The 144,179-nt window shown below is 42.7% G+C and overlaps 1 protein-coding gene across 2 annotated transcripts; it reads right to left on the bottom strand.

Moving 5' to 3' along the window:
• Positions 1 to 82,205: 82,205 nt before the first annotated feature.
• kcnv1 (potassium voltage-gated channel modifier subfamily V member 1) lies at positions 82,206 to 143,278 on the bottom strand. 2 transcript variants are annotated; one of them, XM_080194866.1, is made up of 4 exons: positions 143,062 to 143,278; positions 140,009 to 140,027; positions 96,478 to 97,446; positions 82,206 to 83,483 (listed from the first exon to the last, which is right to left on the bottom strand). In XM_080194866.1, the coding sequence occupies exons 3-4, from the start codon at positions 97,421 to 97,423 to the stop codon at positions 82,975 to 82,977; spliced, it is 1,455 nt and encodes a 484-aa protein (XP_080050992.1). In that variant the 5' UTR covers positions 97,424 to 97,446; positions 140,009 to 140,027; positions 143,062 to 143,278; the 3' UTR covers positions 82,206 to 82,974. The 2 variants fall into 2 exon arrangements, with proteins under 2 accessions (XP_080050992.1, XP_080050993.1); XM_080194867.1 differs by lacking the exon at positions 140,009 to 140,027.
• Between the last annotated feature and the right edge of the window lie 901 nt (positions 143,279 to 144,179).

The following is a 144,179-nucleotide window of genomic DNA, read 5'->3' as shown; positions in this document are numbered from 1 at the left end:
GGAAAGAAATCAGATTCTAGGGAAGTGGGAGGATTAGAGCTGAGAATATTATTGGGGCTTTTAGGAGTTTTATGTCAGCTTATATGAATCAGATCAAGCTGATGCTGCTCTGGCACTTATAAAGCGTTTTGTTTCTTCCCTGAGCTCCCTCTGTCTCGGAGGACCTGAGAGCAGCCTTGAACACTTCTATCTCCCTGGAGGAGGTAGCTCCTGCCCTAAAGGAGCTTCAGACTGGCAAGGTGCCCAGGCCTGATGGTTTTGGGTATGAATTCTACAAAGAACTTAGGGACTTGTTAATAGATCCACTAATTGCCAATCATTCATTTGAAACAAATCTGTGATCACGGTCACGTCGTTAAGCGATTATTTCCTTAAACCTAAAAGCGGGCAAGACTCCTGAGCAGCGTATTTCTCATAGACCTATTTCTTTGTTAAATGCTGATCTGAAGTTGATGCCTAAGGTTCTGGCAATGCTTCTGGAGAAAATCCTTCCCATAATTATCCAGGGTAATCAGACTGGGTTTATTAAGGGCTGATACGCATGTAATAATGTTAGGAAGATTTACTAAATATCATTCCAGCCTTTTGAAAACATTCTATAGATGGAATCTCTTTGGATTCTGCAAAGTCTTTTGATAGGATGGAAAGGAATTACCTATTCTATACATTGCACAAGTTTGGACTGTGAAGTAGCTACATGCACCCTACAGGGGGCCACTGACAATGAACCTTGCAAATGGTTATGGATCTGATAACTTTGGCCTTCAGAGAGGGATTAGACAGGGGTGCCCCTTATCTCCTTCGTTGTTTGCATTAGTGATTGAATCTCTGACAGAGGCCATCAGAAGTGACTTCCAGCTTTGTGGGTTATCCAGTGGAAGTAAGCAGCGTAAAATTTTGCTGTATGCAGATGATGTGGTGTTATTTGTTTCCAGGCTGTGTGTCTCTATTCCTGCTATTATTGATGTAGTAGCTAGATTTAGTATTTTCTCAGGCTAGAAGATCAACTTCACAAAATCAGAAGTATTGTAATGCCAAGTAACATGTCAAGGAAGCCTTGAATTACAATGGTGATTTACTGAAGGAAAGTTAAAACTTTATACAAAGAAACTCAGTACAGATACAGGTCTATTACCACTAACTCCCACGAGCTCACACTGAAGATTCCCTCTTACCAAGATCCACATCCTAACTCCCGATTAGATGATGGTTCGGGTGCTTTCTCCTTATGGGTTCCAGGAGGGTGATGTGACTTACGAACATCTGCCCATTAAAGGAGCCATGCTACTACATTCCTCTCTTACAATTATATAAACATACACCCAGATGAAATAACATTTTCAAAGAGGTTCATTTTGATAAAGTTCACAAAGTCAGTCATTCTGGAGTCTTCCAGACTCACTCTGCACCCAAATTCTCCAAGCTGGGAGTATCAGATCTACAATTGTGGTAGTTGGGTCAAGAGATTCTAATGTTGAACTAGAACCTATACCCTCTTCCTCTGCTTCCACTGACTGTCGAGAGTCTTCCTGGGGAACATTAGGTTTTGCACTGACTGACTCTGTTACCAAATCCTGATCACTGGCAGTAGGGTCTGCAGCTTCCTGCCTTCTGCTGTGAGCAATGTACTTCCGCACTTTGAGGCTCTGCTGATCGATAATGCAAGATACTGGGCCGGTCCTTTTTTAATTATCTCCCCCGGTACCCAAGTTGGCTATACTGCCTCCAATTCCAGACAAAATCCACATTGTTCAGGTTGGATTACCTATTTTCCCCTTACTGAATCATGATACTCTTTCTGTGAGACTTGCTAAGCCTCCACTCTCACTGTTAAATTTGGGAAAATGATTTTAAGGCTGGTCCTCGGGCATCGAACCATAAAACCGTAAGAAATAGGAACAGGAGTCGTCTCTCAAGCCTACTCTGCCATTCAACAGGATCATGGTTGACCCAATATTCCTCATGTCTGCTTTCCTGTCCTTTCCCCATAAGCCTTGATTGCCTTACTGGTCAAGAATCTATTTATCTCAGCCTTAACTATACACAAGGACTCTGCCTCCACTGCTCTCTGTGGCATGACTTTCAAAGACTTAACCTTCTGAGAGAAGAAATTCCTCCTAATCTCACTCTTTAATTGTTGCCCCTTTATTCTGAGACTTTGCCCTCTGGTCCTGAATTCTCCCATGAGAGGAAACAGTCTCTCAGCATTTATCTTGTCAAGCTCCTTAAGAATCTGATAAGTTTTAATGGGATCAGCTCTCATTCTTCTAAATTCCAACGAGTAGATTCCAAACCTGATTAATTTTTGTTCGGGGGGAATCCCTCCATAGCAGGGATCATAAGAACAAGGAGCAGGAGTAAGCCTTTTGGCCCCTTAAACCTGCTCCGCCATTCAATGAGAATATTGGCTGATCTTTTCGTGGACTCAGCTCCATTTACCAGCCCACTCACCATAACCCTTAATTCCTCTTCTGTTCAAAAATTTATCTATCCTTGCCTTTATAAACATTCAATGAGATAGCCTCAACTGCTTCACTGGGCAGGGAATTCCACAGATTCACAACCCTTTATGTGAAGAAGTTCCTCCTCAACTCAGTTCTAAATCTGCTCCCTATTATTTTGTGGCCATGCCCCTAGTTTTAGTTTCACCTGCCAGAGGAAACAACTTCCCTGCTTCTATCTTATCTATTCCCTCCATAATCTTGTATGTTTCTATAAGATCTCCCCTCATTCTTCTGAATTCCAGTGAATATAGCCCCACTTTACTCAGTCTCTCCTCACAAGCCAACCCTCTCAACTCCGGAATCAACCTAGTGAATCTCCTCTGCACCCCCTCCAGTGCCAGTATATCCTTTCTCAAGTAAGGGAACCAAAATTGTACACAGTACTCCAGGTGTGGCTTCACTAACACCTTATACAGCTGCAACATAATCTCGCTGTTTTTAAACTCCATCATTTTAGCAATGAAGGACAGAATTCCATTTGCCTTCTTTATTACCTGCTGCACCTGCAAACCAACACCTTGTGATTTTTGCACAAGAATACTCATGTCCCTTTGCACAGCAGCACGCTGCAATTTTGTACCATTTAAATAATATCCATTTTGCTGTTATTCCTACCAAAATGGATGACCTCACATTTACCAATACTGTACTCCATCTGCCAGATCCTTGCCCACTCACTTAGACTATCTCTATCCCTTTGCAGACTTTCAGTGTCCACTGCACACTTTACTCAGCCACTCATCTTAGTGTCATCTGTGAATTTTGACACACTACACTTGGTCCCCAACTCTAAATCATCTGGGTAAATTGTAAACAATTGTGGTCCCAACACTGATTCCTGAGGCACAGCACTAGTCACTGATCGCCAAGCAGAAAAACACCCATTTACCCCCACTCTTTGCTTTCTGTTAGTTAATCATCGTAGTGAACCTTCTCTAACTGTCTCTAATGATTTACCTTAAAGGGGATCAAAATTGCTCACAGTGCTCTAGATGTGGTCTCACTAGTACCTTGCATACTTACAGCAAGACTTCCCTTCTCTTATGCTCCAACCACCTTGAAATAAGGGCCAACACTCCATTGGCCTTCTTGATTACCTGTTACACCCATGTGTTAGTTTTCTATGTTTCATGCACAAGTCCCTTTGTGGCCGCTTTCTGCATTTTTTTTTCCTCTTTGAAAACACTTATATCCCTCTCGCAACCTGTCTTTCCACCTATTTTTGTGTTGTCAGCAATATTCAATTCCTTCCTCAGTCATTATTATATATTGTAAACAGCTGTGGTCCCAGCACTGATCACTGTGGAGCCCCACTGGTTACAGGTCGCTAACTTGAAAAGTAATCCTTAATCCCCACTTGTTGTTTCCTACCCATTATCCAATTCTCTATCCATGCCAATTTATTGCCTCCATCACCCTGCTCTTATCTAATGACTTAACCTTTTGTGAGGTAACTTGTTGAATGCCTTTGAAGTCCAAATGCAACATTGTTGCAACTACTGGTTCCCTCCTAACCACTCTGGTTGAGATTCCCATCAACAATTTGGCTGGTGAGGTACCATGGGGGGATGGTGTTCTATGAGAATAGAAAATTGGCAAATCGGAGTGGCGGTGGTCTGTTGGATTGTTTCCTCATCGATGCCTTGAAAGTTTACACTATCCTTTCTGCTAAACTACTAGAAGCAGTGGGTATGGGGCTGTGCATGTGTGTTGGATGTTGTTCATTCTGATGAAGCACTGAAAATTTTTGGCTGTCAAAGCAGTGTAATTGTCAGAAACAATTACCTCTGGTATGCTATGAATTGTGAAAAGTTGTCACAGCTTGTCTATAGTGGTTGTCGAAGTTGTGGAATGCACAATTTGCACATCAAGCCACTTTGAGTTGATATCCAGCAGGATCATCCTCCCCATGAATGGGTCAGTGAGCTCAATGTGGAGCCTCATCCAAGGGTAGCCAGGCCACTCTGAGGGTATATATTTGCAGCTGGCGGAAGGGTTTGCTGCAATTGATGATGCGGACAAGAATTGATCACACCCTTTATGTCCTTGTCAGTTCTTGGCCACCCAGTGTAGATCCCGATCAACATCTCCACCTTGGAATGCCCAGTATGTGTACTTTGCAACTCCTGGAGTGTGGTTGTCAGCCCAGGAGTGGTACCATCATTCATTCCCCTTAAAAATCCCAATCTGCACGGCTGATTTCACCCCTATGCTGCAAATAGGATTGGAATTTCTTGGATTTATCAAAATGCCAGCCAGTCAAAGTCAGTCTCTTCACTTTCAAAAGGACTGGGTCCCTCTCAATCCATGTCTTGATATAGGCCGACAAAATGGGTAGAAAGTCAAAATCAAAGCAAACGCCATCTCAAGTGGAATGGAAAGTGAAAATACTATCTTTGGAAGGGGAGCTGATTTAGAGCAATGGCATTAGAGATTTGTGCTCCTGGTTTGTACTGAAATATGTAGCTGTATGCAGCTAACTATCAGGCCCATCTTTGTACCCAGGCTGATGCGATTGGTGGGTTTAGATTATCTTCATGGAACAGCCCCAACAATGGCTCATGGTCCAAGATGATGTTGAAATGGTAGCTGAACACATGCTGGTCAAACTTCCTAACAACAAATATAATTGCAGGAATTTATTTATCATCTTCAAATACTTCCTTTTATCATCAGACAAGATCCTGGAAACAAATGACATGCCGCTCCATGCCATCTTCCATTTTATGGGAAAGTATGGCCCTATGCCATAAGGTGGTGCATCACCCATCACTATATGATCTGGGTCAAAATGGACAAGTAAGGTAGATGATTGTAGGACTTGTTTTACTTGATCAAAGACTTTCCTCTGAGAATCTTCCCATTGCCAACATTAATGATTTTTTTGAAAGACAGTGTAGGGGTGCCAAAATGTTAGACAAGTTGGGTAAAAACGGCCATAATAGTTAACTGTCCCGAGGAAGGACCTCAATCTGTTATGTTCTTCAATGCAGGGACCTCTTTTATTGCCTTTACTTTTTTCCTCAACTGGAAGCGATCCTTTTGCATCGACTTGGAAACCTAAATATGTAATTTCATATCCTGAAAAGTAATTTTTCTCTTTTCAGGTGGATACCAAGGCCAGGATTCTCTCTATAAAATCCCCAGCTTGCAGGAAAATGGGGAATAAATCCTGCCAGTTTTTTTAATGTGATTTCCAGAATGAACCTCTGATACTCTCCATCACGGAGTACCCTAGTGTGGGGCCTAGTATCTCCCTAGAGGCCAGCTGCACAGCATTGAGTGGGACACTGCGCATGCGCTGATCTGTCAGCGCAGAAATCTGTGCATGTACAATGACCCCACATTGCCAGCCTCCAGATTGCTGGCCAGCCTAATCGCTGACAGCCCCGCAATCCCCCTATCACTGGCCTTCGGACCTCACTGGACCAGCTCTATGACACCCTCCATCCCCTAACCAGCCCTGATCTCTCTGACACCCCCCCCCCCCCCCCCCCAACCCAGCCAGCCTCAGTCTCCTGATTTCCCCCCCCACCCCTGACAGTCCCAACCCGCCTTGGCAGCCCTAACCTCTCCCCCAACTCAATGGCCAGCCCTGATCATCTCCTCCCTTCCTCTGCCAGTGATACTAATACAGAGTGGTAATGGGGGGCCCCCCCTTTCCTACTGATTGCTCACCCAATAGGCTCTGCACCCCCCCCTCGGCACTGCCCAATGGGCACTATCATGGTGCCTCTTGGGCAGTGTTGGGGGCCAGGCTGGCATTGCCAGGGTGATGCTGCCCAGGGCACAACCCCCCCCCCCCCACTCCCAGGGGGTCCTCAATGGCCTCTGTTCCCTCCAGCACGGTCAGGCAATCTATTCCCTGTTAGTGGGGAGCAGGAGTAAACCCCAGTGGAGTGAACCATTCCCGGCGGGGATGGAGACACTAGTGGGCTCCAAGACTTCAGTCTCAGACATGCGACTGAAATGGAAATCACAATTTCCATATTGTAATCAGCTCCACATTGATTTCTGGAAATCTTAGTGTGGGAGACTCGCAGAAGCCATGACATCCAGCGGGGAGCTCGCAAAAAAGCCTTCTCCCAACAGGGAGAATCACCCTCCAACTTCTTTGAATTTTTTTTAAGGACTTCCTCCAAATTTCCCCTTTACTCCTCGGGTGATGGCCTTGTTATTAAGACAGCGTCCAGATACATGATCGTTCTAGGGATCCCTTGTAGAATGTTTTCCATGGTGCGCTAACAGCGCATGCAGATGAACTGTCGAAGGGTAACCTGATATATATGAATAAGCCCCTGTGCGCATTAATGGTAACAAATTTCCTTGACCAATCTTCCAGCTAAAATTGTTTGCTGTCGATGGTCAAATATCCTGGAACTCCCATCCTTACAGCACTGAGTGTACCTACACCATGTGGACAGTGGTGGCACAGTGGTTCGCACTGCTGCCTCACAGTGCCAGGGACCTAGGTTTGATTCCTAGCTTGGGTCCTGTCTGTGTGGAATCTGCACATTCTCCCCGTGTCTGCATGACTTTCCTTCGGGTGTTCCGGTTTCCTCCCACAGTCCAAAAATGCATGGGTTAGGTGGATTGACCACGCTAAATTGCCCCTTAGAGTCAAGGGGACTAACTAGAGTAAATGCATGGGGTTATGCGGATAGGGCCTGGGTGGGATTGTGGTCCACCCTCGATGGACTGAATGGCCGTTTTTTTGCACTGTAGGATTCTACTAGACAGCAGCGGTTTGAGAATTCAGCTCACCACCAGCCTTTCAAGAGCAATTAGGCATGAGCAATAAATCCTGGCTGAGCCAGTGACACCCTCATCTTGTGAAGGAATGAAAAAAACAAATGATTCACCAGCATATTACACTATCCAATTAACTCAGCATAGTTTTCACACTGCAGACAGATCCAGGCATGTCAATCACACTGGTACCAAGGTGGAATGCAGAGAGTCAATTCTCTAATCAGTTCTTAAAAGCAGGAAGGGTGTTTTTGGCTTTAAAGGTGGTCTTAAAGAGTGAATTTTTCTGGAGAAAGTTTTATTGGGTAAAAAGGGACTTCATTAACAACTAATTACAAATAAACTAGCAGAAACTCTTCACTGATATAATAAACATCAAACTGTAATTTTTTAAAATTTCTCAGGGATGGTGATGGCATGGTGGTATTGTCACTAGAATTGTAATCTAGAGGCCCAGGGCAATGCTCTGGGGACCTGGATTCAAATCCCACTGTGACAGATGGTGAAATTTGAATTCAGTAAATACCTGGAATAAATGGAGCCACGGTCACAATCAAACATTGTCTGACCTACGCATGAGTCCAGACCCACAGCAATGTGGTTGACTCTTAACTTCATTTTGAAATGTCCCAGCAAACCGGGCAATTAGGATATGGACAATAAATGCTGACCTAGCCAGTGACATCCACATCCCATAAATTAATTTTAAAACTTATTCTTGCACATGATGCTGGTTTTGACATCTGACATCTGAATTCATTTTAATCCATTTAGTTAATTTAAGTGCTGGTGATTCTGGTTGGAGTGGTCTTGTGGTGCAATAGATATTGTTCCTGTCTCTGATTCAGCAGTTCTGGGTTCAAGTCTCACTCAAGGACCTGGTGGCCATGGGAGGTGTGTTCACAATGTAGCCAAACAGTTGTAAATCTTTCAAATATGCCTATGGGGAGTTGACGGTTTGGGGGGAGGGAGGATGTGGCGTGTGTGTGCATGTCAGTAAGAGTGGGACAGTCTTCTGGTCAGCCATGCTGGATGCAGAATGTTGATCCTATGGTGACAGCTAGCAAATTGTTTCAGGAGAAACTAGCTATGGAAACAGATGTAGTCTGCTTTGTCTGCCTCGAGGCTTGGGAAGAGACGAGAAGACGTTTTCGTCTTCTATTTTGCTTACTCAGATGTAATATGCAAGAATTCCAATGAGCTATTTTTAATATTGCATACTAGATACATTATTGCTCAATATAATCATTTTGAATCTCCACCTTAACAATTCTATTAACTTCAGAATCCTACTGATGCTTCACTTTTATTAGTTTTCAGAGCCTAAAGCAGCTGCTGAACGCCAAACAAATATCGATATACTTTCAATCACTACGCACACCTGAGTTTTCATTATAATTGAAAAGATTTGCTAAACTTCCCGATTTCCTGGTTATTGTAGCTTTAAAAATCATTAAATGTACAATGTCAAGAACACAAATTGACACATCTCCCTGAGGTACAGTATTGATATTGTGGGATGTGCAGTCACACCTCTAATTATAAGTTGTTGTTCTTCATGTTGTTAGCAACTGCTGGCACTGCATTGTACCATTCAAGTTTGACAAGTCCATTCTGTGATGGCACACTATCATATGACTTCAAGGATAAACCGCTATAATTAAGGATGCTATTTGTGCTTCTCATCCGTTAACTGATGCTGATGTTGCCAAATATTTTCTCCTTCTTGGCGTTTCTGCCAGTGTTACATTCAATTTTTTGATTTACAATGACATCTTGAATTGTATTGATCATTACATCATATTGAGGACATATTCTGTTTGCATAAGAGTCTTTGTTTAATTAACCTTGAGATCGTGTTGGCTGAGAATCAGGATTACAAGAATATGTGGTCAGTGCTACAAGAGATCATTTTCTTATTAAAAGGCTATTCAGATTTTCTGTTTCTTTAAAATGATCTTTTTAAGCCTACAAATGTACATATATAGTAACAGTAATCTTTTATCACATAGTAAGTGATAACACTTTTCTCCTGCATAAATGTGATTAATAATCTGAAAAGGACATTGATTCAGTCAGAGTTGGAGCACTGTATGCAATTTAGGAGACTTTGCTTAAAGAAAGCTTATTTGGGCCCATGGAAAAGCCACATTGCTTTGTGATAAGTGCATATGGTTATGGTGAACTATTTTAAAGACTAGGGGCAGGATTTTCTGGAAAATATTACCCCGAGGTCAATAGATCTTGCAATGGTACCTGCCCCCTTCCCGCTACAATTCCAGTGGTGAACTGGATGGGAAAACTCCCCAGGATTGGCAGGAAAGGACGAAAGGTGGAACATCATTTTTGTTAGGATTAAAAAAACACGAAAGAAGTTGCAGTTCTATAGAAGCTTTCATCATTTCAGGATATCCTGCTATGCTTCACATTTTAAATGCTAACTGAAGTGTTATAATGATTAGTATTAAAAGCATCAAGGGTGATGTTCAAAGAATTATTTTCATGCTCAAAGTCATTATATCGTGGAAGATATTGACACAAGCGGCCACTGCAGCCAAATACATCTTGGCACTTACAGCGGAAATTAAAACACTTGATCAGGAAAATATTGCAGTTGTTCTGAGGGAAAGAAAATACAACAGCTGCTGGAAATCAAAAATAAAACGAAAGAGAAAATATTGGAAATACTCAGCAGCAGGAAGCATCTGTGGAAAGGGAATGGGGTTAACACTTCAGCTCAATGACATAAGAACATAAGAAATAGGAGCAGGAGTAGGCCATCTAGCCCTTCGAGCCTGCCCCGCCATTCAATAAGATCATGGCTGATCTGTCGTGGCTCAGTTCCACATTCCCGCCCTCTCCCCATAACCCTTAATTCCCTTGTCTGTCAAAAACAAATGACCTTTCATTTGGTCTAGAAAATACCAGGGACATAATGGGCAGTATTTTACGACCGCGTTGCACCCATTTTTGGGCACGATGCAGTCATAAAGTGGGGCATAAAGCGAATACGCGATTAGTGCAATTTTCACGACCAACACCAGGATTTCTGCGGCGGTCAGACTCTCACCAGAAAAGGGCAAGAAGCTGAATAATTTATTTAAATAATGGAAGTCTCCTTTTGAATCTGCTTAGTGAGCCCAGTGCTCAATCATCCAGGCTCGGCCCCCCTTTATGACCTCACCAGAAAAAGTTCTCGCTGGCGAGGAATAGACATGCCCCCCCATGAATGGGGAGCAGTTGACTTGGCTTCGCCTGTGGAACTGGAGGCCTTTGAGGCCCCCCAGGGAGGCCAAAAAGGGGAAGATGCCCCTTAGGCAGTTTTGCACTGGTAGTGCCATCCTGGCACCTTGGCAATGCCCACTGGGTAGTACTGGGGACTGGACCAATGGGAGCGAGGCTAATGAGAGGGGGGCCTGCTGCTACTCTGTAGCAATTGATTTGGGGAGGAGGGGGCCCACAACCACTCTGCAGCAATCAGTGGGGGGAGGGCTGTAAGGCTATGATTCGTGGGGGGAGAGGGGTTCACGATTGGTCTGGGCAGCGGGTAGGTCAGTGGGGGCTGCTTCTACAACTGTGGGCCCTCACGATTGCGGTGGGGACAGCTGTTTCAGGCTGCCTGCAGTAGCAGGGGCCCAACAGCTCTCTCCTTGTCTGTCAGATCCCTGCTACTGATATTACGCATGTGCAGCATCAGAAGCCTGTACATGCGCACGACCTCCCTCTGCAGGCTTTTTGGCATGTTAAGCCCCACCCACAGGCTTCTGCAGCGAGCAACACACTCGCTCAGAATTTTGCAGCCAGAGTGTATATGGGAGGGGCTGAAAACATGTCCAAAATCTGAAACTCTCCCTGCCCCATGCTTGCCTGGCACTTAGAAACAAAATGGTAAAATACAGGTCAATCGTTTTAAACAACTATAGAGAAATCAAATAATGTTGGGGGAGGAAGAACAAAGGGAAATTTTTGAAATAGGATGGAAGACAGGAGATATTAAAGGACAAAAGTAATGTTAGTGCAAACTGAAAGAGGATGGTAAAGAACCATTGTGGGAAATTTCAAAGGTGACCAATTGCGCCTTAAACTAAGGCAATTCAAAAACTCGCAAGCTAAATATCTCTGTGCAAAGATGTATTTGTACAAATGTATTTAACAAATAAGACATTGAACAAACAAACATACAGCTGACCACAGACTCATGAAGGGTTAAATAGCTCTGGGAATAGAGCAACAGAACTGCTCCAAAAGATCTGAAGTATTTGGTCAAATAAGATGAATTATAGTTATTTTTCCAATCAGTAATTCCAACTTTCATTAGCTTAAAATCAATTTCATTTAACAGTCATACATGAATACAAATCTCTCAAGTACATCAGCCAACCATTTGATACTTGTTAGCATGGTGATTATTCACCCAACTTGATCTGGACTTGTCTCCTCTTTTAGCTTTGATTCTTTCCCTGTTGCCTGGTAATGACAAATGCTATCATCAGGTCAAAGTAGATGTTCCCATCGGCTCACTGCCAAGTTGAATTATTATGTGTTCTTGTGTCCAGGGGCACATCTATTCTTGAATGTGGACAGTGAACACATCTATTCATTAATGGTGCAAGATATGTTCCCTCATAGGAATCCTCCCAATAAGACTGCTGCTGACTAACAGGTGCCCAGATCCCTGGTTTAAACAAATGATATTTACCACCATGCTTTTCAGTAACTTTGCTTGGCTAAAGTGAACATTACTTTTAAAATATCATAGAATATCATAAAATATCAGCATATATGTTTTGAAATCATAACTACTTGTTTTGATTGTCCTACTGCATTCACAAATGTGTAAAACTGTTTGTGTTAGCTGTCTTAAGAATCATTTCACTTCTTATTGATCTCTTGTTCTCTGAAAGACCTGTATTCTGCCTATAAATCTTGTTAGCTGGCTAGGCATCCCTTTGCACATGGATTAAGTAAAGAAGCAAAAGATAGATTTACAGGAGGTATTAATAACACAAGCAAAATTGTTACCAACAGTGAGTATCTGAAAAATTAGAAACTGTGGCTATTATTTTAAAACGCTGAACTCGATGTTAAGCTCAGAGGGCTACAAAGTGCCTAAGTGAAATATGAAGTGCTGTTCTATGAACTTCCATTGAGCTTCTTTAGAACAGTGTGGGAGGCCAAGGGCAGAGAGGTTTGAGTGAGAGTGATGCAGGTAATTAAATTGTTCGGCAACCAGAAGCTTAGTTGGGCGGGGGTGGGGGGAATTCTTCCATTTAGGACTAAGTCCTGTTGTGAGGATGGGAATGTGGACTTTTTCTGCTGTGGAGACAAAAGGAAAAATGCTATGTCTTCCTGCCCACTGATAGAACTTCCCCCAACCACTGTTGTGATGTTCTGTGGTCCAGGCTTGCTGGCGGCATCCATTTCAAAAGCTGGAGGTAGCCCCAGGCATTGGTCAAGTAAGTCCTGACATCTGCATGCCACATTATTCAGATTTGTTTTGCACTGATGTTTTCACACTGGCATTGCAGAGAATCAGGCATGGGTGGAAGAATTCAGTCAGGCCTTTGCCTGAAAATCAGTTTTACACTGGCCTCCAGCAGGTTTCGTGACTGGCCATGGCAGGTACCAGTGGAGTAAACTGCCAAATTTCCCCTCCCAGCCTACCACTGAACCTACTGGATGGGCATGTGTCTGAATGGATGTGTAAAGCAAAGTGATCACAAAATCTTCCATCTTGATTTAGTCTCCCCCGTGTAGAGAAAACCATATTGTAAGCAGTCAATATTAGGAAATTGAAAGGAATACAAATAAATCACTACTATTGTTACTTGGAAATGGGGTTTGGGATCTTGGATGCTGAGAATGAAGGAAGTTAAAGGACAGCTGTTCCTACACTTAGGAAGGTACCAACAAAAGGAGAATGGGTGTTGGCAATGATTGAAGAGTGGACCAGGGTTTTGAGGAAAGAACGGTCCCTTTAGAATGCTGAAAGGGATGAGAGGGGAAAATGGTAGGTTGAAGGTGAGGACAAGAGAAACTCTATTTTAATTTTGTGTTCAGAAGTCAATGATCCATTCATTAACTTTTCCATTCATTGATTCTAATGGATAGAAAATGTTTTGAAACCTTTTGATCATTACTCCCAAATTCCTAAGGTATGATTCCAATGGTCAAAGCTGCAAATGAAAATCTCTAAAATACCAAATACCTCCAACACTCAAACAACATAACAAGCACAACTTAGATTTATAATACCACTTAGTATGGAAAAGCATTTTGAGATGCTTCCCAAAGGAAAATAAGTATATCTGCCAAATGTATTTGTTCGCACTATGAGAAGGCTTTTAAAAATGACAGACAAAGCTGAGATTTTGGACAGTGGATTAGGGTGAGCCATTCCAGAGATTTGAGTCAAGTGGACTTGAAAGAGCCATAGAAAAGAAGTAGTGAGGAAGGAATACACAGGATCAGAGGAGTTAATAGCATGAGATAGGGTGTATAGCTGGAGACAACTGCAAAGGTAGGGTGTATGAAATGGAAGCATTTATGCATAAGAGCAAGAAATTTCAATTCAATTCTTTGGACATTAAGAATTCAGTGTAGTTAAATGATGATCAAAGTGATGGACTTAATGTGATGCAGATCATTTGGAGATTTGGATCATTTGTATTTGTGGACAAGAGAGCAGCAATGGGAGTATTGGGAAAATTGTGTAATTAAAGTATGGATGAGGGTTTCAGCAGTGGTGGTGATGTAGGTTGCATTTATACTGCACTATTTGTTTTGAGAAGATTTAAAAATATAAACTGAGGCTGGAATTTTACCATCCCGCCCAGCATGAGAATTGTAGCGGGCAAGGGGAGGATAATAGAAAAGCCTGTTGACCTCTGGCGGGGTTTTATGGTTTCGGGATGAATGAAGCCATATAATCCCACTCTGGCTGTTTATTCATTTATGTTGTGGGTCCTTACTTAAGCTACGACATATGTCTGTTTAACAAGACATTTCACTCTAAAAATAATTCATTATGTGAAGCACTTTGAACCATTTAGATGTGGTAATATTCTATAAAGTATTAGCATTTGAAATAGGCTAGAATTGGCATTATCAAGATTTATGTTGAATCTGAAAATACTTTGTTACCTGTCCACATGTACGAGAGCAAGAACATATCTAATCAGTGTAAACATTCTATTCACTAAGATATTAAAAATATTGAAAACAGCAAGAACCATAATCCCATGCTGATGCTGCCAGTGAAATATTTTTCCCAAGCATTCAAATGTGCAGGAAATAGGTCCATTGATCAAATATATGGTGAAGAAGTTAGCAGCATCACATGTTGTGAAATTCCCAATGGAGTTCCATTTATCTCTGCGTGAATTAACTGCCAGTTTTGGCTTGTTAACAAAGACATTTGATTCGGTGTAAAATGGTACAGGCTGTACGTTTTACTAAATAATTTTTATTGTTTGCTCTATAAAACTAGTGTTTGGTGTATTCACCTTGCCTTTTGCTTTGTTTTGCTATGTTGTATTCAACAAAATGCTCTGAAGATGCTTGTGACTAACAATCTGAGCAGCAGTTTATCCACACTCGCATTGGATAAAATTACAACATCGCAACCTGAATAACCACAGGCACTGGCATCTTCTTTGCCCACATGATTTTTTTTTTAAATGTCAAGAGAAAAGTTGTAGCGCATCACGAAAAAAATAATTGTCAAGACTTTGTTAGAGTCAGGGATGAAAGGGAACTACGGAACTCCTGATCCCTACCCTCGCCGTCCGTAATCAGAGTGGTTTTGAAAATAAATATGTGTTTCTTAACCTCTGAGTGAATCACAACAGGCCATGTGATGTGCACCTGGCAAGCAGAATCCACTGGAGGGCAAATGGTGAGTACAGCCCCTGGGGAAGAGGATCATGCCTGGCATCTGCCAGGGGGAGTTTTACAAGGGGGCAGTGGCTCGGTGGTGGTGGTGGTGAGGGAGTGAATTTTTGTAAGGGACACGGGGATTGTGTGGGGAGGGGAGAGTTCACTTCTTATTCATTTTAAATTGGGGCACTCCTTAAGGGTGTCTGGATGATTTAAAAGCCTAAATTGCCAGTTGAGTGGGCTCAGTCAGAGCTTGACAAAGAACAATACAGCACAGGAACAGGCCCTTCGGCCCGCCAAGCCTGCACTGTTGATGTGTTCCCAACTAGACCATCCGTTTGTATCCATCTATTCCCAGTCTGCTCATGTGGATATCTAAGTAAGTCTTAAATGACCCTAGCTTGTCTGCCTCTACCACCTTGGTAGTGCATTCCAGTCCCCCAGCACCATCTGTGTAAAATACATCCCCTGCATATCTGTATTGAACCTTGCCCTCCTCACCTTGAACTGGTGACCCCTTGTGTTTGTCATTTCTGATCTGGGGAAAAGCTTCCAACTATTCACCCTATCTATGCCCTTCATAATTTTTAAAACTTCCATTAGGTCACCCCTCCAACATTTGTCTTTCCAGGGAGAACAACCCTAGTTTACTCAATCTCACCTCATAGCTAAGATCCTCCGTACCAGGCAACATCCTGGTAAACCTTTTCTGTACTCCCTCCAAAGCCTCCACATCCTTCTGGTAGTGTGGCGACCAGAATTGGACGCAGTATTCCAAATGTGGCCTAACCAACGTTCTATATAACTGCAACATCATATGCCAACTTTTATACTCTATGCCCCATCCAATAAAGGCAAGTGTGCCATATGCCTTCTCCACCACCTTTTCCACCTGTGTTGCCACCTTTAAGGATCTGTGGACTTGCACATCCAGATCCCTCTGTGTGTCTACACTCCTGATGGTTCTGCCATTTATTGTGCAGGTCCCCCTGCATTAGATCTACCAAAATGCATCACTTCGCATTTATCTGGATTAAATTCCAGCTGCCATTTCTCCGCCCAATTTTCCAGCCTATCTATATCCTGCTGTATTCCCTGACAATGTTCATCGCTATGTGCAAGTCCAACAATCTTTGTGTCGTACATACTGATCATACCAGCTACACCTTCTTCCAAATCATGTGTGCATATATCACTAATAGCAGAGGTCCCAGTACGGAGCCCTGTGAAACACCACAAGTCACAGACCTCCAATCAGAAAAAGACCACTCCACTGCTGCCCTCTGTCTTCTATGGCCAAGACAGTTCTGTGCCCATCTAGCTAGTTTACCTTTGATCCCGTGAAATTTAACCTTTTGCACTAACATGCCATGAGGGACTTTATCAAATGCTTTACTAAAATCCATGTTGATGACATCCACAGGCCTTCCCTCGTCAATCATTTTTGTCACCTCTTCAGCATGGTGTTGTGGCTCTCAACCCTTGCATTGTTTTGCCCAAGTGTCTAAAGGTATGGCATGAATAGCTGGCAGTGAAACTGGAAGGTTATCCTCTGCTTTTCCCATTTGAGTTGACTCTGAGACAAATAATTAGTAAATTCTACCCCCATCCTTTAGATTCTACATCATTGTAGTTAATGCAGTCATAAAGTACTTGGCATTTGATTATTTGCTGTTTGAAATATTGGGCTGTAACTTCCTCAGAGCTGTAATAGCATTGGATTGCCGCTTGGTGCCTAATTACATATGTATAATCTCTTCTATGCTTCTCTTGCCTGACCTTCTGACTGAGGTCAGGGGAGATCCAAGTCCAGCATTACAGTCCAGGTGAGTCAGATTAAAAGGATAACATGCCATCTTTTTGATGGCACTAATTGCTGTAAGCTTAAAGATACGATTGAAATTGACAGGACAGGAGAAGGTAATGCCTAAGATAAGTGAAAAGGATCTGGGGGACTGGGAGGTTGGGTCATTTTGGGTTGGGTGGGTGTGCAGAATCCCGTGTGAGTGGGGGGATTCCTATAGGGGGTTGGGCAATACCATGTTTGGGGGGGGAGGTGGTTGGTTGATGGTTGGGTAAGTCCCCTGGATGGTTGGGGATGTTGAGGGAGAAGGGTCAGCAACAGCTCAAACTATTCTGTTATTAAATCAATCAAGCACTAGCCAGCTATCTCCCACTCCCAGGATTCACTACCTTCTTTTGCCCTCGCAAAGCCCCAATTTCTGCTCAGACTTGAAACTGACCTCTTATTGTTTGTGTAGCCGATGATCCTCAGGATTCTTTTTTAAATTCAAAACCAATTCAACCTTAACAAAAAGGCTTGTCTCTGAGAAAATGACTGTCATTTTCCCCAAGACTCTCACCATTCTATTGTTGACTGTCTGCATCCAGTTTCTGTGTAAAAAATCATAACTTTGAGTATCACTGCTCAGTAGTGCATATGTAAGAGCACCAATATGATGCACTACAGCTTCATGTGGTTGACATCAGTTAATAGGACATTAATTAAATACATTCCTCCTCAAGGAGCCATTTCCTCATATGTCTAATGCATTTAAATCAGCACTGACAAGTTTTGCCTAAAGAGCATGAGTTTTAGATGGACTAATTTAATTCCGAATTAAAAGGCTCAAACATACTCCCCATATTTCATGACATCCTTTACCTGTCTTCACAATTCTCTCTATAGCTGAATTTTCAACCCTCTTAAATTCTCTATGGTCGTGAATTTAGTGGCATGCTAATAGATTTTGTAAATTATGGCTGGGAACTTCCTTTGTGCTACTCAGCTGCCTGAAGGTTTGCTGCAGAAGTCCTATTTATTCATGTAAATATTGACCATGTTTTGCAGTATGAATAACAGTAAGGTTGCCAGTGTCCAGTTACATTTTCCAAAACTTCTGGTGTTCCCCAAGATTAACCTCTGACTCCCTCCCACTTCTCATCTACGTGATGCCCATTGGCAACATCATCCAAAAGCACTGCGTTAATTTTCACATGTACACTGATAGCACCCAGCTCTACCTCACCGTCATCTCTTGCCACATTGCTAAGTTTATCAGCAGATTTTTCCAACACCTAATACTGGATGATACTTGCCTCAACTAAATATTGGGAAGACTGAAGCCATTACTTGAGGGCACAGCCTCAAAATAGGGGGGGGGGGGGTGCGCAGTTTAGAACAGAGCTGAGGAGGAACTTCTTTTCTCAGAGGATGGTGAATCTCTGGAATTCTCTGCCCGTTGAAGTGGTGGAGGCTACCTCGTTGAATATGTTTAAGTCATGGGTAGATAGATTTCTGATAGGTCAAGGAATTAAGGGTTATGGGGAGCAGGCGGGAAAGTGGAACCGATCCATTTCAGATCAGCCATGATCTTATTGAATGGCGGGATGGCTCGAAGGGCTAGATGGCCTACTCCTGTTCCTATTTCTTATATTCTTATGTTCTTATTACTTTGTGTCCTCCAAACTCCAATTCCAAACTACTGACTCACATTTCCTTCTCTTTGGCAACATTTGAGACTAAGCCACTCTGTTTACAACCTTGGTGTCACATTTGATCCTGAGTAGAGCTTCTGTTGTTGTATTTGTGCCATCATCAAGGCCGCTTGTTTCCACCTCAGTGACTTCTGCCCTGCCACAACTCATCCACTGCTGTAACCTTCTCCCATGCCTTCTTCCTCCTCTAGACTTGACTATCCCAATGTACTCCTGGCTGGTTTCCCATATTCTAACCTCTGATAACATGAAGTCATCTAAAATCCTTCTGCCTGTTATCTCTACTCGCAGTGAATCCCATTCCCCTCTCACTGCCTGAATTCAATGACATACATTGGTGTTTGATCAAGCAAAGCCTTGATTTTAAAATTCTCATTCTTGTTTTAAATTTGCTGTATGACTTCACCCCTCTATTTCTGCATTCTCCTCCAACTCCACAAGCTCTAAGATACATGTGCTCCTCTAATTTTGCCAGCTTGTGCATCTCCATTAATCACTTCATGATTGATGGTTGGGTTTTAAGTTGCCTGGCCCCTAGGCTCTGGAATACCATCCTTATTTTTCTCATGTTCTTTGCCTTGCTTTGTTCCTGTAAAACACTCCTTCAGACAGTGCCACCCAAACTATTCTTTTTTGGCTTCTTTAAAAATTAACTTTGCTTAAAAAAAAGATGGCCACTACAAGTCACCTGATGGCCTTAGTTGTAAGGGAACTACAAAGACCATTATATGGATTGCACTGGAGACATATCCTGACATGTTGCTCATGGAACTTCACACCTGGCACTGTCAAGGTCCATTCCAAAAAGGAAGTATTGAAAGAAAATAGATGTCATTTGCATTTTATAAGCTTACCCCTCTAGCAGAGTCTGAGGGTCTATCAAGAAAATAGCCATCCAGAATAGGATCATTAATATGAATAATAATTATTTCAGAGGATAATGACTGGGATATTATAAATGATAAAATAAAAGCCATATCTCAACACCCAGGTAAACATCCTTTTATGAAACTATTGTGAAGGAAAGAGGTCACATCTCTTGAGTGACCGTTTGAAAATCTCTTCAGACAGTTGGGAACTCAGAACGAGGCTAGACTGCAGATATATCTCCAACCTGCCAAACTTCTGACAGCAAGATTCCAGACTTGGCAGCCTGCCACAATCTCTCCTAAAAGTCTGTTTATCTAGAAGCCACTGGTCACTGCTTGCCAAACTGACCAAGTTCCTGAATAGCTTCTCATCTTCCCGCAACATCATCATATTAAAAGAAATCCCCACTTGTACCTTCAGGCAGGAAGCCACCTGAACTTCTCTGAGAAACCCTTTGGATTTGGACTTTCTGGACTCTGGAAAACATGTGAGTTGATACCATTTCGTGTTTTTGTTACTGTTAAATTATTCATAGTTGTAAAACCCCTTTCTTCCGATCCCGTTTTCTGTATATTTATGTACGTGTGTATGAAGTTGTGAGCATCCCTTGGGTTTGAATGTGTGAATAAACTGAACTTCTAATTTAATCGTAAGATAACTTTTAAAGTAACTCGCAGCAAGCTAACTGGACAAACAACGGGTTTTTGGAATAATTACCGTGGCCTATTTCTAAAACAAAACATCTCTGTTTACCAATAGATAGTGAAAGAATAAAAGTGTTCAGTTTTGTCTTTCTTTTCAGTCCATAATAATAGGAATGTTCTATGTAATTATTGAAGCTTGTGTTTAAGATAAAAGTATTATATATCTCTCAAATATGAAAAATACTTGTTTATAAGGCACTTTGTAAAAATATTATGATCCTATGGTTCTCACCTACCCACTACTTCATCTGTATCTTTCCAGCTGATGTACTGGAGGTTCCTGAGGTGACTGTTGTGGGAGCTTAGGTCATTCCATAGTGCCGGGGTAACGTGGTTGTACTCAGGCAAGCCGCAGCTCATCAGTGGAGGCATCAGCGCCAGGTTCGTGGTCAGTGTCAGGTTTTGAGACTCAATGGAGCAGCCAAGGACAGGAATTGATGGCTCAGGTAGAGAAGACAAAGAAAAGCAGGGTGATTGATACAATGTGGGAATTTCTCTCACTCTGAACTCTAGGTGAATATTGACAGGGAAGGGACTGATATACCAATTGAATTTAAAATGTGTGAACATCAATTGGTTTATTGGATATAACAGAACTATATACAGATCTACAAGACTAGATGCTACTCTGATTAAGCCAGAAGCATTCTCCCTCTTGAATCTTGGTTATGAGTGTCTCTTGCATCATTGATGTTTTATTACATTAAAAATGCTATATAAATTTTGTTGTCATCCTGAACTCTTTTTTTACTTTTAGGTGGTGGCTTGTCATTGTCTTCCATTGTGCTGTTGGTTTAGTCACCAATAACTTGACCATTGGGACAAGTAATACTGGGCTACCGTGACACCAGTAGCAAATCTCACACAGTTGAGCTGCCAAAGGTGTCTTATAAACAAACCTTGAAATTTTCCCTCCATAACCTTTCTTACAAGTCAATTTTCTCTAAAGATGCACCCTGTCCAGTCTCTCAGCCTTCTTTCTAATTCTGTTCAGCAAATGTCTTTGTTTAATTTCACTTTCTTCATCATTTTACTGTCCAGCAGATGCTTTCCATTCTCCTCCAAACCCACATTTCAAAGCTATTTAGCAAGTTGATTTCCTCCTTCTGTAAGGTCTAAGTCTCACATCCATACAAAACAACACTCCAAATCAAGCTCTTTATAAGTAACTTCTTGATTTGGTTATTCAGCTTTCTGGTTAGAACCTGTCTCTTCTTACCAATTATCACCTTTTCCATTGCTATCTTTGTGTCTCTATTACATCTTCCATCTGCAGATATTATGCTTCCTAAGTACTTGAATTCTTGCACCTGTTCTACTTCATTTCTTTCTATGAATATATGAATATTTCTTGGTGATTTTGACCCGTGCATCACTTTGGTTTTGTCAATGTTCACTCTCATTCCAAAGTTCATGCTTGATGTAACTAGTTCTTGTAATCCTTCTTCTATACTTGCTGCAAGTATACACGGATGGCATGGTGGCAGTGTTTAGCACTGCTGCCTCCCAGCTTGGGTCACTATCTGTAAGGAGTCTGCACTCTCTCCTCATGTCTGTGTGGGTTTCCTCCGGGTGCTCCAATTTCTTCCCACATTCCAAAAGATGTGCTGGTCAGGTGCATTGGCCCTGCTAAATTCTCCCTCAATGTATCCAAACAGGTGCCAGAGTGTGGCGACTGGAGGATTTTCACACTTGCTTCATCGCAATGTTAATGTAAGCATACTCGTGACACTAATAAATAAACTTCAAACAAGGGCATTGTCATCCACAAATAAATGTTATCAATGGCCCCCTCTCGGCTTAACACCGGACTCTGTTTTCAGATGCTTCTTTGATAATTGCTTCTGTTGAAATTGAGTAGGACCGGTGATGAACAACTCTTCAAATTACACATAGCTCTTACTCCCTATTGGCTACTTTCACTGTTGCTGTTTGTCTCAGCATGCTCAGATTTTGTATGCCTAGTTTTTCTCTCAACTTCACTCCAATGCCTTTTGCCATTGTCAAGAGCTTAATCCAGTCAACTTGTTTCAATTCTTATTCAAAATCTACAAAAACAAACATAGTTCCAGACCAAACACTCAACTCTTCATTCATTATTCTTAAAATGCTGATTGCTAATTTTGTCTATCTTCCTCCTTGGAATTCAAACTGGTCAACTCTAGAACATTTGTGGGCCTGGAAGATACTGTCCCAGGCTCTCTATAGATGCGGAAATTGGAATTTCCATGTTGCAACAATTTCCAGCATGAGGCTGATTAAATTGTAAAAAAGGGACATAAAAAAGATGTAAAAGGACTGGTGGGCCACTAGTCGTGACTCCCACTATAGGCCCCCTACTAACATTTCCCAGTGCACTGTGCTACTCGAGCAGTGCAGTGGGCCAGGAAAATCGCACCCATGGTCTTGTATGGAACTGTTCCATGCAGGCTTGCTGTTTTTCCATTCACGTGATCAATTCAGCAATTTTGTTCTGGCACGTAATCCTAGTTTCTTCTGTATAAATTGCTGATTCTGCTGTCAATGTTTTTTTACCTCTTCAGTTAATTTCTCATTGCCAATCTTCCCTTCTTCAAGCACTTATTCTCCTGATTCAATTCTTCACCGGACTTGTTTGTATCTTGTGTTTTTTTTTAATGGATTTCAGTTTATACTCTATTATCTCATTGATTTCTCCCTTCTCCTTAACTTCATTTGGTAAACTTTAGCAATTTTTAAAAAGGTTGCTATCAGTTATTTCAACTTGTTCTTTTAATATCTTCTCTAGAGCTTTTGTTCCTTTTACTGATTCCTCTTCATTTTCAATAGGTTTTTTTGAAATTTTTCATTTCTATCCTTTCATGGTGAATCCATCACATTATACATTTCACAAATGGAACCTTCATTTCTACTTGTCTTAATGTCAGCCAAATCCTTTCTTGGCTACACTGTTGATCTGGCCTGTCTCCAATTAAATGTTCTCATTGCTCTACATTTGGTCATTTAGTGTCTTTCATTGCTCTCCTTCTGGGGTTTTTCTGTGCGCTCTGAGTTCCTTCTGTGCCCCCTTTTTGGTATCTTTCATTACGTCCTCTGAAGTCTTCCACTGTCTCTTTGCTGAGATCATCATTGGGGCTCCTTTCGAGGTCTCAGGTTGTCTGTTTTTTTTTGAGGTCTTTGTTGATTGTATACCTCTTTGAGGGTTGCCATCTATGTGTTGTTCTCCAATCTTCCTGTCCATTGCTCTCTGGTTGCCACTTTTAGTGCATTGCCACATTACATTATTACCATTTTAAATGCATTACCTCTGTAAATGTTTTGCCAGTTTAATACTGTGTAGTAATCTTTCTCCCCGACATAGCCTGTCATTACTTGGATACAGTTGGCTTCCCTTTGCAGGCGTATTTGCAACAAATGTATCAATGCAAATACAGAATGTCTCACTCGCACTATTTCATTTTTTTAACTCCTAAAGCTACAAAACTGCTTCCTAACGTCAGCCACTTTTTAAAGCTTTTGAACTTGTTCAACTGTGGCCTCCTATCCAAATTCCTTCCATCTAAATTCTAAACCACAGCTCTTATAGCTGCCAGCTCCCTGGGTCATTTTTCCTTTTCAATTCAAACAGTGCTTTCTCAGTTCTCCCTAGCTGCTACTGTGTCCCAGTCTCTACATGACTTCAGGCTGTCTTCTGCCTAAGAGAGCACTCCATCCCTGGTGTGATAATCCACTCTAATTCCCAATTGGTCCATCAAACCAGGTGATCCTCTGCTGCCGTGTTGCTCTTAAAGGGACAATCACCACAAACACTGTAGATGGCTTAAAATCAAAGGATGTCATTGGGAAAAAAAAGACAGATGCAGGAGAGAGATTTATGGAAAGATTAGCATGAGCTAAGGGCCTGCCATCAGGCAGAATACACATGACGATGATAAATATTGTAGTTGTTAGAATCTGGATCCATTAGCTATAAACCAATCAGTTTTCAGCCTGATAGAGGATTTTGCTTGCATGATACTTGAGATTCTAGCCAGTTGCTAATAAACCCTGCAGAGAAGCTCTGATCTCAAAGTTCTGACTAGCAATTTTTAATACTGTCTCATTTAAATGGCTGTTCTTCTTTTCTGCCAGAAGCCATTATAACATCACTCATAAAAACACCTGTCTCAAGTGGGATCATTCCACCCATGCCAAGATTGCCCCAGAAATTGCATGTCAAGCACATATTCTCAAAGTTATTGGCTTCTGGTTGTCATATAAGGGGCTCTTTCTAATTATATAATATGCTAATGAGACATAGTATATATTGCACAGGGAGATGGGACAAATTGGGTTTTTACCCCCACCAATGAATATGGGTGAAGGGAATGTTTCTGACTTGGTTTGTTAGCCTGTTAATCTGTCTGTCTATAAACAATACATCTCAAAAACTAATGGCTGGATTTCAACGAAACCTGGTACTCAGGCAGGGTATGGTCCAAGGAAGAACTCATTAATTTTTAAATGAGGATATTGATCCCTATTCAGATATTGGAATTATTTTAAATGATCTGTTAATATTAAGCTTTATTTTGAATGTTGTGCATTCTTTTGTTTAGAATGTTGTTGATTCAGGATGTCTCAATGAATTGTCTCAATAGCTGTGACAGAATTTGTCACAACAATCAAACTATAAGCAGAGTTTTCAGAGCAGGTTGGTGGATGTGGATAAGCCTGAAGACTCCTCAGTGAAATGGAAGTTCTTAATAAAATTATTTATTTTTCAGCTTTGTAGCCACAGAGTTCCAACCAGGCAGAAAAAACCTTAGGGATGAGTTGCATAATTGGAACAATGTCGAGTTAACAAAGCGTGGCAGAGTTATGCGCTCTACTGATTACCCTCATCACTTGTTTCCTTATGGTTTGCCTGACCTGTCTCACTTCATGCAAGATAGAGATAGCTTTGCTTATTCATTTCAAAATTGTATTGTCTTGTTAATTTAGAGACATGCCAAACAATCTGTGTAATTGAAGTACCTTACTCTGTCTCAATCATTTCAACATGCTTTAGGTACTGATTGTAAGAAAATGTTGCAACCATTTTGTATGCAACAACTTCTCATAAAAATGAATGACATACATGACTACTTGTTATCACTTTTCCTTCTGAGTAAGAAGGTCATGAATTGAAGCCCTGCTGCACAGAATTGGGCAGATAAACTGTACTGTTGTTTCAATACTCTTCTGGGGTCATGATACACCACCAGCATTGCTGCCTATTGAATGATATTTAAACTGAACTCCCATCTTATCTCTCAGGAGGGCATAAAAGATTTCTTGGAAGTATCTGAAGAACACTGCAGTTCTCTTGGTGTTCTGGTCATCATTTATGCCTCATTTAACATACTGTTATATATTTGTGGTTGTATGATTACTCTAATCATATGATTTGATGGTGATATCATTAAGGTGTTTCACAGGCTGATGTTTAGTTTCAGTTTCTGTTCTGTGCAGCACAGAGAATATCTATCTTAATAAAACTGTTGTGTGTTACTCTGAATCTACATGTGAAAACCATGGGAGCAGTGTTACCAAAAATTCTAAGTGCCAAATAAGGGTGAAAACTCGGTCTTTAAGCCTGCTCTGCCATTCATTTTGGTCATGGCTGATCATCAAAATCAACATCCTGATCCTGTCCTCCTTCCTTATCCCTTGATCCTGTTAGCCCCTAGCACTATATATAATTTTTTCTTGAAATCGCACAATGTTTTGGTCAATTGCATACCACAGAACAGATTATTTGGCTATTACTATGTATGGGACATCTCTAATGTGCAAATTGACTGCCATGGGCTAAATATTGTGGTAAGGGTAAGGTTTCTGTTTGTTTGTTCCCTAGTTAGCCACATGTGATCTTGCAGTGGTCAGCCAGTTAGCTAACTCAAATATTCCAATCCAGTGCCCGAGGTGGGAAGTCAGACAGAGAGGTTAGCATCAGCTCATGCTTTCCCCCTCTGGAGTGCCAGTTTGTGCAGCGCACAGCAGACCACAAAATGTGCAACACTTGCTGACCAATACTGAAATATTTAATCAGATCAGTTTAATAACCTGAATTGCCTTGTCAGAAGTTCTGCTTGATAGTTGCTCAGGTTGCCCGACAACAAGTGTTGTACCTCTCCACTGTATACATGCATAGGTTTGTCTCAAGTATGGGTAGCCATATCATCCTCCGCTTTGTCTTCAAGTATGCGTCTCTGAAGGCACACCAGGGCTGTAAAATTCTGGCACCTGGAACTGCCAAAGTACACCGGTACTCTGCTTGCTTCCTGGGGATCAGGCACATACGTGAAGGATCCGACCGCAGACCAGTTAAAGGTTGATGGTGCAGAAGCCTCATGTGTTTACGAAGGCCGCTGGCTGATGAGTGGGAGCCTCAGTGGGCACATATCTCCAGCTGATGACACTCTGCACCAGGGGCAATGGCCCTAAAACTGATCGATTTCTTCACTTGACTTGATTGATAGTGCACATTCTTGAAGATGGCAATGGCCACCTACTTAATGCAATGATAGATTGCAGTTTGGGAAATCCCACAGATATCCCCAGTGGATCACGTGAGACAGAGAAATTTAGAGCCCTGGTGACCTTCAAGACCAATGAAATTTGAGTCCACCAACCCAGATGTGTCTCAGCTCATTCTACTGCATGGTGCAGAAATCAGAGACAGCCTCCCTGGAGGTTAGCCCCTTCCCACAAAATGCCCAAGTTCTGATCTGTTCTAGCAGCCAAGGCACTTAAGAGGATTTGGGGGTTGGTGGTAGATAGACTCCCTCTGTTGGGCATGGTTATAGCCTGGCAATTGCACTGATGGCACGGATACCATGATTTTGTCCATGGTTTACTGCATTAAGGCATGGCAACTTTATCTTCATTTATCTATGGAATTGGGAATGGAGCTGACCATTGTCAGCCCCAGACCCACTTCTGACTGATGGGAAGGGCATGAATTGAGACCATAGTTCCCTCTTCCCAGCCTAATTCAGTTGTGGATTAACTCACATCCTATGCTGGCCAGTTTTTTATCTACCCAAATGAAATTACTAGTTTTAGGATACTTCATGTATAACTTTGTGCTGTGGGGCTATATGTGCTGAGAACTGACAAAATTAAAAGAAAAGCAATCATATGTTGTTGTTGTAACGATTTGATTTTAAGAGGGAATTTTAGGGGTAGCTCTCTCTACTTTGTTTTCTTTCTGAATCAAAATTGACTTTTAAAAGTAGGGAGATTAGCAGTTTGGGATATGTGGACATCTTGCAGTGTATGATGTTGTGTGGCCAATGATAGGTACAATTAGCCCCATGAAGAATTGGTATTACATTGCTGTTATGACATGGTTCTTCAGACAACAGCATATATGGCACTTAGAGTGGTTCTGTGATCTGTCAGTAACTTTGGCTTGAGAATTAAATGTAATTTGATTGTCTATATATTCTAAGTGTATTTATTCAAACTCCTTTCATGCTTCAAAACGATCAACCTTTTCTTATTAACACTCCAGTTACAAAGATTATTACTGATACTACTTTTAAAAACATTTATTAAATGGTAAGTCTCATCATCCAAAGTTGCATGGAGGCACAGTGCTTAGCACTGCAGCCTCATAGCGCCAGGAACCCGGGTTCAATTCCCGGCTTGAGTCACTGTCTGTGCTCCTCGTGTCTGCATGGGTTTCTTCCGGGTGCTCCTATTTCCTCCCATAGTCTGAAAGATGTACTGGTAGGTGCTTTGGCCATGAGAAATTCTCCCTCGGTGTAGCTGAACAGGTGCCTGAGTGTGGTGAATAGGGGATCTTCACAGTAACTTCACTGCAATGTTAATGTAAGCCAACTTGCGACACCAATAAATAAACTTTAACTTTAAAACTAGATCTGACACATTAAATTCAAATTTGTAACCACATTGATCATCCAGAGATATAAAGTAAATTAGCAGATGAACAAAGGTATTAAACTGGAACTGACAGATTCTTGAAGGAGTAACTGGAAATCATTTGATTTATTATTGTCACATACAGTGAGAAGTATTGTTTCTTGTGCAGTATACAAAGTATACCATTCATAGAGAAGGAAATGAGAGTGCAGAATGTAGTATTACAGTCATAGCTAGAGTGTAGAGAAAGATCAACTTAATGCAAGGTAAGTCCATTCAAACGTCTGATAGCAGCAGGAAAGAAGCTGTTTTTGAGTCAGTTGGTATATGATCTCAGATCTTTATCTTTTTCCCGATGGAAGAAGGTGGAAGGGAGAATTTCCAGGGTGCATGGAGTCCTTAATTATGCTAGCTATTTTGCTGAGGCAGCGGGAAGTATAGACAGAGTCAATGGATGGAAGGCTGGTTTGCGTGATGGATTGGGCTAATTCACGACATTTTGTAGTTCTTTGTGGTCTTGGGCACAGCAGGAGCTGTACCAAGCTGTGATACAACCAGAAAGAATGATTTCTATGGTGCATCTGTAAAAGTTGGTGAGAGTTGTAGCGGACATGCCAAATTTCCTTAGTCTCCTGAGAAAGTAGAGGCATTGGTGGGCTTTCTTAACTATAGTATCAGCATGGGGGGACCAGGACAGGTTGTTGGTGATCTGGACACCTAAAAACTTGAAGCTCGCAATGGTTAGGGATGGCACGGTAGCACAGTGGTTAGCACTGCTACCTCACAACTCCAGTGATCTGGGTTTGATTCCTGGTTTGGGTCACTATCTGTGGAGTTGCACATTCTTCTTGTGTCTGCATGGATTTCCTCTGGGTGCTCCGGTTTCCTCCCACAGTCCAAAGATGTGCGAGTTAGGGCGATTGGCCATGCTAAAATTGACCCTTAATGTTCTGAGATGTGTAGGTTAAAGGGATTGGTGGGTAAATGTGTAGGGATATGAGGGTAGGGCTTGGGTGGGATTGTGGTCAATGCAGATTCGTTGGGGCCAATGGCCTCTTTCTGCACTGCAGGGTTTCTATGATTCTATGACCCTTTCTCCTTCATCCCTGTTGATGTAGACAGGGGCATGTTCTCTACGTTTCCTGAAGTCAATGATGATTTCCTTTTGTTTTATTGACATTGAGGGAGAGATTATTGTTGCCGTACCAGTTCACCAGATTCTCTATCTCATTCTTGTACTCCATCTTGTCATTGTTTGAGATCCAACCTACTACGGTGATGTCGTCAGCAAACTTGAAAATTGAGTTGGAGGGGAACAGTCATAGGTTTATAAGGAGTATAGTAAGGGACTGCGAACACAGGTTTGTGGGGCACCGGTGTTGAGGATGATTATGGAGGAAGTGTTATTGCCTCTCCTTACTGATTAGGGTCTGTGAGTTAGGCAGTTCAGGATCCAGTCACAGAGGGAGGAGCTGAGGCCCAGGCCACGGAGTTTGGAGATGAGTTTCGTAGGAATGATGGTGTTGAAGGCTGATCTATAGTCAATAAATAGGAGTGTGACATAGGTATCTTTGTTATCTAGGTGTTCCAGGGTTGACTGCAGGACCAGGTAGATGGCATCTGCTGTGGACCTGTTGTGGCGGTAGGCAAACTGTAATGGATCCAGGTAGAACGAACAAAGAACAACACAGCACAGGAAACAGGCCCTTTGGCCCAACAAGCCTGTGCTGCCATTTTAACATCCAGTGAACGCCTCATTCCAATCCTTCTTCTACCTATGACTTTTGCCTACGCCTCTTGGACTCCACAGTAAAGGTGTGCAAATCTAGAGAATTATATATGTGTGCCAGATTGAGGGAGGTCTAACTTGGGGACAATTTGTTAACAACAATCAGCCTAAGAGCACGTTTTTGGGGTGTGGGAGGAAACTGGAGCATCTGGAGAAAACCCACGCAAGCACGGGGAGAATGTGCAAACTCCCACAGATACCGACCCAAATCAAAGATCCAACCCAGGTCCATGTATCTGCACAGCAAACAGTGATAGTCACTGAGCTGTCATGTTGCCTGTCAGATGGTCCAGTTTAAATGTACACTAACGACGTGAAGCACTAGGCAACTCTTGAAGCAACATCCAAGAGCAGCCCTCGCATGACCCACCACATTGTGTGCCCCTTGTTGGACAACAAGGCAGATCGAATCACCAGGTAGTCTGGTGAGTTCATTGTTTTGCCATTGTTTCCCTCCTCAGCCAAGCAGATTAAGAGTCACGGCCATGTTGCTGAGGTGAGGGAGGGAAAACGGAAAAACTTGGGGGGTGGATGGGAGATAGGAGGCTGGCTGAAGGGAAAGAGAATTGGAGGTTGGTGTTAGGGAGAGATTGGAAGGATAAGTGATTTATTTTATTCATATCACAAATAGGCTTACACTAACACTGCAATGAAGTTACTGAGAAAATCCCCTAGTGCTACACTCTGGCACCTGTTTGGGTACACTGAGGGAGAATTTGGCACAGCCAATGCAACTAACCAGCACATCTTTCAGAGCGTGGGAGGTAATCAGAGCACCCAGAGGAAACCCACTCAGACATGGGGAGAACATGCAGACTCCACACAGACAACAAACTAAGCTGGGAATTGAACCTGGGTCTCTGGCACTGTGAGGCAGCAGTGCTAACCACTATACCACCAGAATGGTAGACGAGGTGCAGAGGTAAAGATTGGAGGCAAAGGTTGATGAGATCAGAGGCCTAGGGCAGTATTTTCCCATGTGGGGACTAAGTCCTGTGGTGGGACTGGAATAATGGAGTGTTTCCTGTTGCAAAGGCTGGTGGCAGAACATGCTAAATCTTCCCAGCCTCATTCATTTTGCAACCTGGTGTTTTATACTACATTCTGTGGCGGGACAGGCTGTCCTATCCGGATTTCGCATTAAAGGGGCAACTAAAATCATGGATCCACTATTGAAGAATGGAGGTGGACCTCATTAAAATGAAGATATATATGTGGGAGCACTGAGACGCTATAAGATGGACTTCCTGAGAAAGAAGATGGATCTTCAGGAACATTCTAATGCTGGAGGATAGATTGCTTCCAGGAAGCTGGATCAGGAACGTTTACTTGTAGATGCACTCCAGACTCACTGCAATGGTGTTGCAGGATTTAGGGTTGCATTCGGCTTCCATCCTGAACTCTGGTGGCAGCCCCAGGTAATCTTCAGCTGTGTTCTGATATCTCTATGTCACATTGTTCAAAATGTGTTTTGAACCGATGCATTTTCTTGGTGACACCATGGAGAATCAGGTGTGCATTGTCAGATCTTTGTCTGCATCCCAATAGCGGGATGTAAATGAGCTCCACACCATTCTCCAGCGGGTTTCCTGATCTGTCATGGTGGACACCAGTGGGAGAACTTGTTGTAAGTTCATGCCAGCGTAGATCTAATATTTGGGCCTTCTGCTGCATTCTCTCCGGCTCCCCCACGGGCCCACCATTGAACCTGCCAACGGGTGCTTGGGAGAATTCCACTTCAAATTTGGGGTTGGGATAGGAAGACATGGAGGTGGTGTACTGAATCAAGATGCCGGGTCAAGCAGAGATCACAAACTGGGTTGCCCACCTCCCCCATATATTTAAAGTGATTCTGAAGTATATGTGGCATTCCCCAAAGAGGAGGAATAGCAACAATAATAGTAAGCAGAATAAGATAGCCCAACACAAGACATCAGTCCATCAGGTACTGCCCTCCACAGTGTAATTTTTAACAAGTCTCTCAGGGACTTTTCCAAGGATCCTTTGTTTGAAGGGCACAAGTGTCTGTGATTGACACTGCACATTGTGTTTATTCTGCATTAAAACCTGTGAAAATGCCACAGGATTTATGCAATATCAGTACCACTCAGTATATTGATGAAAACCCCTCATGCTTTTATCTCTATCTGGAGGGTTTGTATACCTTCCTCTGGAAACCCACAGTCCCTTGACAAAATGCCTACGTGCCATACTGCCTTGTAGCAACAGCTGGATTTTCTTTCTCATGACTCTGGTACGAGGCACTTCAAATAAAGGTGAGTGATGCCTTGATTGGATAAAATACAAGAGATAGAGCAAAGTCTCCTCTTCCTGTCTCCGTGTTGCAATGAAGACAATGGAACATATTGTGGTTACACTTATGCCACATCTGAAACATAAACAACTTGTTACATTTTTGAACACAATTACACAAAACTTTTTATTTAAATGAACTTACCCAAGAATCAGTTATCCCACCACTGCCAAAAATTTCTATCGGGTGGGTGGTTTAGCGATATAATTCACACTTTGGTTGTTTCTTACCAATGATGGCAAGAGGAATTTGGTCCTAATCCTAGATGAGCCCTTTCATAATGGTGGCACGACGGCACAGTCGTTAGCACTGCTGCTTCACAGCGCCAGGGACCCAGGTTCAGTTTTGGTCTCAGGTCACTGTCTGTGCTGAATTTGCACCTTCTCTCTGTGTCTGTGTGGGTTTCCTCCGGGTGCTCCGGTTTCCTCCCACAGCCCAAAGATGTACAGGTTATGTTGATTGGCCATGCTAAATTGCCCCTTGGTGTCAGGGGGATGACCATCAGCAATAACAGTGCTAACATTCCAGCCTTAAACTTTCACTCCCAATCTTACGGATTTAGTCACTGAAAATATGGACTAGACTATTTGTAGCTCCACATGCAACGGGCAGGGATAAATTCGCCAGCCAGACCTCTGTATCTACACGTGCGGTATAGTAACAACAGAGGGAGCTATTGTGCATGTGCAGTCATTTGATCCTGCGCATGCATAATCACAACAGCAGAGGTCTGACAGACAGAGAGAAAGCTGTCAGGCCTCTGCTGCTGGAGCCTACTTCAATATGACCACCGCAACCCCATAATCATGGGGGCCCGTGGCAGATCGCAAGCCCCACACCACCTGGAAATACAGCCCTCGACACCCTCCATTGGCGCCCACATTGATCACGTCCCCTTCCCTCCCACCATTTGGAGCAGTAGAGTTGCAGCAGGCCCTCCCTCCCACCCCATACCGATTACCTACAGAGTGGCAGTCAGCTCCCTTCCCTTCCTGATCAGGCTCCCCCATAAGCCCCACTCCCATAGGGCCTTCTCTCCATAGTCCCTGTTCCCATTGGCCACACAACTGGCACTACCTGTTTGTCTGTGTCAAGGTGCCTGTTCGGTATTACTGAGGTGCCAAGCTGACACTGCCTATGGGGCACCCTGCCCCTTGACCTTGGCCACCCTGGGAAGGCTTAATGATCACCAGTTTTACCCATTGATGAGGAGCAAATGTTTTCTGCGCCTCTCCCAGTGAGGCCATGAAGGCAAGAAAGCTCGGATGATTCAGTGCCAGCCTCACTAATGACATGGAAAGCAGTATTAAAGTATACTAAAATAATTTATTCAACCTCTTTCCGTTGAGAAGTTGACCTCACTGGAAATCTGCCTCTCATAAGATTGCGAGAGCTGAAAAATCAGGCGTGACTCTGATTTCTTTGTTCTTGTGAGATTTTACCGATTGGCTCTGATAAAATTCCATCCATAGGGTGTGATCTTACCGGCCATTCGTACCATAGTCCCATGGCAGAGAGGTCGGGGAAATTTAGCGCCCAGCCAAATCTCTGTTCACTGCAGTGGGATCCCACCAGCAAAAACAGTGGTAACATTCCAGCCTTAAACTTTCAGTCATGCTGGTCTGTTCAGTAAGGTTTCCATTTATCTATCCAGTTCCTATCCTCTTTTAGTATAACTTGCACATCATTCAAAAGCAGTCTGACGTGCCATCTGCATTTGAGCCATCACAAGAAACCAAAAGTGATTGGATTACACGGGCTCGCCAGTAACATGGCTGCTGACCAGGATGTGCAACCTACACAAGTGAGCAGCATCATGTAGTTTAAGCTGTGCAGGTGTACAAACAAAGAAATACTTGGAGTGCTGAATCAACACTTCTGCTGCCAGATAGCTTTGGAGAAGTCCCGCCTTATTTGCCAGTGTTTGTGTGTGTGTTGAGATTCACGGTGGCAAGTTGCTTGCTGCATAATCTTTCCATCAAGGCAGCATGTGGCATCAGTTGAGGAGCTTCAGACTTTGATTAAAACAGGATATTCACAGGTGTTGGGCCAGAGGCAATACCATCAGATGTAAGGATGTACATTCATAGACCTCATTAGAAACATAGAAGGTATTTGTTCATAAAAAGAATGGAACAGAGGCTAGAAGCTCACTGGGCTGTCCCAAGTCCCAGCATGTCTCCTGTCCCAGAGAGGACTCCAACCCCTGGGGTGATTACTCACTCTCAGTCACAATTGGTCCCCCAAGCCTGGTGATGCTCTTCTGCTGCGTTGCCCTTTAAAGGGACAATTACCACAAATAGCCATAGTCATTAAACCTCATGTGGCACTAGACCCAGATCATCCACATGAAACTTCAACTACTTAAAACTTCTGCAACCTCCTACCAGGCCTCCTCCTGCAACCATCTGGAAACAATACCTCGCACCTCTTTCTTGCAGGCTCCAGCAGTACTTCAACACCTGAATGTGTGATTAGATGGCTGTTTATTGAGATGTTTCATTCCAGAGGAGGAGACGCATCACCTCACGTTATCCAGGAATAAAGATAGCATGCCACAGAATAATTGGTCAGCATTTTACCACCCCACCCACCATGGCCATTGGAGTGGGCGAGGGGGCAGACAATGGGGCGGTCTGTTGACCTTGCATGGGATTATATGCTTTCGGGATGAGGGAGGCCATAGACTGTGAGTCATAGAGATGTACAACACAGAAATAGGCCCATTGGCCAAACTCCTCCATGCTGACCAGGTTTCCTAAACTGGACTAGTTCCATTAGCCTGCATTTGATCCATGTCTCTTTAAACCTCTTCCATCCATGTACCTGTCCAAATGTCTTTTAAATGTTTTAATTGTACCCATCCCTACCACCTCCTCTGGCAGCTCATTCCATATTCGCTCCACGCTCTGTGTGGAAAAAATTGCCCCTCAGGTCCCTTTTAAATCTTTACCCTCTCCCCTTAAACCTATGCCTGCTAGTTTGGGATACCTCTGCCCTGGGGAAAACACCTTGCTATTCACCTTACCAATGCCCCTCATGATTTTATAAACCTCTAAGGTCACCACTCATCCTCCTATGCTCCCAGCCTACCCAGCATCATCTTAAAATTCAAACTTTCCAGTCCTGGTAACATCCTTGTTAATCTTTTTTGCATCCTTCCAGTTCAATAACATCATAATGTCTTCTGGGTCAATGGCCTTGACTTTGTGGATGGTTCATGGATTGTCTGCACAGTGTGGAAACGTGACTGGCATAGCCTGCAGAAGTGTCCCTGTTTGTGACACTGGAAGCAATTAACAGCACTGGCAGGAAATTAGTCCTTCCTGTGGGTGCACTTTGCCCCACAGTGCTGGCACAGTCATTCAGCAGAGTGGATAGGGGTTGGCTCATCCTGGTTTGCATGGTCCCTGCACTTCTGTGGTACAGTATGGTGGACTAAGGTACGGTTTCTGCTCCATGACGTGCTCTCAACTCGAAGAATAGCTCGATGTTGGTCTCGGACATCCAGACTAGTGGATGGCCTTGTCGAGATTGAGATTGTCCCTAGCCTGGAGAATGTCAAAGAGCGAATTATTCACAGTAACCACCACAATTCTGGCTCCAATGTGTTCTGCTTTCAGATCTTCATATTTGCTTCCTTCTGCCAAGTGGAAGAGGTCATCAGGAAAGAGGCCTCAGGTGACTGTCTGTGTGGATTTTGCATATTCTCCCCATGTCTGCATGGGTTTCCTTCAGATGCTCTGGTTTCCTCCCACACTCCATAGATGTGCAGGTTAAATAGATTGGCCTTGCTAAATTGACTATTAATATCAGGGAGATTAGCAGGGTAAGTATGTGGGGTTACTGGGATAGGGCCTCAGTAGGATTGTTGTCAGTGCAGATTCAAAGAACAAAGAAAATTACAGCACAGGAAGAGGCCCTTTGGCCCTCCAAGCCTGCACCTACCATGCTGCTAGCCTGAACTAAAAAGAAGAAAATTGCTGCACAGGAGCAAACACTTATTAATTTGGATAGGTGCAGACTCGCTGGGCCAAATGCCCTCCTCCTGCGTTGTAGGGATTCTATGATTGTAATTAAGGAATCGCCAGGCTCCTCAGACTGTTAGACCCTCCTGTCAAAGTTGACACATTCCAGATCTTATTAGCTCGCAGGTTAAAAGAAGACGTCAAAAGATTTTAAAAGATCTTCAAACTTAGCAGCTTATTCACCTATAGCTTGCTTGGTACTGACATCATCTGTAATCAGCCCAATTGAATAATGTAACGTGCTTATTTACTCTTCCTCCAGCTGGTTATTTAATCTGCAGTTGTGCTACACCTGAGGAAGCTTTATCTCCAATTACTCTAATTGTGAGATTGTTCTGGATCATAGGTAAGGCACATTGGGGGAGGCAATGGAGAATTGAGATCCATGATCAAAAAACATTAAAAGTATGGGTGACCTTTAAGAGATTGGAGGGTTTTGAAATGGCACCACCGGTATGGCTGAGGAAAAGATTTTTTTGCATATTTCACACATCTGGTGCAACTTTTAAAATGGATGTGACAGGCCAGGAGGAGGAAGAAGCTGCTAAATGGCCATGGGTAGGGTCATGACTATGAATCAGTTGAATGGCGGTGGCCTGCGTTGGGTCAGATCTGGGTTGGGAGGGCTGAAGCCTCACTGGTTGGGAAGCAAAAAGTTTTGTGAGGCACTCAGGCTTGAATGGGGGTTTCTTTCTGTTTGATGTTTTTTCCCTTTTGTTGTGCCCTGGACTTAGGGGCCACAGGGAAGAGGTGCCAAGTCAAAGTCAAGATAGTGACAGACGTGCAACTAAATTTTGCCAGACTGATTTTTTAAAAGAAATAGTTCACAGGACTGGCTTCCCCCCAAAAAAAAGGGTGGCATGGTGGCAGAGTGGTTAGCACTTCTGTCTCACAGCGCTAGGGACCCGGGTTCAATTCTGGCCTTGGTCACTGTCTGTGTGGAGTTTTTAACGTTCTCCCCGTGTCTGAGTCGGTTTCCTCCCACAGTCCAAAGATGTGTGGGTTAGGTTGATTGGCCAAATTGCATCTTAGTGTCAGGGGAACTAGTAGGGTAAATAGGTAGGTTTAAGGGGATAAAGGTGGGTGCAGACTCGATGGGCCAAATGGCCTCCTTCTGCACTGTGGAGATTCTATGATTCTAAAGTTGATGGTTTTATCTCACTCTGCAGGCTATGTCACATGGATCCAGTGGAGAATTTAGCTTGAGCTTATCTTCTTCTTTTTCTTTTCTGCTGCCAGAATCTTCTGTCTCTGGAACTTCTCCAGTGAGATTGCTCAGCTTCTTGCTTCTTAAGCAGAAAGTAATTGCTGCTATCCTTTTCTTGATTTCTTTGGTCTTTTTACAGAGGTTGTGGAATTTGATCTCCTGCTGCCACTGAGTTTTGTTGGATTGTTGCTACCCCTGGTGTGTGCAACTTAGATACCATTTAGCAGTTTTACAGAAATTACCAAGAAGTCTTTATTAACATTACTGACAATGTACATTTTTGCAGTAGAAGTATAGAGAGGGTCCATTGCATGTTCTTACAGGTCACTACGTAGCTTTACATTGCTAACCTAAGTTTAGATGAAGTGTTTTCTTACATCACCAGTGGGTGGTACTGTACTCAGTCCAAAATTAAGCCTTAATGTACCAAATCATTCTTTGACAAAAACAATCTAATTATCACTTTGGAACTAGCAGAAATTAAAGTATTTCACCCACTGCAAACTAGTCTCAGTTAAAGATTTGATACTTTAAATAGGACTGCTCAAAATCATTTTCTTGAGCATTTGAGCAGTACATATTTCAGAAACTATTGATCAGGCTGTCACAAACTCATCTGAATGTGTTTAATTTAACAATACCTATGTAATATATGCAAATAATAATGCAGTGAGTTAATAATTAAAATTTCTACATGCCTGATAAAAGTTAGCCAAGGGTTATTTGAAAGTGACTGATTCTACACTCCTTGCAATGAGCTGACAGTTAAAGGGAACTTGGGTCAGAGAATGATGATGAGAGTTATAACCCTATCTCCAACCTGTACTCCCTCCAGGCCTGACTCTGCACTCTTTCCACTGGAAGAGAGAAACTGCTAAATCAATAAATGAAACAAACAGTTCTTTAACAAGAATGAAATCATGAACTTTCATGTCATGAGGCATTTCACAGGTATTTGGGAGGGAAGGTAGGTGGGGTTGGGGGGAAGAGGAGAGTGGTGCAAAGCGAGAGACTAAGAGGTGTTATTGGAGAGATAGTTTTGAAGAAGAATGTTAAAGGTAGACAAAGAAATGGAAATGACTCACAACTTCATGGGGCGGCACAGTGGTACAATGCTCAACACTGCTGCCTCACAGCACCAGGGATCTGGGTTTGATTCCTGGCTTGGTTAACTGTCTGTGTGAAGTTTGCATGTTCTCCCTGTGTCTACATGGGTTTCCTTTGGGTGCTTTGGTTTCCTTCCATAATCCAAAAGATGTGCTGGATAGGTGCATTGGGCATTGTAAATCCTCCTTCAGTGTACCCAAACAGGCGCCAGAACGTGGCAACTAGGGGATTTTCACAGTAACTTCATTGCAGTATTAATGTAAGCCTACTTATGACATTAATAAATAAGCTTTAAAAATAAATTTGATCGCATGAATTACTGGGGGCCTTTGACCATCCAATCTTATTCCTCGGGATAATAGTATATGAATATACTACAGTCACAGTACATTGACAAAGGAGGAAAAAATTAACCAGAGCTCACTCCCATTCTTGATCATATCTACAAAGCCCAACTGGAAAGAACATATTTGTGGATATAAGAACAGAATATGTCTCAGATGCAATAAACATTATAAGTAAAACAAGTGTAAGCAAAAGGATATTCATGATACTTATAGTAACTTACACATCTTAATTTGGTTTTCTTTGCATCTTTATCCAATTACTTTTATAAATGATTCATTTTATTGTTATAATGAAGTGTTATTCTGCCACCTCTAGGGCATTATTAAATTGAAGTTTTATTCTCTGGCAATGCTCAGATTCTGCTTACCTCATTCCTGTCTGATATTGTACTCGATAATTATGAACACACTTAACTGGATATTAGAACATAGTGCTCGCTGGCACCATTCAAACTGCAGCCCATGCTGAGATAGAAACATAGAAACTCTACAGTACAGAAAGAGGCCCCACTAGGCCCATCAAGTCTACACTAACCACAATCCCACCCAAGCCCCACCCCCATATCCCTACATATTTACGCACAAATCCCTCTAACCTACACATCTCAGGATATTAAGGGCAATTTTTAGCATAGCCAATCAACCTAATCTGCACATCTTTGGACTGTGGGAGGAAACCGGAGCACCTGGAGGAAACTCACACAGACACAAGGAGAATGTCCAAACTCCACACTGACAGTGACCCAAGCCAGGAATTGAACCCAGATCCCTGGAGCTGTGAAGCAGCAGTGCTAACGACTGTGCTACCGTGCCACCCCAAATATTGCATAGGGCAGTTGAGTGCTCTAGGTCTGGGGCTGCTTGAGACTGTCCTCCAAGGTCATTGAAGCATCGTCAAAACTCAATAGCCTTCCACCTCTCAAACTATAGCTGCTGAGGAAATACTAGAATTAGAAGACAAATACAAACCAAATAGGGCAGCGATGGCCTAGTTGTATTAATCCAGAAACTTAGCTAATGTTCTGGGGATCAGGGTTTGAATCCCACCATGGCAGAAGGTGGAATTTGAATTCAATAAATAATATCTGGAATAAAGAATTTACTGTTGATCGTGAAACCATTGCTGATTGTCAGAAAAACCCATCTGATTCATTACTGTTTTTTTAGGGAAGGAAATCTGCCAACTTTACCTGGTTTGGCCTACATGGGAATCCAAAGCCGCAGCAATGTGGTTGACTCTCAACTGCCCTTGAGCAACGAGGGATGGCCAGCTAGTGACATTCATGTGTCCAGAAATGAATCAAAAAAAAAATAAAAAAGGAATTCAGGGTTTGCACAAGGGTGATTAGAGTTTATTTGTCAATCTTGACAATATTTCTACGTTACTTTTTTTTTTGCTCTGAATTTATTGTTGGCATTTATCTTTATGGTGAAGTGAGAGGAAAATCATTAATTCTGGAGTGCAGGAAAGTGACAGATGGTGGTTGTAAGCAGGATGAATGCACTGCTGCTGACCATGAGTTTCTGACTGGAGTCATGACTCATTTTTGATGGTGCTGTCCCTTGTCACCCAATAGCCAACCTACAAACAGATTGCCAGGTTGGAATAAAGGTCACAGGGCACTGGTGCAGTTTGAAGTAGTCATGAGTGCTGCTGAGATAGCAGGCACGGATCTGTATGATTCCCAGTGTGCAGCCTCAGACTAGCTCGTCCCTCCTGTCTGAAATAATCACACATGTATGTACATTATTGGAACATTCATCAACTGTATTTCTTATAGCCATCCATGTGGGTGGTGGAATGTTATATTGTTGGTTCAGTGCAGACTGTAGTGAGCGATGTGGTAGAGCAGATACTCATGTGTACATGTCCATAACAATCTAGCTCCTAACTCTACTTGAGTAATATAACCCGAACTACAAGTTCAGTGAGTGGAATCTCTTTCAATGGATAAAGTTACTAGGCCAGTGATTGGGGCCATATATGTCAACATGTGTGCAGTTAATGGCAAACTGTACCCTGCAGAAGCCTGCCCTACATGCAAACTGTATTACACTCTTTTCCTGATTCACACTGTAGATAGGGAAGATGTAAGTCTCCTTGATGTAGATAATCTTCTTGATATAGAACTTGAGTAATCTCCATTACATTAGTATAGCAAACTGTCAGATGTTGTTGATGTCACCTATTACAGCCTGAAAGAAGTCTGCAGCATCAAAGTTGAGGCTGAGATGATCTTGACAGCAATGTGCAGTGCTGCCTTCCCCTGGTTGGGTATGTGTTGTCACTAACCGGAGGTGACATAGCTCAGTTACAGCATTAGCGATGAAGTAAAGGCAGCTCATACATTGCTCCTCAGTAAAGTAAGTAAAGGAGAGGGTTGTCCTGAATAGCCTTTGTAAAAATGGCCTCCTGATCAGCGCCATCCTCCTCATTGCCTCAAATGAGAGCTTCTTCTGCACTGTAGCATCTTCTTTGAATGTGTCTCACTGTCTCAAATGTATAGCAAGTCATCAATTTCTGCATGCAAACTGCTTCTGTAGCAAAGCGCAACAGCAGTGTAAGATTAGCAAACCCATCAACACATCAAACACAGATGCAACACATCAAAAAAGCCCAGATGTTACGTGGCAGCCAGAAATGATTTTGTCTCTGAGCACTGCATAGTTCCTTTAAATAGTATCACAACACTTCCAATGTTTCTAAAGTATTAAACTTCACTCATGGCAATGCTCACCTCTGAGACAGAAGGTTGTGGGTTCAAGACCCATGCTATTTTGATGTATACAATCTCAGCTCACATCAAGTCATCACCTACTTTTGGGAAAAAAGTGTGAAACAAAGACTTGCCTGCCTTTCAGCTGGATGCAAAGCCCATCACAGTATTATTTGAAAAAGATCAGGAAGCTATCTTGGAGCTTATCAACAATCATTAATTCATTCACTCTATTGTGATCTCTTGCTTATGAAAGATTCCATATAAATTCAAAGTTTTATTTTCTTCCACACCACCCTAATTGATTTCAGAAAACACCAGACTGTTTGGACTGTGGTATTTTCCACCGTCACTGTTTATGTTGTTCCATTATTGTATTAGAGGATGTGATTTTTATATTGTTCTGTTATTGTGTTCGAGGATGTAATTTTGCTAGAAAAAGCAAAATACTGTCCATGTTAGAAATCAGAAATAGAAACAGAAAATACTCATCAAGACTGGTAGAATCTGTGGAGAGAGGAACAGTGTTAATGAAAGACTTTACCAGCCTCAGTGTAGGATACAAAGGGCTGGTAACAGCCCAGGGAAGCACAATGGATTAGGTCCCAACATGGCCCTGTTATACGGCTGTTGAAGATTAACCAATGCATGGTGAGTGCTCAAATCTTTGAAGTCCTTATTACCTGCTAGCAAGGAGAACAGACATTGAATTTCACTATGGTGTTCTGTTGATTCATAAAAATAATTATCAGTTATAGTTAATTACAGCAAATGAGAAACAAGGAGCTTTCTAATCATTCATTTGCTATATAGTCCACCAATCATAGTATAATTCTTTCCCCTTTCTTATCCAATAGAAAACCATCTCCTTCAATAGTGTAATATGTCAACATATCTTGTTTTTTGGTATTTGTCATGGTAACTTGTCCTTGTTTGCATCTTGTGGCCAAGCCCTGGAATGTCGTGTTTATGAAACTAACACGAGATTTGATTGAGCTTTTTCCTGTATGTGTAACTGTTGACTCAGATGAGGCCTTGTTTGACTTCCTGACAGAGTTGTCTTGTTGTAACTTAATTTCCACAGGGCCATATACCAGCATCTGGAACAGCAACAGCTCACTCGCCTCCTAACCAGAGGTGGCAGCCAGCTTAGTCAACCACTGGACCAATTGAGGGCCATCTTCCAGGCTGCCAGCATGTTGCAGAAGGCAGTGCAGTCTGCTGTCATGTAGCGGGGGGAGGGGGGGCAGTCTCCTCTTAGCTTTCAGTGATGCGGGGCAGGAGGTGTGGGCGTGAGTTGGTCTCTCAGAGCCAGAAGCTCCCTGGTCTAAGGATGAGGAGGTGGGGAGGGGGTGGAGGCACCAGCAGCAAAGCTCATTTCCTCGGCCCTATGACCACAATTGGAAAGTTTATCCCTCTGATCACTGGGGCCTCCCCACCTGGCTCTGGCAGAGAAAAAAACTGCCTCCTTTTTGAGGGCACCACTAAATGGAGGCACCACTCTTATTCTCCTTGAAACCTCAGGAATGTCTACCTCTCTCCTTCTTTAACAGGTTGCCATCAGGCACGTTGATTTCCTAACCGACTGTGCAGGCTTGGGGCCTACATATGGTAGAAACAACGAGACTTACCTTCCTTGAAAATCCTGGCCAACATTTCAGGTCTGTGGCCTTTGTATTTGGGGCTTTTCATGCTAAGTATTATTTTTCACTGCTCAAAATGGAATACTTCATTGTGTAGATTTCTCTTGCACTGAATTAGTGTAAAATGGATGAAGCTTTTGTGGTAAGTTTCAGTGAGAATTAGATTGGATTCAAGTTTTGAGATGGGCTGATTATGGTGGTAATGTCGCTGTACTAATCCAGAGGCCGCAGCTAATGCTCTGGGTCATGGGTTCAAATCCCACCAGGCAGCTGGTGCAATTTAAATTCAGTTAACAAACTCTGAAATGTAAGCCGCGGTTTTGCCAGTTTGCTCTGCCTATCGATGGGCAGAGCGGTAAAATTGCGCAAGAGCTGAGAAATTACGATCGCGCCCAATTTCTCAGCTCTCACGATCTTACCAGAACCGGATTTCTGGCATGGCAGCCTCTCACCCATTTCTGGCAAGAGGCTGAATAATTTATTCAAATTAATTTAAATTGAGTTTTCCACGTGATTAGTGAGCCCAGCGCTCAATTGTCCGGGCTCATTTGCCTTTATGGCTTCACCGGGAGACATTCTCCCCAGCGAGGAAAATGTCTGCTCCCTGTGAACGGGGAACAGTCATGTTGGCCTCGCCAGTAGAACTGAAAACCATTCAGGCTGACACCTTGGCAATGCCCACTGGGCAATCAGTAGGGTGGGAAGGAGCCCCACTGCCATTCTGCAGGCTATCGGTGGGGGAGGAAGGGGAGCCTGCTGCCACTCTGCATTGCAATCGGTGTTGGGGGGTAAACTATCTGGGGGGTGGGGGGGATGGTGGTGGTGGCGGCGATATTTCCGGGTGGTGTGGAGTTCACAATCAACTGTGTACCTCCATGATTGTGAGGGGACTCGATGGCTCTGGGTGGGTTCAGCAGCAGAGGCCTGACAGCTCTCTTTTTCTCTCTGTTAGGCCTTTGCTGTTGGAATTGTGCATGTGCAAGCAAGAGGTCTGTGCGTGCGCAATAGTTCCCCTGCTGCTTGAAGCTGGCTGGCGAGTTTAGCTCTGCCTACTGCTTCTCATAACTAGAAGCAGTCTAGCCCATTTTCTCAAGCACTATGTGCACAAGATTGGGAGTAAAACTTGCCCATTAGACTGATTTGAAACTCTCCCATTTTCCTGCTAGCTGGACACTCAGAATTTTTCTTGTAAAATTCTGGCCAGAAAGCTATTTTCAGTAATAGTGACCATGATAACAGTCATTGATTATCACAAAAGCCTAGCTGGAGGCCCCCCCAGAGCAATCCAAGCAGCGAAACCATATCTTCAGCAGGCCAATGCACTGCTCAACAATGGCTGGATGGGCCTCACTGTAGCAGGTCTCCGCCTCGGTTTCAGGCCTGCCCACATGTATCATCAGCCATGACCTTAGCAGGTCATCCTTGTCACCCAGCAGCCATCTTGGAAGCCTGAGCTGGTCTTCAAAGAGCTCAGGGAGTCCAACTGCCAGATCACAAAGCTATCATAGACACTCCCTGGGTGGCGCACATCGACCTGCATGATCTTCAGCTGCTGATCACAGACAAATTGGGTGTTCAGGGAGTGGAACCCCTCCCTGTTCAAAAATTGCAGCAGCCCGGCATGGGGGGCCCGCAAGGCGATGTGCCATCCAGTGTGCCCCGCACATCCAGAATCCAGGTGATGGAAGCGAAGCTGAGAGCCTGGGCCTCCTGCTGTGCACAGCCCACATTGAAATTAATAAACTGCCCTGTTCATTAATGAATGGGCAATTAATGAATGCCCATACAGGGCATCCGTGACCTGTCGCAAGCATTTGTGCATGGAGGCCTGGGAAATCCCAGCTAGGTCGCCACTGGGAGCCTGGAATGACCTGGAGGCATAGAAATTGAGGGCTGCTGTAACCTCTACGTCACACGGAGCAGTTGGCCATCACTCCCCCCAAGGTGCCAGATGTGAGAGCACCTCACAAATGTGACTTGGACAGACGCATCTGGCGATGGCACATCTCCTCCAAGAGAGCCTCAAAAAGGAATTGCGGGGCCTGTACCTCCTTGCCCTCGTCACCCTCCGCCTTCTGTGCACCCTCCCGGGGGTCTGCTCATCCTGTTCTGGAACAGCAGCTGCTTCATCTGGTTAGGCCTCCATCAGCACTTGGTGCACTCCTCCAGCACTTAGTCAGGTCCCTGACCACACCTGCAAAGTGCCGTAGAGGGGGAAGGTGAGTGGGAGCCCTTGAGGCTGCCTCTCACACTGCGCTACTGCACTGCCCAGGAAGTGGGGGAGGTGGGTGGGGAGCAGGAGCCCTCAAGGTGGCCTCTCACACTGTGCTACCTCACTGCCTGGGGGTGGGGGTGGGGGTGGTGGTGGTGGAAGAGTGTGAGCAGGTCTCCATGATGGAACATCACATGGAGAGCCGTGAGGAAATGGAAGTCCCCCAACTCTCCCATCCGCCCCCACCCCCCCACAGATGTCACTGGTCAATGGGCCAACACCTGAAGGCAGCAGGAGGAAGACCACCAGGCATCTCCAGTGCCTGCCTGCGACATCCCCCGTGCTCTGCTAGCAGCACTTACCTCCTCATGCCAGTTCAAGGCTGCCATGCCAGGTTGAGACTTTTAAATAGCTATTCTGATTCACACCAAAATTACATGATGCCAAAGAGGTGGGAGACACAGACGAGGATGGAGATTGCCATGTGATTCCCGATAATGGCATGTAAAGGTATGTAAACTCATGCAAATCAGCGGTCCACTGGTTTTCAGCCAGTTCCCGAAGAAATAGTTCAATTTGTCAAAATTCATTGTTGGACTTATGATGGCACTCTAACAATATACACTTTTAATACGGTGTTAATTATATGGGGAGGTCTTGTGACACAGTGGTAATATCCTTATCTATGGGTCAGACTCTCTAGGTTCCAGTCTCACTTCAGGACTTTTTAAAAATTTATTGTGGGTATCACTGGCTGGCCAGCATTTATTGCCCATCCATAGTTGCCCAAGGGCAGTTGAGAGTCAAAGACATGATGGCCATGCAAAAATAAATGGTTCATAACATGGCCATCACGTAGTTGATTATCAGCCTATAAATCCTTATGATATGCTTGATGGCAGACGGTAAGAGTGAGAGAGTTTCCTGGTCAGCCATACGACAGAAGATAATGGCAAATCACTGTAGTACTCTGCCAATATAACCATGGACCAATCCAATGGAAGTCCATGGTTACACTTGGCAAAGTACTAATGACCTGTTAAGGTCATGGTATCTGAAGGAGGCGGAAGTTAATTATAGCAGTGAAAATGTATTATTCAATATTGACCTTTGACCATTTATAAGGCAGCATAAAAGGAAAGCCTCATCTGCACTCTTCAATTTTTTTGACTGGATTTTACCCACTTTTCTCAACTGGTGAAAATATAGCTAGAGTTATTGATGCAGGTGAAAGTACTGATTAATCCCATTAAGTCACTTGTACTGAACTAATATTTTATTGGACTAAAATTTTGAAACCTGCTCAGCAACCTCGTTGATGGAGAACTCTGCAAAATCACAACATTGATCATTTTGAAGCATTAATCACTGAATCATTGCCAAGAAACATGCCCAAGTGGAAAATTCAGTCTCATCTGTCTCTCATTGTTTATCGAGAACTATTGCCTGAAAATGAAACTGATGTTTCACGTTAACATAAGGTTTTCTGTGTCCAGTTGTTATCATATTTTCATGAGTCTCTGTTTAGCATCTGTTTTACAGCCATGTATTTTTTACTGGTAGTAGCAAGAATAATAGGTGCTGTCACCATTTGTTTTATCTTAACATTCCTTGCTATGAATCTTTTATTGGCTTCACATTTACATCAGTTTTTTCTTTCGTGGGTAATATGACCTGCAAGATTATCTTTCCAAGTCTCCTCTGTTTTACCTTCTATCTTGTCCTGATTAAAGTCTCAGCTTCATGTTTGTATCAATCTTGATCTCAATTAATCATTTAAATATTTAACTCATTGCAAGGTTGAATAGAATAAATGTACCTAAAATGGTCTCTAGCTTGGAAAGTATCACTTTCAAACTAATTCTTTGCCATAAATATAAAATATGCTCAATTTGACCTCATAATGTCATCAACTTTTACCAGCTTGGATTTCATAGTTTTTTACAATCTTTTGGAGTGTAAGGCCTTAAACAGAAATACTTAATCACTGGAAAAAGCTTCAGTTAAGAAAGTAAAATGTCAGAGATACAAAATGAATGTCTACACTTTGCATGTTTAAAGTTTCTTCTATTTTCTTTGCTAGTCTCTCTGGTAAAGAAAACACAGCAGACTGGTTCTCAACTTCGAGTAAGGTCATTATGACAAGCAATATAATGCTTTATATTGGTGACAGTGTCCTGGGAAGATGGTGAGTGGGAGAGAGATAATTTTCTTTGCCTTCTTGTCTGAAGCATTAAACCTCCATTTCTGACTGCCCAACAATAGGACACGTGAAGCTTGATTTTAACTTGGGGTGTGAATTGTGCAGATCAAGTGGGGATAGAATCATAAAATCATAGAATCCCTACCGTGCAGAAAGAGACCATTCGGCCCATCGAACCTGCACCGACTCTCCAATAGAACATCTTACCCAGGCCTCTCTCTCGTCCCATTCCCGTAACCCCACACATTTACCCCACTATCCCCACTAATTTATACATCTTGGGACACTGAGGGGCAATCTAGCATGGCCAATCCACCTAACCTGCACAACTTTGGAGTGTGGAAGGAAATTGGAGCACCCAGAGGAAACACACATGCAAACTCCACACAGTCATCCAAGGCTGAAATTGGACTAAGGTCGCTGGTATTGTGAGGCAGCAGTGCTAACCACTGCGCCACTGTGCTGCCCTATAGGCATTAAAGCACAAGAATGTCGTTGGTGAAACCCTGAACCCTGCTTACACGAGGTCCTAATGCAGAAACTGAGGGTCCGAAGGGAGTTAATATTTTCCAGCACCCATAGGAACATTGCCGAGGCTCCTATTACAACCATATTTATGCTTACATACCACAGGCAGTGGAAACCTTTGTCCCAACAAGACCTACTTGAGTTTAACCCAGCTTCCATAATACTCTATTATACCCAGTGTAACTGTGACATTTTGAAAGACCTACAGGTGAGTGACTTTTGTCCCCAAGAAACCTAAAGAAGAAGAAAATAATAGGATCATGGGAATCTGAAATAAAAACAGAACTGAAAACATGCTACAAGATTCTCCTAAGGTTAATGTGCAGTTTCAGTCAACAGTCGGGAAGGTAAATGTGTTAGCATTCATGTCAAGAGGGCTTGAATACAAGAGCAGGGATGTACTTCTGAGACTGTATAAGGCTCTGATCAGATGCCATTTGGAGTATTGTGAGTAGTTTTGGGCCCTGAATCGAAGGAAGGATATGGAAAGGGTCCAGAGGAGGTTCACAGAGAATGATCCCTGCAGTGAAGAGCTTGTCATACGAGGAATGGTTGAGGACTCTGGGTCTGTCCTCGTTGGAGTTTAGAAGGATGAGGGGGAGATCTTATTGAAACTTACAGGATACTGCGAGGTCTGGATAGAGTGGACATGGGGAGAATGTTTCCACTAGTAGGAAAAACTAGAACCAGAGGGCACAATCTCAGGCTAAAGGGACGATTCTTTAAAACAGGGATGAGGAGGAATTTCTTCATCCAGAGAGTGGTGAATCTGTGGAACTCTTTGCCGCAGAAGGCTGTGGAGGCCAGGTCATTGAGTGTCTTTAAGACAGAGACAGATAGGTTCTTGATTAATAGGGGGATCAGGGGTTATGGGGAAAAAACAGGAGAATGGCAATGAGAGAAGTATTAGCCATGAATGAATGGAAGAGCACACTCAATGGGCTAAGTGGCCTAATTCTGCTCCTATGTCTTACGATCTAACAAATCAGGCAACACTAGTGGTGATAATGGACTGAATTTTAGCATCCAAAAATGTCCAGATTTTTAAATCTGAACTAGGCAGCACAAATGTAAGGCTTTGGGCAAGAGGTACATGGAGAATGTGAGAAGGAACCTTTTTACAAAGCAAGTGGTAATGACCTAGAATTTGCTATCCACAAAGGTGGTGGAAGTGGAAACAAATAATGAACAGGAGGAAGTAAAACTGCAGGGTTACAGGGCGTAGATGGGTTAATGGGACTTACTAGAATGCTCCATGTAGAACTGATGTGGACACGATGGCTGAATGGCCTCTTTGTCATAAAAAATCTAAACACAATCACTATCTGCCCAGATCCTGATTTTAGAAAGAAGGGTAAGGGGGGAGCAATTTTATTATTTTAATGAGGCTGACAGCCTCTCATCAAACGGGCTCTGTATGTTTAACTGGAGATTTGTCTGAGTGCTTGTGGATTTGGTTTCCTAAAGGTCGTTTGTGTAACACCCCTCCCATTGAATCTGGGGGATGTGGTGCAGATGTCGTTGATGGAGTATTTCTAGCACTCTTATAGTCTGAATTCTCAAGTTGCTTATGCTCTATCACTGCTGCCAGCGAGAATGGAGAATTTGGCACTCAGCCAAATCTCTACATACTGCAACAGGGCTGGAAAATGCCAGCTGTGGGCGAGGTTGGAGAATCTAGCCCCATGTGTTACTTATACACATTCAGGTCTCACTGCAGTATGCAAGTGCAGTGATGACAGTTACTCAGTACACTTCAACTCTTGTTGAATTGAGTACATCTTTGTTGTCAAACACTTGCTGCCGCGGTTTGTACAAGGCTGAGCTGGTGCAGTTGATCTGTGTAGAACTGCTCATCAATGGTGGCCTTTTGAGAGAGGTGGTTAGTAAGATATGGGAAGTGCTCAGTAAATACCAGAGTCTGTTCTTCAACAGTTGAAATATTTGGCTGACCAAGTATTGTTTGATGTGAGTTTTATTTTTGCAACATTCAAGAATAGGCTAAGTTTCTTGTAAGCATGCAGGCAAAAATCAACTTTGATGGACTGGGCCCTGTGTCTGAATGGCCAAAAACCATCAACTTCATCAGGTTCTGAATGAGATTATAAACTGTTGCAATCAAATTAAATCAGGTCCTGTTTTGTCAACAATGATAGACATGGGAGAGAGGCAAACCTGAACCCATTCATTTTCTTGGTGCCTCTCCATAAGTAGAGGTATTTTTATGTTTGAAGAAGGCTATGGAGTGTTTCTCCAAATCCTCTGATTTGAGGTCAATTTTTAAAATGAAGCACAGCAAACTCTCTTTCAGGTTAAATTAGAAGTAGAGTTTATTCATATATTCATACCCAGGGATGATCACAACTTCACACACACACACACAGACAGACACGTACACACACACACAGAGGCACACAATAAGAAGATAGGAAAAAGGAGTTTTTACAAGTCTGAAGAACTTCAAAGAGAAAGAACCTCAGGATATCAGTTCACTTGACTGCCTGAGGCCAGGAAGTCAGAGTACAGGAAGGGTTTCAATATGAAGGAGTTACAGATCAGGAGGGTTCAATTAGCTAAAGAGCTGCAGAATTCCTTAAAGGTGATCATGATGCAACAAGATAAAGTTGGTAGACAGAGACTTAGTGTGTTCAGCAAGCAGTGGTGGGAATCTTGCAGAGCAACAGATTTCAAGGAGGCTTAGATCTGATTCAGGCTGGATGTTTTTAGGCTGGATGTTAAACAACAAACTGAGTTGCGAACCTAGAAATGTAATATTAAAATTTGATGGAAATCAGAATCTTAGGTCATTTGATATTGCCCACTGTTCCAGTATATATATTGTGTTCACCTTAGGAGATGGATGGTGGCTACTGGTATCTCTGCATGATGACAGGTTTCAATGCATCTCCCATTGTTTTGGAACCAGGATGGGGAGATAAGTTATCTGTTACTCCCTGGTTTCATTGGCTATACTGTGCCCTCACAGTTGAGAGTTGTGAGATTCCACAAGGATGAGGGTTGAGTGTTTGTCCTGCTGTTGGAAATTTCCAAAATTTATGGCCAGATTTTGAGTCATCTGGCTAGTAACAAACATTATTTAGTTCAAGAAAGTTCACTTTTTAAATAAGCAAAAAGGGAAGATTTGATTTAAATAGTTTATGACCTCATTTATGTCTGAGGGATGTGACACAGCTCTCAAATTACCACATTCCAGGGAGGACAAAGAAATACTTTAATGACACCTTTTGGTTCACTGCGAAGTGCATGATATTGACCTTAATGACTGGGTTGAACTTAACGAACAATGTTCAGAATGGTGACAATTTGTCCACTAAGCTTTATCACGCTTTGTTTCACAACAACTTAATGAGGAGGCAGAGTAGCAGCAGAGAGGGAAACTATACTCGTGGGATGCCATGTCCCATATGCCTAAACAGCTGCAGGTTGAATCTTGGTCTGCTCAATCAAATGAAGAACCATGGCAGAAACTCACAACTCCCAGTAGAAATCATCCTTGAATCGAAAGACAACTAATGATGATGCAGGTTTCCCTAAGCCTCAGAAAAGCCAATCGCTATTAAGATGAGGATACTTTAAGGGAAATGGTAAGTGCCTTTACATCACACCTTTTGAATCAGGAGAAATCCCCCCAACTACCAGCTCCTGAAATTTGAGTTTGGGAATTGTAACACCTCCCCCTTGTGAGGTTACGTGACCTGCTGTGGAATGTCCTGCCTGACTGGAAGGTAAGTCAGATTGACTTCTGAGTGGGATACTCATCAGGGCCAAAAACACCTATTGTGGAGTGAAACTTAACCTGTCTTTATTAATATTCAGACCAACATTTCAAATCAGGTTCAAATGAAATTTCCATTAATACGCAACAATCATTATGACCAAGATGCATAAAATTAACTTTGAGTCGGTTTACAGCTAGTTTATTCTAGATCTAATGATGTCAAGAAGATCCATTTTTTAAAATGTACATCCCAGTTTTAATTACCAGTATTCATTTTGTTAAGTTAGTTGAGTGACATAAATATTGTGCTAGCATAAATTCCATGGCTGGTAAAAATGACAGGTTTCCTTCCCTAAAAGACATTTGTAATCTAACACCCACTGGATTTTTATGATAATCTGACAGCTTCATTTGACTGATTGTTGTTCTTCTTCCCACACCTAGTGGTGCACAAGGCAGACTTTCATCTGTCCCCGAGTAAGGGTTTTCATTGAAAAGATTACTAGTCTGTCACCAGAAGTTTCTATCTCAAGGGGCACCACTCCGCATCAAGCATAGCTGACCACAAGTCTCCCCTACTCTTACCACCTGCCATTGGTGTGTGCTGGAATGATTTTGCAGTCTGATACTCAACCTATTTAGCTGCATGATGAATGCATCTTCCTTGGGCATCAAGTCCTGGGATGGGACTCAAATCTGGAGCTTCTGGCTCAGAGGCAGGGATGTTACTCACTGTGCCACAAGATCTCCTATTTGACTAATAGTCTTTTATTTGCAGATTATTTAAACTGAATTCAAAGTCTGAAATTGATACAGTGGGATTTAATCTCATGTTTTCCAGATTACTAGCCTAGCAACACAGCCACCAGAATACCTTATGTGCATTTACCAAAGAACAACCAAGCAGGCATAAATGCTGTCAAATGTGATAAGGCGCAGAATCTCTCCAAAAGCCAGAGCGTTTGATAGTTACTACCTTGCAAAGAGTAATAGCCTAATGAGGACAAATTGCGTAAATGGAAAATTAAATACTTGAATGAAAATATCCTCGGACTTATTGAACAATGAAGGGCCTCTTCAGCCTGAAAAATATGCACTTCTTTTCATGTTGCCACAATCAAACAGGTTTCCTCTCAATCAGGAATACTAAAGTTTCAAAGCATTTGACTTACTACAAACATGTTCATCAGTTCACTCTTTTATGGGGCAACTTTTTCAAAATCCTTCATTATTATTACTTGTTTGATTTAATGTTAAAAAGGTGCAGACCTTACAATGATAGCACAATTGGTAACATTGATAAATTGAATCCTAGATTTTGTAAAGGGTCGTGGAATACTAAAACAAACGTAATGTTGAATCCATACAAATCATTGCTTGGGTTGCTGCAGTTTGGAAAAATGACAGGGCCATGCAGTGGGTGCAGAATAAACCTGTTTGGATGGTAGCAAACATGAGAGATTCCATTGCAAGTTCAGCTAGAATGCACATCCTCTTCAGAAGTACAGGTTAGTTTTAAGTAGTACAGGCTATATAGTCCTAGCCTTACACAAACTGGCCACCCTCCCCTCAAACCACCCCCTGCCCCCGCCCAGCCTGCTGAAGCCTTCAGCCAACAGCACATTTGGTATTGACTACACACAGATTAGTAGGCAACCAAGTTGCCCTGCTGCCTGCATTGGACACAATGAGCAGGGGTTAATTGGACATTGCAATCCTGTACCTGTCTGAGGGCTATCAAATATTGCTCTCAGAATCCCTCAGCTGAAAAGATAGTGAAAACAGAATCCTTGGTAGCTTTTAAAAGGAAATTAATTTAATATCTGAAAAATAAGAACTTAATAAGAAATAGGAGCAGGAGCCTGCCCCGCCATTCAATAAGATCATGACTGATCTGAAGTGGATCAGTTCCACTGTCCCGCTTTCTCCCTCATAACCCTTAATTCCCCTGAATATCAGAAACCTATCTACCTGTGACTTAAATATATTCAGCGAGGTAGCTTCCACCACTTCAACGGGCAGAGAATCCCAGAGATTCACTACCCTTTGAGTGAAGAAGTTCCTCCTCAACTCCGATCTAAACCCCGCCGCCCCCCCCCACTTATCTTGAGGCTGTGTCCTCTAGTTCTGCTATCCTTTCTAAGTGGGAAGAATCTCTCTACCTCTACCCTATCTAGCCCCTTCATTTTCTTATACGTCTCTATAAAATCCCCCCGCATCTTTCTAAACTCCAAAGAGTACAGACCCAGTTTATTTAGTCTCTCTTCAGATTAAGATAATAGAAAGACAGAGGGATAGGCCAGAGGTATAGTACTGTGTGGACAGCACTTTCAAGCAGTCTGCTCCGGCTGCAAAGAATTGAATAGCCTCCTTTCACAACGTGAGCTTCAATGGTTCTGTTTGGCTCTACATAGTTAAATACCAATCATTGGCCAGCAAGACCTGGTAAGCCAAAGTAAAACCATTCATTTTCAGAATTTACGTAGACCAAGGGGCACTTATATTAATGTCAAAGGAGTTTTGCACTGCAGAAGTATAAATATTTCCTTCCTAGATGTGTCAGCAGCAAGAGTGCCATAACAGAAACACATCTACGGTGTATATTGCTCCATCAATCAGCTTTCACAATTTATAGAAGTGAGGGGTAGTGTTGGACATTTGTGCTAAATGGATGGAAAATCCTGCAAGTCTACACTGAACTCTGATAATGATGAGTCAGACTGGCTGGCCGACCCACTGCCTCTGCTGCACCAGACTTGAGAAAAATCATTTAAAGCTGCAAAAACGGTTCATGCCACTTTGAAATTGAGTGTAAAACTGATATAAACACACTGGATTTACCTCTATGAAGACTCTTGTCAGGAAAATATAACCTTCTATTTTCTATGTTTTACCAGTCATTATTATCAGAAAACACTGGACTTTGTTTTGTCTTACTTCTCACAGCCTTTTAGAAATTTACGTACGTTCTACATTTTGGCCTGTTCATTTAGATGGTAGAAACTTCACCTTTATTTCTGAAATGGGCAGTTAATAGGCTGGGCTCTCCATCAGCAACCCAGAGTCAGAGAAATGAAATATGAAATGTGTGATTATTCTGCTTCATTTTACCTTTTCATTACAGTTCAGATAAGGTTTGAATCTTTGCAGAACCTTAGTTCAGTAATGGTACTGAGCTAATACTTTAGCTTTTTTTAAGTCCCTGTTAGTGCCACAGGCAAAGCCAGGTAACAGGTGCAGAGATAGCCAAACCAGGAAAGGTCCTAAGTCTTCAAGTCTGCACTGAGTCATTCTAGGAGAGGTAATGTTGTAGAAATGTATAAAATTATAACTGGATTAAACAGGTTAGATACAGAAAGAATATTCCCTATTGTGGGGAAGTCCAGAATGTGGGGTTATCGTTTGAGGATAAGGGGTAAACCTTTTAGAACTGAGGTAAGGAGAAATTTCTCCACCGAGTGTGGTGAATCTGTGGAACTTACTACCGCAGAAAGCAGTTGAGGCTAAAATGTTTTGTGATTTCAAGAAATTAGATATAGTTCTTGGGGCTAATGAGATCAAGGGACATGGGGGAGGGAAGACGGGATCGATATTGAATTTGATGGTCAGCCATGACCAAAATGAATGGCAGAGCAGGCTTGAAGGGCTGAATGGCCTACTCATCCTTCTAGTTTCTATGTTTCTATGAGTTGATCCCTGATGGAGTGATAGGAGGGTTCTAACAATAGTCCTCAGTGTCTCTGTGCTAAGTGAGGGCAATGTGAACCAGGTTCCAGTTCTTTTGCAAGATCTTTATGTACGTGTGAATTTTGTTTTAACAATGTTTATAATGTATAACTCAGTTTGCTGAAAAATGACTACATTGATATTGCTGCAGGAGCATATGCCCAGTATCAAACCCCACTTGCTGCATGGGTAAAGGTGCACAGGGAGTAAATCAGAGGTAGGAATGGAGGAAGGCGATAAAAGAGTGCAAGAAGTTGTTTCCATGACAACATGGTTCTCTACACTGGTCTATTTTTCGGCCAACCCGTGGAAAATATTAAAAGTGTCAAATAGTTTACATAAGCAGAGAGTTTTGTATCTGTTGTTAAATTCTTCAGATAAACACAAGCTTAAACAGGACTTATCCTTGTCTGCTTTTTGCGCTGCCTGAGAGTGTTTTCTGGGACTAGAGTAAATTTCCTCACAGCAAAGTGTCTCTGCACTCAACTGAATTTACTTAACAGCGTGGTTTCATTCACTTTGCCACTGTACACTCATACCAAGAATGTGAATATTATAAAATAACAGTTTGCTTGCATAACTGTATTTATGTGTGATTTTAGACGTACTAGTGAGTAACTTTAAATATTTTTAAGAACCTTGCGTCTCCAGCATGCCATGGAATGAACTGGAACATTCCAACTAGCCAACAATCTAGGAATAAATTACTTGCCAGCTCTGGTAAGTCTGAGAGACAGTATGTGCTCATTAGTTCTTAACTTACACCAGTGTGTGTGGGTGTTCTTTGGTCTCCAGTTGTTCAATAATTTGTTCTCTGCTTTTTCCAGTTTCTTTGTATCTTCTCCCCACCCACATCCAGCTTCTTATTTGCACAAAATGTGCATTATTCCTTTCAGATTTCATTTGCCATGCTAATGTTCAAACGGTGAATGTATAGTTAGTTTAGACAAGATCAAAGAAGTCAAATGTCATTTAACTTCTGAGAAGTATATCTAGAATGCTGTGTCAATCATATATACAGCATTATTTCATCAAAACTATATTGTCACGTGTCCCAATTTGCAGTAGCTGTTACATAGGAACATAAGAAGTAGGAGCAGACCAGATGGCCCATGGAGTCTGCTTGGCATATCAATATGATCATGGTAGATCTTCAACTTCAACTTTTCCCACTTGCTCCCCATATTCCTTAGTTCTTTGAGGGACTGAAGATCTGTCTATCCCAGCCTTAAATGTATTCAATGAAGGAGCATCCAAGGCTCCTGGGGTAGAAAATTTCAAAGGTTCCAAACATTCACAATTCACAAACCACTGATCAAAGACATTTCTCCTCATTTCAGTCCTAAATTATCAATGTCCTATCCTGAAATATGAGAAGCCCTGAGTAAAAATTTAGATTTCTTCTTGGTTAAGGGAAAACATCATGCTGATTTTTGATGTCCTAATGGAAACTGTTACAGTATTTTGTACACTTGTCACCCCATGTTGCATATTATGGGGATGATTTTAAATAGGTGGGCAGTAACCACAGCAGAAATGGACCCTGCAACTGTTACACCCCCACCCTCCCTGAGGGGCCTCAATAGCCTCAGGTTCTACCGGCGGGGCTATCATGGCTGGTCCCGATTGTTAGGGACCATTTGTGATCCTTGCTGGAGAGGCCACAGAGGCCAGTGAGCTTGGACAATATCATACCAGGCTCATTAAATCTACGATAACCATAATCAAAGTTAATTTAAATAAATTATTCAACCTCATGCCGGAAATGGGTGCATGGCTGACTATGCCAGATATTGGTGCCGGTAAGATCGTGAGAGGCGAGGATTTGGGCACAAACCTGATTTCTTGGCTCTCTCTCTCTCATGATCTTACCTCACCCATCAGCCAGCAGGTACAATGGTAATATCATCGCCAATGGAATTTTGGTTGGGCTTTTGCCTCACCTACTGTGGGTCCTGCCATGATGGGGCTAGAAAATCTGGCTCACATCAAAGACAGACACTGTTTTTAATGTGCACAATCATTTGCTGAGCTAAATACTTCATGAGCATTTAAACCTCAACCGAGTATTCATTATGGGCACAGCTGTAAAAACAGGCTATTGCTGCTCCAGACAATGCAACTCATTGAAAGTGAAAGAATAGGTGGCTATTTTTTCCTTGGCCATACCAGATAGCCTGTCATTCATAGAATTCTGGAAACAGGTGGCAGCTAAAGTCACAGGTCAATTTATTTTCAAAGTCAAAGCATTGTGCACATTTAAACCACTTAAGCTCATGACACAGAAATTCCCAAGCACTGCTTTCTATTCTTTTGAATGCAGAGTAATACTTTTTCCATTAGATAAGGTACACTAATGCACCTCAATATTTACACAATACTGGTCAGTGTAATGATCACTAACTTTTCCATTATAGAGCCCTATGATCAATTGTTGCAATGAAACTGTATCTAATTTATAAGAAATGATCTAATAATTACATTTGAAGTAGCCAAACCAGTTAACACTTAGCTATCAGAATGCTTCCAATTTCTCAGCAGCCTCCCCCGCAAAGTTTCTGAACTCTCTTGCCTGATGGGTTTCTCAAAGGCTTCCAAAACCTGTCTTACCCAATGAAAACACTGTGGGACATAAAATACATATTTCCCTAATGCTTGTCAATGGCCACTCCAAAGTTGCAAGCTTGTGTGAAGGGTAACAACCCAAAAGCAACTCATAGCTCTCCCCCTCCCCCACTTTGGGAAGTTTGTATGGGCCTCTTTTTGGGGGAATTTCAAATTTCCAGTCCTGTGACATCATTTGTGTTGTTCCTCCCATTCATTCCTGACTTTTCTGAGGCACAGAAATCCAGTTCTCCTTATCATGGTGGATGGATAAATGAGTTAATACATCCCATGGTAGGAGCTTGAGACATGCAGACCAGGTAGTTCCTTGTATGAGTATTTGATCAGTGATTGCATCAATATTTCTGGGAGAAAGAGAAGCAATTCAACCAGTATTCTTCCTGGCATTGTGATTTTGCTCAGAGTTACCCTATTTGAAGATCTTGCCAAAATCAAAGGAGTAGTTATGTAGAAAATTATTGGAGCCTCCTCGGATTTGAGGAAGTATGTACAGCTTGAAGTATCAATTCCAGGAAAAGAGAGAAAATTGGAGCAATAGTTATCTGTTTGTTCAACAATTTATAGAAGCTCCAGATCAATTTAAAACAAAGTTGATGTAAATTTTAAGTTACTTTTTGTCAATTTTAACTTCCAATGTAATGTAAAAGTTCTTCAAATTTCGAAGCTTACAAGTGCATAAAAACGAGGAACACAGTATTTTTTTATACCTGTACACACCACAAGCTCTCAGGTGAAGTTGAATTCTTCATCGAGGTCAGTGTGGAAAGGTTGTGAGTTCTTCCTTTTCATCTTAGGTGCCAGATGAATGTCAAATCCTTTGAAATGTTGAAGGTGCTGACTGAAAGGGTGACAATGAGAGATGGGGGGCGGGGAGCGGGTGGGGTAATGTCTGTGATACTTAAAGATTAACAAGGTCTTCTTTGAAGCATAAGACCGATGGCAAATTCAGAAGTAGTTGGTACCAAAGCTCGTCATTTTGTTTGTTGTTTTTAAAAGCAAAATGACCTGTGATTATGACATTTGGAAACGTATATAGAAAATGCGCCTTAATACATTTTGGATTCGGTCAAAGGAGCAAAAGGTTTAAAGGTCACAAACGGGCGAATAGATGCTCAAAGGATGCGACATGGTTTCTGGCATTTTGACTCAGACAGGATACGAAAATGTCACAGAGAAAGAACATCATGCTGTTGCATAGGACAATAGAAAAAAGAGCACAAATCAAACCATTCTGACATTTTAATGTTCATGTATATAAATTGTTAAATTATGTTGTAAATTTTAAAGATATCTCAGGAACACAATTTATCAATTTAGTCAATTTATCTTATAATCATTTCACATTAAATTTTTTAACTCCAGACTAAACTACATTGAATTCTCACTTTAAAAATGATTATGTCACACCATATTAAAAAATAGAAATAGCTCCAGCTTATCAATGAAGAACAGAATTTACATTTCAAATACTTAGCAATAGTTGAACTATATGTGAGTGGAAAGGAAACATAAAATGCTTTAAAAATGAATGGCTGATGTTCTGTTGTGAAGAAGACTATGATAAAGAGACATAATCTGAAGATCAGAGTCATGCTATTCAGAATAGAAGTTGGAGAAAAAATGAGTAACTCCCTCCATCTGAAGATGCTAATGCCATTGATATTAAATCTAAGATCAATAGGTTTTGGCTGGCCAGGGGTGTTAAGGAAGGAATATGGAGCTAAGGTGAATGGATTGATGAAGGTATAAATCAGCCATGATCTCACCGAATGGGTAGCATGGTGGCACAATAGTTAGCACTCACAATGCTAGGGACCTGGGTTCAATAACCAGCTTGGATCACTGTCTGTGCGGAGTCTGCATGTTCTCCCCGTGTCTGCGTAGGTTTCCTCCGGGTGCTCCGGTTTCCTCCCACAAGTCTGAAAGACATGCTGGTTTGGTGCATAGCCATGCTAAATTCTCCCTCAGTGTATCCGAACAAGCGCTGGAGTGTGGTGACTCGGGGGTTTTCACAGGAACTTCATTGCAGTGTTAATATAAGCCAACCTGTGACTAATAAATAAACTTTAACTTTAACTGATTGGTGGATTAGGCTTGCATGGTTGAATGGCTTGGTCCTGTTTGTCCTAAACATTTAGGATGTTTAGGATAACAATATCCTCAATAAATGTTGTGTATTATAAATCAATGCATCTCTATGTGGTGTGTCACATGATTATATGGGGACATCAGAGGCATTTAGAACATAGAACATAGAACATTACAGCGCAGAACAGGCCCTTCGGCCCACGATGTTGCGCCGACCAGTTAAAAAACAATGACCCACTAACCTAAACCAATCCCTTTTCGTCCATAAACCTATCCACGGATCTCTTAAACGCCCCCAAACTAGGCGCATTTACAACCACAGCAGGCAGGGCATTCCAATCCCTCACCACCCTCTGGGTAAAGAACCTACCCCTGACATCCGTCCTATAACTACCCCCCCTTAATTTAAAGCCATGCCCCCTCGTGCTAGCTTTCTCCATCCGAGGAAAAAGGCTATCACTGTCCACCCTATCTAAACCTCTAATCATCTTATATGTTTCAATAAGATCCCCTCTTAGCCGCCTTCTTTCCAGCGAAAACAACCCCAAATCCCTCAGTCTCTCCTCATAGGACCTCCCCTCCATACCAGGCAACATCCTGGTAAACCTCCTCTGCACCCTCTCCAAAGCCTCCACATCCTTCCTGTAATGTGGGGACCAGAACTGCACACAGTACTCCAAGTGCGGCCGCACCAGAGTTGTGCACAGTTGCAACATGACGCTGCGACTCCTAAATTCAATCCCCCTACCAATAAACGCCAAGACACCGTATGCCTTCTTAACAACCCTATCTACTTGATTCCCAACTTTCAGGGATCTATGTACACATACACCTAGATCCCTCTGTTTATCCACACTATTCAAAGTCCTCCCATTAGCCCTATACTCAACACATCTGTTATTCATACCAAAGCGAATTACCTCACACTTCTCCGCATTAAACTCCATCCGCTACCTCTCGGCCCAGCTCTGCAACCTGTCCAAGTCTTCCTGCAAACTATGACACCCTTCCTCACAATCTACCACACCTCCGACTTTGGTGTCATCAGCAAATTTACTAATCCACCCAACTATACCCTCATCCAGAACATTAATAAAAATTACAAACAGCAGTGGCCCCAAAACAGATCCCTGAGGCACACCACTCGTAACCGAACTCCATGACGAATATTTACCATCAACCACCACCCTCTGTCTCCTATCTGCTAGCCAATTCCTGATCCAATTTCCTAGATTACCCTCAATCCCATACATCTGCATTTTCTGCAGAAGCCTACCATGTTGAACCTTATTAAAGCCATACTAAAATCCATATATACCACGTCAACTGCCTTACCCCCATCCACCTCTTTGGTCACTTTTTCAAAAAACTCAATAAGGTTAGTAAGGCACGACCTACCCGCTACAAAACCATGCTGACTATCTCCAATCAATTCATTACTCTCCAAATAAATATAAATCCTATCCCTAATAATTTTTTCTAAAACCTTGCCCACAACAGAAGTGAGACTCACCGGTCTATAATTCCCGGGGAAGTCTCTGTTCCCCTTCTTAAACAATGGGACAACATTCGCTAACCTCCAATCTTCCGGTACTATACCAGAGGCCAACGACGACCTGAAGATCAGAGCCAGAGGCTCTGCAATCACTTCTCTTGCCTCCCAGAGAATCCTAGGGTAAATCCCATCCGGACCAGGGGACTTATCCATTTTCAATCCCTCAAGAATATCCAGCACATCCTCCTTATCAACTGTAATGCTGTCTATTCTACTCCCCTGCAACCCAGTGTCCTCCTCAGCTATATTCTTGTCCCCCTGCGTGAACACCGAAGAGAAATATTGGTTCAATGCCTCTCCAATCTCTTCCGGTTCCACACATAACTTCCCTCTGCTGTCTATAACTGGCCCTAATCTTGCCCTAACCAACCTTCTGTTCTTGACATACCTATAGAACGCCTTAGGATTCTCCTTAATCCTATCAGCCAAAGTCTTCTCATGTCCTCTTTTAGCCCTTCTTAACTCACTCTTCATCTCCCTCCTAGCCAATCTAAAGTTTTCTAGTGCACTACCCGAGCCCTCAAGTCTCATCCGAACATAAGCCTCCTTTTTCTTTTTAACCAACGAATCAACTTTTTTAGTGCACCACGGTTCCCTAGCCCTACCAATTCCTCCTTGCCTGACATACCTATCATGGACTCGCAGTAGCTGCTCCTTGAAAAAACTCCACATTTCGGACGTTCCCAGTCCCTGTAATCTCCTAGTCCAACCTATGCTTCCTAATTCTCTCCTAATGGCCTCATAATTACCCTTCCCCCAGCTAAAACTACTGGCCCGAGGTTCATGCCTATCCCTTTCCATCACTAAGGTGAACGTAATCGAATTGTGGCCACTATCACCAAAATGCACACCAATTTCCAAGTCTAGCACCTGGTCTGGCTCATTTCCCAGCATCAAATCCAATATAGCCTCACCTCTAGTTGGCTTATCTACATACTGACTCAAAAAACCCTCCTGCACGCTTTGTACAAAAACTGACCCCTCTAACGAGCTACAGCTATAGCAATTCCAATCAATATTAGTAAAGTTAAAGTCCCCCATAACAATTACCCTATTACTTTCACTCCTAACCAGGATCATCTCCGCAATCCTTACCTCAACCTCTCTAGAACTTTTAGGAGGTCTATAAAAGACTCCCAACAGGGTGACCTCTCCTCTCCTATTTCTAATCTCCGCCCATACTACCTCAACAGACAAGTCCTCATCAAACTTCCTCTCTGACACTGTGATACAGTCCTTGACTAATAATGCTACCCCTCCCCCCTTCTACCTCCTTCTCTACTCCGACTAAAGCATTTGAACCCCAGGACCTGCAACATCCATTCCTGACCCTGCTCTATCCATGTCTCTGAAATGGCCACAACATCAAAGTCCCAGGTACTGATCCACGCTGCAAGTTCATCCACTTTATTGTGAATACTCCTCGCATTAAAGTATACGCATTTCAAACCATGCTCTACTCCACCCCCACGATGCCGTGCATTGCAGTCCCCATCTATGCCCCCCTCACCTTCACCCCCTCTACTCAGGATCCCACCCCCCCTCCGAATCAGTTTAAACCTCCCTGCATAGCCTTAGCAAATTTACCCCCCAGGATATTGGTTCCCCTCTGATTCAGGTGTAGACCATCACTCTTATAGAGGTCCCACCTTCCCCAGAACGAGCCCCAATTGCTCAAGTACCTGAACCCCTCCCTCCTGCACCATCCCCTCAGCCACGAGTTCAAACTTTCCCTCTCTCTATTCCTCTCTAAACTATCCCGTGGCACAGGCAAGAGTCCAGAGGTAACCACTCTATCAGACTTGGCCTTTAGTTTCCACCCCAACTCCATAAATCTCTGCTTAATATCCCCTTCCCTTAACCTCCCTATGTCATGCGTCCCCACATGAACTATAACTTGGGGTTGATCTCCCTCTCCCCTAAGAGTCCTGAATACCCTTTCCGATACATCCCGGACCCCAGCCCCTGGTAGGCAACACACCAGCCCCGAGTCCCTACCATTACTTCCGACTCTCCTATCCGCCCCCTTAACTGTAGAGTCCCCAATCACGAGGCCCAATCTTTTACATCCCCTAATCACCTGAGCTTTTACAATAGGCTCACCCCCAGAGACCTGCTCCCTTCGGTTATCCCCAGTTGATTCCTCCTCAACTGTAGCCTCCCGGACCGAAAACCTATTTTGGAGGGGAACAGCCCCAGGGCATTGTCCCCCCAATTGCTTCTTTCCCCTCTTCCTGGCAGTGACCCAAGACTCATTTCTAGGAGTGACTATCTTCTTATAACTCCTATCGATGTCCGCCTCCGCCTCCCGAATTATGCGGAGTTCCTCTAATTCCACCTCCAGCTCCTTTACATGCTCCTCCAGAAGTTGCAATCTAACATACTTCCTACAAGTAAAATCACCTGAAACACTACTAGAGTCCCTCACCACATACATCCCACAGGAGATGCAGCTTACTGCCTGAAAAAAAAACAAATTAGAAAATAAATCAATTTCTATACAAGCCAACATTATTCACTTAGCATTAACTTTGGTGCAGCTTCTACCTGTTGAACAAAAGGTGGATTTCTCATTGCAACATTTCCTAACCTCAGCTGAAGACAGGATGGCACAGTGGCACAGAGGTTAGCTCTGCTGCCTCACAGCGCCAGGGACCTGAATTCAATTCTGGCCTTGGATGACTATCTGTGTGGACTCCACACATTCCCTCCATGTATGTGTAGATTTCCTCTGGGTGCTCCAGTTTTCTCCAAAAATGTGCAGGTTATGTTGATTGCCCATGATAAATTGCCCTGTAGTGTCAGGGGCGCTTGCCAAGTAAATACATGGGGTTACAGGGATCGGATACATGTGGGATTGTTGTCGGTGCAGGCTCGATGGGCCGAATGGCCTCCCTCTGCACTGTAGGGATTCTATGAAGAGGAAGAGGGCTACAGTATAAAACAATCCACTCTTGGTATGAACACATGCAAGAAATTTGCTATTGAGAATGAACTCCACATTTTACCCAGTGCTGGATTGATATAGTGAAAGGCTCAGATGTAGTAGATGGAGGAGGCTCATGTGGAGCATAATAACTGGGTAGATTAGCTGTAATAATAATGGTGCAGATCAGCTGTACTGAATATCCTGTTTCTGTACACTAATTTCTAATTAATTCTACATCCAAAAAATTGCAGGCTACTGAGGGAATTATCTCACTTCTGGGGACTATGGAGATTTTCCCACAGGATTTGGGACCAAAAGGAGATAGCAAGCCCACTGTTCCAAACACCATGCCCAACAGGCAAATTTCCTGGCAAATTTCCTCCTAATTGGCTGCCTCAATGCCTCCTGTCCAGCCTATTCCGAGGACTGGCAGACCTGTAGACTTGGCAGCCCCACAGGCTGAGGTGGGTACTGCTGAGGCAGGTCAGCGGCTGCAAGGTCACCTCAGCATGGAGGTGCCCTCCAAAGGCCTGGATCTAAACTAAAAATCATGAAGGGTGAAAATATTACGAGGCAGAGGGAAAACTGTGGGTGTATTCTTTCCTACCAGCAGTCCCCACTTTAGGGCATGGAGCCTCTGACTCCGTTAATTCCACCCTGACCTGCTGCAGGGAGGGTGTCTCCATGGAGATGATAGTCCCCACATACTTCTCTGTTGGCGAGTTTACCTGTAAAATCAAACCTTATCAATTTAACTGACTGCCCATCTCTGCGCTGTGGCATGAGCAGCTAATCTAAATCCTTATCCACACATGGAATAAGTCCCCAGCAACAGGAATACAATGGGAAGGCTTCCCAAAACATCTTCACCCTGGTTCCTCCCCACCCCACGTTGCTTCCAATCGCACCTCTTCAAGGCTGAACTTTTGGCTCTAACTTTAACTCTTTCCCACACAAGAGAACACAATGGAACCGGAGAGCAGTTGAATTCAGTGGGGTCTATTCGCTGCTCCACTCCTGTCAACTGATCAACTGCAATTTTTTTCACTTACCAGAACTCATATGACAGCTTTTTACAGCATTCCAATGAATATATTTAAATTGAGGTGCTGTTCATCTGGGCAGTTTGAAAATCCAATGGCCAGCTGGCTCTACAAGACATCATGGGACTGAACCTCGGAAACTGATTGGCATCACTTGCAGATAAGTTTAACTTCCATTTAATGCATATGAATTAGATTCCTTTGCTGTTCAAGATAACACATTCCATAAGCATTTCTGAGCTAGTAAATTTCTCAGTTCTCATCTATGTACCTTGCTCATCCTGACTCAGTGCTTTCTCCTGGGTGCCATATTTATTTTGGATGGGTGAAAGGGCAGCCACAGTAACAGTGTTGGTTGTCTAAGCATCTAAAAAGTTGGTGCTGTGAAAACAGGATTGGCTCCACCAATTTGTCTAAAGTGACACCTGTCTCTCCAAAGCGCATGTCTGCCTCCACAAAATGTATGAGCAAATATTTTTGATCCAAGGTGGAACCCATGCTTGAACCTATAATTTATATAGCATGTGTGTGAACATTCGCCAAGGAGGCAAAATAGGCGGATGTGAACCAGGAAATTATGGTATTCCTGCCCAATGGAATATTATCATCCAACCAAAGTAAACAGCAATTTAAGCAGTGTACCACATCCACTGGGAGGGAGAAACATTGTGGCAGGACCATTAAATCCTAGCCATGGACTCTTTCTGTGAGAACCTGGCAGCTGTATTGTTGTGTGTGGCCAGTGTTGACTTCAGAGTGGAACTTGTCCAGATACCTCAGTCATGATGGTGAAACTTTAGCTGTGAGTCAACATGGTTCAATAATGTTAGCTGAAAAATCAATATTTTTATGTTGATACAAATACCAAATTTAAAAGCTTGTTATGTTTTGGGACTTCCTCTTTAATTCAAGGTAAAACAGAGAATGAAAGGGGTCATATGACCTGCTTTGAAATCCACTTGACAACAAGCCCAGGTGGTTTGGTTGCTATGGGGACAAGATGGGCCCAAGTCAAGAGGTTTGCTGAAAAGGAGTTGTATATTCACTATGGACAGTGGCAAGAGCATCTGTGCTGACTGTGAGTTAACTGTTACTCCCCAGTTGTGTAGAGAGCTGATAGGAATGCCAGGTTTTTAAAAATAGTTATACATTAAACTATTTATTTAATACCATGTTAGAATGGAAAGCCAGTAGAGGATAGTTAATGACATTTCTACCTGGAAACAAGGCCAGAGTAATTCATATTGTCACAGAGATAGTCTTTGGGAAGGGAAGACTTCAGAGCAAACCATTATAACACTGGGTTAGAGGCCCAAAGGAGTTTGAAAGAATCTGAGCGAGAAGGATAGTAAACATCGGCAGTCAGTCCAGAGAAAATGTCCTCCCTTTTGTTCATCACACAGATGGGGGTGGGATCTTGCATTCAGACTGAAGAGACAGAGTTCATCTGGATTTAAAGGAGGCTGGAATATTTGCTTTGCTTGGGCTAGAGAGAAGGAATTTCCAGTGTAAGGCTTGCAGTGAAAGACAGTCCTTGGATTATAAATTACCCCAACTGGGAAAGGAGAAAAGAAGCAAGCCATTGGGAACAGAAAATAGTGTTGGAGTGGTTCTGGAAGAATAACCTGTCTGCTTAAAGGGACAGAATAAAGTATAACTATAGCAGGAAATCTTGGGTTGTGCTAAAAGTTAAATGGGCAGCCTCCTTTCTGTAGTTTCGATATACGCCTATAGAATAACGTTTATGTCAATGTTGCATTTAGTTTGTTTTTTTATAGTATAAGTCTTAAAATTTGAAATCTTGTCTTTTTAGTCAGCTGTTGGAAATTCAATTATCTTTCCCAAAGTTATCAGCCTTTATAGGGACCATGACATTATTCATACCTTTGGCTTTCTATGGGGGTGAGTTTACCATCACATTCTTCCTGTTTCCAGGCATGACACGGTCATAAAGTGGGGCATAAAGTGATTAGTGCTATTGGCACCGGTTTTTGTGACTGGCTCCAGCTTACGAGTGCCAGATTTCCAGTGCGGTCAGCCTCTCACCGGAAATGGGCGAGAGATAGGTTAATGTATTGAAATTTATATAAAGAAGCATTTAAGCATTTACATTTCGTTAGTGAGCCCGGTGCTCAATCATCCAGGCTTGACTCGCCTCCCGAACCCCCACCGCGCCACCCCCCCCCCCCCACTTAATGACCTTGCTGGGAAAGGTACTCGCCGGTGAGAAATAGACATGGTCCCCATGAACGGGGAGCAGTCAACTTGCCATTTGCGGTGGAACTGGAGCTCATTGAGGCCTCCCAGGGAGGCCGAGGATAAGGGGAGGTGCCCCTTAGGTAGTGTCATACAGACAGTGCCATCCTGGCACCTGGGCACTGCCCACTGGGCACTGCCACCCTGCAGTGATCGGTGGGGGGAAGGGAGAGGGGGCCCGCTGTCACTCTGCAGCAATTGATGTGGGGAGGGCAGTGGGGCTATGATTGGGGGGGGGGGGGGAGGGGGTCCGTGGTGGGAGGGGGTCTCAGGCCACGGGTCCTTGCAATAGCGGGTGGGGGTTGGGGGGAGGGAGCTGCTTCAGGCTGCCCGTGCTAGCAAGCACCCGACAAGCTTCTCTTTGTTTGTCAGATCCCTGCTACTGCTATGTGCTTGTGCAGCATCAGAGGCCTGCACACACATACTACCTCCCTCTGCAGGCTTTCGGGTACAATAAGCCCCGCTCACAGGTCTCTGCAACAAGCAAAAAGTTCTTCTCAGAATATAGTCTATAGATGTCTTTGGAGTTGTTCCTGCATCCTTTACTAAAGCTGCTGCATGTCATCTGTTAATGTGTGAAAACATCTGCTGTACTTTAGTGAAGTGTTAAAGGCAGAGCAGGAACAGGTCCAGGGAAAACCCTCGAAATGGCATCCAGCAGTGTGCTGTTTTCATGAGTAGGAAGTAATAGAATCATCATTTCACTGTTTCTATACTTTATACTGAGCAAAATGTGAATCTTATTTGTGGCAGAAAGCAACATTTTCATACTTCCATGTCTGTAGAATAGATATTTATGCTCTTTCAGCTATCTTCTTAAGCAAAGCATATGTAACTTTTTGAATAGGAAATCACCTTAGTTAATTGTTAGTATGACAGACATCTGCTGTAATGCACTGAGGGTATGTGACTTACTGTGGTAAAATAATGAACTCTTCTTGACTAGAGATGTCAGCTATTTCCTTCAGCAGAAAAATGTTCTGGCAGATAATTGCTCTGAGATCTATTAAACAAAGTGATTAATTAAGTAGCATAGTGTAGATATAGATAATGAAGGAATGCACATGACGCTCACATAATTGAATTGCAACAATATATTGAACAACTCTGATTCTGTGTGCTGTAAAATTTAAGTTTAGCAAACTAATGGAATTGCTAGAAATTTAGCAACTACAGTGGATGTGTTTTCTGAATTGATAATTGGAACCCTGTTTTTAAAAGCCTTGTGTTACAGTCCTCGCTCCATGGGGGTAAATTTGTAGAATGTAGGCAGAAATATTTTGTCACATCATGGATGTATACAGTGCTAGATATGATTCTGGTTAAAAAATGCAAGACAATTGAGCAATTGGAGTAGAATTGAATGATATTCCTCATAACCAGATTAGCTTCATATAGAGAAAATAAATAAGAAGGTGTGCAATCCATGAGGGTGGACTAAAAATTAGCAACTGCATTGAATTAAAAACTTAGATGAATTGGTTGTAATGGCTTATTCCTTTTTTATAGATTTTCTGAATGATATCCATATTCTTGCAATACATTCCCTTTGCTGATCTGTCAAAATCATATTTAAATGAACACATGGCATTAGGTTCATTTGAGAAAAAGGGGCCATAAAAAAAGGTTTGTATTAAAGCAATTTTACAGGATTAAGATCAATGTGCTGCATCCTTAGATGGCGTTGCCAAAATGGAGAATAAGCAAAAGTAGTAATAAAGTTAGGGTTTCCCAATCCCTACATTAAACACAACATTTGATATAAGTTATGGACTTTCATGTAAAGATTTATGCAATGTTACTGGATGTTTGTTCTATGGTATTTGCATTTTTTGTAACCTGTTTAACATCATATTTCTGAAGCTTGTATGCTGTAATAAAAAATGCCTTGATCAAAGTTTGGGCATAATCTTGTGTGTCCCCTGTGTGGTGAATCTGGTGGCCATGGCAACAGGTGGTATGATGGCACAATGTTGCAGCATTGCTGCCTCACAGCACCAGGGAGCTGGGTTCAATTCCAGCTTTGGGTGACTGCATGAAGTTTGCACATTCTCCCTGTGTCTGCATGGGTTTCCTCTGGGTGCTCCCGTTTCCTCCCACAGTCCAAAGAAGTGCAGGTTAGATGGATTGGCTTTGCTAAATTGTCCTTAGGTTAGTGAGGTTACAGGTAGGCCTGGATAATAGTCAATGCAGACTCGATGGGCTGAATGACCTCCTTTTACACTGTAGGGATTCCATGAATTCTATTCTTCGATGAGTTCCACAAGCTTTCCCCTTTTAAATTTGGTTCATTATCTTTTTAAATAGAGTGCTTGTTTTTCAATTAGAATCCTATTAAAAAAAAAGCTGGTATTTATATAGTGACCTCAGAATGTCCCACAGTGCTCAGCAGCCAATTAAGCACTTTTGAATTTTAGTCACTGTTGTAATATCAGGAGAACGTCACTGCTCTGTTTCAGATAGTGCTGTGGGATCTTTTTACGTCAACCTGAGAGAACAGATGGGCATCACTTTAATGTCTGATTCAAAAGAGGGATGCGGTATTATATATACCTCCTTATCTGATGTAGCACTGAAAACCTTTTCAATTAGAACATTCTTTGGACCATTTCTTTGTTGCTCAGTTCTAATTAATAATCATTCAGTTTCCCCTGAGTACTGATCTTCAAGATAATACAGGTCCCTTTATTACACGTGTCCATTCTATAGACTGAGGTGGGAAATTGATGCTAAAATCCTTGTCGCCCAATCTTTGTGTGACAAACCTGCCGCCAGGATTGTCCAGTCCCACTGAAAGTCAATGGACTTTTTGACTGGGCCTTTAAATCTTGATGGGGGGATGCCAGCGTTGGACTGGGGTAAACACAGTAAGAAGTCTCACAACATCAGGTTAAAGTCCAACCAGTTTATTTGATAGTAAACTCACAAGCTTTTGGGGTTTGTCCCTTCATCAGGTGAATGGAGAGTTCTGGTCTCAAACAGAACATATAAAAGGCACACACAATGATTAGAATGCAACCCAAAACTCGAATGCTTTGGTTGAAATATTTTTAGGAAGACCTTATAAAGTACCTAATCAGTGGAATTTCCATCTGGGGATGAGAAACAGAAATCAGAACTGTTTCCGAGTCCGGATCTTGCTTGCGCTGGGAAACAGTCACTCCTTTGGATTTTGATTGGGCATCCATTTAATTGACAGGGAGAGAGGTTCTCCATCCAATTGAGTATGAGGTGAACTCTTGAAGTCAGTGGGCCACTGAGTGGCCTGCCTGGCTTGAGATGAACAGCAACCTGCAAGGGATGGTAAGTAACTGAAAGGGTGCATCAATATGGAGCTGCCCTCTGATGAGCATTTTTAAAACTTCAGTTAAAAAATTGATCCAGCAGCAACAATCACAATAATTTACATTACAACAGAAAAAGGTGCTGATTGATTGGCATATCAATCCTTCCTCATAGTTTCTAACAGCACTGTGGGTGTGCGTACACTACATAGATTGCAGTAGTTCAAGAAGGTGGCTCAGTACCACCTTCTCAAGGGCAATCAGGGGTGAACAATAAATGCTGGCCTAATCAGTGATGCCCTCATCACGTGAAAAAATGTTGCCATGAAAAGAGCAGCAGAGAGCTACAAGTTCTCTGAGTTCCTGGGCGATTCAGAAAAGGTGCAAGGTTTGAACACGTTACTTTTGTTTGTAGGAAATGGTCTCTGTGTATGAATGTATGGCATTCTGTGAGCTTTGTGCCACTCTAAAGGGATAGGGCACTGCCTAGAAAGACCCTGCACACCACCTCAGAGGAACAGGGCACCCAAGCCTTAGAGGAGGCAACAACACATCTTTCCCCCACACCCTCCACCAGCACAGATACAGTCATCTTCATAAGCATGTGGTCACAGATTGGTTCAGTGCCTTAAGATGGTGAGAAGCTCACTAAAATACTGAACAGCCCATGCAGGTGGCTGCAGCTGAAGGTTTTGATGGCAAATGTCAAAGCCTGTTCCAGCAAACCAGCCAGTGTCTTCTGGGTATGAATGCAGACCTGCATACCATCCCTTTTGCCTGAGCTTGATAGGCCACAGTGGTGAAGTGAGAAGGAGACAGAGCACCCAGAGACCTTCAGCTGCCCTCATCTCCAGTCGGCATGGAGGTGTTGCCTGTTGCGTATTGCGAAGCTGGGGGATCTGCATCTTGCCACATCTCTCCTGGAATCCCAGGATATACAGTTGCTCCTCAGCCCCTCTGCCATTGATCTGACTGCTTCAGATCAGTGTATTGGGCAACAAAGCAGGCTTTTGCACTGGAGAGAAACCCTGCAGCACATAGGCATTCTCAGAGCCTCAGGCACTCAAAGGACAGACTCCAAGATCATCTCAGACCTTGTCCAGGAGCCTGCCTCTTTCTCAACCAGGTCCAAACATCTCATCAGAGCCTTTGAAAATGCTTTAGAAGGAGCACCAGATTTACCTGAGTGGGATGGGTATTTAGACATTTGATACTGAACTTTGATCTTTGTGTTTAATTAAAGAGCATTGGTACTTTTATTGATTGGTCCTTTATTCATTGACAGCTTTATGGAACCTTTGGATCCTTACTTACATGTTTGAATGGCTGAGAGCAAAGGCTGGCCCGCTCCATGCAATACAGCTACATGTATCCAGAGACTGAGATTAAGTTAACGTTAAGTAATCCTGCTACCCTTGAATGAAATGTTCTGCAGTTGCCCCGCAGATTGACTCCATTATCCAAATGCTTCCTCCTCTCTCCTGTTGACCAAAGACTGCACAGAAATGAAAGGCAGCACCTCTCTGATTGTCCTTCCACCCAGGGTCAGAGATAGTCTCAAAACCACCACCTTTTAATCAGATGTTTGACAATAGAAGATCTTCATGTGCTGCTCATTTAATTCAAAAGGCTGCATTAAATCCAAATCAGTGGCATGTAAATATGAGTTAATAAGCTTTTTAACAACCTGGAAGACCTTTGTGCTACTTCCAAGTGGCAATGCCACCTTGTTTCTTTTCCACCACACATTTGATTTACTTCAACTTTGCTGTTATCAAGGCTGTCATGAAGCTCCCTGCATATTTCCAGGGCCCCTGCCCCGGTTCCAGCTCCAGTTGTGTAAAGATGCTTGTTCACCAGTTTAGGGAAAACACGACTCGTTTATTTACAGGTTAAAATATACAGAATCCTGCAGCCTCAAGGCTGCAATCAGCTCCCAAGATGACTGAGTACTTATCAAAGTGATCTCCAGCCTGCTCCCTGATTGGTTCCCCAGCTCGTGTGACCCTCACTCTGTAGAATAATCCTTAACGGGACAGTCACCACAAGTCCCTGCATTAAATTCCGCTCCTAGCTATATTAGGGCAAATCCAGGGAGTCCGTGCTCCCATAGTAGGGTATAGTTAGATGAAGGAGGTCATTTTTAACTTTATCACCTAGAGAGTAACTTGTCTGCCCTACGTGGAACCCATCTTCATTTTCATCTCATCATGGGATGGAAAATGAGTAACTGCTACACCAGGCAGATGATCCCCTCCATCTGATTACCATGTAAGTGGGGAAGGTGAATCTAAAAGAGGGACTGCAACACTGTAGTGTTGTTTAATTGTTTAATTCACACTCCACATCTACCAAGGCTTCCTTCCAAGATCGTAGCCTCTCTGAGCTTGTCCTTTTATGTACAAATGAAAAAATGCAAATGCAACATAGTTGCTGTATGCAGAAAGTAGATTGGAAGTACATATTCTTCGCAGGCACTTATACCATTATTTCACAACAAACTGGTCTGGCCTGGCTTAGTCCAGTTCTGTATTTTTGTGTTTCATCTCAGATAGCAGATTTAAACCCCACAGAATTAACTTCCCTGGTGCATTCGTATTAAATTTATGTCTGCACTATTTTAATACAGTTATTAACCTGTTTATTTTAAATGGGCTAAAACTACATTAAAATAGGGCAGGGACAGATTTAATGCAAACAGACTAACCATTGTGCTAAAAATAGAACCATTAAGAAATTAAATAGCTGTAAGTGTCCATAACAAGTGCAATTTAATTTTGGTGTGGTTTGGATGCAGGATCACTTATCCTGAACAGCTGACCATGGAACACTGCAGTTTCGGGTCAAATGTAAGTGAAAGTCTGCTGTTTTCACCTCAATGAATACAATGTTTTCCGCAGCATTCCTAAAATAGAACTGACCTTTGAAAGGGTAATACATCTGAGAATAATCTGTTTTTATCTTTCCATGTTGCCTGTGAATGACAAGGTCCACCTGTGTTATTCGACAAGGTACTAATACACTTGAAAAAGTGGATCAAGTTCACCTTCAAAAGTGTAACAAATGAATAAGATAAGGGGAATGTATTCAGCTGCAGAATTCCTCAGGCTGCTCTGTTATGATGTAACTGCAAAATGGAGATTTCCAATTGAGGCAACATCAAACAGAACCAGCATCTGGGTCAGACACATGCTTTTGTTAAACTGAAGTTGCCAGTTTATTGCAGCAAGTGCAAGAAACATATGGAACATTTTTTTTGGTACTGACTGCCCATTCTTGACAGCGTTTCGCTCTCACACTTTCTTAAAGTTAAGTGAAGTTTACTTATTAGTAGGCTTACACCAACACTGCAATGAAATTACTGTGAAAATCCCCTAGTTGCCACATTCTAGCACCTGTTCGGATACACTGAGAGAGAATTTAGCATCGTCAATGCACCTAACCAGATGTCTTGCAAATTGTGGAAGGAAACCAGAGCACCTGAAGGAAACCCACACAAACACGGGGAGAATATGCAGACTCTGCACAATAGCCCAAGCCAGGAATTGAACCCAGGTCCCTGGTGCTGTGAGGCAGCAGTGTTAACCACCGTGCCACCCACATCAATTGGCTTTTTATTTCTATTGGCTTTTGCTTAGGTTCACTATTTTTTGTATACATTGGTTGGTGCAAGCCACTTTCATCGTCCAGTCCAGTTTGTTCTGTGCAGAAGTAGAAATGGAGTGAAGTAACAGCAACCAGATTAGATCAGAGAGCTCTGAAAGTGTGCAGTGAACCCCCAGGCAGCTGGGAAATTATGTTCTGCTGCATCTCCAGAAGCAGCCTGGTAGGTCTTCGGAGGGGAGGCTATGATTGAGAATAGATGGTGGGCAATTGTGAGGGGCCTATGAGAGGGGATGGAAGAGATCAGGAGTGAGTTAGGGAGAAGAGGTGATCAGAAGAGGGGAGGAGGTGATCAGAAAGATACTGGGTAGGAGATTGCAATGGTCTTTATGATTACTGTAGAGCCATCAGAAGCGGGAGGCCACCTTCTGGTAAACAGTTTTTCTTAAACTTGTCCTTTCAGTGGTGGCTTTTGGCAGTCCCTTTAAGGACCAGTTGAAGGCCTGGCACAGCTACATGCAGGGCAGCCCACATTGAAGAAAGGATCTGGAAACTGGCCTTGGATCCCTTTCTGCTTTTGCAAAGGGCCTGACGCCTGTTTTAGGCATAGACCTTGAATGTCTATACTTCAGCTGTTATAGGCTGGTGCACCTTTAGTGCAGAATGCTTCTGCATGCTCCCTGCCATATTGAATGCTAAGGTGCCTGCTTCATTGCTGCTTCATTCCGGCATCATCAACCAACTTCTCTGCCAGGAAATAACTTTTAATCAGGGAATTCAACTAACCAAAAATAAATGGAGAAAACCCAAGTGAGAGCTGATGTAGTGCATGACTCCTTCTTGATGCAGTGCATCAAGGGACAATGCATCTTGACCATTAATGACCAGACCAACGCACTGAAAATTGAAGCTTCAGCACCCTGGGGCCCAGTGAAACCAATGGTGGTGGTGAATTTCCTTAGCAGTTTCCCCATTTTTCCTCCTTAGTAGGAGTTCAACACAAACACCAAGCATTCATAATGTTTCTGCAAAATGTCCAAGTGTGAGAAGCCTCTAGAATGTATATTGTGATGTTAAATTTAGAAATATCTAAGATCTGGCCCTGTATACAACTTTAATCAGAGTAATGAGGGTACAATTGGAGCAAACAGATTGGATGATGTTGTTCAAGAATTCTTCAATGTAGTTAGGTAGAGCAATGTTAAAGGAATAAAAAGTAGCATATATACAGCTCTAAAATCAAGAAACATAGACTAAACAAATGTAACACAAATTGAATTAATAAACATGTTATAAATATAAGTAAGAAGAAATGTAGAATCATAGAATCCCTATAGTGAACAAGGAGGCCATTCAAGTCTGCACCAACTCTCTGATAGACCATCTTATCCAGGCCCGTAAACCTGTGTATATCTGCTACTAATCCCCCCAACATCCTGGACACAAAGAAGCAATTTAACACAGCCAATCCATCTAACCTGCACATCTTTGGACTGTGGGAGGAAACCAAGCACCCGGGGGAAACCTGCGCAGACATGGGGAGAATGTGCAAACTCCACACAGACAGTGATCAAGGCTGAAATCGAACCCGGGTCTTTGGCGCTGTGAGGCAACAATGTGAACCACTGTGCTGCCCGAAGTTGCATTCACAATCCTGCAGGGAGAGAAAGGAAATTCAGTGGGGTGGATATAAGTAAATGCAGAAACATGTCAAAAAGTTGTTCTGATGGGCTAAGAGGGATCTAGAAAAAAAGATGGCAGTAGAGATCAAACACAACAGTAAAATACAGAGGTCCATCGGAGATAAACTGAAAGTTAGTAAAGATACAAGTCAGATTGAAACTGAAGAGCACAGAATAGTCAATATTCTGAATGATTACTTCTTCCAAGTGCTGAGAGAGGAAGATATAACCTATACGCTCAGCGGTAAGCTAAGTGAAATCACTGAATTAGATGGGTAAAAACTAATAAACCATCTGATTAGGCAGTAACTCTTGGTGGTGGCACTTCTGACCGTAGGGCCCCAATCCCAGGGAAGGCCTGCCACTGCCGATTGGCATTTAATGCAGTAGACCTTCCTAAAAAGATGCAGGAGTCTCATCAGTTCTCCAGCCAGTGGGCAAGACATTTGTTTACCTATGTTAAATACAATTTGAAGATTGCCTGTATAGAAACAGAAGATGGCGGTCGTTTATTTGTCAAGAGCCCTTTCAATCTCAGGCTCATAGAATCATAGAATCCCTACAGTACAGAAGGAGGTCATTCAGCCCATCAACTCTGCACTGACAACAATCCTATCCAGGTCCTATCCCTGTAACCTCACATATTTACCTTGCTAATCTCCCTGACACTAAGGGGCTCTTTATCATGGTCAATCAACCTAACCCACACATCTTTGGAGTGTGGGGGGAAACTGGAGCACCTGGAGGATAACCACACAGATATGGGGAGAACATGCAAACTCCACACAGTCATCCAAGGCCAGCGTTGAACTTGGGCTGCTGGCAGCAATGCTAACCACTGTGCCACTGTTTGTTGCTGCTGGGAGAAAGTAGATTCAAAGTATAAAGGAAGCAAATGAATTCCCAAATGGCAAGTAGAGAGTAGCTTCTAATAAAACTTCACAGAAGTTTCTTTAACAATGGAAGTAAAATGGCCATGTTCCTTGCATTTTCCAAAGTACTGGGAATTGCAGAAAAAGAACATTTTCTGGGGCAACATGGCATCGCGCTTTCACAGAAAAATAAATATTGTGCCTTCAACATTTAGACTATTGCTCCAAACTATCACATGTTTATCCAATACTTATTTAGAACTGTTGCTGTACCTATAGTTTAATTTGCAAGCCTGATTAATTATTTATTTTCACATCCCTGATATTATGAAACTCATGTTTTAGTTCAAGGAAATTAGTATTTGTTGAGCTGAAGCTATCAGTTAAATGCGACGACTGAACAGCAACAACTTTTTTTAGAGGAGTATGAATGAAACTCCTCCTGAACCATTCACAAAACAGAGAACCTAAGTATTGAACTGAGTGTGGGAGAAGCCATGAGACACAATGGATGGAACTGTTCCACCTCGCCTCCCCCCCCCCCCCCCCCCACCCCCCACCATGGAATCGGTGTGGACGAAGGTCCGACAATGGAAATTTCCATTGATCCCGGGTGGGGTTTTCCGGTCTCACTCGAGTGAAGCAAAATAAAAATCTTGCCCAATGAATTGGACAATAGACTCAGGCTGAAAAGGGAACTTTTCCAGCCATAATCTAATCATATCTAAGCCATGGACTAGAAATCAACTTGCTATGATCATGTTTGGGCAATTGGTCTGTTTGTGAATGGAGATCACATGATGAGCCAACTTTTGAATGCTAAGAAACTGCTTTTCTCCAGGTCAGGGACAGAAAAAGAAGAGATGCAGAAGAAAAAGGACCTTTTGTGGTCTCTGTCTCTCCATTCATCCTGCAAGCTTGAACTCTGCCTGTTGTTTACCCAGCAAATGCTGAGCGCAATACCTAAAAAAAATCAACCCACCAACTGCTGACTCTTGAAAAACAACCAGGGATCATCCATCAACATCTTTAAATAGTCCGATCGCAGAATTTGCAAAGTCTATTGAGCCCAAACTGAAGCCACCAAGACATCAATCTTCCGGATCTGTGTCCAACTTAGCTGTTTTTGACTCTCAAACTACTTGACCTATCTTCCCCTTTGAAATTTATGTGTGTGTGTGTGTGTGTGTGTGTGTGTGTGTGCGTGTGTCTTTATTATTTTTATTTAGACCAGCTGTTAAGTACAGTAAAAGTACAGTATATTTTTTAAAACTTGCAAGGAAACCTATTTCTGTGTCTTTTACAGTGAAAGCACTTATACAGTTAAACTCTGAATTGGCAGGAGCATTTTTTAAAAGAAAATGTTTGTGATTAAATGAGTGGGAATAGAGGAGAGATAGTCTAACCTTTGTCACTTGACTGTGACATAGGCGCGTAATCAGGGCTATATTAGCTTTTGGGGTGCAGCTCTTTTCAGGCTGTTAGTCCACTATTACCAACTCTCCAGTTTTTCACCTTTTTCCAGTTCAGACAAAGGTAGCCTGAACCTGAAATTATTTTTTCCTTATGATCCAGATGTGCATTTCCAACAATTTCTGGTTTTATTTCAGATTTGAAAAGAAGTACTTTCACAAAGAGTAAGGTTTACTATTTACTGATTATACAACTTAAATGTTCTTCCCTCCCAAAGTCTCCAGCCCAGTGGTGGCTCTTGTTTCCCACAGTGGCAGAGAATGGACTTTCCAGCATTTATTAGCTGTCTCCCTTGGGAAATGGAATCTGGGTCAACGACTGTGGTAATATCGTGCACAAAGGAGTGTTAGACAACCCTGTTAACCTTAGTGGAGAAATTAAATCCCACACATTTTGTAAAAAAATTTTAACTAACATGGAAGTATGATTTATCTTGTATGATTGACAACATGGCAGCTTGAAATTTAGAGCCATAAGATGGAATTTTACGAGATTTTTTCTAAATGCCCAGCTAGTGTGAAAACAGGAGAGCTCCTGATCCGTTTTTTGGGAGAGTTTTCTCTTCCAGTTTTATGCATCAGTCATTGAAAATACGGGCTAGACCATTTCTAGCCACTGGAGGCAGTGAACTTTCCAGAGAGCCTGAAGCTCAAATCAGAGCTACAAACTGCACATGTGCAGACAAAGTACAAATAAAGCAGCTTTCCTGACAGAACCCCCCAGGCCACATCCAGCCTCCTCCTCTCCCTCTCCCTCTCCCCCACTTCAGGATCCCCTTGCACATGGCCCCCTCAGCCCCGATTGCTGAGGGAAAGCTAGGACTCAGAGTTAGCGCTGAGACCCGGGGTCAGCGCTCAGAGCTGGGTCCATGCTGAGAGTCCAGATTCGGACCCCATGAACAACAGCAGCCCCCTCCTCACTCAGAGGCCTTCCTGCCTCAAAGCGCAATATAGCTGCCATGAAACAACCCCGCCCCTCAGCAGCACAGAGCAGTTTGAAAGTAGAGATTTACCTCCTCACTCACCCTCACTGATCCAGCACCGAAACTGATTTTTATACTTGAAGTATTTTCCTCACCGGTTCCAGCTGCAGTGAACGAGGTGGTCAAGGCACGTGAGCTGGGACAATTGGGAGTTAAGATCACTGATGACATTGTGACGAATGCAAAGAAATGCAAATTGATGATTTTAGGTGGGATCCTGATCACACCAAAGTTTTTTTGTTTGAAGGTACCTGTTGTGTACAATCTGTTTGAGTCAGTGCATGGCTCCATCAAACTCGAAAGGCCCAGCTTTCAAATCGAGATTGTGAAAGCATGGCAGCCAGTTCTCAAATTCAGCTGTGACTCCATACCCAGGATATTTTGGGAGACAGGGTGCACAGACACTCTGGGCCCTATTTTACCATTTTGATTCTAAGTGCTGGGCGGACTTGAAACTGGGAGTGTTTCAGACATGAATTTTGGACCTGTTATCCGGCACCCTCATACGCACTCTGCCTGCAAAAATGTCAGTGACTCCGAAACGCGCTGCACAAGCCTGTGGGCGGGGCTTAACACACCCGAAATTCTGCAGCTCCAATCAGTACTCACTGCCCACCACAACCCCCCCTCCACATCTCCTGCCAACCAACCAAATTCCTCTACTTGAAGGACTGATCCTTATATCAGATTGTACTCAGCCCTATGGTCTTGATCCTTGGGCATCTGGAGGAAGGAGCAGGTTAAGTCAGCAAATGTCCTCATTGGTCTGCTCCTCAGTCTGGCCAAGGTGGCGATCAACACATCCTTGGTATTGCCTGGATAAGGAGGCCGCCTATCTTGACTGGCTGTCTTTCATCTGCAGTTATGCCTATAACTAGGTGTTCTTGGAGAAGGAGAATGTGGGATCTGTCATTATAGTGATGCACAAAATTGGATCACTATTTTGGGCACATTCGTTCACTCAGTTCTGACTGGCCCAGTGAGGTAACCGATCTGGTCTGTTTTGATTTATTATTGTCACGTGTATTGGGATACATTGAAATGCATTGTTTCTTGAATGCTATGCACATGAAGCATACTGCTTATAGAGAAGGAAAGGAGAGAGTGCAGAATGTAGTGTTACAGTCATAGATAAGGTGTAGAGAAAGGTCCATTTAGTGCGAGGTAGGTCTATTCAAAAGTCTGGTGACAGCAAGGAAGAAGCTGTTCTTGAGTCGGTTGGCACATGACCTCAGACTTTTGTATCTTTTTCCAGATGGAAAACGTGGAAGAAAGAATGTTCAGGGTGCATGGGGTCCTTAATTATGCCGGCTGCTTTCCAAGGCAGTGGGAAATGTGGACAGAGTCAATCGATGGGAGGCTGGTTTGCATGATGGATTGGGCTACATTCACAACCTTATGTAGTTTATGGACCTCATGTAGTTTCTTGCGGTCTTGGGCACAGCAGCAGTCGTATCAAGCTGTGATACAACCAGAAAGAATGCTTTCTATGGTACATCTGTAAAGGTTGGTGAGAGTTATAGCTGACATGCCAAATTTCCTTCGTCTTCTGAGAAAGAAGAGGCGATGGTGGACTTTCCTAATTATAGTGTTGGCATTGGGGGATCAGGACAGGTTGTTGATGATCTGGACACCTACATAGTTGAAGCTCTTGACCACTTCTACTTTGTCCCCATTGATACAGACAGGAGCATGTTCTCCACTGTGCTTCCTGAAGTCGATGACAATCTCCTTTGTTTTGTTGACATTGACACTGTCGTCGCAACAGTTCACCAGATTCCCTATCAAACTGCCATCCATCAAATGAGGAATGAGGCCAGGTTAGCGACTAAAGATTTCAACCATGCTCCTGAGCCAGGCCACTTATCAGCATAGACAGACAGACTAACTGGTGTATACAATTACTATGTGGGAACCTGCTTGGTTGTAAATTGATGATGCCCTTTTTTGACTGAATCAATAAGATGCATTTTGCATAATATCTTTAAAAAATGTTAATTTTAAGTTAATTCTAACATTAGTCAAACTGAAGCTTCTCTACCTGTGATCATTTGTAATCTTAATTGCAGATAAGATAACAGGAAGTACAACACGTTAATTATTTTATTCAGACCAGGGAAAATCATGTTCTGAAAGTTACAGCTTTACTTCACAGCCAAAATAACATTACTTCATTTAATTATTCCACGTTACAAATTTCAGAGCTTGCTTTGTTAACACAAACTCTAACCAGTACAAGGAATTTATTACGTCTCGCGGTTTGATAGTAGATAATTTCTTTTTGATTTGCACTATGTGGTCTAGGGTTGTCACATCCGCCCAGAACAGTCACAGAACAAGAGATGGACAGCACGAGAGATTTAATAGCTGTCCTGATGTATAAAATCTAGTACAAAACTGGCTTCTATCAAGAACTAGTTCCTAAAACTAAAAGATTTGAAGACTTCAAAGTAATATAACAATGGTTCAGTTAAAATTTCCAATAAATAATGGATATATAATAAATAGTTCAGAAACATGATCTTGGATCTATTTAGTTGAATGTTTGCATATCTCAGTTCATCCTCAGTTAAACTCCATTACTTAGCAACTTGACATTTGGAAATAATTACAGGGGTACTTCATGACAATTCTGCCACTTTGATAAGCAATCATTTACAGATATGTTGGGTTACTAAAGCAATCTTGCAAATAGCAAATCTGCTTGTCAATAAAATCCAAGACCTTGTGACTGAGGAGGCGGAATCGATCAGAAAGATATAATCACAACTGTTATTAAGACTTGAAATTAAGTTCAAAAATATGTAATGTTTGCGATTGAGATTAATGTACTGAGCAACTATGTGCAGCTTTGAGACACTGTAGCTTTTAATAAGGTTTATAAATAACTGTTAGCTTTAAACTGTACATTATATTAACTAACACTTGGTCACCACATGTCATCTCCAGCACTACTTCTGGTACTCGCCCTTTCTCTATTCTTGATTCGTAACATCTCCATAATGCTGCGAGCATAAATATCTCGCAAATTAACATTTACAACAGAATCAAACGCTGAATTCTTAGTGAGCCTCTTCAAAGCATCACGGTGTCGAAGGGCAGCATCTTTCATCTTCAGAGTAAAGTAACAGGAGGAAAACCTGTCATTTATAATAGCTATGGGTAATGATAAGACTAATATGCCAGTCAAAATGCATAAAAAAGCAATTATCTTCCCGATAGTAGTTTCAGGTCGGATATCTCCATAACCCACAGTGGTCATGGATGTTGTTGCCCACCACCAGGCAGAGGGGACACTAGAAAATGTTGAGTCTGGGACACTGTGCTCCACAGCATACTCCACAGTTGAGAAGATAGAAATGCCCACAGACAGGAAAAGAAGGAGTAAGCCAACCTCTTCATAACATAGAGCGACAGTCATTCCTAAAGATTTCAGACCTGTAAAATAACAAACAATAAACAACGGTCAAAAAGCACTCAAATATTATCCAAGTTAATTCCACACACTGGCCCAATGATTGGCCCTCCTCATGGAGAATGTGGTCGAATGCTACTTCCAGTAACCGTCTCCTGAACGGGTAATTAAATTGCTGAGCTGTGAATGTTTCTTGCTCAATGCTGTTGTGTGTAAGTGGCTTGGAATTGATGTTATGTTCGACATGATTTGGACACACATTGTGGTCTAACCAGACAAGGTAATATAACTTCAGGGGAAAAGCAATAAGATGTTGAAGCATTTTTTTGGTTTGTAGCAGCGACCTCAATGTTTCTTGGTAAACAGAAACAATAGACACTCATGAACAACAATATTCCAGTATTGCTGACAAGAATATCAACACAAAGGAAAACAACTAATTTATACTGTATGAGAAGACAGTGAAAATTGTTTGGCAAGCGGATTCTGATTGGGAGAGATGTTGCCATGGAAAATGCAGCAGTTGATGGTGACTGACTGTTAACTGTCAAACATTGCTTGATATTTAAACCAGACAACTTGGCTTGCATTGGTATTCTTGTGAATTAACCTGATGAGTGCAAGACTACTTTGACAAAATGTCTCTTTTTTCAGCAATACTCTCAAGTTCTGCCTTACCAAATTACTATTAATAATATTCCACTTGTGTGGATCATGGGCCAGTTTCAAATGGGGAGACATCTTTAGAAATTACTTATTGTCACAAATTTTTACAGTAAGTCCTTTGGCCTATTGTGTCTGCACTGTCCATCAAACACCTATCTATTGTAATCCCATTTTCCAGCACTTTGTCTGTGGCCTCGTATAGCTTGGCATTTGTACATGCCTTTTAACTGATCATATTAAAACACTGAAAGTTCCTTCTATTTTACATTGTGTAGGTTTTTATGTTTTCTTCAAGATATTTAGAAGTTGCCCTTTGTAGATGTTACTTTGCAGTTGTTACTTGGTTTTTCTTTTGTCTGCTACCCCAAAATTTCTCTCTCAGTTAATCACTTCCATCTGCATAATCCTCAATTCGGAGGAAACACAGGGCAGGATTTTACGGTCTTGCTCATCCTGAAACTGTAAATTGCCCAAGGTAAAATTCCAGCCACAGACTCTGCAAATATTATTAATATTAATTCTTGTATCAAGGTGTGTTTGTAAAGTGGGAAGAACCTCCCTTTTGCCCATCATCAGATTAAAATAGATTTGGAGGAAACCAGGTTCAATTCTGGGCCTATGAACCCAATTAATTGGGGTACTTACTTTCTCCCTGTGAGACAGAATATATAATCCTACAGCAAGATATACATTTTTTCCAGATTTTGTAGAAGAAACTTGATTTTTAATTTGAAAATGTAGTCAAAATGATCAAATGATCAATTAGTCATTGGCATGTAACAACTGCAAACCATAGTTATTTTCCACTGGTGTGACTCTAGACCAGTGTGATAACAATAAAGCAGCCCTTATACATCGTAAGGACTTGGCATACCACAGGTACCTGCTGAGATAAGTTGGGTGTGACAAGGGCACCTCAACATTGATGCTCTCAGTGTGGATCTAAAATAAAAATTATTAAGGGTGAAGCCATGAAGCCACATTGAGCAGAGGGAAAATCCTTTCAAGTGAGTTGTTTGGGTCAAGGATATGTCCTTTCCTCCCTGGGATCACGTCTGAGTAAGGAGCCCCCTGCTTTGATGGCCCTCCATTGAGCCTGTGGCCTCCACGGGTGGGATTTTCCAATCTCACCCATCCTGCCACTGAAAAATTCCACTCAAGATCAATGGACATTTTGCTTGTCCATCAAATTCATCGCCCTACCCATGGTGGGAAGATTTAGGCCCATCTGTGGAGAATGGGGGAAACAGTGGAGAGGACAGTGGAGGAATGTGGGGGGCATTAGGGGTGAGGTGGGGGTGCAAGTGAGGCAGTTCACTGGTTGGAAATAGGCTGTGAGTTTGCAAGATTTCCCCTAACCGGGACCTTAAACATTTTATCTGACTATCCACCTCTATGAAGCCATCGATTCATCCTCTCCCAACCTGTCCCTGGAATAGGTCTCCAGTGTTGAGAATAGAAACATAGGAGGAGGCCATTTGGCCCTTTGAGTCTGCACCAACATTTAAGACAATCATGGCTGATCGTGCATTTTCAGCATCCCGCTCCCACTTTCTGTCCATGCCCCTTGATCCCTTCAGCCACAAGGACCATGCCCAGCTCCTTCTTGAATATATCTAACAAACTGGCTCCAACAATTTCCTGTGCTATAGAATTCCACAGGTTCACAACTCCCTGAGTGAGGAAGTTCTTCCTCATCTCAATCCTGAATGGCTAACCTCTTATCTGTAGACTGTAACACCTTGTTCTGCACTTCCCCAACTTCGGGAACATTCTTCCCGTATCTAACCTGTCCAGTTGCATCAGGACTTTATATACCTCTATGAGATCCTCTCTCATTCTTCTGAATTCCAGTGAGTGCAATGTCAGTCCTGCCATTCCAAGAATCAGTCTGGAGAACCTTTGCTGGACTCCCTCGATAGCAAGAACATCCTTCCTCAGACAAAGACCAAAACTGCACACAATATTTGAGTTGTGGCTGTATAACTACAGCAAGACTGCATACCAACATTACTTCTCCCTTTTTCTCAGCTCACACTACCTTCAAGCTCACCATCAAAGGGGTAGGACAATTCAGACCAATGTGTCAATACCGTAATATAACACTGCAGAAGAGGGATTTAAATTGAATTCTGTGAATCTCACTGACACCTTCAAACTCACAAAATAATTTACTGTATATTTGGATGTGCAAGCACCAGTATTCAACTGTCCATATTTGCCATTGTACATAAGAACATAAGAACATAAGAAATAGGAGCAGGAGTAGGCCATCTAGCCCTTCGAGCCTGCCCCGCCATTCAATAAGATCATGGCTGATCTGTCGCTGCTCAGTTCCACTTTCCCACTTTCTCCCCATAACCCTTAATCCCCTCTCTTATCAAAAACCCATCAACCCGCGTCTTAAAAATATTTAGCGAGGCAGCCTCCACCACTTCAACGGGCAGAGAATTCCAGAGATTCACCACCCTTTGAGTGAAGAAGTTCCTCCTCAACTCCGTTCTAAACCGCCCCCCTTTTATCTTGAGGCTGTGCCCCCTAGTCCTACTGTCTTTTTTGAGCGGGAAGAGTCTCTCCACCTCTATCCTATCCATCCCATTCATCATCTTATACGTCTCAATGAGATCTCCCCTCATTCTTCTAAACTCTAACGAGTACAAGCCCAGTTTATTCAGCCTCTCCTCATAGCTCAACCCCCTCAACTCCGGTATCAGCCTAGTAAACCTCCTCTGCACTCTCTCCAAGGCCAAAATATCTTTGCGCAGGTGCGGCGCCCAAAACTGCACACAGTACTCCAGCTGCGGCCTCACCAATGCCCTATACAGCTGCAGCAAGACCTCCCTACTTTTATATTCAATCCCCCTCGCTATGAAGGCCAGCATCCCATTAGCCTTCCTGACCACCTGCTGCACCTGCAGGCTGGGTTTTTGCGACTCATTCACAAGGACCCCGAGGTCCCTCTGCACCGTCGCCTGCTGCAGTTTTTCGCCACATAAGAAATAGTCCCTCCTACCAAAGTGGACCACCTCGCACTTGCCAACATTAAATTCCATTTGCCATTTCCTGGCCCATTCGCCCAGCCTATCTAGATCCTTCTGCAGACTCTCCACACCCTCCGCACAATTTGCCGTTCCCCCAATCTTGGTGTCATCAGCAAATTTCGACACCCTACATTCGGTTCCCTCCTCCAGATCATCTATATAAATGGTAAAAAGCTGAGGCCCCAGCACCGACCCCTGAGGCACTCCACTAGTCACCATCCACCAATCCGAATAGCACCCGTTGACCCCCACTCTCTGCCTCCTATTTGACAACCAATCCTCTATCCACGCTAACACCCTACCCCCAACTCCATGTCCCTCGACCTTCTGTACCATTAGCTAGGCTTGCAGTTTCGAGTACATCTCCCTGACAATGATGGGGTTTGATTCCACACCCCGTTTGTTTCCACACACAAATAATTGAAGACCTGTCACCTATTCAAGAAAACCCACTGTCAATCTGCACCACAATTACTCCAGCCACGGTCAAAGTCAAGCTCACTTGTTGCACCTTTTTACTGCCATCTCCTGCCATGTATACTAGATGATTGCCCTCAGATAAGGATGTCCCATAAGAAAACTTTCCTTATATTCACCTCATTCAACAACATCTCTCCATGCCCAGTTATCAAACAGGATGTTCATGTGCTGTACTGTCATGTTACTTTACTGCACACTTTGCTTTCACTGATACCATTAAAGCCTGAACAGCTTTTTGCCCCAGTTTAACTTAAGAGTTTACATCCCACAAGCAACTTCTTTGGGTTTTATGGGACACTAGCACTGGGACAAGAAGAATTGATCTGTTGGGATGGGGTCCATCTAAATTGAACTGGAATAAGAATCCGAGCAGAAAGGATAAATAAAATAGGCACAGGGATTCTTTAAACTAGTTGGTAGAAAGGGTAGCTCAGATGAAAAAATGAATGCAAATAATCATTTTAAAATAACTGAAAAAAAAGATAGGACAGCAATAGTCAAGTCAGAAATTGTAGCATTAAGAGCTACAGGCAAAGGCAAAACCAAAAGGGACATCTTAATTAAATCAAGAGAGAGAATTATTTGATTTGATATGAAACATGTGAGTACAGCAGCATTAAAACAGGAGGACAAATTAGCATATGTGATCCAAATAAGTTTTTGTTACTCAAGTGTTCAGGTAAGGGTCACATTGAATAAGTTCCTCGTGCATTTTCAACATAAAGGGCAGGATATGTGGTAATCATTACTGATGACATGGCTGCCAGATAGTCAAGACTCGAATATAGCAGGATGTGAAAAAAATATACCAGGTTATAAGTTCTAAAAGAGATGTAGGTGATCTGGTTGAGGAAGAATAACATTAGTGATTAAGGACTAAATCATTTCAATGATAAAAGATGATACAAAGATAAGGTGGAAACTTTATGTGTAGAGTTAAGAAATTTCCTCCTCGGGTCTCTGTCCACAGCACCATGATCTCCAACACAGGTAGTTCAAGAGGGTAGGGGCCACCCCAGCCAGAATGGGAATTGTCCCTGTGCTGTTTGCACTAATCCAAACCATACTGGCTGTCCAGCCAACTGAGCCAACTGCCCCCTGCTCCGTCCTCTGTCCCTCATTCCGCTCCCAAGAAATTCCAGTTGCTGTGGCAACGTGCACTTTTACATGCATGCCGTAGTTCAGAACTATGGATAGTGATGGTGGAGGTTCCAATTTTCTAAAGGAAGAAATCGAAAAGGATTTAAGACTGTTGCTGAAGTTGTGTTTCAGCCCTTGGTAGCAGTTGTGATGTGAAAGGATGTATTAATACAGAGATTAGACAGGAAGGTAATAAACACCGAGTAGTTTTAATGGGGGTTTTAATTTCCATATAGATTGGACAAGGCAGTTGAGCTCATGTTAGAAAGAGTAAATTTCTTTGAGTACCAACAAACATGGCTGAAAAAGTTCAGGTCCTGGTTGTCCATGCAGCCACACAATGATTTGTCTCACAATGGGAGGTGATTCTCCCAGCTTGCTGTACTGGGAGCTGGTAGCCCGACCCTGCAGGAGTGAAGGGAGGCCATGGTAGTTATCTTGACTCTTCCAATGAGTTTATGCACGTTCCCGTCTATTTTTAACAATCCCAACAGTCATCGCACCACTCACAAAAGTCACCTTACCTCTCCCAAAGGGCACTTTACTACTCCTAAAGGGCAACCTATCTAGTCCAAACTTGTTCCAGAACCACATCCAAAAGGGTACCCTACCTCCCAAAAAAGGTACCTTTGCTCTCCATAGAACTCTGGCAGCTTCAGATTTTCTCTTACCTGGTCTGAAGTATGCGTCATGTTTTACACAGACCACCAGCCCAAATCAGATCAGATTGAGAATGTTGAACTTTAACATGTGCAGCTGTCTCTGTGAATCAAGGATGCATAGATCATACCCCTGCCTCCAATTTCTGCCCCCCAAAATCCCACAAAAATTTGGACCTGGAACTGGGTCTCTGCCACCATTTTCAAAAGGTGGAAGGACTCAGCATCTGCGGAAATAGTTAAGCCTGAGTCACCAGCTACCCTTTTCTTTAATACATTTGTGGAGCTGCCTGCATACCACTATTATATGAATCAAAGAATCAGACCTCAACCTAGGTTCATGGGCTTGATTAGTAGGTGTGTTGAGAATGCGACATGCTGACTGATTGAATGCATTCCCCTATGGAAGGGAGCTCAATAGTCAGAGGTTTCCAATCACAGAATTATACTGGGACAATCATGTGACAATCTAGTGTCAGAGTTTTGGTCTTGGAGCCGACAACAGAAGAGCTGTAAATTTTAAAAGTCAGTCAGCAGACACAGCTAAGTTAGTTTTCACATGATAATCAGTTCTACAGGGTAAAGGTGAGCTGATATTTTGAAGGCTACCAATGGAGTATTGCTACCTACAGAATCTAAAGATAAGGTGAATTCCCTGAAGGTACAATAATAATAAAATGAAATATCTTAAATATAAAGTATGATATATTTGGTTAAATAATATATCTATTATAATATGCTTTATCATATAGTACAAACAAAATAATTGATAATTCATCATTTAATATATCAAATGTAAAATCAAAAATCATTAAAACCAATTTAAGTATAAAACAGATCAAAATGAGAAAGTTTAATTACCTTTGGGAGGAGTGGGCAGACATTGGACTGAATGTTTACTGAGGCAGTAATGAGGATGTAAGTATTTTCTATTTGTATCGGAGCTAATGACTCTGGTCACTTATTCCTGTGGATCTGATTTCTACTTATGAAAAGACAGGAGAAGGAGGATGGCAAAAGGGAAAAGGTAAGAGGAAAGAGAGAAGAGAGTAGAGGATGTTGAAGGGAAGGAAGGTGGAAAAAGATGACATTTCATCCAATTTTTTACTTAATTAGAAGTGCAGTTGCAGAGATAATTATTAAGGAAGGGAAGATACAAACATGAAGAGGTCTTTTTTGTCTTTTGCTTTACAGTCACATAAAATCATAGAATCCCTACAATGCAGAAGGAGGCCATTCATCCCATCAAGTTGGCACTGACTCTCCAACACAACATCTTAACTAGGCTCACTCCCCGCTCTATCCCCATAACCCACACATTTACTCCACTAATCCCCCTAACTTACACATCTTTGAACACTAAGGAGCAATCCACCTAACTTGCAAATGGGGCAGCACAGTGGCACAATGGTTAGCAATGCTGCCTCTCAACTCCAGGGACCTGGGTTCGATTCCCGGCTTGGGTCACTGTCTGTGTGAGTTTGTGTCTTCACCTGTGTCTTTTTCCTCTGGGCGCTCCAGTTTCCTCCCACACTCTAAAGATGTGCAGATTAGGTGCATTGGTCGTCCTAAAATTACCCCAAATTGTCCCAGGATGCATAGGTTAGAGGGATTGGTGGGGTAAATACGCAGTGTCACAGTGATAAGGCCTCAGGATTGTTGTCAGTGCATTGTGTTGTGTGGCACTGTCATTGTGCTGGATAGGACAGACTTTGAACCAATCTAGCAACTCAAGACTGGGCATCCATGAGGCACTGTGGGCCATCAACAGCAGCGGAGTTGTACTCCAGCACAATCTGCAATCTCATGGCCTGAAATATCCCCCACTCAACCATTACCATCATGCCAGGGGGTCAACCCTGGTTCAATGGAAAGTGCAGGAGGGCATGCCTGGAGCTGCAGCAGGCATATCTAAAAATGAGGTGTCAACCTGCTGAAGCTACCAAACAGGATTACTTGCATGCCAAATGGCAAAAACAGCAAGTGATAGACAGAGCTAAATAATCCCACAACCAATGAATCAGATCTAAGCTCTGCAGTCCTTCCACATCCAGTTGAAAATGATGATGGACAATTAAACAACTCACTGGAGGAGGAAGCTCCACAAATATCCCCATCCTCAATGACGGAGAAGCCCAGCACATCAGTGCAAAAGAGAAGGCTGAAATATTCACTGCAATATTCAGCCAGAACTGCGAAGTGGATGATCGATCTTGGTCTCCTCCAGTGGTCCTCAGCATCTCAAACGCCAGTTTCCAGCCAATTCAATTCACTCCACGTGATATTAAGGAATGGTTTGAGGTACTGGATACTGCAAAGGCAATGGGCCCTGATAACATTCCAACAATAGTACTGAAGAATTATGCTCCAGAGCTTGCTGCTCCCCTAGCCAAGCTTTTCTAGTACAGTTACAACACTGGCATCTACCCAACAATATGGAAAATTGCCCAGGTATGTCCTGTACACAAAAAGCAGGACAAATCCAACCCAGCCAATTACCACCCAATCAATCTACTCTCGATCATCAGTAAAGTGACAGAAGGGAACATCAACTTGTTATCAAGTAGCACCTGCTCAACGATGTCCAGTTTGGGTTTCACCAGCGTCACTCAGCTCCTGACCTCATCACAGCCTTGGTTCAAACATGGAAGAACCAGCTGAATTCCAGAGGTGAGGTGAGAGTGACATCCCTTGACATCAAGGCTGCATTTGACTGAGTGTGGCATCAAGGAGCCCTAGCGAAACTGGAATCAATGGATATCGGAGGAAAACTCTCGGCTGGTTGGAGTCATACCTGGTACATAGGAAGATGGTTGTGGTGTGGAGTTATCTCAGCTCCACAACATCTCTGCAGGAGTCCCTCAGGATTATGTCCCTAGGCCCAACAATCTTCAGCTGCTTCATCAATGATCTTCCCTCCATTATAAGATAAGAAGTGGGGATGTTTGCTGATGATTATACAATATTCAGCACCATTCGCAACTCCTCAGATACTAAAGCAGTCCATGTTCAAATGCAACAAGATCTAGACAGTATCCAGGCTTGGGCTGACAAGTAGCACATAACATTCATGCCACATATGCCAACCACATTCAACGGTGTAACCATCACTGAATCCCCCATTATCAACATCCTTGGGGTTACCATTGACCAGAAACTCAACTGAACTCACCACATAAACACAGTGGCTAGAAGAGCAAGTCAGAGGCTAGGAAGTACTGCAGCAAGTAACTCACCTTCTGACCACCACCACCACCCCCCCTCACCCCAGAGTCTATCCACCACCTACAAGGCACAAATTAGAAGTGTGATGGAATATTCTCCACTTACCTGGATGGATGCAGCTCCAACAACACTCAAGAAGCTTGACACCATCCAAAACAAAGCAGCTTACTTGATTGGCACCACATCTACAAACATTCAATCCCTCCTTCACCGATGCTCAGTAACAGCAGTGTTTACTAACTACAAGATGCACTGCAGCAATTCACCAAAATCCCGTACTCAGCATCTTTCAAACCCATGACCATTTCCATCTAAAAGGACAAGGACAGCAGGTGAATGGGAATACCACCATCGGCAAGTTCCTCTCCAAGTCACTCATTATCCTGACATGGAAATATATTGCCGTTCCTTTGCAATCATTGGGTCAAAATCCTGAAACTCCCTTCCTAACAGCATTGTGGGTCAGCCCACACAACATAAACTGTAGCGATTCAAGAAGGCAGCTCACCAGCATCTTTCCATGTCCCATGAACGAATAAAGAAAAGACTTGATGGGCCGAATGGCCTCCTTCTGCACTGTAGGGTTTCTATGATTCTTTCTACGTTTAGACTGTGGGAGGAAACCTGAGCACCCAGAGGAAACCCACAGAGACACAGAGAATGTGCAAACTCAACACAGTCTGTGGGATGGTTAGATTTAAATCTGGGTCCCTGGTGATGTGAGGCAGCATTGCTAAACATTGTGTCACCATGCTGCCCCTTCCTAGACAATTGAATAGTTTAAAAAAAGGTCCATATTGTGAGCAAGGTTTATTGATCTACTTACAGAGGAAAACAGAACAATGTTGGTGGAATTGTTAGCATTCATTTTTGAGTGATTACAGGTGTCATTAGGGATCAGTAATAAACACACACATACTTAAAATGTAAAGTGCAACACACACCATATCTATAAAGGGGTTTTCAGCATTATTGTAATTAATATCCACAGGAAGTGTGCAGAGCAGGCTGATCAGTCAATCAATGCAGAATTAACAACAGCCCTGTCATTTTGGAGCTCTGCAATGCAACTGATGTCATGTCTTGAGACTGAACAGCCAGAAATGCTGCAGGAAAGATTCATGCACCCCTCTTCCCTCACCGGTGCTGTTTAAAGGGAACCATTAGCTATTTATTTTAGTTTAAGAGTTCATTTATCGATCTCAGAAGTAGGCTCACATTAACACTGCAATAAAGCCACTGTGAAAATTCCCTAGTCATAGTTGCTGGTTTAGTCCCTCTGACTTTACAAGTTGTTCCAATTTTCAAAAGAACAGGATGTAATCTGGCAGATATTGTAGTATCTTTTGCTGACTTCAAAATTATTGCATAAATAATTTTGCCTCAGGCATTGATGCATTAATAGGCCTTCTTATGAAATCATACATAACATTGGCAATGTGCGGAGATCATGTAGAGCAGGACAAGCTCCTAGAAGGAGGAGGAGGAAGACATGACCATGACCACCAAGGGTGTTGGGGAGTAATTCTACTTGATCCTCAGTGCTGAACAATATTTGAGATATCTGTGCTTCACTATGGAGATCCAGATTGAAAGCTGCTAGCTGCTGCAGTCTGAGAGCAGGGCAGTGATCACAACGCCAGTGGCTGTGAAGATAATAATGGTCATGAACTTAGACTGCTTCCAGGCTGGAGAGAATAGCAACATCTCACATTTGCATGGCACTGTTGCAATAATGCCAATTACTGAGAGATAAATTCATTAAATTTAAATTCCTTTTTGCCAGCGAGAAGCAGATGGAGTAACAGAAAGATTTGTAAGGTTATACAGGTATCCCCATGGTACAGAATGCCATTGGTTGTATGTATGCTGATTTGTGGGGAGTAAGGGAGGGAGAACGCATGTCAATTCTGCCCGTGTAACTAAAACAGATTCCACTCCATCAGAAGCAGCTGTTATGTGACCATAAGCAGTTTATTAAGCAGTTTGTGTCCAGTATCCCGGCAGCAGTCATGATGCTTTCATTCTGTGATAGTCTGTCTGTGCATTTCAGCCACTATAGCAAACCAAAGGCTGGTTACTGCATGACCACCTCTATCCACTAAGAACACAATAGTGACTCTAGTTCATAACCCACTCATACGGGGACAGCAAGTATACAATGGGCTGGATTTTGCCAAGATTATCAGCATGTTGACATCAGCACCATTTCCAGGTTTTGAACCCACTTACATTTATTTACTATTGGATTCCATTCTCACTTCTAATCTGTATGAATGTATATGTCTATGTCTTATAATCTTTTTCCTTACCTATTTAGTAGTTTATAAACTCACTCTATTTTTAACTTGAGAAAATATGGTTAAATTGGCTCCTTTTTAAACATAACTATTGGGTCTGGAGAAGATCCCTATAGGGAAGGGAACCTTGTTAGACGAACCTTGTTGCTACCAGTGGAAGGAGTTGAATTAGCACAAGCCAGTTCAATCTCCCTCACCTGTAACAATTGTGTGGGTATCCCAACTGGATGGTGACAAATCGAGGGGTCTGATACAGAGCAACAAAACTGGGGAACAACACCTGCGGGTGGTTGTAACACAATCTGTTTTCTTTGATTCATTTATGGGTTGTGGGTGTGGCTGACTTGGCCAACATTATTGCCCATCCCTAATTGCCTTTGAACACATGGCTTGTTAGGCCATTTCAGAAGACATATAAGAGTCCCACATTGCTGCAGATCCAGAGTCACATATAGTCCAGGTGAGGATGGCAGATTTCCTTCCCATAAGGATATTGGCGAACCAGATGTGTTTTTATAACAATCGATAATGGTTTCATAGTTGTCATTGGACCGTTAAGTCGTTGGGAGCCATCTGCCTCCACTGTATTCTGCCAATTAATTCTGCTTCTCTCCACTGATGTTACCTGACCTGCTGAGTATTTCCTGTTGAGCATGTTATGTGTTTTATTTTAGGATTTGAGATTTGTTATCTCTATTTTCACCTCCTCCTCCTCCAATGCTATATGCTGATGGAAAATTACTGAGGAAGGCAACCCCACATGAAAATTATTTTTAGGAAGTTGATGCAACTGGGAGTCACCACACACTGGTGCACACTGCAAAGGCTGGACAGACAATGAAGGATGTTTACCGTGGTCAAAGCAAACCCTGGCAGCAAGAAGCCCAGAATAAAGAGCTAATCATAGACAGTGTTAGCTATTTCTAGTTGAGCAAGCAAAGAGTCTATGACAAACCATATGGTACTGTGCTAAACTTGATGTCTACACTTGGGATTTCCAGGATCTACACTATTTTTTTTATTTTTGTGCAAAATATTGCACTTTCCAAAATTATATCCTGAAAGTTTAATGAATGACTCTCCTGGAGGAGACTGCGGAGAAAAGTTGACCTTGGTTCTCGATGGAGTTGAAAATGTCGGCAATATGAATCATCTTATTCAGCCTTCGTACCATAATAATAGTTGTGCTAACCTGCATTGTGATACCTATGATAATCTATGTCAGGGTTTTATTTGATAGTATTCTACATGTAATCTCATTCACCAATTTTTGGGATTATACTCATCATTAGACTTAAATTGGGTGCTAACTGCTTGATAAACTACTTACGAAAGATGAAAAATGGAAGCCAGTCCGCAGCACTTTGGGATAGCACAGTAAGATTGTTTGGCTGATAAGTCCACCTCTATGTCTTAAATTGAGTTTTTTTTTAAATAATTTATATTAAAGCTAATTTGTATTGACATTTTAGGTCAGACAATTCCTACATGAAATGCATAGCTTACCTGTTGAGTGTCTCCCAAGTTTCAACATACGTAATGACCTCATCAACCTCAGGATCTGGACAACTTTCCCCACATTTTCCAGTTCTGTGGAGCCGCCATAAAGCTGCTCCACCAACATTGTGATATAAAATGGGACCACAGCAATGAGGTCTATGATATTCACCAGACTCTTAAGGAACTTGCACTTGTTTTTCACACATAGAAATCTCAGTAGATACTCTGCAGAGAACCATGTGATGCAGATATACTCAACCGCATTCAATAAAGGGGGTTCCAGTATTGTATATTCAAGAGAAAAGAGAGCCATATTTGCAATGGAAATGAGAACAAAGGCTACAGAAAGGATTCCAAATATTTTAGCTAGCTTTGAAGAGTCAGGTTTCTCCATCATGACCCATAATTTTTGTCTCAGTTTTTCACAAATTACTCCAGAGAAATCTTCCTCTTCATTCTGAATCATTTCTGTGTCTCGTTTTATGTCTAAAGCTTCATTAATTTCTTTCCGTCTGTAATATTTGTCTCGGCAACAAGCATCAATATTGAGCTCATCTACTCCCCAGTATTCAATTTCCTGCAAGAAGGACATTGCACAGAGTTCTTCGTTTACATGCAATCTTCCAGTTTTATAATAATTTACGATGTACTTGAATGTTTGAGAACTCCGGTCAAAAAAATATTCATTGTCCACAAAATTGGCATCGTCACACAGCTCCAGCACAGAATCTTGTTCCGACATAGCCAGCTTCCCCAGACGCGTTTCAGGGTAGGATAAGAGAGTTTCATGTGACAAAGTGAATCTGCTGCCACCAACATTTATGACAAAGACGTTTAAAGGATTTTTATTCAGATGTTCTTCACTGCAGAAAACACTGGATTCCAGTGAGAATACTGAGCAATTACCTTCATTCTGTTGAACTAACCAAGGAGAGCAATTGGGAGACTTCATGGTACATGGTCACTGCTGAAGGCCTGATAGATAAATTAAAAATCATCTTTGTTAGGGCACATAATAGCATTAATAACATTGCTATGTCCCTTTTCATTGCATTACACATTACTCACTAAGGCCTAAAAATGGATTACACAAAACTCTTAATGAAAAGCCCCTTCAGCATTTTTTTAGATGTTAAACTTCATAAAACTGTACCTGTCTCCAGCGCATGTGCTCATTACTGTGAAGCATGATTATGAATAAATGTTCAACACTTTTTTCCCAACAGCAGTACAAGAATTTTTATGACATGTCTTTAACCTAGACTGGTGGAAAGCATTGTTGTAACTTAAGCACAGAAAAATCGCCATCATCACCTAATACAGGAGGAAAGTACATAGTAAATAGCAGAACCCTTAGAAGCATTAACATATATAGGGATCTAGGCGTACAGATCCATGGTTCCCTGCAAGTGGCAATACAAGTGGATAAGGTGGTCAAGAAGGCATATGGCATATTTGCCTTCATTGGTCATGGTATAGAATATAAAAATTGGTAAGTCATGTTGCAGCTATATAGAATTTCAGTCAGCCCACATTTGAAATATTGCAGACAGTTCTGGTCATCATGCTACCAGAAGGATGTAGTGGCTTTGGAAAGATAACAGAAAAGATTTACCAGAATGTTGCCTGGTTTGGAAGGTATTAGCTATGAGGAGAGATTGGAAAATTTGGTTTGTTTTCACATGAGCTTTGGAAGTTCAGGAGTAACTTGCTAGAAGTTTGCAAAATTTTGAGAGGCATGGAAAGAATGTATAGTTTCAGTCTTTTTCCCAGGGTAGAAATGTCAATTACTGGAGAACATAAATTTAAGATAAAAGGGTTAAAGTTTAAAGGAGATGTGAGAGACAAGTGTTTTACACAGAGGGTGGTAAGTGCCTGGAATGCACTACCAGACGAGGTGGTAGAAGCAGATACAATAGCAACATTTAAGAGGTGTCTTGACAGATGCATGAGAAAGCAGAGAATAGGGGGATATGATCCATATAGAGGCTAAAGGCCTTTAGTTTAATAAGGTGTCATGTGTCAATGCAGGCTTGGTGGGCCTTTTCCTATGTTGTAATATTCTTTGTTCTTTTTCAAATATGCATGCAAAATCTAAAGACATACCCACTGGAGGAAAGCAAATCTGAGATGGATACTTTCTCAGTTTGATTGAACGGAATTTGTACCTTTCACTGAAGTTCATAGAATCAATATTCTATAGAAGTGGCCGCCTTTTTTGGATTCTCTTGGGAAAACTGTCCCTTTAATTCAAAATGCTGCTTGACACCCATTAATTTTATATATGTCACTGGCTCTGCTATGTATTTGCAAACTTCTAGGATATGTTACTTTCCAAATATCAATGATTCTTTAAGTAAAATTTCATAATCTGGAAAATAGTTGCTATAAAAGTGTATTGACATATTTTGTGAAAGTCAATCCGAGTAATTTTTTAATATATGTTTAATGTATGTTATATGCTTCATGCCTGGAGACTGAAGTTAATAATGCAATAATTAATCATTGAATTCCTATAATGTAGAGGCAGGCCATTTGGCTCATTGAGTCTGCACTTACTCTGTCTGAGACAGCAGCCTATCCCCGTAACCCCAAGAATTTACCCCATTAATCCCCAAATCTACACACCCTGGGACACTAAGGAACAATTTACCATAACAAACCAACCTAACCCACACATCTTTGGATTGAGGGAGGAAACTAAAACACCTGGAGGAATGTGCAAACTCCACACAGTCACCCATTGCCAGAATTGAACCCAAGTCCCTGGCAGCAGTGCTGATCACTGTGCCACCATGCAGCCCCAACAGCCAACTTGGGGCTTAGCTGGGATTTGAACCCAGGACCTCCCACAAGCATCTCTAATTGTAACAGCCAACACGAGAATCATACCCTTATACCAACGAGCCAAGACATTGGGAAAAAATAAATCTCACCCACAACAATCATGCTAAAACAAGAAACTGCAAAGTCTGGAAATCTGAACTGAACGCAGGAACAGATAGAAATATACAGTAGGTGCTCTATGCACGACAGACTGCAGCTTCATTGTAATCTGGTATCATAATTGAGTATGGGGGAGGGAACGGAGCTAATTGACAGAATGGTCAAATAGATTACTTTTTTTAAATTACAAGAGGTGAAAACTCATTGAGATAATATCAGGTGACAATTAGAAGTATAAAAGGCAGTGAATTAGGTCATTAGGATAGTCAAGCAAAATGAAGTAATGAGCTAATTGTGGATGCTGTAAAGCACTAACAATACACGTACGAAACATTCCAAGTAGCTAAAATCAATCAATTTCCATAGTGTCCAATTTTCTCTTACAAATGTGTCATAGTGAATCCTCAAATGATGCAAGAATTTTTAGAATCACTGATAAAAGAGAAGCTTGCATTTATAAAGCGCTTTCAGTACTTTGGAAAGGTAGGATGGAATCTTCTCAAAATTTGTCACAGTACCTGGGGGTGTGGTTTCTGCCATCACAGCAGGGCTGGGCCTACTGCAGCTGATAATGCTGGCTCCATAGAGTTCAGGGTGCCATCATTAAGGATCACCCTGATCTGCGCTTGAAATAAAATCCCCCCTCCAACCCCCAGCCTAGAGATACATGGGACCCCCTCAAGCACTGGGGCAACTCCTCCGCATAAACATTTGAGCAACTCAACGCCCAAAAAGCATCAAGGCACCCCCCCCAAACCCCCATTCCACACCAACACAGGCATCAGGGCAATGCCCTGTCCCACAAGCATTGAGGAATCAGCCCCCCCACACACATAGGTGAACACCCTCCCCTCCAGTGCGGCTCCCCAGAGGGCCTTCTCTGGCAGTGACACTCTGGTTGGCATTGACAGATTGGCACTGACCAGTTGGCAGTACAAGGGCAGTGCCTAGGCATATCCCACTCCCCCAGGAGCTACACTTATCCTTGCATCCCAACATGTTCCCCTCAACTGCTTCACACTTTTAAAATATTTGTTGTGAACCTTGCCAACATGATATGAATATTCAATGAGTTGGGAACAGATTGTGGGCAAGCCCTTTGATATTATTTGCACTTATTAAAATTTATTGAAATGATATTCCTGCCCTTTCCGTTTGGAATCTCGTCATGTCACCAGCCAGAGGTGTGGGAAATTGGAAAATGAGGCAAGAATCTCATTTTTCAACACTCACGAGGCTTTGGGTCTGTGCCACCATTTTCATTGATGACTAACGTAGGTTCCAAATCACTCGTCACTATTGTCATGTAGGAAATGAGGCAACTAGTGCATCGTGAGCTTTTATTTATCAGTGTCAATAGTAGGCTTACATTAACATTGCAATGAACTAACTGTGAAAATCCCCTAGTCGCCTGGTGCCTGTTTGGGTACATTGAAGGAGAATTTAACACGGCCAATATACCTAACCAGCACATCTTTGGACTGCGGGGGAAAACTAGAGCACCCGAAGGAAACCCACGCAGACACAGGGAGAATGTGCAAATTCCGCACAGACAGTGATCTAAGCTGGGAATCGGGACTCGGGTCCCTGACACCGTGAGGCAGCAGTGCTAATCACTGTGCCACTGTAAGATAGGTCAAATATTGGTTGGAATACCAGGGATAACTCCCCCGATCTCATTGGAAATAATGCCATATCATCTTTTACACCCACCCAAGTAGGCAAATGGGCATCGGTTTAAAGTCGCATCCAGAAGAAGCAACCTCTGACAATGCATCCTTGTGATCTAGAGGGGTGTAGCAATGCTATGCATCTAATGAATCATTTTGTGGTTTATTTCAGGAAACTTTAGGCACACAGTCCGTGATTTCCAGAACCTGCAAGCAGCATTCCCTGCTGGGAGCACAAAGTGACAGAATGACCTCTGGTGTATCATATGGGAAAACACTGCAAACAGTAAGTTTATGTTTTAGGAACGAGTGAAAGTCTCAGATATGTAGTTTGTAACCTAAACTTTTAAGGCTGGAATTTTCCAATTGTTCACCCTGACAGGTTCCTCTGGTTGTGGCTGCAAAACACGCAGTGGATTGTATGGAAAATCCTGCCATCTTGGATTTATCTAATGTGACAGCTATCATTTAATCACTTGTATCATTGATGTCCTTGTCACTTTCCAAAGTGTTGTTGCCTTCTACTTGTATTTCCAGGATTCATCTGTACAGATGGAGACAACAATGTTGGATTTCAGCTGTGTCCATATTTTTGATACAAAGACAATAACACGGCTGTGACTGACAAAACAAAACAACTTACATTATTTACAGTGAGCACAAGAAAAATAAAGGATGAAGAACAATAGTGAAGAATTTTCAAGATTTTCTAATATGATATGTGACATGCTTTTAACTATTAGCTTTATAGACTTTGCAATGATATGACATACTGGGGCTAAACTTCTGAAAGGCTTCTCCTCATCCTCTTCAGCTGAAGAACAGTCGAAGTCTTGGCATAATGGCTTAAACTAATGAATGCCTTATGCAGTTCCTCTTCGTGGGTTTGAATATGATCAGCTTCTGGATGATATTAGCCAATCAGGTTAAATAGATAGAGAAGTGTTCTTTGACTCAAATTCCTCATAAACCTTCAACCAACAATATGGTTTTCAATTCGCAACAGTTATGTTTAAGGCACAACATACATCATTCACTACCATTTTACCATATCGCAAAATAATTGCAATTATGTTTAAATATGACTTTCCAGATAGTATCGCAGCCTCAACTAAGGAGGTGATTGGGTGACTATCTGGGGCCACTAGTCCCAGCCTGGCTTCTCAAAGGCCAGATGAATTGGACATGAGGGCCAAATCGGGATTTCGGCAAGTGTCAAACTCGTTGTGAGTCTCCAGGTCTGGCGCACTTGCCAAGATCAGGTTCACATCCAGAGTAACGAGAATCAGATTAGAATTGATTTAAATTCATCTGAATCCAACAGTGACTGGAAGGCTGAGTCAGCAGCCCCCTGAGATGCTCCCCACCATTCCCCAGCTGGAAGACACACAGGCACCAAGTAGTCCATGGTTACGTTTTAGAAGTACTATGAAGTACGGGGATATGGCCAAGGGCTGAAAAAGGAATCTCTTGTGGCCGGCAGACACCTGATGGGCTGATTGGCCGCATCTTCCGTTATTAATTTCTATAAATATATAGCCAAGCTCCTCACTTCATCCAATGATATCCTCAGAAGAGCCATTCATATTAGTGAAGCAAGACATCCAAATAATTCTGTCGTTGACATATGAGATGAAAACGCAAAAAATCTTGTCCATTTGAACAGTGATTCATTTAATAATGCATTGGCTCTTAGAAGTTTCATAAGTCCGACTTCTGTTGCAGCTGCCTTGGATTTGAAATTAACCTCAGAGTTATGACAATACCACACTTAATATGCCAGATCCTACATGTGAATACTGTTAATTAAAGCACCAGACTCTTTCTACATGACTTTACTTTCTCCTTCTTAAGAACTCTCAATGTTCACCTTCTTAAGAACTCTTAATAATATTTTAATATAATTCATTGGCATTCTGGGATATCATGACAACATGATACAAGAATACAAATCTTTTTATGTTGGTTTTGTCATCAATTTCAGCATCCACGAGTGAGATAGTGGGCAGTTGCTCATGAGGAGGTCTGAAAGGGCTGGTATTGGGTTAAATCTTCCTCCCTATGTCAGGAGTGTTTGCCTTCCAATGACTAGATGAATTGGTAACTTGTGAGACATTATATATAAGAACATAAGAACATAAGAACATAAGAAATAGGAGCAGGAGTAGGCCATCTAGCCCTTCGAGCCTGCCCCGCCATTCAATAAGATCATGGCTGATCTGTTGTGGCTCAGTTCCACTTTCCCGCCCTCTCCCCATAACCCTTAATCCCCTCTCTTATCAAGAACCCATCAACCCGCTTCTTAAAAATATTTAGCGAGGCAGCCTCCACCACTTCAACGGGCAGAGAATTCCAGAGATTCACCACCCTTTGAGTGAAGAAGTTCCTCCTCAACTCCGTTCTAAACCGCCTCCCCTTTATCTTGAGGCTGTGCCCCCTAGTCCTACTGTCTTTTTTGAGCGGGAAGAGTCTCTCCACCTCTATCCTATCCATCCCATTCATCATCTTATACATCTCAATGAGATCTCCCCTCATTCTTCTAAACTCTAACGAGTACAAGCCTAGTTTATTCAGCCTCTCCTCATAGCTCAATCCCCTCAACTCCGGTATCAGCCTAGTAAACCTCCTCTGCACTCCCTCCAGGGCCAAAATATCCTTGCACAGGTGCGGCGCCCAAAACTGCACACAGTACTCCAGCTGCGGCCTCACCAATGCCCTATACAGCTGCAGCAAGACCTCCCTACTTTTATATTCAATCCCCCTCGTATATGCTAATCTATATCTCTGTTTTATTGTATACAAGCTCAAACCCTAGAGCATGTGCCACCCTGACACTCCTGTACGTGGTACACTTTCAGAACTAGAAACCTCATTCTTTTACCATGGGTGTGTGTGAAATACAGAACCATTGAGATGTATTTGTCATGGAGGAAACGACAGGTTTGATTCAGTTGTACACATATCTTAAACGGACATTGCATTGAACATCTAATTAGTCTTGTGATTAACTAAATTTTTGAGGAGCAGTTCAGTTACAGATTTCAATGATTTTTTTTGTCTGGGTTCTTGCTGCAGTAGAGACTGTCAGAGGTAAATCCATAGTTACAACTCCAGAAGATTGGTTTCATTAAAAATCTAACATCAAATGCTTCCTGCATTGATGTGAGACTGGGTGATTCTTCCTTCAGTAATTCCGAATGAAGAAAAAGCAGGATGTGTTCTTGAAAGTCAGCTGAACAGCTGATTGCTGATTCAGGAGCCTCACATACAGTGCAGAAGGAGGTCACTCAGTCCATCGAGTCTGCACCGACCACAATCCCACCCATACCCTATCCCCATAACCCCACACATATACTCCAACTAGTCACCCTGACACAAAGGGGCAATTTAGCATGGCCAAACCACCTAACCTGCACAACTTTGAACTGTGGGAGGAAACCCACGCAGACACAGGGAGAATGTGCAAATTCCACACAGACAGTGACTCAAGCCAGGAATTGAATCTGGGTCCCTGGTGCTGAGAGGCAGCAGTGCTAACCAGTGTGCCACTGTGCACCCATCTGCCTAGCATAGTTAGCCCAGCATGATTCACATGGGGGCAATTTTTTTGAGAATTTATTAAAGTGGTTTAATCCCACTTCACAGTGCTGCCACCAATGGAAACTGCACCAATTTTCCCACTGATGTCAGCACTAAGGATTTTATCAGGAGATTCATGGATGACGTTTCTGTCACATTTTGGTCTGTGGAGACAAGTTATGATATTTCCATGCTCTAATTTATTAAGCTGCATTGGATTTCAGCTGTTAATTACTTTTTATTGTATGTACCAATTTTCATTCCATTGAGCCTTTGAACTTTTAAATTCAATTTTGAAACCTATTAGGTCCTGTGAAATTGTCATTGTTTTTTCATTTGTGACCCAGTGGCACAGTGGTTAGGACTACTGCCTCTCAGCGCCAGGAACCCAAGTTCAATTCTAGCCTTTGCTGACTATATGGAATTCGTGCATTGTCTCCATGTCTATGTGGGTTTCCTCTGGATTCTCTGGTTTCCTCCCACAGTCCAAAGATGTGCGGGATAGATGGATTGGCCATGTAAAATTGCCCTTTGGTTTCCCAAGAAGTGTAGGTTAGGGGGAATAGCAAGAGAAATGCATGGGGTTGTGGGAATGGAGCAGGAAAGTGGACCTGGTACAGATGCTCTCTCGAAGGGTCGGTGCAGACTTGAGGGGCTGAATGGCCTTTTTCTGCACTGTGGAGATTTTATGATACTATTATATTCATAAATAAAATCAAGCCACACTTTTGCTAATTCCTGTGAATTGAAACTATTTCCTTGTGCTCCACTTTTAGATTTCCATCATTGGGATGAAATTTTACTTTGCTATCATTATCATTATGTGAATGTTCATTGGGATTAACAACACTGTGATTGGGATTAACAACACTGTGCTTGGGATTAACAACACTGTGATTGGGATTAGTAACACTGACTGGGATTAACTACACCGTGATTGGGATTCACTACATTGTGATTGGGATTAGCAACACCGTGATTGGGATTCACTACACCGTGATTGGGATTAGCAACACCGTGATTGGGATTAGCAACACCATGATTGGGATTCACTACACCGTGATTGGGATTAGCAACACCGTGATTGGGATTCACTACACCGTGATTGGGATTAGCAACACCGTGATTGGGATTCACTACACCGTGATTGGGATTAGCTACACCGTGATTGGGATTAGCAACACCGTGATTGGGATTAGCAACACCGTGATTGGGATTCACTACACCGTGATTGGGATTAGCAACACCGTGATTGGGATTAGCAACACCGTGATTGGGATTCACTACACCGTGATTGGGATTAGCAACACCGTGATTGGGATTCACTACACCGTGATTGGGATTCACTACACTGTGATTGGGTTTATTGTGATAGCTCCAAAACTGACCTCTTCCTGGAATTCTGAGGTTTATGTTCTGGGGACTGCATGCAGTCCTGGTCCTGTCTACTGCAGCTTCTGGCACTGTCAGATTGGCCAGCAGCTCTCTAAGGCAGGTTTTCATCCCCAGTGAGGGGTGGAAGTCCCTCACTGGCGATGAAGTCAATTAACGCTTCTGAAATGCTGCGGGGCAGGCAGTGTCAGTGGGGATGTGTTCCCTGCCAACTCTTCACATGGCGGAACAGGAAACCTTACCATCCTAAAAATCCTAGCCATCGGCATGTTCAACGTTACTAATGGAAGATGATTTTTCGGTTGAATGATTTAATTTTTTGCAGATTCCCTGACAAAATCTAGAGGTGAAAATGAACTATTAATAGCCATAGATTGAAAGAATCGTAAAATCTTTTCAAAATGATTTGGATCTCCCAGCCCAGAAATTTCACATCCCCACTACATTCCCCTGTTAAAATTATTGACTGGTTAAATAGAAACAATAAATTGTTAAGATTTATGTTTTGGAATTTTCCTCTGTTAGGTTTGTTCCAGTTTCACTCCATGGTAAAATGAGGAATACCTCTGATGTCTGTCTGTATTGTAGTTCATCAATGCCTCATTTAAAACCTTATTAGCTTTTCAGTCTTAGCAAAGTGTATATCTTTTCCTGCAAAGGCCATAGAAAAATAAAAGTAAGTCAGCTGCAATATTTGGTTTGGTTGCAACATGACTAATAAATGTGACAGCATAAAACTCAATGCAATCTATGTGAAACTGAATGATGATACACATAGCTTAACTATTTGCAAAAATAGGTTGTTAAAAATTATGGAAAACTATTTCATTTTCCTGTGCTGGTGAAACATGAAGTGAGTAGCCCTTTGTTCTAACCTGTCAGTCTGTTAATGCCTAAAACAGTTCATGTCAACTACCCAGCAGCTATTAAATGAATTACTGACCTGAGGTGTTGATATGGGGTATCAATCCAGAATGGGCATCTCCCCATCGTATAGATAGTCATGTGTTTCAGACTTCCTGGCAGCAGAAATTATGTACTTTGCTCAACAACAATACTTCTTGAAGGTAATTTTTAGACTAAGTTTAGTCCATCTATTTAGAATCAATTAAAATACAACATAGACATCCTCTGCTCTATCCTGTCTGTAGCAAAATAGTCATGATGTGGGTATGCCGGCGTTGGACTGGCGTAAACACAGTAAAAAGTCTGACAACACCAGGTTAGACCAGAATTTCTTGATAAAACGTGGCAAGAGTCCTGCAGAACTAATGTTTGTAGATGTGTAAGTATGAAGGGGAGCACGTGTTGTGTGTCACTGTAGGAAATCGTTTCAATAAATGTGCTAATTTTTGTAATTTTGTGAAGGAGTCAAGCATAGGTTAGTTAAAAAAGAAGTTTGAGATAAGCAGCAAGAAGGCAGTGGAAGGCATTTGGGGGAGTGAGAGTTTGGGTGCAGTCACACATAACTGCTTTGAAGGGGAAGGGAAAAGGCAGAATGTCCAAAGCTAAATGCCCTGGATGAAAAAGGAAATGAAAGTTTAAATAAAACAAAAGGCTAATGACAAATGTCATCTTGAGGGGAATTGCTTGATAGAGCAGATGCAGCACGATTTCGTTAAGGGGAAGTCATGTCTGACAAATTTATTGGAGTTCTATGAGGATGTGTCTAGGGTGGTGGATAGAGGAGAGCCGGTGGATGTGGTCTTTCTTGATTTTCAGAAGGCGTTTGACAAGGTACCTCACAAGAGGTTATTGCAGAAGGTCAGGGGGCATGGAGTTGGGGGTAGGGTGTTAGCGTGGATAGAGGATTGGTTGTCAAATAGGAGACAGAGAGTGGGGGTCAATGGGTGCTATTCGGATTGGCGGTTGGTGACTAGTGGAGTGCCCCAGGGGTCGGTGCTGGAGCCTCAGCTATTTACCATTTATATAGATGATCTGGAGGAGGGAACCGAGTGTATGGTGTCGAAATTTGCTGATGACACCAAGATTGGGGGAACGGCAAATTGCGCGGAGGGTGTGGAGAGTCTGCAGAAGGATCTAGATAGGCTGGGCGAATGGGCCAGGAAATGGCAAATGGAATTTAATGTTGGCAAGCGCGAGGTGGTCCACTTTGGTAGGAGGGACTATTTCTTATGTGGCGAAAAACTGCAGCAGGCGACGGTGCAGAGGGACCTCGGGGTCCTTGTGACTGAGTCGCAAAAACCCAGCCTGCAGGTGCAGCAGGTGGTCAGGAAGGCTAATGGGATGCTGGCCTTCATAGCGAGGGGGATTGTGTATAAAAGTAGGGAGGTCTTGCTGCAGCTGTATAGGGCATTGGTGAGGCCGCAGCTGGAGTACTGTGTGCAGTTTTGGTCGCCGCACTTACACAAGGATATTTTGGCCTTGGAGGGAGTGCAGAGGAAGTTTACTAGGCTGATGCCGGAGTTGAGGGGGTTGAGCTATGAGGAGAGGCTGAATAAACTAGGCTTGTACTCGTTAGAGTTTAGAAGAATGAGGGGAGATCTCATTGAGACGTATATGATGATGAATGGGATGGATAGGATAGAGGTGGAGAGGCTCTTCCCGCTCAGAAAGGACAGTAGGACTAGGGGGCACAGCCTCAAGATAAAGCGGGGGGCGCGGTTTAGAACGGAGTTGAGGAGGAACTTCTTCACTCAAAGGGTGGTGAATCTCTGGAATTCTCTGCCCGTTGAGGTGGTGGAGGCTGCCTCGCTAAATATTTTTAAGACGCGGGTTGATAGGTTTTTGATAGGCAAGGGGATTAAGGGTTATGGGGAGAGGGCGGGAATGTGAACTGAGACACGACAGATCAGCCATGACCTTATTGAATGGCAGGGCAGGCTCGAAGGGCTGGATGGCCTACTTCTGCTCCTATTTCTTATGTTCTTATGTTCTTAAACATTTAAAAATCAATCACAAGCCATAATGTGGTGCAGTTTAGAAGAGAACTACCTTACTTTATTCGTTAATTTATCTATTAGTGTCACAAGTAAGCTAACGTTTATTGGTAGGGGGATTGATAGGGGGATTTGGCGTTTATTGGTAGGGGGATTGAATTTAGGAGTCGCAGCGTCATGTTGCAACTGTACACAACTCTGGTGCGGTCGCACTTGGAGTACTGTGTGCAGTTCTGGTCCCCACATTACAGGAAGGATGTGGAGGCTTTGGAGAGGGTGCAGAGGAGGTTTACCAGGATGTTGCCTGGTATGGAGGGGAGGTCCTATGAGGAGAGACTGAGGGATTTGGGGTTGTTTTCGTTAGAAAGAAGGCAGCTAAGAGGGGATCTTATTGAAACATATAAGATGATTAGAGGTTTAGATAGGGTGGACAGTGATAGCCTTTTTCCTCGGATGGAGAAAGCTAGCACGAGGGGGCATGGCTTTAAATTAAGGGGGGGTAGTTATAGGACGGATGTCAGGGGTAGGTTCTTTACCCAGAGGGTGGTGAGGGATTGGAATGCCCTGCCTGCTGTGGTTGTAAATGCGCCTAGTTTGGGGGCGTTTAAGAGATCTGTGGATAGGTTTATGGACGAAAAGGGATTGGTTTAGGTTAGAGGGTCATTGTTTTTTTTTAACTGGTCGGCGCAACATCGTGGGCCGAAGGGCCTGTTCTGTGCTGTAATGTTCTATGTTCTAACATTAACACTGCAATGAAGTTATTGTGAAATTCCCCTAGTCGCCACATTCCAGTTTGAGTATATTAAGGAAGAATTTAGTATGGCCAGTGCACCTAACCAGCACATCTTTGGACTGTGGAGGAAACCAGGGCACCTGGAAGAAACCCTTGCAGATACAGGGAGAATGTGCAAACTCCACACAGACAGTGACCCAAGCTGGGAATCAAATCCAAGTCCCTGGTACTGTGAGGCAGCAGTGCTAACCACTGTGCACACATGTTCTATAACAACGAATCATAGGACACGTGTGCAATCTTATAGAGTTCTCCATTTCGACTGCATTGCTGTAAGGAGAAGTAAGTGAAGAACAATGTGATTCTTCTAAAAAATAATAAAATTGTAATGCCACTGTGGTACTTTTGTGCACATCTTGCATGTTTAGTCAAAGTGGCATTTATCGAACAGTAGGAGGTCTATCTGTTCTCATGGCATGTTGACTCAGTGACCAATAAAGCAGCATATTGGTCATGTCACTGGACTAGTAATCCAGAGGCCCAGGCTAATACTCTGGGGTCATGTGTTCAAACCCTACAATGGCAGTGGGTGGAGTTTGAATTCAGTTAATCTGGAATACAAAGCGAGTCTCAGTAATGGTGGCTTCGACAACTATCATTGTTGTAAAAATGCACGTTTGTCCTGTGACCCGTTCCACAGCTTTACCATTGGTCTGGTAGGTAGAGCCTTGTCTATGATCACCGCATCCCCTCCCTCACCACCCCCTCCCCCCGTCCATTCCACACCCCCACCCAGAGAATGATGTGATGCTGCCTGTGAAGCCTGATGCTGAGTCGAGATACTAAAAGGACTGTGTCACGAAAGGTAGGTGGGCAAACCCCAAAGTCAAGTACTAGCCGCGAGGTACATATCGCTTATATAGTGCCAGTCATCGGCCTCATTAGATGCCTACATGACCTCTTGTTCCAGCGTGGGAGGATAATACTGGCAAGTGGTTTCTATAATATTCATTATATTTGAATATATTCAAATTGCTTCCTGAACGCCAGAAAGCATACTCCACCTTTGCAGTACAGTGCAGACAATGGGACCCTGTTTTCCTGCTAATGTAACACAGATTTTTATGCTCTCACCATATTTTCTGCTCCCCACCTACCATGACACCTGCCATGGGTGGGAGCAGAACATCCAGGTAAAATGTGTTTATTTGTGAGGATGTTTTCCAGCCAAGCTTTCCTCCAGGTTTCAGTATTATAAAGTTGGGGATGGTTGATCTGTGCCCAAAGGGAATTTTGTAAAGCCACATAGTGAGTGGGGGTCTCGAAGGTCTCTACAGACAGGGAGGTTCATGTTGCTGTGAATATGACTTATTTCTCTGCATGTTGCTGTATTCCGTCAACTGGTGGAATGGGCAATATTTAAGAGGACTGGTATCTACTGAATTGTAGTTACAATTTTGTCTTTTAAAAAGCATTTGGATAGTTACATGGATAAGATGAGTATAGAGGGATATGGGCCAAATGCGGGCAGTTGTGAATAGCTTAATGGTAAAAACTGGACAGCATGGACAAGTTGGGCCGAAGTGCCTGTTTGCATGCTGTAAGCCTCTATGACTCTTTGACTCTAATGTGAAACAGAAAAAATAGTTTTACTTCCTGCTATTGCTGTGGCTCAGTTAAGGAACATTAACTGCAGTTATTAAACTGCGTCTGGCTGTTTATGGAAATTCAAAATCAGGCACTTCATCACTGATTTATTTAATTAACAGATGGCAAAAGGTAAACCAGAGTTTTGGGACAAGCAGGATACAGATGCAATCCAGTCTACAAATCATAAGCATTAAATCCCACTATATACAGAAGGATATGCTTTTGTAAATCTCTGGTCAGAAGATTTGCATCACTTATGTTAAAGGTTGGACAAGCAATACTGGGGAAAGATTTCCACAGTTCCATATGTGAGCAATGTTATCAGTGTTAAAATATATCTGATGTCAACTTATTGCACACTGTAATCTAACTAGAAATAGCAAATTGAGGAAACCTTCCTGCTAAATTGTCAAGTCATTAAAGAAAGAAAAAAAAGCATTTTTCATAAAAAAACATATTCACAGTATGATCTAGTGGCCATTACGGAAACGTGGTTGCAGGATGACCAGCACTGGGAACTGAATATCCAGGGGTATCAGGCGTTTAGGAAGGATAGACAGGAGGAAAAAGGAGGTGGGGTAGCTCTGTTAATTAAGGATAATATCAGGGCAGTAGTAAGAGAAGATATAGGCTCCAAAGAGCAAAACATGGAATCGTTGTGGGTAGAGATAAGAAATAAAAAGGGGAGAAAGACACTGATGGGTGTGGTCTATAGGCCCCCAAATAATAACTTTGAGGCGGGGCGGGCTATAAACATATAATTGATGCATGCAGAAACGGAGCGGTGATAAGTATGGGGGATTTTAATCTGTATGTTGATTGGTTTAAGGGAGGGGCAGTTTAGATCAGAGTTGAGGAGGAACTTCTTCACTCAAAGGGTGGTGAATCTCTGGAATTCTCTGCCCATTGAAGTGGTGGGGGCTACCTCGCTGAATATATTTAAGTCATGGGTAGATAGATTTCTGATAGACAAGGGAATTAAGGGTTACGGGGAGAAAGCGGGAAAGTGGAACTGATCCACTTCAGATCAGCCATGATCTTATTGAATGGTGGGGCAGGCTCGAAGGGCTAGATGGCCTACTCCTGCTCCTATTTCTTATGTTTTTATGTTCTTAAAACGTCAGTATATTCCAATGCACTTTATAGCCAATTAAATACTTTTGAAGTGTAGTCACTTTTATAACATAGAGGAGCACAGCAATTAATATGCACATAGCAAAGTCCCACGACCATTACTGAGATTATTGGCCAATTAAATTGTTATAGCAATGCTAAATGAGAGATAAATTTCTACTAAGACTAATTTATACTAACCAGGCTAAATTTTCCCAGTGATTGTGTTGAGGATTAATGGCAGTTGTACTATCATTAAAGACTACAGTGAGAGAAGATTTGATGGAGATGATCAAAATCATAGACCAAATAAGGAGAAACTATTACCTATGAGAGAAAGATCGGTAACCCAAAGTCACATTAAATATGGTGAGGTGAGGGATCTTCTTAAAAATGCAGCAGACTGTTGTTATTTGAAAAGTACTACCTAAAATTATTAGTTGAATAGTTCAAAAGGAAATGGATAAACACTTGAATGATGTAACCATAAGTCAAGACAAACACAATGGGATCAATTTTCCCATCCTGATGCGTATGTTTTTTGGCATGTCTGGTTGGGAGATGCACGTGTCAGCCATTTTGTGGGATTCGTGCATGTGTTCCTAACGCATACATGTCTCCCACAGCCGGAGAGAGCAGGCGCAATTGGGATCACACTGGAAACCACGGTGGGAAGACAAGGTAAGTGATTTAAGTCTGTTTTTAATCTACTTTAAATGTGATTATCGGGCCTGGGACTGACTTCTCCAGGCTCGATAGCATCTCTCACCCCGCCAGGAGTATTTCATTCTGGTGGAGTTTAAAGTAGCTCCCCATGTTTGGGGAACGAGCGGGAGACCCTGCTGGAGTATACAAAGGGCAATCGAGGCCCCCCCAGAGGGGCAGGTGGTGGTGGGGTTGGTGCCCCTAGGCATGGGCACTGTGGTAGTGCCAAAAGGGCGTGGCTTAGGGGTGGGGCCAGGCTTAGGGCCTTTTGTGGGGGTGGGGCCTGGGGATGATTAGGAGGAGGGTGGAGGTCCTGCTGCCACACTGCAGATAGGATCGGTTAGGGTTGGAGGGAGGCTAGCAATCGGGGAGGGCTCGGGGGGTAGTCTGCCGGTGGCGGGGATGGGGGGGGCGATAGCTGAGCTGCCTCCTGGGGGGGCTGCTCTGGTTGCCCGTGGGTGGGTCTGTCTCCCAGGCGGTGGGGTTAAAAGGGGCACTCTGCTAGAGCAGGGGGGATCATTACTGCTAGGGGTGGAGAGAACGGGGGCTGGAGATTGCAGTGCTTTGGGGGCAGAAAGGGGGGGGGGGGTCAGGGCTGGCCTGGGAATGGTCATGGGGGCTGCAACCAGGCCCTGAAGATAAGGGCAGCAATGTGAGGGTCCCGGGCTGGCCAGCAAACTGCAGTCTGACAGTTTGGGGTCACTGCGCCTGAGCTTTTAATGAGATTCACAGTTGTGACCTCTGCAGTGCAGAGTGTGGGAGATTTGAGTCTTAACTCCCACTGAAAAATCAATTGTGACTTACACCAGTTTTCCCGTTAATTCAGCATTTTGAATTTTTTTGGGAGAATTGGGCTCAATATCTCAGCTTGATTATGTGTTACATAATCCCAATATTGTGGAGCTTTAGTCTACGTTCATTACACAATGCGACTTGCTGTGATTAAGTTAACACTACGGGTGGGATTTTCCAGCCGCCCTGGCTCTAAAACCGAAAATCCTGCTTGAGGTCAACGGACCTTTCCATGGTTCCCCTCCCCACTCGCTCCAATTCCTGTGGTGGGCTGGCGGGAAAATTTGGGTGCTTATATTGTGTCTTTTAACAGATATCCAAAAGATGTTATTCCTCTGTGGTGTAGCGTAAATGCAAGGTTTTCCAGGAAAGTTGTGTTTTAAGTGTAGGATTGACAACCACCAGTTAGTAAAATGAACTGTAGCGGTTTATTTACGAGCAGGTAAATATACAGAATACTTTCACAATGTTAACACTTCCTACTCTAGGGTTTACTTTGGCATCGAGATCCCCACACTCATTCCCCACTGGCCAATCAAGTCACATGGCCCTCGTGATGTATGCTCCTTAAAGGGGCCAGCTATTAAATAAACCATCTCTTTAACTTTAGCTAAACTGGAATATTGAAGAGAGTCATCTAATCTGTTATGAGTTCCACTCAACAACAAGCTAGTGCAGCTTACTTACCATAGAGGCTGGGAGCCTAGGTTGAGACTTGCTGAGAGGAAGCTGCAAAATGTTCACACCTGAACATATTGGCACAAAGAGCTGGGCTGATTGTAGACAAAGTTTCTATCTCAGAGTTTTTGGATAGAAATAAACAGAAGAGAGAGAAGTCTCACTGGGAAAAAGGCTGAAAGTGATGTGGTTAGCAGAGGGGAGAAGACTGCTAGTTCCTTACAAATTACCAGAATATGGGAGGGAGGATAAATTCTGATCAAAAAGATGCATGCAGTGGCAATCTAAAGACTCTGAACGATTTTCCCTTGTAAAGCTAAGAGGAGAAATCACTGGAATCACTGAAAGTTGGGTCAGGGATTCTCAGAGGACTAATGGAAAGGAACTTCAATTGTCATAGCATGTTATAGAACATAGAACATAGAACACTACAGCACAAACAGGCCCTTCGGCCCACAAGTTGCGCCGATCACATCATCACCTACCAACCTACAGACCTATCTATAACCCTCAATCTCATTAAACCCCATATACTCATCCAGAAGTCTTTTAAAAGACCCCAGCGAGTTCGCCTCCACCACCACTGACGGCAGCCGATTCCATTCACTCACCACCCTCTGAGTGAAAAACTTACCCCTAACATCACTTCTGAACCTCCCTCCCCGCACCTTAAATCTGTGTCCTCTCGTAGCGACCATTTCAAACCGGGGAAATAGCCTCTGAGAGTCCACCCTATCTATTCCTCTCAACATTTTGTAAACTTCTATCAGGTCGCCTCTCAACCTTCGTCTCTCCAGGGAAAAGAGTCCCAGCTCCCTCAACCTAACTTCATAAGGCATGCCTCCCAGTCCAGGCAACATCCTTGTAAATCTCCTCTGCACCCTTTCAATAGCTTCTACATCTTTCCTATAGTGAGGCGACCAGAACTGCGCACAATACTCCAAATGAGGCCTGACAAGGGTCTTATAAAGTTCCAGCATTACCTCCCGACTCCTAAACTCAATCCCTCGATTAATGAAGGCCAGTACACCATACGCCTTCTTGACCACCTCCTCCACCTGCGAGGCCGATTTAAGAGTCCTGTGGACCCGGACCCCAAGATCCTTCTGCTCCTCAACACTACTCAGACTTCTGCCCTTGATAGTGTACTCGTTCATCCCGTTGGTTCTGCCAAAATGGACGACTACACATTTATCCGCGTTGAAGTCCATCTGCCACTTCTCCGCCCAGTCCTGCATCCTATCTATGTCCTGCTGCAACTTTTGCCATCCTTCCAGATCATCCACAACACCACCGACCTTCGTGTCATCAGCGAACTTACTTACCCATTCCTCCACTTCCTCATCCAGGTCATTTATGAAAATGACAAAATGACTTGGCTAAAAGGGGTGACATGAATCCATTGAAAGTTTACAGTAACCTTGGACTGGATTGTGTAAAAAATGCAATTCTGTGGAGGCACTGTCACCAAGCATTAATATGGTGTGGGGTTATGTAATACAGATATTTTCAATAGTTTAGAGTATTAGTTGTCTAATTGTACTTGTAATGTTTAGTTAATGTTGCTTTTAATGTATATGTTACAGTAAAGTCTTGAAACTTGAAATGTTATTACACAATCCCCTTGAGTCCCCAAGAATTCAAATAAAACAGGAAAAACTCAGCATATTTGGCGGCATCTGTGGAGATAGAAAACAAATCCAAGTAGGGGACCTAGGTCATGGCGTGCATCTGTTGAACTCAATGTTGAGTCCAGAAGGCGGTAAATTGCCTAAACGGAAGACAAGGTGCTGTTCCTCCAATTTGCGTTGGACTTCACTGAACCATTGTAGCAGACTGAGGACAGAAATACAAGCATAACAGCAAGATGGTGAATCAAAAAAGCAAGCAACAGGAGGCCAACACTTAGAAACTTTAAGTTTTGACCATTTCCACCTCAACCCCATTGATGTAGACAGGGACATGTACTCTGCTATGTTTCCTGAAGTCACTATTTCCTTTGTTTCACTGATATTTAGAGAGAGATTACTGTCTTTGCATCATTTCACCAGATTCTCTATCTTTTGTTACATCTCCCATGATTGCTGAATAGCTGTGGGGAACGGAGAAGTGTCTGTGGTAACAGAGGAGTGGACTGGTGTGTCATGGGGGGAATAGTCCTGATGGAATGCTAACAGGGGAGGTGAAGGAATCCAAATATCTTTTCTGCAGAGGTCCTAAAATATGATCATAAATTATTCTGTTTCTTTCTTTTAGCATTTTGGCTGTACAGGTAATGAGCAGTTCTGCATTCTTTGGGGTCCTTTGCTTCTTTCCTAGGATGCCTGTGGTAAATTGCCATCTATATTGTCATCTTTCTTCATCTTTTTCTCATTCTTGATTTATTTACTTTGCGTATATGTTATTGTTAATTTTGTTACCTCACTCCGGGTTCAGAAACTTAAGCTCAGGTAATTTTCAAAACTTGCAACTTTTATTCGACAGTCAGAATATCATTCTGCCAATATTCAATAACCTCGAAAGATAGCACCGAAACAGGGATATTTCCCAAGTAGGACCTTTTAATTGTGCCAGGAAGATTTTGTCACTTGTCTGGCTTTAACCTTTATTGCACTGAATGTCTGTAATATGGCTTAGAATAGCCATCTCTCTTATAAGTATTAACAACACAAATGCCAAAGCAACATACAAATATATGAACCTGCTCTGCCATTTAATAAGATCACGGCAGGTTTGATAGTGACTTCAAATCTGCGACTTGCCATTGATAACCCTTTCTTACCAGGAATCTATCCACCTGTGCCTTAAAAATATTCAAAAATTCTGCTCCCACAACCTTGTCAGGAAGAGAGTCCCAAAGACTCCCCTCCAAATGAACAAAATTCACCTCATCTCCATATTAAATTGATGATGCCTTATTTTTAGCAGTGACACCTAGTTCCAGATTCTCCCAGAAGAGGAAACATCCTTCCCACATCCAGCTTGTCAAGAATCCTCAGGGTCTTATATGTTTCAATCAAATCATCTCTTACTTTTCTAAACTCCAGCAGAAACAAGTCTAGCCTGTCCAACCTCACATCATAAGACAACCCGCTCATTCCAGGTATTAGTCTGGTAATCCTTCTTTGAACTGCTTCAGGTGCATTTACATCCTTCCTTAAATAAGATGACCAATGCTGTACACAGTACTCCATTTTTTTATCTGGTCCTAAGACAGTTGTATTGCTATACAACTCGAGAGTTTCATTATCACAAAAAGGTCAGTCTGTGTAGTTCTTGAGGTGCTAAGTGCAGCTGTAAAATCTGCTGATTTTATGTTTATGAGGATCAATTGATGTTAAAATGTGTAGATGTTAACCTTTATAACAAAGATTCTGTGTAGTAGGACATCTGCAACCATTTGCTGTTATTTTTAATGAATTATTAATTCACAAACCTCACTACGTAATTATATTAAAATGCCAACCTTCATCAGTTATCTTCTCTAACAGGAGCATAGGTAAATCTTTCAGTAATGCATTGAAACCTTACAACTTATGAGGAATGCTTTATTTTACATAAAATTTACAGCACAGAAACAGATCATTCTTCTTTACTAATCCCACTTGTGCTTTGTATGACTAAAGCATATCCTCCCTACTTTTCTCTCAATTCCCCTCGCAAGAAATGATAAAATTTTATTAGCTTTCCTCATGACTTGCTGTACTTGCATACTAGCCTTTTGTGATTCACATATGAGGAAACCCCCTGTTTCTGCTGCATGTCAGAATTGAGAGATTATCAAAACAGGCTCTTCCCTATAGAAAAGAGAAGCTGAGCGGCTCCATTATAAAGGCCTTTAAAATTATGAAATGCTTTAGGGTAAATGTAGAGAAGAAATTAAAAAAATACAGATTATAAAACATGTACAATCAGTAAGGAATTCAAGAGAAACCTCTTAACCCAGGCAATGGTGAGAATTTGGAACTCGTTTGATTTGATTTATTATTGTCAGATGTATTAACATACAGTGAAAAGTATTGTTTCTTGCGCGCTATACAGACAAAACATACCACTTATAGAGAAGGATACGAGAGCGTGCAGAATATAGTGTTACAGTCATAGCTAGGGTGTAGAGAAAGATCAACTTAATGCAAGGCAAGTCCATTCAAAAGTCACATAGCAGCAGGGAAGAAGCTGTTCTTGAGTCGGTTGGTACGTGACCTCAGATTTTTGTATCTTTTTCCTGAAGGAAGAAGGTGGAAGAGAAAATGTCTGGGGTGCATCTGGGTCTTTAATTATGCTGACAGCAGGAAGTGTAGACAGAGTCAATGGATGGGAGGCTGGTTTGCAAGATGGATTGGGCTACATTCACAAACTTTTATAGTTTCTTGTGGTCTTAGGCAGAGTCGGAGCCATACCAAGCTGTGATACAATAGAAAGAATGTTTTCTATGGTGCATCTGTAAAGGTTAGTGAGAGTCGTAGCTGGCATGCCAAATTTCTTTAATCTTCTGAGAAAGTTGAGGCGTTGGTGGGCTTTCTTAACTATAATGTCGACATGAGGGGATCAGGACAGGTTGTTGACGATCTGGATACCTAAAAACTTGAAGCTCTCATAAGAACATAAGAACATAAGAAATAGGAGCAGGAGTAGGCCATCTGGCCCTTCGAGCCTGCCCCGCCATTCAATAAGATCATGGCTGATCTGTCGTGGCTCAGTTCCACTTTCCCGCCCTCTCCCCATAACCCTTAATCCCCTCTCTTATCAAAAACCCATCAACCCGCTTCTTAAAAATATTTAGCGAGGCAGCCTCCACCACTTCAACGGGCAGAGAATTCCAGAGATTCACCACCCTTTGAGTGAAGAAGTTCCTCCTCAACTCCGTTCTAAACCGCCCCCCCTTTATCTTGAGGCTGTGCCCCCTAGTCCTACTGTCTTTTTTGAGCGGGAAGAGTCTCTCCACCTCTATCCTATCCATCCCATTCATCATCTTATACGTCTCAATGAGATCTCCCCTCATTCTTCTAAACTCTAACGAGTACAAGCCTAGTTTATTCAGCCTCTCCTCATAGCTCAACCCCCTCAACTCCGGTATCAGCCTAGTAAACCTCCTCTGCACTCCCTCCAAGGCCAAAATATCTTTGCGCAGGTGCGGCGCCCAAAACTGCACACAGTACTCCAGCTGCGGCCTCACCAATGCCCTATACAGCTGCAGCAAGACCTCCCTACTTTTATATTCAATCCCCCTCGCTATGAAGGCCAGCATCCCATTCGCCTTCCTGACCACCTGCTGCACCTGCAGGCTGGGTTTTTGCGACTCATGCACAAGGACCCCGAGGTCCCTCTGCACCGTCGCCTGCTGCAGTTTTTCGCCACGTAAGTAATAGTCCTTCCTACCATTCTTCCTACCAAAGTGGACCACTCTCTCGTCACTTTCTACTTCGTCCCCATTGATGTAGATAGGGGCATGTTTTCCTTTAAGTTCCTGGAAGTTGATGACAATCTCCTTCGTTTTGTTGACATTGAGGGAGAGATTGTTGTTGCTGCACCAGTTCACCAGATTCTCTTTCTCATTCCTGTACTCTGTCTCGTTAAAATAGTTGTGTGAAAAGCTTAGGTGCATTTAACAGAAGGTTAACATAAGTACATCGGGGAGAAAGGAATAAATGGTTATGTAATATGACCAGAAGCTTGTGTGACATATAAACACAATATAGACTAGTTGGAATGAATGATCTGTTCCTGTACTGTAAATTTTATGTAAAATAAAGCAATCCTCATAAGTTGTAATGTTTCAGTGTGTTACTGGAAGATTTACCTATGCCCTTGTTAGGCAAAATAACTGATGAAGGTTGACATTTTAACATAATTACGTAGTGAGGTTTAAGAATTAATAATTCATACAAAAATAACAGCAAATGGTTAAAGGTTTCTTTACTCCAGAGAATCTTTGTGATAAGGGTTAAAATTGAACACATTTAATTGATCCTCATACAACTTAAAGTCAGCAGAATTTACAGCTGTCAAGAACGACACAAACTGACCTTTTTAGTAATAATGAAGCTCTACAGTTGGATAGCAAAAACAACTATCTTAGGACCAGATAAAAGTAGGGGTGATAGTCATACCAAGGTAAGTTAGAATCCTCTGCAATGGGTCCAAAGGTAAATATGTGACTAGTATGAGTTGGGCCTGTTTTTGGTAAATCCTATATGTATTGTTAGATCAAAATTTAAACAATGTCGGTGTACATGCAAGGCATGGAAAAATATGTGCAGCTTTTTTGTAAACAGCAGAGTGTGCCTCAGAGGCCATTCTCTCCCTGCATATGCTGTGCAAAGTGATCATAACCTGCTCTGAGTCTCCTGTGGTTAGTTCGTAAGAAATCAGAGATAACCACAGCTATTAGCTTTAGCTTAGAGACATCACTGTTATAGTACTTATAAACTGTACCGGGGACAAGCAGGTAGGCCCAGTGATTGAAAGAGACACTACTCCAGGGTAATGTTGGGTAACAGAGGGAACTAAGGGCCCTTCTTAGATTATGAAAGCTCTGGAGGTGCTACCCACCCCAACCCCCACCCCTGGAAACCAGTGGGAGAACATTACCACACAGCTGGCAGCCTCCCCACAAAACAGTGGGGCTGCATGGCCAATAACAAAATGCCTCTGGCCTGCGGAATTAGCTCTCAACTGAGCCTTTATATAACTGCTCTTTCCACAGCTAGTAAAATGGTCTGATAGTGGGACTGTATCAGGAAATGCTCCTGATGCAGCTTCCTGGCATTTTACCAGGCCCATGACCCTAGCTCATAACTCGAGGGCTAGTAAAATCTCTCCCCTGTTTAGTCATAGATGTGCTATTAGGTAGTTGCTTAAGTAGCCTACTGTCAAAAATATTACGATATGCTTCACTCCTATTAACAAAATGCAGTGAATTCTGTTATGAGCAGTAACATAAACTAACATAAACCTGCCATCATTGCCTCCCTACTCAAAAACTCATGCTTGGCCTCATAAACTCATCAATGTTCTCATAAACCATCATCGGACAGAAACATAACACCTGTTTCCATCTTCACAGATACTGCTAGATCTACTGAGAATATCCAGCACGTTCTGTTTTTATTTGATTTCCAGCATCTGTCTTATCTCACTTTCCCGCTTAAAGAGGTGCTACAGTACAGGCTGTTTTTAATTCATTGCAGAAGGGGGAGATTGAAGGAAGTTGGCAGAGCAGAAAAGGGAGAGAACTCCCAAATTTGGTGACACTGCCTTGGAGGCATTAGTAACGTTAGTGAAATCCAGGGAGCCCCAACCTCCAAAAGAGTTGGGGGACATCACTGGTGTTAGGCTTCCTCTCATTGACATACTTGTGTAACTAATAAGGCTTAAGTTATCAAATTATGCCATACATTGTTTTAGTGATGGAAAACCTTCATTTGTGTGTGTTGTTAAGAAGTCTTTATATTGGCATCTCCAAGTGTAAACTACTGTAATGAGGCTTTAAGGAGAACTATTGTTGGAGTCGGGATACGTGTTGCTTTCGGGCTCCGGTGAGTCTAGCAGTAGTAGTAAAATGAAGCCAAAACTGCAATACTGACTAGTTGAATGGATGGCCTGAGGGATGGAACTGGAAGAAAATGCTACACATCGAGATTAGTTTGTTGTAGTGAAGCCATAAGCACTTCTCCCATTGGTTAAGAATTGTAAATAAAAGAAGCACGCTGAGGCTAGTTGTTTGGAAGCAACGAGCTCACTTGCCATTGGTCAGGAGTTACAAATATTTGGGAAAAATTGCTGGTTGTATTTACACAAGAGGCTGAAACTTGGGCTGAATGTTCTAAAAGCTGTCTGAAAAAGGACAGGAAAATAAGGCAGTAGCTCTGTGGTCTTTACATTTGGCAGAGCAGAGCATTAGTCTGAGGAGACTTGCTAAAACAGGGCTCTTGCTGGGAGAGAGTTAGGAGTTGTGCCAGTTCACAGGCAACATTTGGACTTGACAGCAAGAAACCCAGAGGTGACTAGAGGCGGTACGGTGGTACAGTGGTTAACACTGCTGGCTCACAGTGCCAGGGACCTGGGTTCAACTCCCGACTTGGGTCACTGTCTGTGTGGAGTCTGCACGTTCTCCCCATATCTGTGTGGGTTTCCCCCAAGTGCTCCAATTTCCTCCCACAGTCTGAAAAATGTACTGATTAGGTGCATAGGTCATGCTAAGTTCTCTTTCAGTGTACCTGAACAGGTGTCAGGATGTGGTGACTAGAGGATTATCACAGTAACTTCATTGCAGTGTTAATATGACAGTAATAAAAAAAAGTTTAAAAGGCTAGGGATGTTGTAAGAATCTAGAAGTAATGCTAGGGATTTGATGTAAGAATTCAAAGGTAAAGCTAGGGATTTGCCGTAAGAAGTAAGATATCAAGTTAAGTTGGAGCAGTATCAGAATTTAATATTAGAACTGGAGATCATTGAATATTTTTAAAGTGGAGGTAGATGGATTCTTGTTAGACAGGGAATCAAAGATTATCAAGGATAGGTGGGAATGTGGAATTTGAAACACAAACAGATCAGCCATGATTTTATTAAATGGTGGAGCAGACTTGAGGGGCTGAAGGGCCTATTTCTGCTTCTAATTCATATGTTCTCAAATGTACGAGATAGTTGCTTTAAGACAAAAGTGGAAGCTGCCTTAAACACTCAGGAGCAATTGTCGATTAGGAGGGTGAGGGAAAGAAAGAGAAAACATTTAGCAAGTGGCTGTGAAATAGACTGGGAAATTAGCAATCATAAAGTTGCAAAGAGGTTTTGTAGATATATTAGAATCCCTATAGTACAGAGGAGGCCATTTGGCCCACTGAGCCTGCAATCCCACCCAGGCCCCATCCCCACAACCCTACGTATTCTCACTGCCAGCTAGAATTAAGTTGACTGAGATAAAATCATCAAGACTTTTAAGAGTCAAAACAAAAAAAGAGAAGACACTTAGGGGACGATTTTACCATTGCATTGCCCCCATTCTTGAGCGTGACATAGTGGTAAATTCGGGGGTAAAGCGCTTATCATGATTGGTGCTGGTTTTTACAACCACTGTCATTTTACGAGTGCCGGATTTCCGGCACAGTCAGCTTTGTGCTGGAAATGGGCGGAAGGTAGGTTGATATATTGAAATGTATTATAATGCTGTTTTATATCTGCATAGCGAGCTCGGCCTTCAATCATCTGGGCCCACCCCACCCCCTCCTCATGACCTCGCCGGGAAAGCTTTACGCCAGCGAGGAATAGACATGCTCCCCATGAACGGGAAGCAGTTGATTTGATTTTGCCGGTGGAACCATTGAGGCCCCCCCAAGGTACCCCTTGGGCACTGGCACCTGGGCAATACCCACTGCGCAGCGCCAGGGTGGGGCCAGTGGCAATGAGGCTGGTGGAGGCAGGGTCAGTGTGGCGGGAGGGGCTAATGGGGGTGGTGCCAATGAGGGATGGAGTAATTGGGGGAGGGGATCTGCTGCCACCCTGCTGCAATCGGTGGGGAGAAGGGAGGAAGAGGGGGCTTGTTGCCACTCTGCAGGGACCTGTGGCAGGGAGGGAGGAAGAGGGGGCACCCTGCCACTCTGCAGCAATCGGTAGATGGAGAGTGGCGGGTCCGCAATTGGTTGGGGGGGAAGTCCATAGTGGTGGGGGGGTTTGGTGGGAGCTATATCCTGGGCTGCGGGCCCCCACGATTGCAAGGGGGGTGCTGCTTCAGGCAGTCTGCACTAACAGGGGCCCGACAGCTCTGTCTCTGTCTATCAGGACCCTGATACTGCTAATGCGCATGTGTAGCATCAGAGACCTGCACATGCACACTACCTCCCTCTGCAGGCTTCTGGATGCATTAAGCCCCACCCACAGGCTTCTGCAGCAAGCAACAGGCTTGCTGATATGTTTGCAGGCAGAGTGCATATGGGAGAGCCTGAAAACATGCCCAAGAGACGGATCTGAAACTCTCTCACTTTCAAATCTGCCTAGCACAAAAAAAAATAAAATTGTCCCGCGAAAGTCTTACAAACCAAGATATCAAAAGTGTCAGCATCCACTGGACAGAGGGTGTATCATGCTATGCCTTGACTATGGGATGTTAAGTTGAACTTTTGTTGTTCAATAAATCTCAATAGTTTGCATTCCAAATTTGTAATTGTCCCTTCTGCCAATAAGGTTATTCCCCAACAAGAGCTTTCTTACTCTGGGGTTTAGTACAGAGCTCAAGAGGGGAGATAGTGGCTTAATGGTAATGTCACTGGAACAGTAATCCATCAGAAGCTCTGGCTAATGCTCCAGGGGCATGGGTTCAAATCCCACAATAGCAGCTAATGCAAGGATAAAAATTCAGAATTAAAGGCTAGACTCAGTAATGGTGACAGTGAATTTATCATTGTCAGAAAAACCCATCCAGTTCCCCAATATCTTTTAGAAAAGGAAACTTGCCATCCTATGTGACTCGAGATCCACAGTAATGAGGTTACTCTTAAGTACCATCTGAAATGGCTTAGTGAGCCATTTAGTTCACTGGGCTCTTAATAATACCAACCTCTCAAGCAAAGTGCCACTCAGGACCTCAGAATTTGCACCTAATACTCATATAGTCCATCTTCACATACACCTACTAATGCTGCCTTGCACACTCCTCATGAACCCATGTCCCTACAGACCTCCAGTTGTTCAGCTATGGCAGACATATCATCCAAATACACTGCAGCACAATCACTGACATTATGCTCCCTCTGTTGCTGTACAAGGTGACTCAGAAACATCAGGAAAACTCAGAAAACCAGTGGCGTACCTTTGCAACTCCATCCTCTGAGCTCCCTGGAGATGATGGTGCTCTATATCATGGGTTTAAAAGCCAACTCCTTCCTCATTGTCACTCTGAGATATGGCTAGAAGTGAGAGGTGTGGATGTGAAGTCATGGAGCTTCTTCTTTTCTCCTCACTCCTGCTTTCAGCTATCCAAGAATGACATCTGGACAGCCCAAATGCTTCAGAAAGAAGAAGGGCAACTCCACACCAAGCCAAACACTAAATATGCATCATGCTCTGCTGTATTCCTAGCCGGGTTTTCTTTTCATTCCTCTGCAACATCTTGGATGTAGTAATCATAAAGGGAGGTTTCAAAGCAAAATGGATGTGAACTGGGTTGGGTATTCACATCAGCTGGGCCCATCATTTCCATTGCAGAGGTAAGCACTACCTGCATTGGATATTGACAGCTTGCCTAGGTATTCAGGCAGAATGGTCACTTAAAGGTAATCGGGATCTCTTAGAAGGGAGATGCATTTGCCTATGGGGCATGTTTCAGACTTCCAAAAGCCAAGTAAACATTAGTCCATCAGCGCCAGGAACCCGGGTTCAATTCCCAGCATGGGTTACTGTCTGTGTGGTCCTACACATTCTCCCCATGTTTGCGTGGGTTTCTTTGTAGTGCATGTCCTAAAGATGTGCATCGGCCATGCTAAATTCTCCCTCAGTGTACCTGAACAGGTGATGGAGTGTGGCGACTAGGGGATTTTCGAATGAACTTCTTGTTCATTTATTAGTACCACTACTTGTGTTACTAATAAATGAACTTTATATTTTTTAAAAGCTTAGCACAGGTACAGAGTCCCTCCCAACTGTTCCATCTGGAATTTGTGGAAAGACTTGCAAATGGCAAATTCCGTGATTGGCCTGTTGAACATGGCCAAAGGGTACTCAAACCCTCACAAAGCCCTCAAGTGCAGGTGCTAGTTCAGGGCAAGCACCCGAAACGATACCACATTGAAAATGGTACTGAATGGGCTGTCAGTGGATATCAGACAAGAGAGAACCCAAAGCAAGTTTCAGAGGCTGAGAACCCAATTCAACATTGCTAAATGAGTCCGAAATCTAACACATAATATTTATTCTTTCAATAAATGAAGCTCTGACACTTTTTTGTTTTTGCTTAATTAATTGAGATGTGTGTTGATACATAATGAATTTTATAGATTTTTAAAGCAAAGTATACATAAAAGTTGTCACCACCCTGTATAAAATAGCATCATACTGTGCAGAAGGAGGCCATTTGGCCCATCAATAGAATATCTTACTCTATCCCCATAGCCCCATGTCTTTACCCTGCTCATTCCCATGAAACTACACATCTTTGGACACTAAGGAACAATTTAGCATGGCCAATTCACCTGACCTGCACATCTTTGGACTGTGGGAGGAAGCCAGAGCACACGGATAAACCCACACAAACATGAGGAGAACGTGCAAACTCCACACAGACTGGTATTGTGAGGCAGCAGTGCTAATCACTGTATCATCACACGGCCCTGCAATCTGCAGAAACAATAATGTATTTAGTAAGACACTTTGGTGCTATGGATCTCCAACCAGATGTATTCTATGGGTTCAAAATTAAATTTACAGCCCAAGTATAGAGCATCTCATTACAGTGAAAATATGAAGGACAATTAAACATAGGCATTGGTTTTAAAGGTTGAATTTACTTTGAATCCTATGTGCAATGAGTGAGTTACTGTATTGGTGCGAAGGACCTTTGTCAGCAGATTCAAAATAAATAGGTTAACTGCTTTGTCAAAATGCCACACAAAGAAGTTTTACACAAGTGTGTGAACCAAGGTGCTAAAGTTAGAACTGAAAATGATAATCACCCCATGAGATTTGTACAACTCAGTGGGCAGAATTTTATTCAGAAATAAGCACAGCTGGACTCTAAGAGATTTATTGTCTTGAAGAACATCAGACCAACAGGAACTTGTAATAGGATTCCCATTCTACACTTCTCCCTTTTCAGAAATGTAAAAGAAAATACAGAATAAAGATTGCATCAAAACTATTCCGAGATGGCAGATATCTGTGGGGTTTCTGTTGAATCATTCACAAATGGCGGGCATCCTTCAAAACACATCATTAGAGTATTTCCTGAACACATGCAGAAGATTAATTTTATTGTTAATGTTGCAGATATTCCAGTGAATCCAACAAGACCTGACTCTCAGTAACCTGGGTGATTTCTCATTGAATTGGGATTGTAGTTTTTTTTGTTTATTTATTAGTGTCACAAGTAGGCTTACATTAACACAGTAATGAAGTTACTATGAGAATCCCCCAGTTGTAACATTCTGGTGTCTATTCGGTTACATTGAGGGTGAATTTAGCATGGCTGATGCATGATTTCAGACTGTGGGAGGAAGCCCATGCAGACACAGGGAGAATGTGCAGACTTCATACAGACAGTGACCCAAGCCAGGAATCAAACCCAGGTCCCTGGCGCTGTGAGACAGCAGTGTTAATCACTGTGCCACCATGGATGGCATGACTAAGGAGGCTGCATCTGTGCTGACAGACAACATTTTTGACTTCGGTTTGACTGGCTGGGTTTCACAGTAAATGGAAAAGGAGTATTTCCCAAAATGTGAAGCTCCCCACTTCCACTGTCACCGCATTTGGTCTTTCCCACTCCCTCTGAACCTGAATGTGCTGTTCGCTGCCCACACCCCCAAACAACAGCAAAGATTCTCCTGAGCTATCCCTCTAAGTTAAATTGACCACGAAATGCCATCCTTTCTCTAAGATAAAAGCAATATACTGCGGATGCTGAATAGATGATGTGACGAAGAGTCTTCTATTTTCTCCCACAGATGCTGTCAGACCTGCTGAGATTTTCCAGCATTTTCTGTTTTTGTACCATCCTTCCACTTATTGTGGCTACACAATTCCACAAAATAATCAGCCTGCCTGATTTCGGAGAAATTTGACTTTGTACAACACTGACCAAGATTCCTCTAAATAGACAAACTAAAAACTAAAGTAGGGTCATGTGGACTTGAAATGGTACTCTGTTTTCTCTCCTTATGGATGTTGCCAGATTCCAACATCAGGAGTATTTTTCTATTAAACTAAAACGTTCCCGCTGTTCACGCTGGCAGGACCTTCTGGAGTTGCCGATAGCGTGCCCCCATTGTAGATTTCTTAATGGTGAGGAGTGCATTCAATGGGAAACCCACCCTCATTGACTCTGGTGGAACCAGAAGATTCTGCCATCAGCCAAAAAGACAGAGATGGGAAAGGAATGCTAGGCCTAACTGAAGCATGAAGCAGACTGTGACCATGATTGAAGTATAGTATAGTGATATACAGACTGGGAAAATCCACCATTTGATCCCGATCTGTGCAGAATCAGCTCAATCTGAACACTGATCAAACTCTTGTAATAAAAACAGAGAGTGCTGGAGAAACTCAGCAGTCTGGGGCAGCATCTGTGGAGAGAGAATCAGAGTTAATGGAGGTGATTCTCCCAGCCTGCTGTGCTGCTCTAGCTGTGCAATGAGCCAGAAGACATTAGCGGAGGCTGGCTAGCAGGCTCCCCGCTGGGCACACAGGCCTCCGCACGTCTCCATGGCAAAGTTTTTTTTAGAGTAACCGGCTCTACGCCAGAAACATGGAGCTGATTTCAATATTTCAATTTGCATTTACATCCCATTATCGGCACAGGACTGAAGTCTCCGGGCCTGCAGTCTCCGAGCCTGCTAGTGTCACCCTCCCCCACTCCGTGGAGTGAATAGAGGTTATTGAGCCCCCCCCCCCGCCATGGGGAATGGGGGTGCCCCCTGGGTAGTGCCAGCCTCGCTACCTGGCACTTCTCAAGGGGCAAACTGGCAATGTATAAGGGGAGCCTTGGCATTGCGCACTGGACATTGGGCAGTGCCAAGAGGTGCAGGGCCAGAGGGGATGCAGACTTTTAGGAGGCAGGTCTTTAAGGGGGAAGGCGGTCGGTAGGGGTGAGGTGGGGGTGGGGGTCCCACCACCACTTTGCAAATGGATCGGAGAGAAGGAGGACGGTGATTGGGCTGGCCATCGGGGTGAGGGGGAGGTATAGGGGTTACTGGAGGTTGGGGGGAAGATTGGAACTGTCAGAGGATGGTTCAGGAGATCGAGACTGACCAAGTGGGGAGGCATTGGGGCTTACCCGCAGAGGTCTTGGGAGTCAGCAATTGGGGGTAGGGGATTTCGTAGGCACAACAATTTGGGGGGTGGGGGAGGGGTGGGGTCACGAGGCTGGCCAGCTATCGAGAGGCCAGCAATGCAGGGTCACTGCAGATGCGTCAATTTTGGCATTGACAGATCGGTGCATGCTCAGTTGCCTGCTCAGCACTATGCTGCCGGTCTCTTCAGCGGGAAAAGGCCCCCTCCACCTCTGATTTTCAGAGTGAATCATGCTAGGGTGCTCCTCAGTGCTCAGAGTGTGGGAGATTCATCCTGAAAATCACGCAGAAAAAACTGGTGGGAGTTACTCCCATTTTCACGCAAACTCGGGACTTAAAATTTTTTTGGGAGAATCCCAGCCATTGTTTCGGATCTAAATGATCCTTCTACAGAACTGGTGCTGTCAGACCTGCTGAGTTTATTCAGCATTTTCTCTTTCTATTTCTGATTTTCAGCATCTGCAGTATTTTGCTTTTGTCAAACTCTTAGAATTAGTCTCAGGACAGCTGGGTTTGGAAGGAGAAAACATTGACTAAAGATTTCCACTTCTGATCTCCTGCCTGGTGACCACCTGCTGGAAAAGTGTGTACATGAAAGTAACTATAAGTGGCATTCTGTCTATTGATAATTTTGGCAGGAAAAAAACAGTTTGAGTATTGAATGAGATTTATCACTGATTTTCTCTTTAGCATTATTGACAGGAGGACTTTTATTCTCTCTCTAAGTCCTGTCAGTAGTAATTACATATCTAACATCACACATTTTAAAATATCCCTTTTGAAGAGCTGTAATCATTCATTTGCTACACAATAATTGGAACAGATGCACTAAGGCATCATAGGGTAATGGCATCCCCTTCCTGTAAGGATAATCATGAGCAAGCCCATGGAAAATCTCCTCTCTAACAGATGTCTAATTACCTCTTCAATTGCCAGCGGTTAAATGCTATTGTTAATTCTTATGCCATAGATTTCAATTTTCTTCTTGATTTTGGCAACTTCCTTCTTATACAATGCTGAACCGCACAGCAAATCGGACCTTGAATCTGATTGATGTTGCACATTTACAACTCTTTCTTCAGCATGTAGATACAGGCACTTCGCCAATGATCCTACTCTTCCATTTTGACAATAAGAAGATTTTTCTTAAGTTTAAGAAAGTTGTCAAGTCATTCAATTATAATTAACTATTTTTATATGAGATTATTCCTTTGGTCTGGTTGCATGCATCTTGTGAAATACACTCCAAACGATTTAATACCTGAAGTATTCCATCAATGCAAATGCAAAATCATTTGCATTCATATAAATACCATTGTATGACAGGCATAAATGTCTATAAACAGATGAAGTGGTCAAATTGATCTCTTCTGCCAGTTTGTCCTACATGCTGTAGGTGGAATCCATCACTTGTCAGAAGAACATAATCAGGTACAGCACTTAACAGTTTTTCTAGCTTAGTAGCCAAGGATGGAGAGCTTCAAGATCCAGAAGTAATTGTGAAAGCAAGTGATACCTTCAAACTTGTCCTGAAATGTTTGTCCTGGTGTTTTTCCTCTGTGTGTTTTAACATCTAATTTCCTCAACTCTAGACTTCAATTTCAAACCTATATAAACTATGATTGCCTCAGTGAATAATCTAAAAAAAAGGAAGTCATAAATGTTAAACATAACTGGGGCATTTCTCCATTCACATCACTTTACTATGAATGTAGATCTTCAATTACAAACACTTCATCTCAATATATTTTGATTTTATAATCATCCAGATCAACAACAAACATTATGCGTTTTTAAAAAAATTGTTGAGGGATGGAGGCTGTCAGTGGTTGGGTCACCATTTATTGTCCATCACTAATTGCCCTTGAATGTAAAATACTTCAGAGGGGTACGGGATTCATCACAGGAGGAGGGATGGTACATGATAATCAGCAGGACATTTCCTTGCCCATGTCTGACCTGGTGCCATGAGACTTCATGGGGTCCAGAATCAATATTAAGGACTCCCAGGTCAATTCCTTACTGACTGTATACCACTGTGCCACCACCTCTGTTCGGCCTGTCATGCCAGTGAGACAGGACATACCCTGCGATAGTGATGGTAGTATCTGGGACATTATCTGTAAGGTATGATTTTGGAGTATAGAATCTACAGTGCAGGAGGAGGCCATTCAGCTCTTCAAGTCTGCACTGGCAACAATCCCACCCAAGTTCTATCCCTGTAACCCCACATATTTACCCTCCTAATCCCCCTGACACCAGGGTCAATGTAGCATGGCCAATCAACCTAACCTGCACATCATTGGATTGCAGGAAGAAATGGGAGCACTCGAGAGAAATTACACAGACATGGGGAGAACATGCAAACTCCACACAGACAGTCATCTGAGGCCGGAATTGAACCCAGGTCCCTATGAGGCAGCAATCCTAATCTCTGTGCTGCCCTATTGCATGACTATGTTGCTTGACTAGTCAATGAGATAACTATCCCAATTTTGGCATAAGCCCTCAGATGTTAGTAAGGAGGACATTACATGGTTGACAGGACTGGGTTTGCCATTGTTGTTTCTGATGCTTAGGTTAGTCTGGTTTCATTCCTTTATAGTGGTTGAGTACAAATGGCCTGGTAGGCCATTTTAAAGAGTAGGATGGGGGCATTCAAAGGTGAGAGGGAAGCACTTCCAAGCACATCTTTGGGGCATGCCCCAGTTACACTATCCTGGAACTCAGAAGTTACGGCCCATGAGCTCAGAACTCACTGTCACTGGGGAATTAAGATTCAGTTAATCAAATCAGTGGTTCCTGAACTGGAATCTGCAGACCGTTGGAGGTCCATGATGGCCACCTCAAGGCAAAGTGATATGAAAATGCTTCCTGAACAGGGCTGGTTTTGCGTGTGGATGACATGAGCAGTGGGAGATAGGCTTCCTGTGAGCTGAAAGTGAGGGACAGCTGCCATATGTCCACCACACCCTGGAGGGGAATGTGCATGAAGGAGTGTTGAGATAGAGAGAACCCACTTCCACTGGTTGGAAGCACAAGGGGGCTGGATTTTATTAGGCGAGTGGGGGACCCCGATATCGGGATGAAGGGGCAATCCCAAGGCCACACTTACTTTTATCGAGACCTGCTGGATAATTTTATCACAGGCAGTGATAGTGCCTCTGGAACTGTTGCCATCCAGTTAAAGACAATGGATTTCTCCTGATGCTGCTGGCCCAATAACACAGCCAGCAGCCCTGAAGCCTCTGATCTGTCACTGAGAGAGGTGGTCACTGCTGAGGAATGCAGGAGACCTCAGGATCATGGATGGGTAAGTTTAAAAGAAAATAAAAAATTACAAACGCTGAAGGGGTTAGAGGGGAACCCGCCTGGATTGCCTTGGGGAGCTGATCCAACCTACAGTTTGTGCTTTTACTGTCTCTGTATCCCCAGTCCATCTCCCAGTGACCAGGGGGTGGGGGGGGGGGGGGGGGGTCATTACATTTTGCCTACGACTAGGCAGCATGAATTAAAAATTAGAGACAGATCTTACAGATCTTTCAGCAGCAAAATTAGCAAATAATTATTCAGCAGATGGGTGGCAGAAATCTAGATCTCTCTTCTGCAAAAGCCAATTAATGCAAGATAAATACTTGAACATAAAACTGAGATGTATTTTAACCACAGCTATTAAGAAATATGGCACAAAGGTGAGTAAGTGGAGTTGTGTTGCATATCAGCCACGATCCCAGTGAATGGTGAAATAGAGTTGAGGGCTGAACTGTGTACTCTATTTTTCTGTTTCTAAGTTGTATTATTAAAACACTCTTTACATGCGGTATTTTCATATTATACATTTTGTAGAAGATTATAATTTAGACGGGGGGATCTGGCAGGTGTTGCAATTACCAATCCCTTTGAAGAGGGTTCATTCCACCAAGATTGTGCCAGGGACCCAGGTTCGATTGGATCACTGTCTGTGCGAAGTCTGCATGTTCTCCCCGTGTCTGTGTGGGTTTCCTCCGGGTGCTCCAGGGTGTAAATGCATGGGATTACATAGCTAAAGCAGGGGGTGGGTCTGAGTAAGATGCTCTTTTGGAGACACAGTACAGACTCAGTGGGCTGAATGGCCTCCATCTGCACTGTCGGAATTCTATGATTAGCTAGGAAATATTTTAAAGCTGTATATGCCAGCCTGCATAATCTATTCACTTAATTTAGGAGTAATGTTTATGCACAATTTTGTCCAATCTTACAGTGGAAAAATCCTTCAGCCACTAGGAATAGATCCTCTGGAATTCTTTTCCAAAAGCACTTTAGAGTCCCAATTATTTAATATTTATTTTGAAAGTACAAAAAAACAGAAGTTGGCCACGCCCTCAGTATCCCACACTTTCAAATCCCTTCATTTCCTATTCAGGAGCCTTGTAACATTCTCTGAGATGTTCTTCTTTCTGATGAATGTGATAGAAAATTACGTTGCTCGCAACTGGTAGCTTTCCTTTCACTTCACCACATTGTCCGAAAGTGTAAAGCAACTTGCAGGCTATTTCTTCAGGCTAAGCTGCCTGATCGTAATAAGTTGCATTCATTGCATAGTTAATTCTCACAATGATGCCTGCATTGCTTGTTTTGCTTTCATAGAATCATAGAATCCCTACAGTGCAGAAGGAGGCCATTCAGCCCATCAAACCTGCACCAACAGCAGTTAAATTCAGTTAAATTTGCCTGCCATTTACCCCACTGTGTAAATGATCTAACTCCTCTGGCAAAGCTTCTTCTGCATGCGTTCCCTCTACTGTTCACCCAATGTTCTGCCATCGACTAATGCAGTGGATTACAACTCATTAAGATATCTAGGTTATTTCAATAGAGCAATGTCATTGTATTTTAATTTAATTTAATTTCTGCCTGTGGTTTCAAATGATAAAAAGAATGCATTTATACAGCACCTTCCTTAATCTCAGAACATCCTAAAACTCTTTACAGCAAATTAAGTACTTCTGAATGTAGTCATTGCTATAATGTAGGAAACAATGTCAAGAACATAGTTGAAGAGGATACCTCTGAAAGAAGGAACAAATAACTTGTATTTATACAGTGCTTTACTGACCACAGAACATTCCAAACTGCTCTACAACCATGAAGAACATTTTGAAATGTTACTTTAATGCCATTTAGCAGCATGAGTCTGCTGCTGTTCAGGTCTTGCTACATGTGAGCATTGGACTGTTTTGTTATCTGAAGAATGGTAAATGGGGCTGAACACTATGCAATTATCAGCGAATAGCCCAACTTCCAGCCTTGCAAAGGAGGGAAGGTCACTGCTAAAGCAGCAAATGATAGTTCAGCCCAGGAGCCCACCTTGAAAAACTCCTCATATCCTGGGGCTGAGATGACTGGCCAATAAAATGTCAGTGAGGATAGTAAGTAATTATTAAATGACCAGTCAGTTATAGAGTCATAGAAATTTACAGCATGGAAACAGGACCTTGGCCCAACTTACTCATGCTGCCCAGTCTTTACCATTAAGGTAATCCCAATTGCCTGCATTTGGCCCATTTCTCTCTATACTAATCTTACCCACGTAAGAGTCCAAATGCTTTTTAAAAATAAAATCACACCCACCTCTACCACTCCTTTGTCAACTTGTTCCAGGCATTCCTTCCAATACCTTCCTCCCTCATTTTGTGAGGCTTGCCTCCAGCTAACACATTGCCACAAGGCTGGTAACAATCCACCTAGTATTTCCATTGGTGGATAATCTAAAATTGATGTTCATTAACATAAAAGTATCCTGAATAAATCCAAAAGGAATTTAGGAGAAAAATTTTTATGCAGGGAGTAGTGACAATGTAGAAAATGCATCTACGTGGTTGAGGTAAATATTATAGATGTATTTAAATATATAAGTGAGAAAGGAATAAAAGAATAAGTTAATTGGATGGGATATAGTAAATCAAATTGAATGAGGCTCTTATGATGGATGAACACCATAAAAATTCCTGGTTTCTGTGTTGTAATGTAATCACTGATAAGTTAATGCTGCTTGTTAGCATTGCTAACTGATGACTGTGAGGAGAGAGATGCAGCAGGAGGTGGTTGGGGTGGACTTGTTGGTTGGGGTGGCATGGTGGCTAGCACTGCTACCTCATTGCACCAGGGACCCGGGTTCAATTCCCACATGTGTCTGTGTGGAGCCTGCACATTCTCCCCTTGTAAAGCGCCATCAGTTGTTTTCCCATTATGTGCAAGGAATCAAGTTGGCTCATAACGGACACTGTTGATGTAGAGATTTTTGGCAACCAATTTATTCAGAGCATAATCTTAAAAGAAAGACCAATGACAATGCATTAGTGATATTAGCTGAGGGATAAGTGTTAGCAAGTTACCGGGAGCATTCCTGATGCATTTCACATGGTGCTACATTATATTTTGTGTTGTCATAAAAGGATCTTGGTTTAATGTCTTATTCAAAATATAGCACTTGCAACATTTTAGCACTCTATCGGTACTGCATGTGAAGATGATGTTGTCAAGTGCATGAATTAGGATTTGAACCTGCAATTTTCTAACTCCTAAGGTGACAATGTCCGCACCAGAGGCATAATTCTCTAAAAGCAGTCTTTCCACTCATCTTGCTATTCAAATAAAGGTGGTAAAAGATGGTTAAAATTAAGACATTATGGAAGTCTCAGGGGAAAATGAATTCATGTGCATTATTTAGTGCTGCCGGTTGCATACCAGTGCACAGGGAAATAAAAGTTGTATGTTCCATTCTGTCACAGAGTCACAGAGGTTTACAGCATGGAAACAGGCCCTTTGGCCCAACTTATCCATGCTGCGCCTTTGTTTTAAAACCCCTAAGCTAATCCCAATTGCCCGCATTTGGTCCATATCCATCATACCCACGTAATTATCTAAATGCTTTTTAAAAGATAAAATCGTACCCACCTCTACTACTACCTCTGGACACTTTTGTATCTCTCTCCTCTCACCTTAAACCTATGCCCTCTAGTTTTAGACTCCCCTACCTTTGGGAAAAGATATTGACTATTTACCTTGTCAATGCCCCTCATTATTTTGTAGACCTCTATAAGGTCACCCCTCAGCCTCCTACGCTCCTGAGAAAAAAGTCCCAGTCTATTCTGCGTCTCCTTATAACTCAATCCATCAAGTCCCGGTAGCATCCTAGTAAATCTCTTCTGCACTCTTTCTAGTTTAATAATGCTCGAAATGAGAAATTCAGCACACAGGAGCCCAAATAATAACATGAGCGCAAACACTGACCTCCTGACTCCTGCAAAGACAACGGATCTGCAGAGTTGTTCACACTGCTGTTCATGTCAGTGGTAAGAATGATTATGTTGTTGGCCCACTTGATAATGTCTGTGATTTTCCTCATAGATATCTGTTTATTTATTTGTGTCACAAATAGGCTTACATTAACATGCAATGAAGTTACTGTAAAATTCCCCTAGTCATCACACTCTGGCGCCTGTTCAGGTACACTGAGGCCGAATTTAGCATAGCCAATGTGCTTAAGCCGCTGTACATCTTTCAGACTGTGGGAGGAAACTGGAGCACCCACAGGAACCCCACACAGTGGGTTCCCAAGCCAGGAATTGAACCCAGGTGCCTGGCATTGTGAGATAGCAATGCTAACCACTGTGCCACCGTGTTGCCCTGGGTAGACAGCAAACAGGATAACAATGCAGATGCCACCAATGCCAGCCTGAAAAAAATGCCACACATTAAAAACCGACCGCAAGTGGTGATTATGATGGTTACTGGCATTATTGTGTAAACATTTTATACCTGTAAAACTTTACTGACAAGATGTAATATCTATGACCTTTCCACTTAACTGCAGGTTAGATGAGTAATTTATTTTTTTCATTCTCAGGAAGCTGTACTTCAGACAATTGTATGTACTATGTACCAACTTTCAGGCTATCTTATGTCAAAACAATGTTTTGCTGAAATTTCTCAATCAATGTAATGTATGTGGAACACTGAACCCAATACTTATTGGACACAAAATATTCAAGGCTACAGAGCAGTACTGTACCAGTAAAATATATGATAGCATTCTGGCTGTGCATTTAAAACCCAGGCCTGATTTCTTTCCCCCATTGATTTCACAAAATGTAATAAAAAACCCAGACAAGGTGTCAAAGGTGCTGTCAACATGTTGGCACCCCTCAGAAAGCAAGTGAACATAAGAAATAGGAGCAGGAGTAGGCCATCTAGCCCTTCGAGACTGCCCCGTCATTCAATAAGATCATGGCTGATCTGAAGTGGATCAGTTCCACTTTCCCACTTTCTCCCCATTACCCTTAATTCCCTTGTCTACCAAAAACCTATCTACCTGTGTCTTAAATATATTTAGCGAGGTAGCCTCCACCACTTCGATGGGCAGAGAATTCCAGAGATTCACCACCCTCTGAGTGAAGAAGTTCCTCCTCAACTCCATTCTAAATTGCACCCCCCCCCCATCTTGAGGCTGTGTCCTCTAGTTCTGTTGTCCTTTCTGAGCAGGAAGAATCTCTCTAGCTCTACCCTATCCATCCCTTTCATTATTTTATACGTCTCTATAAGATCCCCCCCCTCATCCTTCTAAACTCCAACGAGTACAGACCCAGTCTATTTAATCTCTCATCATAGTCCAACCCTCTTATCTCTGGTATCAGCCTAGTGAACCTCCTCTGCACTCCCTCCAACGCCAAAATATCCTTGCGCAAGTGCAGCGACCAAAACTGCACACAGTACTCCAGCTGCGGCCTCACCAGTGCCCTGTACAGTTGCAGCAAGACCTCCCTGCTTTTATATTCTACCCCCTTCACTATAAAGGCCAGCATCCCATTCGCCTTCTTGATCACCTGCTGCACCTGCAGACTGGGTTTTTGCGACTCATGCACAAGGACCCCCAGGTCCCTCTGCACCGTAGCATGCTGCAGCTTTTTGCCCTTTAGATAGTAATCCCTCCTACTATTATTCCTGCCAAAGTGGATAACCTCACACTTGCTAACATTGTACTCCATCTGCCAGGTCGTCACCCACTCGCTCAGCCTATCTAGATCCCTCTGAAGACTTTCCACACCCTCCGCACAATTTGCTTTTCCACTCATCTTCGTGTCATCAGCAAATTTTGTCACCCTACACTCAGCTCCCTCCTCCAGATCATTTATATAAATGGTAAATAGCTGAGGCTCCAGAACTGATCCCTGCGGCACTCCACTAGTTACGAACCACCAATCATAATAGCACCCATTGATACCAACTCTCTGCCTCCTGTTAGACAACCAATCCTCTATCCATGCTAACACCTTACTCCCAACTCCATGCCCCCTAACCTTCTGAAGCAATCTTTTGTGCGGCACCTTCTCAAACGCCTTTTGAAAATCGAAAAACACTACATCCACCGGTTCCCCTCTGTCTACCGCACTAGTCACATCCTCATAGAATTCCAATAAACTCGTCAAACACAACTTCCCCTTAACAAATCTGTGCTGCATCTACTCTATCAAACGATTATAAAGCACAGGTATAAAAGAACCATTAGAAATAAAATAACAGGATCAATATTAAAGGTAAAATAAGCCCTCTTTACAGAACATTCAAACCAAGACTGTACAATGAGGGCATTAATCTGTAGTGAAGAACAGGTGTCGATAGTAGTCATGATGTGGATATGCCGGCGTTGGACTGGGGTAAACACAGTAAAAAGTCTGACAACGGTTGGACTTAAACCTGGTGTTGTCAGACTTTTTACTGTGAAGAACAGGGGCATTAATCTGTAGTAAGGAAGCAAATGCAGAAGTAGTTGAAATGAATAGGTGTGTCAACTATATATTGCAGGTTAAAATGTAACCAAAAAAGATAGGGAAAGAAGGAGTAGGGTGGAGTAGCTGTGCTAATTTGAGATAACATAATGCAGGGGGAAAAAAATGTTTAATTATCAGAAAGATGGAAACAGAATGCAAATAGAATGAGAATTGATAAAGGATCAAAAAACCACTAAGAGTTTACTACAGGCCACCAAATAGTAAGAGGCAGGTGAAGGATGAAATATGAAAGCAAATATTTGAAATGAGTAAAGAGTATACCTTAGAATTGTGAAAGATTTGAACAATCCTCAAATAAACTGGCAAGAAGCAACAGCAGAAGTACATGGGTTGGAATATTAAAAAAATGTACAGGATTCATCTTACCCAGCATGTTAAAAGCCCAACAGGAAAGGGTGCACTGCTGGAATTAGTATAAGAAATGAAGCAGAACAGATATATAGCTACAGGGAGACATTGGGACCATAGCTAGCACAACATTATAGGATTTCAGATAAGGTTTGAGGAGACATCTAAGATATAAAGTGAAGAAATAATTGATAAATTAACCAACCTTAGAGAGGGGAAAATCACTGTTTTGATGGATTGCATCCACACACATTAAATGAAGACAGGAAAGAGAAAGAAGAGTCACATAAATATGTATAAATAAATTGAAACGTGAATAGTGCAATATGGCTGGCAGAGAGCTAATCTGATTTCTGTTTTTACAAATGGAGATAGAAGAAGTTCAAGGAACTGTAAAACAATTAGCTTAATATTGGTGGGAAAAATAATGGGATCTTTATTCAAAAATGTAATAGAGAAACATCTGGAATCTAAAAATACAATGAAGAATGGTCAGCATAGATTTCAGAAGGAATAAGTCCTGCCAGGCCCTGGTAAAACCATTCTGACTACTTCCATGACTCTTCAGTGGGCTGACTGCAGTTCCAGCAGTGGTCACTGCTCCCAGTGGTGCTGCTGGATTTCGAGAGGTGCAAACTATCTGCTCCCTCACAGGGCAGAAATCATGACCTCAATTAGCAGCCTGATGATCATCAAGCCCAGACCGACGGAGGTGCGCTTGACCCCAAATGTATAGGGGCAGCATGTTGGCACAGTGGTAGCACTGCTGTCTCACAGTACCAGGAACCCATGTTTGATTCCCAGCTTGTCTATTGGAGTTAGCACATTCTCCATGTTTTGCGTGGGTTTGCTCCAGGTGCTCTGCTATCCTTCCACAGTCCAAAAATGTGCGGGTTAGGTTGATTGGCCATGATAAATTGACCCTAGTGTCAGGGGGATTAGTAGGATAAATATATAGAGTTACGGGAGTAGGGCCTGGGTGGGATTGTTGTCAGTGCAGACTCGATGAGCGAAATGGCCTCCTTCTGCACTGTAGGGATTCTATGATTCTATGAAAATTTCAGCCAGTTAGTGGGGCCACTGTTTCCATGAAAAATCTAGGCCTAAATATCTGAACGAGGTAGCGGAGCAAAGGGATCGTGGGAGGGAGTGGGAGGAGGGGGATAGAGGGGAAGGCTGTGTAAATAAATCATTAAAAATAGCATTTAAAAGAAAGTTTAATAAGTATCCTGGGATTAATTTCTACAATTACTAAGGAGAGAAGTTATGTTAACTTGTATAGGACCTGGTTAGAGTGTGCTTGAAGTAATGTGTACAACAATATGAACAATATTATTAAAAGAATATAGATGCACTGAAATGATGCAAAGAGATATATTAGAATAATAAAAAGACTTGCATTTATACAGCACCTTTCATAACCAAAGTGCTTTGCAGCTAATTCAGTAGTTTTGAAGTGTAGTCACTATTATAATGTACAAATCCAGAAATAAGGGATTACACTGACCAGAAAAGATAAAACAATCCAGAAAAGAGAACACAGGGAGAGATCTTTAAGATCATGAAAAGACGTGATTGGGTCGATGCAGGGAAGATGCTTTCACTCATTTGGGGAGAACATGGGGCCATAAAAACAACAGTCACCAATTAATCCAATAAAGGAATTCAAGAGAAACATCTTCACCCAGAGTCTGTTTATTTATCCGTGTTATAAGTAGGCTTACATTAACGCTGCAATGAAGCTACTGTGAAAATCCCATAGTTGCAACACGGCGGCTATTTGGGTACGTTAAGGGAGAGTTTAGCATGGCCAATGCACCTAACCAGCACATCTTTCAGACTGTGGGAGGAAACTGAAGCACCTGGAGGAAAGCCACACAAGCACAGGGAGAACCTACAAACTCCACAGTGAGAATGGCTAGAATGTGGAGCTTCCTACAACAAGGAATAATAGGGGCAAGTAATATAGATACATTTAAGGACAATCTGGACAAACACACAAGGAAGAGAAGGGTATGTTGACAGGATTCGATGAAAAAGGGTGAGGTGTGTGTGGAGCATGAGTGCTGTCATGAACTTGTCAGGTTGAATGGTCTGTTTCTGTAAATGCTATGTTATACTATATAATAATTAATGATAATGAAGGGCTATAACCTTGCTGACATTGGGTGGCAAACAGTGGCAGTACGGTGGCTCAGTGGTTAGCACTGCTGCCTCACAGTGCCAGGGACCAGGATTTGATTCCTGGCTTGGGTCACTACTGTCTGTGTGGAATCTGCACATTCTCCCTGCGTCTATGTGGATTTCTTCTGGGTGCTCGGTTTCCTCCCACAGTCTGAATGACATGCTGGTTAGATGTATTGGCCATGCTAAATTCTCCCTCAGTGTACCCGAACAGGCGCCGGAATGTGGCAACTAAGAGATTTTCTCGATAACTTAATTGTAGTGTTAATTTGCCAACTCCTGACACTAACAAAATAAACTTTAAAAATACAAACCTTGCTCCAAAAGCTCACTAGGAGAACAATGGTTTTGGCAATGGACTCTCAATCTACTTAACTTTGAATTTCTTCACTGGCATTAACTTATGTATTCTCAGTTTTGTGCTGGTGTGTTTAAAGTGATGCGGTAGTGTTTCATCATTTTATCACTTGTGTCTACAAATTGATCCTAGCAATCCTCACAGATACCTCAGCAAGACAACATGGATTCCAAAGAACAAGAAAATAGCAATAGGACTGAAATCACCTGTACAAACAAACAATAGATAAGAATGGCAATTTTTATAAAGTTCAGACATTGGGAGCTATGAAGTACATGTAAGAAGTTAAAACAGAGACACTTACAGCTGATATATTCCCATTGGATTTTAAAAAGATGGGAGAATGGACGAAATTGGACCACATTGTGGACAAACGGAATCAAACGGGTTTTAGAAGCGTTTAAGTACGTGGGCAATTCTAAATCCAGTCTGTAACAAAGCTTAAATTGCATACTTTGCTGTTCTAAAAGCAGACAGAGAAAATACTGGGACCAAACTGAAATGAAGTGATTCAGAAATAAAATGACAGAGTTGAAAGGATTACAAATGCCATACAACAAAAATATATCTGAACTTATTGCAATAACAGACACACGGATAGAGAAAAGGGCACAAAAAAAGTATTAAAGCGACGCTGAACTGCTGGAAGCTGCAAGGGGCACACTGATTAGATCAATAAACTAATATATAATGCGAGAAGTCGGAGGAAGACCTACCTGGGTGCTGGGTCAGACTCTGTCCTCATTGATGAGAAGCTGGCACTGCCCATGGACTCCGGGGGCACTGGGATATTTTTGCCCCGATTCTATAGCAGCGCTGGTTCCCCTGCTTGCTGTGCGCTCTGTGCTGCAGCGTTCAAGCAGAGAGCGGACGCGATAGCTCCCAGCCCCGTTACTGTCCCCCAGATGTTGTCTCCCAGATGTTTCATCCCAATCCACGTGGTCCCGGGGAAAGCAAATTAGATCTGCCCCCCCCCCCCCCCACACCTAATTGAAAATCAAGACGTCCTTGGTTGTAACTGAGATGCCATTCTTTCTCACATCTGCATTCCAACACTTGCCCCCAGCTGTACAAAGTACTCTGTAGCTCTTCGCAGCCCAGGATCTCGGATCCGCCCGAACAATTCGGCGACTTGTCAGTCACCCAGGAAAACTTTGGAGCAGCCTTGTGCTTCCTGAGAACATACCCTCTCACTAGCACTCCCTGCAGTCCAGCCAGACTCTGCCTGCTGCAGGATCCAACTCTCTCCACTTTCCCCCACACACAACAGGAATGCAGTGAGAGCTCTGTAACTCAAAACAAGTTCCCTGTCCTCCAGTACTGCTCCCTGTAACGCTCAGCTAGTAACATCATTCCGGCGGCAAGGGTTAACAGTGCAACCCCTGATCAGGTCAGATTTGCAATGTTCACTTTTAAACGATTCATCTCACAATGAATTGCATTCTCAAACCACATTTGTCATATATGGGATAAAGTGTGATATATGATAAGGTTAAGTCGCAATAATCGCAGACAGAATCCCTACTGTGCAGAAGGAGGCCATTTGGTTCATCCAGTATGCAGCTATTCTCCAACAGAACATCTTACCCAGGACCTATCTCCGTAACACCACATATTTACCCTGCTAATCAACACGAAGGCGGAATTTAGTATGGCCAATACACCTAACCTGGAGTGGGCGGAAATGGAGCACCCAGAGAAAACCCAAGCAGCCATGGGGAGAATGTACAAACTCCACACAGTCACATGAGGCCGGAAATGAATCTGGGACCCTGGTGCTGTGAGGCAACAGTGCTAGCCACTGTGCTACCGTGCGGCATAGATGACCATCGGC

This window comes from Carcharhinus amblyrhynchos, chromosome 8 (genome assembly GCF_965287045.1).
Source record: "Carcharhinus amblyrhynchos chromosome 8, sCarAmb.v2.hapA, whole genome shotgun sequence".
NCBI classification, from domain to species: Eukaryota; Metazoa; Chordata; class Chondrichthyes; order Carcharhiniformes; family Carcharhinidae; genus Carcharhinus; species Carcharhinus amblyrhynchos.
The sequence above is the reverse complement of the archived record's forward strand: the minus strand, read 5'-3'. Positions and strand labels throughout refer to the sequence as shown.

Bases quoted from the DNA above. Each gene is read 5' to 3' on its own strand.
- kcnv1 (XM_080194866.1), bottom strand. From the start codon at position 97,423: ATGAAGTCTCCCAATTGCTCTCCTTGGTTAGTTCAACAGAATGAAGGT. The intron at 83,484-96,477 runs GTAAGCTATGCA...GTTATTTTACAG, and splicing joins ACTTGGGAGACACTCAACAG to GTCTGAAATCTTTAGGAATG.